General features: G+C 39.4%; 5 protein-coding genes across 23 annotated transcripts; 4 read left to right on the top strand and 1 right to left on the bottom strand.

Annotated features, from left to right (window-relative positions):
- The first annotated feature begins 15178 nt into the window (after positions 1-15178).
- On the top strand, positions 15179-21228 carry TEX30 (testis expressed 30). 2 transcript variants are annotated; one of them, XM_032680857.1, is made up of 5 exons: positions 15179-15248; positions 16357-16587; positions 18043-18094; positions 19532-19743; positions 20914-21228. In XM_032680857.1, exons 1-5 carry the CDS (start codon positions 15231-15233, stop codon positions 21085-21087), a joined length of 687 nt encoding a protein of 228 aa, XP_032536748.1. In that variant the 5' UTR covers positions 15179-15230; the 3' UTR covers positions 21088-21228. The 2 variants fall into 2 exon arrangements, with proteins under 2 accessions (XP_032536748.1, XP_032536747.1); XM_032680856.1 differs by lacking the exon at positions 15179-15248 and adding an exon at positions 15271-15446.
- A 1073-nt stretch (positions 21229-22301) lies between these two features.
- POGLUT2 (protein O-glucosyltransferase 2) lies at positions 22302-35920 on the bottom strand. Of its 4 annotated transcripts, none has more exons than XM_032680545.1 (10): positions 32846-33049; positions 30509-30714; positions 29891-30096; positions 29086-29163; positions 25826-25998; positions 24667-24904; positions 23871-24080; positions 23426-23515; positions 22787-22891; positions 22302-22567 (listed from the first exon to the last, which is right to left on the bottom strand). In XM_032680545.1, exons 1-10 carry the CDS (start codon positions 33010-33012, stop codon positions 22550-22552), a joined length of 1491 nt encoding a protein of 496 aa, XP_032536436.1. In that variant the 5' UTR covers positions 33013-33049; the 3' UTR covers positions 22302-22549. The 4 variants fall into 4 exon arrangements, with proteins under 4 accessions (XP_032536436.1, XP_032536440.1, XP_032536437.1 ...); XM_032680549.1 differs by lacking the exon at positions 32846-33049 and adding an exon at positions 35805-35920 and having other exon boundaries at positions 22500-22567; XM_032680546.1 differs by lacking the exon at positions 32846-33049 and adding an exon at positions 35805-35822 and having other exon boundaries at positions 22500-22567; positions 30509-30680.
- A 1175-nt stretch (positions 35921-37095) lies between these two features.
- Positions 37096-52426, top strand: BIVM (basic, immunoglobulin-like variable motif containing). 4 transcript variants are annotated; one of them, XR_004355169.1, is made up of 12 exons: positions 37096-37182; positions 38395-38996; positions 40420-40546; positions 41192-41287; positions 41380-41484; positions 43298-43392; positions 44670-44802; positions 47064-47135; positions 47993-48076; positions 49862-49958; positions 50408-50565; positions 50923-51040. XR_004355169.1 is itself a non-coding variant. In XM_032678577.1 (11 exons), exons 2-11 carry the CDS (start codon positions 38507-38509, stop codon positions 51211-51213), a joined length of 1590 nt encoding a protein of 529 aa, XP_032534468.1. In that variant the 5' UTR covers positions 37096-37182; positions 38395-38506; the 3' UTR covers positions 51214-52426. The 4 variants fall into 4 exon arrangements, 3 of the variants coding, with proteins under 3 accessions (XP_032534468.1, XP_032534470.1, XP_032534469.1); XM_032678577.1 differs by lacking the exon at positions 50408-50565 and having other exon boundaries at positions 50923-52426; XM_032678579.1 differs by lacking the exon at positions 50923-51040 and having other exon boundaries at positions 50408-50696.
- A 1378-nt stretch (positions 52427-53804) lies between these two features.
- Positions 53805-68302, top strand: LOC116782215 (DNA repair protein complementing XP-G cells-like). Of its 3 annotated transcripts, none has more exons than XM_032678573.1 (16): positions 53805-53910; positions 54076-54176; positions 54814-54989; positions 55500-55615; positions 55711-55803; positions 56575-56635; positions 57554-57697; positions 58556-58763; positions 59042-60205; positions 60579-60811; positions 61188-61307; positions 62027-62240; positions 64120-64264; positions 65127-65327; positions 66252-66336; positions 67651-68302. In XM_032678573.1, exons 2-16 carry the CDS (start codon positions 54089-54091, stop codon positions 68191-68193), a joined length of 3591 nt encoding a protein of 1196 aa, XP_032534464.1. In that variant the 5' UTR covers positions 53805-53910; positions 54076-54088; the 3' UTR covers positions 68194-68302. The 3 variants fall into 3 exon arrangements, with proteins under 3 accessions (XP_032534464.1, XP_032534465.1, XP_032534466.1); XM_032678574.1 differs by having other exon boundaries at positions 53831-53910; positions 54073-54176; XM_032678575.1 differs by having other exon boundaries at positions 53909-53927.
- Positions 68303-70501: 2199 nt separating this feature from the next.
- LOC116782820 (protein-lysine methyltransferase METTL21E-like) lies at positions 70502-87239 on the top strand. 10 transcript variants are annotated; one of them, XM_032679827.1, is made up of 6 exons: positions 70502-70702; positions 72389-72447; positions 72886-72952; positions 82765-82922; positions 85265-85382; positions 86269-87239. In XM_032679827.1, the coding sequence occupies exons 2-6, from the start codon at positions 72403-72405 to the stop codon at positions 86682-86684; spliced, it is 804 nt and encodes a 267-aa protein (XP_032535718.1). In that variant the 5' UTR covers positions 70502-70702; positions 72389-72402; the 3' UTR covers positions 86685-87239. The 10 variants fall into 10 exon arrangements, with proteins under 10 accessions (XP_032535718.1, XP_032535717.1, XP_032535716.1 ...); XM_032679826.1 differs by having other exon boundaries at positions 72367-72447; XM_032679825.1 differs by having other exon boundaries at positions 72363-72447.
- The last annotated feature ends 35962 nt before the right edge of the window (positions 87240-123201 follow it).

The following is a 123201-nucleotide window of genomic DNA, read 5'->3' as shown; positions in this document are numbered from 1 at the left end:
AGCCAGTGGTTTGAGGGATTGTCCTATGCAGGAGTGCTGCAACCCCTTTGCCAGCCAGGTTCAGGAGTACCCAGATCCAGCACATTTACACTGTACATGGGCAGCAATCAAGATGCTGAGAAGTCACCTTTCTCACCCATTTTTTCCCCATTCTCCCTCTTATCCTGCTGTGTTTCCATGTCACTTACTTCTTGGCTAGAAAAGTCCACTGGCACAATATTTCATGAACAAAGACTCCTTTCACAGAAACAGGAGCTTTTCTAATCTTATCCTTTCCCTGCTTTAAACACCTGCATTTAGACCTCTGACTAGGTACATGGTTATTTGTCATGACTATTACAGCATTTCTAGTTCAAGAGGACAGTGAGTAACTCAGGCTGCCTTTTCTGCTGGGCTGCTGGACCAGTCACACTACCTCACCCAGGCATCCCTGCTAGGTGGCTTGAGAATCCAGGTGCCAGGATTATTGATTCCTTATGGAAAGAGACCTGTAGTTTCCTGATGAAAATCCATGAACAAAAGCTTGTCAAAATGTAATTTCAACAAACCTAAGAAGTGTCCAAGGGCACTACTTACTGCATCTACAATGTAACATGGCCTCAGCAGACCAGAGTCTCTGGCCCTTACAAGCCTGCTGAATTTGCACCTAGGCAATTGCATTATTCATTCTCGCCTTTCTACTCTGAGTGACTTTTTCTTATTGAATCAAGTAGCACTGGGTTTTCATGAGAAGAGTTTATGGCTGTTTGCCTGTAAAGCACTCAGCATAGTGAGCTTTCCACAGCGAGGTGTCCTTTCATCCCATGCAGTTGCAGATGTCATATCTGGACAGAGATTTCACCTCCTCCTTCAGACACAGGCAAGGAGAATAGGGAAGAGATTAATCCTTTGAATTACAGACTTTAAAGTACACACACTGTAATGTCTCTGATTCAAAGCTTCCTGGGCCATGGGACGTCTCTGTTCTGGAATGGAAACACAGTCCTGTTAGAATAAAGTTCATTGTACAAAATAGGCCTTCTAATTCAATTATTTTATTTCACTAAGCCAACACTTCAAATTCTAATTCAAAAAAGTTCACAGTGGCACACACGTGGCCCATCACTCAGGCATGTGTAGCCCTACCCATTAAGTAATACACAGCATGTTCAAGTTATGGGTGTGCCTAAGAGCTTGTGTTTGACCTTGGTCCAAGCAGTGAACTTCTTTGGATCTAATGTGGATGTGAGGTAAGTAGTTCTCTTCAGTTAAATGTGGCCTGGAAAGCAGCTGCAGATGCATTTAGGGTTCTACATATTTAAGATTATTTATTATTTAAAAAGAGCCTGGAATTGTTTATTTCTATCATGGGGTACAACTCTTCACAAAGTAACTATTCTTGTGCAGTCAGCTTTTGAACCCAGGTGAACAAATCTCACTTCAAACACACCCAGTTATCTGGATCTTTTAACTGTGCAGCTGTGTCCCTGTGGTACCAGGAAACACACTGAAGCGGGACACCTGACACAGCCAGGCACACTCCTGATCCTGCTCCCCACACCTCTGAGGAAAGAGGAAATACCTCGGCATGGTCCTTCCCTGGGAAACTGAAACCTGAAGTCAGAAGCCTCAACTATCAACATGACGGGATAGTGCCAGAGTGTTGCTTCTGATATCAGTCAGAGGTTAATATCCAATTACAGGGGAAAAAGATGAGCTCTGCAACCAAGGAAAAACTGATGCTGCCTTTCCATAAGCTGGGAGGTCTTTGTCCCTGGGAGAGAGGTGTTTTTTTTTGTTAACTATGAAATATATAAAATCACTGTGAGATGTGTCTCCATTAAATTGGGAATGAGGGCTTCTTTCAATGTGTCACTACAAGTACAAAGGACATTATACACAGAAAGGTTTTGCTAATATATGAGTGGGGACATTAAACTGTCTACCACAATCAAAGACTAAAGTTATCTTGATCAACATCTGAATGCCTCCTTAAATTTCAGAAACAAAATTTACCTTGCTCCATTTTTATTCCATTCATTTTACATGTCCATTGGCATGGCTTTTTATGCTTGTTGTTTTCAGAGTCCGTGGTAAGCTGTTGAGCAAGTTAAAAAAGCTAATGCAAAGAATGGTACCGGACTGCACATCAATATATAGGAGACCCCTGCCTATGTGGGGATTAGGTTACTGCTGAGTGAGAAGGCCTTCATGGTCAAAAAAACCCTGGGAACAGTCCATTTCTTGACTTTCCATAATAAGCAGCAATGAAAAAATATCTGCCATGTGTACCTGTGGAGAGCACTTCTCTCTTCACTCCTTCACCCAGGTTTGGGGTGCCCCTGCCTCAGCAAGCTGTAGTGCTTTCCATCACCCTGGAGGAACTGTGAGATGCTCTACCTTGAGATGTGCTCCCCAAGGGTGACAGAGGCTGTGCTGTCCCTCTGCAGTGACAGCAATGAGATTGCAAAGGGCCACCTGCAGGGCCAAGGTGCTCAGACTGCCTCCCTTGCTCCTGTCAACCTACAGGAAGCTGATGCAGAAAACAGTGGCCAGGAAACTAACCCAATAGGTTAGTGAATAATTTTCTCTAGCTTTTTTGCCCATTTTTGCCCCTGAGTGCAACAAGACTTTCTATGGGAGTATTGTAAACCAAGTCATTGAAAGAAGACAAGAGAGAGCGTAGGAGGGCTGGGCAGGTGCTGACAGGGGAAGGAGCAAAGTCTTCCAGTGGCACATGGACATCTTGTCTCATGAACCACATGCTTGTGACTTCTGGTAGTTGAAGAAAATGAAAAAAATGAACCTTTGAAGACTCACCTCAGCAGCAGGATTTCAGCCCTCCTCATAGACTCTCTGTGAACTCTCTGTCTGGTCCCCAGGAGAGTGGGGGCAGAATGTCTTTCTTCTCCAGTGACTGAAACAAAGGTGAAACCAGCCATCATCTCTTCCTCCACAGCTCATCCTAGAGGCCTCAGCACACTGACTCCTGCTGCCAGGAGGTTTGTCACTTCTCCGGACTGATCAGTAATGGCACTTGGGCTGAGGAGGACAAGATAGCGGTTCTCACACAGAAAAGGAGAATCCATATAGGGAATTGGAACTGTGGGGTACAATCTTGTTGGGTTTTTGCAAATATCTCTCTGCTGTTTGGAGGGACACCCAACCATAGACAAGATGGAGGTCACCTCACTCTTTTGGCAATCTCCTCCACAGCTGTTCCCAGCACTGCTTTCCTTGCCCTTCCTGCAAGCACCTGGAAATTTATTAATCATATCCTGGCATCATTTCAAAACCTACCAGTCTCCTAGGCCAGACAGCCTGAAATTACTGTTTGGGACGTGGTGGGTGGGAGGCTCCTGCAGAGCTCAACATTGCAAGCTGTTAGGGAAGAGGGTACTGAGAAGGGCTTTATGCTACGCCCAGGCCGCTTCTATCTCAAATATGTCCTAAGGCATAGTCTTGTATCAGCAGAGTGAACTCCCTGGCTGGCCAACATCTTGTTCACAGAGTTGCCTCATGGGTTGCCTACTAACACCAGGTATTTCAAGCATGGCTTGAGAAACATCTCTAAAAAATCACATTCCCTGAGGGACATTGATCTTGCAGCATCTGTACACTCGAAGCAAGGAGGTCACTGTCACCGGCCAGCACAGCCCTGCCCAAGTGCAGGCATTTTCCAAAGTTACCTACAGACCCTGTGGGGCACACGGGGAGGTGCTGCCCTCACCTTCATGGCATTTTTGCCTAAGCTGCACAGCAGATGCCTTTCATAAAGGTGGTGTCCCTTGTACAAAGACTTATTTATTCATGTTTTCCTGACTGATCAACTCCAAAGGATGTCACTCAGTACATGTTTCTGCTTCATGGATGCACCTTCCAGCTCACTCCCCAGAGCACTGGTGGCGATCTTCCCCCAGCAGCATGGAGTGCAGTTTAGGCTTTGAATCCTATCCCAGAAATGAACAAAACAGCTCAAGCTGAGCTCCATGCTGTGACATTTTAATAGTTTGATGTTGCTGAACTAGCAGTGTTTTTGATGGGCTTATCTGAAATGGGGACACTCCCCAGGCTGTTTTCACAGCACTGCTGCTCTTTCCCTTCTGGTGAGTGTTTTGTTGGGGATTTCTGCCATCCAGAGAATATCTGGAGAAGAATTTTCTGGTAGGAGCAGCTGACCAGCAAGGGATCCAGCTGCCTTCAAAGCTGTCATGTGAGATTTTTCACAAGATGCCAGAGAGGGCACTTAAATCATCAAGATCACAGGTTTTCCAGGTATGGATTCCTGGTCATCCTACCTCTAACTATTAACACAAGTATTACTTCACAGTGAATGAACTCTACTCACTCCCCTTCCAGAGATGTGGCATGAGGGTCCTGCAACATTTAATACTATTTAACCTCTCAAACTAGAGCTTTAACAAGGTCTAAATACTGAGTTTGTGCTAGGCTTTCCACAGGAAAGTTTATTTCATCTTGCAGGCCTAACATGCATAAACTTGTAAGAATTCTGATACAAGTTTAAAAAAAAAAGTGCATAAGCATACCTGCATGTTTTTGTGGGTATTCCCATGTTCTGGTATTCGAAAATGCACCCCATTAAGTTTCTGGCCAAAGATTAAATGGCATAAATATAAACATGAGAAGAGATGGGGTTTTTTGCTTATTGTTTCTGCTGTATTTGATTGGCTGCAATAAGCACAACATAAACTTACAGGAAGTGAGAGAGCTGCAGGGACTAAAAAGATTACCTGCTGTGCCTGTAATGGCACAGCCTCTTCCTTCCCCTCTAAGGGACTGTGTCATTGCAAACACAAGGACCGTTGCCATAATGTGGTCTTAAGAGTTCCCAAAAGCTACCACAGTGAATGTCATACAAGGTTGTTGGATTCTCTCATTTATATGGTCCTAGGAAAATGTCTTACCACTTAAAAGATATTTGACTGCAGTGACATCTAAGCATCTACTGAGATACATTTCTGCTGCATCTCCTTCTGAGGCATTCCACTACTATATATTGAAAGAAAGATTTCAAGAATTTTAACAGTTTGATGCAAAATCAATGTAAAACTATTAGTTTCTTCTGACTCTCCTTGGACAAATTAGCTGACCTATCTCACAGATCAACTGATCTGACTTCCTTTTTTGCAGATACAAATTCATTCTTGACCACATGAGGGCTTATAATCTCAGCCCAGCATTTGGACAAGGCCAAGAGCTCAAAGTGAACAGGGCATCCAAGAGAAGGTCAAGTTTATAAATGTGGTTTGCCACCACTAGGTGCTAAGACGGGTTTGGCCACCGTACCGTGATGGGCTAAACCTGATCTTGATTGAAACTGAGGGCTTATAGATCTCCCTTAATCTGGAAATGGTTCATTTTCTTAAGGGTCAATATTCTAAACTCACCGTAGTTATTTCCTTTGGGAAAACAAACAAAAAACCAAACCAAACAACAACCCAAAAAACCAAAATCAAACTAAAAACCACAGGGAACAAATGCTCCCTTTGGAGCATATAGAATTGGAAGGACTGAAAGGAGCAATTAAACCACAAAACATATAACACCATAAATTCCATCCTGCAGACGACCTTTCCCTAGGTCCTCTTTTCACCACCCTTTTCATTAGCTCTGTTCCTGGCTATCACACTATGAAGCAAAAGACCAAAACCTTGACGTGTGTACTGGCATAAGCTGGCATAGGCATGATGCAGTTTGCCAAGCCTGTCTCCTTCTGACTTTATCACCAAGTTGCCTCTTGACTCCACAGATGGTGTTGCCTGATGTCATTACTCAGACATCCTCTGTCTGATTTGCTGCCGTTGGCAAAGACCTATGAATTCCCTATGGAAACGAGTCCTCCAACTTCTGAGTGTAATGTTACTATCCTTGGTGTTTTCCCAGAAGGATGAAGTGTAATGAACTTTTCTCATAGTTGTTTTTCAGCTAATGAGATTAACTGCAGAACAGACATGTGAGAGACCTGTGATCTTAGATCCAGTCTCCAAAGTAAATGATTGGGCTTTGCTTATTGAAGTATCCAGGTGATCAAGAAAAGGCTGCACGTCCAAAAGTTCAAAGGTTGGATGACCAGTCCTACATAAGTAAAAGTCATGTAATGCTCCAGGATCTTTGAAGTACGAATGGTGGATTAAATCCTGTGCTTCATCTTTCTTCTTGCATCTTCTTGAAATTATTTATATCATATAATCTATTGATTTATTAGTGCTGAGGAGAAGTGCCAAACACGCTTGGGGTTAAAAGCTGTCATGTGGACTCCAGTAATTTGTTGCCCTTGCAGCATCCTGTGGGACATTTTCCACTTCGCAATCAATGTGCCCTTATAAAAAGGAAAGCAGACTTTGTGACATGCAACCCATAACTTCAAGCGTAGGTCAGGATACCTGACATACTTAACATAGCAAGAAGCTTAGACAAGAACTAGTTTAGGGCACATTTAATGGTGTATCAAAGAAGTACTTACGAGCCTCAGCATTCTTTAAAATCTGAATTTTAATGAATCCATGTACAATGTGTGTGCTACTACCTGTACCATTCCCGAATCTTCTCTTCCAGCCTAGCAAAGTCTTTGCAATGGCTGCAAGACCCATTGCCATACAATTTTATAACAGCTTTGATCCATGAATTTCAGATGAGTTCTGGCTGACTGACCACAGCACACGAAAAAAACAGCATAGTCAGAGCATGCCTTTCAGCATTATTTAAAGAGTGTTCTTTGGTCACCATTTAATGTTCCAGTTTTTGTGCATCTCTCTTGTAAATTTTACAACCAAAACAGCAGAGCACAAACAGATGGCTTGGAGATCACTGGAACCATACTTAACTATCGCTTTTCAGGAAGCTGTAGAAGATGTGAAGAAACTCTTACACTTGTCAGAACTGAGGTGAGAATACACCTGACCAGGTTTGAAAGCTCCTAAACGATGCTGTTTCTGGCTGGTCTTTCCTTGGGAGGGAGATTGCAGAAAAGAAAGGAGGGTGAATGTAAGGCAGCTGAGATGAAAAAAATCTTGTATACAGAAAATGAGGAGCTTCGGCTCAGTTGAGGGAGTATGGATACAAGGACCCAAGAAAAGGGTAAAGAGTAGTTTTTCCAGCTACTGTTGCAGCTGGGAACACAGGAGAGCTGTAAGACGGGACATTGTCTCTCAATAGTCAATTTCTTCTGTGTTCAGAAGAGCAGGTCTTGTAAAGAGATTTGTGCCAAAGATACCTGAATCTAAGACAAATGTCATCTCTCCAGATATGCTCAGATTGGTTTTATATATGGCACTAAATGCAAGTCTTAAAAATGTCCACCTACTTGGATTTACAAGGAAAGTGATAAGACAAAGGGCAATGGCTTTAAACTGAAAGAGAATAGGTTTAGATTGGATATTCTAAAGAAATTTTTCACTGTGAGGGTGGTGAGCCGCTGGAACAGGTTGCCCAGAGAAGCTGTGGCTGCCCCATCCCTGGGAGTGTTCAAGGTCAGATTGGATGGGGCTTTGAGCAACCTGGTCTAGTTAAGGTGCCCCTGCCCATGGCAGGGGACTTGAAATTAGATGATCTTTAAGGTCCCTTCCAATCCAAGTCATTTTATGCTTCTGTGATTACCAAGTGCAGCAAGATGCTAGCTGCTGACAGCACTGATCCATGGAACACATGAACTGAGATGAATTCATTATTTGGCCGAGCACTGAGTGCAGCTTCTCATGACACCAGGAGGATTTAAAATAGCTAGCAATAGCCTCGTAAGCATTCCTCCACCTAAGACTCCCTGAGCACAGTCAGATGTTGTACGAACTGTCCTATGAACACACTGAGCTAGAAGACTGCTGTGAGAAGTAATAGTACTTTTAAAAATTCTGTCTAGGGCCACCCATAGCCACATCTGTCAGTCTTCGGACATTTATAGACTCATGTCCTTGCTCGCTAACACTTTCAGTGTGCAGGTATGTAAGTATGAATGTTTATATTAAAAAGTATATAGCCAGTAGCAAACTATATCCTGTTACACATGTAAATTCATGACAACATGTAAGATAAAAGGGGAAAATAAGAAGCTAATAATTAGACCTTTCAGTTTAACTTCAGTTTCTAGGCACTAAGCAAATACATGCTATCTGTGTACACTAAAATGTACTTACAGTTAATAAGTTGTGTTAAATCAAATTATTTCTCCTCCTACCCCACTGTAGCAGATTTTGTGAACAGCAATAGATGTTGACTTCATTAAACTTTGCTATTGCTTCTTTCTATCTGACTAGAGAATCATAGCATAAATTAAACTTACAACAGCACACACGCAAATCCAGAAAACGTTTCTCGGTAATGCAACTGTGACAGATATTCTGTTGGAACAGAATAATGAATCAAAGATGGCTCCACTCACTCTTTTCTTGAACTCACTATGTTTAGAATTATCTTGGACTACAGAGTGGATAATGTACTTCTTAAATGTACAGGTAATGTAAGGCTCAAAGGGATTGTTGGAATGCTTTGGAGAATAGTGCTTAGAAAAATCATAAGTAAGTCCTACGAGGAATGGCTGAGGGAGCTGGGGTTGTTTAGCCTGAAGGAGAGGAGGCTCAGAGGGGATCTTATTGCTCTCCACAACCACCTGAGAGGAGAAAGGTGGGGGTCACTCTCTGATCCAAGGCAATTAGCAACAGGACAAGAGGACATGGCCTCAAGGTGCACTAGGGGAGGTTCAGGCTGGACATCAGGAAGAATTTCTTCACTGAAAGGGTGGTTAAGCATTGGAATGGGTTGCTTAGGGAGGTGGTAGTCACTATCCCTGGAATTGTTCAAGAAATGACTGGATGTGGCACTTAGTGTTATGGTCTAGTTGACATGGTGGTGTTCGGTTAAAGGTTGGACTCAGTGGTCCCAGGGGTCTTTTCCACCCTAGGTGATTCTGTGGTTCTGTGATTCTGTCTGCCTGAAGGAAAGAAATAACCTGGAGGAATGACAAATGAGGAAGGTGCAACAGACATCTGCAGAGCCTCAGTTGCTCATTCTGACAACTTATGGATAAATAAAGGGATTAATTATCTAATTCCTGTGAATCTCTGTGTGAGTTAAAGGCAAAGAGAAGTGTAATGTCACTTTCTGCATCTCAAAATGATCAATTTATTAATGGAAGTGAAAATGGCCTAGGAGCTTGCCACAAGACACAAAATGTACACAGTACCCATATTTAGGGGCTGTAGCACTGTGTTTATAATTATAACTAGCAATAAACTCCAGATAAGTAACGTGGATGACTGATAACATGATTGCAAGAGGGTATCAGATTTTTGACTATAAGATAAATGTTAAAGAGTTTCAGATCTTAATGCAGTGTTCACAACAAAGGTAAGCCCAGCAGCAGCAATAATGTTCTTTACCATCCCTTACCATTCTAATCTTTTGAAAAAAAGACAGATAAAAACAGAGTGAAACTTCGGAGCAAAAACATACATGGAATTGAGCTCAGCATTCAAAGATTGTACGAACATGCCATAACTATTAGTTCTTTCCTCGCAGCAGTGGGAGTAGAAAGGTTTGTTCCACTGGCTCCTGGCCAGGTCAGTTCCCTGTAAGCCAAGGGGACAGAATAGCCAGAGCGATCTCCTGCCAGCAGTGCTCTGTGCAGTCCCAGCACACGCATGGATTGTAACAGCTGCCACTGGAAAACAAAGTGGTTGCATTTATCAAGAACAATGAAGGAATACAAAATCCCTAACAAAGACTCTGAGAAATGTATAGCATCCAAATTTGCCATCCAAAAGCATGCGTTATGATGACATCTTCCTTAATTAAAGTAAGGAAATTCCATTTAGCACTACAATTACAAAGCCAGAAATGTTCCCAAAGGGTCTTGCGCAGTTCAAAGGGAGAGAAGTCTTTGCACATTTGCTGCACATTTGCTACCTCATGTTATGTGATCAATGTGATGTTTATGGCCAATATAATGTTACAAAAGTCATCAGTTCTCTGTACATGGCGTAGCTTCACAAAAATCACTATCTAGCAAATACACAACATTTCTTATATATTATATATATTACATTATATTACTATGTAAGCATGTTACTAATATATTACAGTTTGAATAGGCTAACTATATATAACAGGTGGGCACAATGAGAAAGCTGAGATCATGGGAAAAATATAATAATATAATAAAAAATATATTTATATATAAAAACAAGTATAATACTAAAACAATCACATGGTTATCAATGGGGAACAAATCACTTAATAAGTACATTTTATCAGACTGTATTATAGAATTACCACTAGTAGAACTGTTTTCAGATTCGTTTGAATACTCTGCCTTCTGACCAGCCCAAAGTCCCGAAAAAAGTTATAGCCAAGACAGTTTCTGATCTCACTGGTGGCCAATGTCTGTACCTTGAGAATGTGAGCATCTGGCTTGCTCCTTCACCCTTGCTGAAGAAAGTCATCCAATGCAAATGACCAAGTTTTACAGCTCACCATGGAGACATGAGGATTTACATATGCCACATTAAAATCCTGTATTTTTCTGCATGTTATGGTGGTTCTGCTTATTGCCTGCCCATCACTTCCTCTTTCACAGAGGATCGCTAAACTTTTTCAGACCCTCTAGACGTATGATAGAATAGTTAGAAATTAGGCAGTGTTATGGATATCACCACTTTTAAACACAGGAAACTGTACTGGCCAATTAAATAATAGCTTGCTGATCACTTTCAGAAAATTAGTAAAGTTGGTTTTGATGCTTGTGAACACAGCATGTTCATGTGTTGCTGCATATCCACATCCTCAGGAAAAGAAAAAATGAAGGCTCTTGGTCAAAAGTCAAGTTTGTAATTTAGAGGGAGAGCTGAGCTTTTAAAACAAATATGTATGTCTCCAGACTAAAGCAAGCAAAAAGAATTGATGGTCTTTTATAAAACAGTTTAAGAAAAGAAAAAAATGTTTTTGATCTCCATGCCATTAAGCTGTTAGTTATTTTGCACTGAAATACAGAAAGAAAACCCCAATGTATTCTTTTACACTTATATTTACTTTTAAACATTTTTCTAAACAAATCTATTCCAACACAAGATTAGTGCAAAGGGTCATCTCTGTTGTTCCCATTGCATGAGTTGTGTTAACCTAAGTCTCTGGTATGGAAAACAGTATTTATAATCTGAGAAAAAGAACAGGGATTGTCTGATGTGCTACTGAAAGTTAACAGGTCCCAGGTTTAGACTAGGGATAACGTCATTCTTTGATAAACAGCCACTGTTTCCTCAAACCCAGCTGTCTTTGGCATATCAAATCTGTCAGAGGTGCTTACAGCAGTGTATAGGTTATTATAACGCTCAACATATATTCTCATTGAGAAATGACAAATCACATACCTTTCATAGTTTTCATATTTGGTGACAAATTTAGGTTACTATGCACTACATATTGTTTTCAGAATAAACTTCTATTTCCAGGGGTGATGTCAGATTAAAGTTATGAAATGATACCATGCACCTGAGAAACCACATTTTCTTAGATGTTTAATTAAAAATATTAATAAAGAAATTCAAAAAATATTTATAATCTGGTTTTTTTTTCAAAGGTGAGAGCTTGAACTTAGACTTTTAGTTCATATATAAATGTGTAAAGAAAAGAATTAGGATTTTCAATATGCCTATAAGTGAATACAACTGGATTTCAGAAGAGTTACCAGAACACTTGCAAATCAACCAGAATCTACTTAAATGTCACCCTAAACCCACAGAAACCTAATTTTGAATAGTTAGATATGAGGATTGCCTTATGTTGCAAAATTGAAAAACAATTCATTTGCATGTAAATCGGTGTATTTCATTACATATGCAGAACTTAATAAAAGCCAGAATTTATCCATCATAAAAAATATGCCCATGAGTTGGAATCTAATGTATGTATTTATAACTCAAGCCTTTGACATACTAGTAATATTTGGCACCACTTCCTTTTCCAGAAGGAAAGTTTCTGCAGGAGAAGTGTGGCAAAAATAGGCTGGTCCAACCCCATTCGCATGGACCAAAGGACAAAAAAATGACAGTCTCTTCTTCCTGATGCATTCATTTCATCATAGAATCACAGAATGGTTTCAGTTGGAAGGGACTTTAAGGATCGTCCAGTTCCAACCCTCCTGCCATGAGGAGGAACACCTTCCACTAAACGAGGTTGCTCAGAGCCCCAATCTGGCATTTGCATTGTTCTGGACTCTGCCAGGTATTAGCTAGACTACCTTGAAGGTTGTGCTTATTCAGAGAAGAGTTTTAAATATTGAAAAGAGTTTTGGTCTTAGAAAATGAGGAGAGAAAATAGAAAGGAAACTGGTAGCAGCTTGCTGTATGAGGAAAGCATAAGAAAGCAGTTTTCCAGTGGGAAGAGGCTACACTTGGGTAGATTTAATGGGATGCGTGTTCCTCAAGGACTGCTCTGAAAACAGTATGTGAAAAAAGCAGGACAAATATAGCAGGTGGACTTAAGTGGGAGAAAAAATTAAAAAAGAAATCCCCAAAAACCCACATAAGCATAGGAAAGAAAGCAATGAAAAAAATTAGAAAATTAATATGAACTTTTTCTTAACTTTCCTCTTGCATTCCTGTTTTCTAGATTGAGGTTGTAACTACTTTGGGACAACAAATCTTCTCAGTCCCTTTTTGCCAATATCTCATTTATAAAGGCTTAATTGGTGTTAAGTATTAATCAGAATAGGGTCATCTTCATCCAAGATAAATTGATCTTGCATTGCTCTGAAGCATTTTCTTTACCTTAGTCTGCTGGACTGCCCAAATTTGAGCTATGGCTGAAGGAGCTGCTGTCTCAACACCATCTGTGGTGCAGCTCCTCGTGAAAGGCACACAACTCATGCAGGCTGTGCTGCTGCCTTTCACTCAGCTTTAAGCTTCTGCATCTTTCTTTAGCTTAACATTTTTTAGGCAGGGTAGAAATTCAGACAAATAAATCTCCCCATTTTTTTTTTTTCAGATTCTCCACTTCTGTCTTTCTGTTCTGGTTTGAAAGTTAACCAGCAGAGGAAACCGAGTCAACTCAAAGAGAGATTACAAGTCAGAATAACAATTTAATAAAATAATACAATAAGTACGACCACACAGACAAGCAACAGGCACTAACCCACAAAGCCCAAATGTACAACCCAGCACCCCGGGGCACAAACAAAGCGGTGCTACCTGGGCCCCCCCTTGAGTCCAAAGCAAAGGGAGAGGGGAAAAACCTGCTGGTGGGAGAGCTGCTGCAGTCCAGCCAAAAGTGGTGATTGTAGTCCGGCCGAGGGTGGTGGTGAACTGCAGTCTGGTTGAGAGCGATGAGCTGTAGTTGAGAGCGATGAGCTGCAGTCCTCCTCTGGATCCCACGAGTGGTCCCAAAGGTTCCGAAACTCCAGGTTTATATACTCTCCAGTTCAGGTGGGAATGTTCAGTCCTCCCCTCAGAGCGGGGAATTCCATAAAAGGGTGTTTAGTCCTTCCCTCAGAGCGGGGAGTTCCATAAAAGGGTATGAGGGTGCTCATTCCATAAAGGATATGAGGGTGCTCAGGAACATTCCACCCCCCCCCCCCCCCCCCCGCAGGCCTCTACTGACAACAGTTTCTGGGAAATGGCATGGAGGGCTATAGAATACACAGTTTGGGCTATACCCATTCAGTGATGAATCGGTCCCAGCTGTTCTAACCAGGACACTTTCACACTTATGACAATAATGCCTGGACTGGGAATTTGCCTGTGAGGCTGGTTGTCCTCATGCAGCAGGGGTGGTCATTGAGACAGCAGGTTAGACCTGAGCTGCCATGCCAGGTTCACTTCTCAGAAGGCTGCAGGATTTGTATTCCAGTGTTTGACAATATCCAGCTGGTGGAGCGACAATCAGTGAGACGTTTGGAGCAGAAGTCAGAGTGCTTATTTTCCAGCAGGTGAACATGTGAAAAACAAAGTTCTATTTGGTGATGACATCTTCAATCAGCTAAGTAATAAGGCACCTTAATTGATATGAGGTTTTATACACTGATACTGGAAGAAAACATGATCTCCGACTAAATACCTTGCAATAGGGGATTTGGGAATTTTTTTTTTTTACCTGAGAAATACTCAATATACAAATACTGCAAGCACTGTTGTAGATTATTAGTGCTGTCTTCATCAGTTTAGGGCTGTGTTTTGAACACACTATGTTATTTATTGTACAATAAAGCACAGTCCAAGGCACAGATATGTGTTGGTACCTAAAGCACCAGCCATGGAGTCTATCTCTCCTGCTTGTGGATGCCAAAGAGATCCAGTGTGCCACCAGCTGCCAAAAAAATTGCCTGATGTTGCTCTGAACATCTGACCTTTCCATTTGTACTCAGCACTGGTGAGACTGCATTTTGAATCTTGTGTTCATTTTTGGACCCCTCAATTCAGGAAGGACATTGAAGTGTTGCAGTGTACCCAGAGAAGGGAAATGAAGCTGGTGAAGGGACTCAAGCACAAGTCCTGAGGGAGCACAAGCGGCTGAGGGAGCTGGGGCTGTTCAGCCCGGAGAGCAGGAGGCTCAGCAGACACCTCATCACTCTCTACAACTACCTGAAAGGAGCTTGTAGTCAGGTGGGGGTTGGTGTCTTCTACCAGGCAACTAGTGACAGGACAAGAGGATATGGCCTCAAGCTGCACCAGGGTAGGTTTAGGCTGGACATTAGGATTAATTTTTTCACGGAGAGGGTTGTTAAATGTTGGAATGGACTACTCGGGGAAGTGGTGGAGACACCATCCCTGGAAGGTGTTCAGGAAACTACTGGACGCGGTACTTAATGCTGTGGTTTAGTTGACAACGTGGTATTCGGTCAAAGATTGGACTCGATGATTTCAGAGTCTTTTCAAATGTAACTGATTCTGTGATCTGTAACTCATCAGAAGCATCACGTTTGTACTCCCTGAAGTCAGCGAGAACATAACTTTCCAAGCAATCTCTACATAGTTGGCTTTATTTCTTCTGAGTCACCACCCATCATTCCGTGTTTTTCTACATGTACAGGGGACTAAAAGCTATTTATCGTCAGTTTTTGTTTACTTAGCGCGACTCAACCCACCCACCTCCAGAGCTCCCCAACAGCCCCAACACCTCCCGGCTGCCCGCTCTCGCCTCAGGGGGCGGGGCCTCCCCTGCTGTGGACCAATCAGCGCCAGGTAGTGCCCGGCCCCCGGGGCGTGACTGGCGCGGCGGACTGTCACTTGCGTGACGTCACCGCCAGGATGAGCGGGCATGCCGAGGTATGGCCGCGGGCCGTATCTGGTCGGCGGTCCCTGCGGCCCGCGGGGTCCGCGTGCCTTTGTTCCCTTGGGATACGTGGGGTCCTGCAGCCTCGGCAACTGCCATTCCCTTCTGAGGAGCCCCTGGAGATGGGGAAGGCGGGGCGGGGTGGGTGTGCTACCGCCTCTGCCTTCCCCGCAGAGGCACATCCACGGCTGGTGGGCAGCTGGGGCCGCCTGGGCTCGTCCCCGCTGAGCAGCGGCCCGGGGGTCGGGAAGTGCAGCTGTGGCTGCTCTGCCCATCTCTGTGTACAGGCGCCACTACCATCCCCTTGTCTGGCATCTCCCACCACTTCAGCCGGGCAGAGGCTATGGGAGCAGCAGCTCGGCCAGGCCGCCGACAACCTCCTGCCCCTCTGCGCAGTTCCCCCCTGGGACCGCTGCCAGGGAGAGCCTTTGGGAGGCAGTGGAATGAAGTTGGGTTTCATCCCAGCGCCGAGGTGTTTGCCTTTTTGTTCTCAGAAGCTGCAGCAGGAACACGTATGCTCTGCTGTCCAGCTCCCTTTCATTCTGCAGAACATCAGCTGGTCCTGAGCAGTTTGGTTCTGCTCCTCCTGTGCTGACTGGGGTTTCTGCACCCCCCTTGGAGCTGACATTGTCTGCACGTGTACTGTCTCCTGTCCCCGGGGAGAGTTCAGTCCTTGGCTATATGCAGGCTGCTCTTTCACTGAGTGATTCCCACTGTGCAGTCTGGAGAGGTTTGCTAGGCTCTGTCTTAATGTCACATATTCTTGTAGTTTAGGCTGCTAGTTGGCTCTGGAAAAGCTAGACATAGATACATACAGAAGGTAAGAATCGTTTCAATTTATGCTTTGAAGCTAGAGATGCTTCACTTTCTAATGCAGCGCATAAAGTGTTGAGTCATAAAGTGACTTGCCCATTTTTGTTTGGAAAATCTTTGAATCTTTGAGTAATGTAAACTTATTTAGTACTCTTAAATGGAAGAAATATAAGCAGGCTTGCAATTTTTGTTTATTTCTTGTCTGATTTTAGTTCATCATAATGTGTGGACTTGGAACACGCTTCCTTTTTCTTTTTTTAATAATATTGGGATTTGTTTCATTTCTAGGTTAAAGTGAAAATACCTTTTGGAAACAAATATCTTGATGCTGTCTTCTCTGTCCCAGAGAAGAAATCAACATATGGAGTGATTCTTACCCATGGAGCTGGAGGAGATATGAATTTCCCTCACTTACTGTCTTTGGCAACCTATCTGGCATCCCATGGAGTTCTGTGCCTGCGGTTTACTTGTAAAGGTCTTAATGTTGCTTATAGGACTAAGGCTTTCAAAACAGTTGTGGTAAGAAGTGACCAAATTCTGCCAAAGCTTAGATCTATTGGTGCTGTCTTCCAGGTTTCTGAAATTACGGCCAGGCATTAGTCAAGCAACAGCAGGAAAATTAGAACCAATGATTAGCGAAATGGAGCTATCTGTATACAGAAACAGCAGAAGCAATTCTTACGTGGGCAATAGCTGGAACAGCTGCCACAAATGTGTGGGTTGGAGTTCAGGGAGAGAGAGAAAAGCTTGAGGAAAAAGCAAGGGTGTTTCCTGGGAAAATTTGCAGCTTGAAAAAAAACTCAAGTGTTTGGGATGGAAGCAAGAGGTAGGTGTTCTGGGAGGGCTTGGTGAGGGGTGAGGGATTAAGAGAAACAGCTTTAAAAGTAGTTTTGAGAGAAAGAAGTTGATCTGGGAGTTGTACTGGGTCTCTGAGGCTTGGAAGCTGGAGAAGCAGACTTTTGGGAAAGAGTAGGGAATTGGGTCACGGCAGGATTTGAAGCAAGAGAGATTGGAATTAGCATATGAGAGCCCTAATACCTAAGTAATCTTTGATTTCAAAATCAGTTTAACCTCTTATAGGCAGGTGTTTATCTCTTTCTGCTGCTGCTACATTGTTAAAGATGCTCTCATGTAGTTAAGTTTTGTTAAAATAAGGAAGCTTTTGTTGCAATAGAATCAGTTTAGATAATCCTCCTCTTCTGGAGCATGTAGGATGGAACGGAATTTTTTTCCTGATTATTCTGTGACTTTTAGTAGAGCATGGGAAACACTTTTCCTTTAGCATGAGGCAGTTTTGTAGAGGAACAAATTCCAGTTCTTAAGGAACTAATCTGTATGTCATTGGGGTTATATGTACATTAACTTCAAGTCAGACTTTTCTCTCTTTAATGTGGATCTGTTCTTCATTCTTTTTGGAAGAAGCACAATATTGTTAGTGAGTTTATGTTAATATGCTGCTGTGTAAAGGTAATTTAAAGGCCTCTGCTAAGATAGCATCTGATTACTTATCTCCTAAAACCTGAAGAAGTTGTTGCTGAATTTTATCTTTTCTGTCAGACTTAAATGATCGTGTCTCAAATGTGTAATTGGAAATACATGATCTGAATGAAGGGCATTTTTGGTAACTTATTTTTACTTTTGATGGGCCAAGGGTATGCATGGCCTCTGTTACTACACTAAGTTGATACACAGTAATCACTCGTGCTTTGGTAACTTGATAGGGCACCTGATATTTTAGACTTGCTGAGAGCTAATGTGAAATCGATTATGTTTATGTCATTGCTGCAAAATGTTATGAAACCATTTGTGTGAAAAAAACAAGAGAGCAACTTGTATGTATCTGTTCTTTGTTTAATCTGAAGTGCTAAAAGAGCTTCCCATTTTGTATTTAGGAGCTACAAACAGAAGAAATCTCCAGCTTCCCAGCTGTCATAATTCTGACTTGTAATGCTTCTCTTTATCTTATTTGTTTAGGAATACTTAAAACTTTCTGATGATTATAAACTTTATGGCGTCTTCCTTGCAGGTATTGTTTTTATTATCAATATTTTTCTCTCTTATACTGCCTCCAGTAATAGCAGTCTGTAACTATTCCAAGTCTATCCCACTTTGTTGAGAAGTGAATGAACAGATGTGGATGACAGGTCTCAGTCTGATGTTGGAACAAGCTGAATAATCTCCCAGTAGTGGGTTAGCTGGGGAGAGCTGACAGTTTAACACTGTGTAACCTTCATTAGTGGATCAGCAGCCCTCTGCCTGCCATGGGAACATGGGTGCCAAGCCCACTTACAGATCTGCATTTGGGGGTCTTCCCCTGGAGCTGAATGTGACCAGCCCTGGAGCTGGTGGCTGTGCAGGGCACGTGTGCAGCTGGCTTGAGCAGCACTGCTGCTCGGGTCACCAGTGGGAACATTCAGCCTGCTGCTTCTATCAGATTCTCGAGAGCATGGCTGTCTAGATCTATTCACCTTCCTCACTATGCCACAGATCTCGCTGTAGAGGAGGAAGGAAAGAGCAACAGATTGCATTTTCCACGTACTTTGGGAGAAAACTTACTTATCACTTAAAAGTGACAGGGCATGAGTTTTTTGATAATCCATGTGTACTTTTTAACTGCAGGTCTTGAAGAATTCTAGTTACTGGTAAATGGAAAACAGTTTTCCCAAAACAGGTTTTGGTAGTTAAAACTTAGTGGCAGATAAAAAAAAAAAAAGCTATGTTATGTGAAAAAGGGAGTAGATGGGGGTGATTAGGAATAACTTGATATGGGAAATTCTAAATGTTCTCTGACTAAGTGAAACAAAATCTGTGCTGATGCAAGTTAATCCCACTGGAATCAGCCACTTGTAGCACTCAATTACAGAGCATTGTCAGCTCATATGCCTCGTCTTTGAGGAGATGCTTTGATATTCCCCTGCTGTTACTGACTGACCTCGTGCTACAAGGTCATCGCTTTATCTTTTTTTTCCCCTTCTACTTTTACTTTTAGGTTGAAGTTTGAGGTGTGCATAAACACTTGCTGGTTTGGTTTTGGGAGTAAGGTGCATAGAACCTTGTTTTAATTCGAGCAGATTGGAGTTGCATGAAAAGAATTATATAAAATCATATAATGGCTATCTCAAATTTCAAGGCTCTAGAGCGTAGGACCTGTCCCTCTCTTCCCCCTGCCCCAGGATGGGCTGTATCCTTCCAGTATTGCAAAGGATCCTTCTTCATTTATCTTTTCTTTTTCCCTTCTTTTTTAAATGGGTACATGAAATCATAATATAATTAGACAACTATTTTAGCAGAAAATGTTGAAATTAAGGTTAATATTTTTCATGGAATAAAAGAATAAAAGCATCACTAGCATTTCATACTGCTGGTACACTGATATACACTCAGTTGGATTGTTTACTCAAGCAGAATGTGAATGAGGTGACAGCAGATATACTTTTTTCCTTTATTTCTACATGGGAGAAAGGCCGTTCCATGGGCTCACGAGCTGCTGCCTCTCTGATACGTCAGCTTAGCCAGAATGATGATGATGATGATGACTTTATTCGAGGTCTCATATGTTTATCTTACCCATTGCATCGACCAAAACTTCAGTCCAAGCTCCGGGATGAAGATTTATTATTTATCAGATGTCCAGTGCTATTTGTCTCAGGATCAGCAGATGAGATGTGTGAAAAAGTGAGTACCCTTGTAAATCCTGCCATGAAAAGGCAGTCTGGAGGAGTAGAAATGAGTCAGAGTGACATCTGTATGGTGTACCTGATTACAGCCTTCTCTAAATATATGTCTTCTGAAGGAAGCCTTGGGTGGACTTTGCTGGACATAAGGAAGCCTGGTGGTGCTTTCCTTTGCTGCTTAAAACCTATGGATCATGCTTGATCTTCCACTTTAGATAACTCATCTTTGGGCCACTGCAGTACCGCAGATTTAAGTGTTTTTTATTGCACAAATTAAAAGCAGCCTGTGGAAGGAGTGAGTTGCTATTTTGTTTTAACTATTTCAGGTTACAAAACATATATGCTGTACTGCGCTACCAATTTCATATTTGTCATGTTTTCATGACAAATTCTTCTAGCAAAGCAGTTCTGGCTCACAAATCAGGCTTCTGTAGTAGAAAGTGATATTTTTGTAGAGATGAAGAGCAGGTGTGCAGAGGTGAGCACACAGTGGTTTTCTGCCTCATTTTCCTGCAAAACCAAAATCTGTTGTTCTTGAACAGGTCAGCTTGAATTTGGGAGTGTGTCCAACTGGCATTTTCCATGCCTGGACAGCTTCTAAGGAGTCATAGTGCATTTGAGAGGAGCTGTCACCAAAATAAGTCAGGCTAGCAACCAGCAGATCCCTGGAGTGCCCTCTTAATGCAGAAATCTTTAAGAGTTTCTGAACTGGTTCTTAGATCTGTTTGCTGAGAAAGTGCAACAGCATCAAAGCCACTCCCTAAGGAATTATATTGCTATTCTGCCCCTATAGACAAAGCTGACTTAGAAAGTTCTATCTTTATTGCTAGCACTACCCTCTGACAGTAGAAGTGGATTCCTTTGTCACTCTGGGGAAGGTGCCTGCACAGGGTTGTGACCTTTTCAGTTTTTGAAGTTTTAATTTGCTGCTATTCTGTGTTTGAGTGAGGGCAGACCTTTGAGCAGATCCCATTGCTGAGCACAGCATTCATATCCTGAATACAGAATACATCCCATTTTCCTATCAAGGTGGTTTTCATGTGCACCCAAATCCATTTTGTTTTTAAGAGCTGCCTATTAGGCATTACACAGGCAAAATGAGAGACATCTAGGAGTTGCACAGTTTGTAGCAGCTGATTCTCTAACTTTTTTATTCTTATTTTCTCCATAGCAATTGCTAGAAGGTGTGGCAAGCAAAATGAAAGCCCCCCAAAAAATCCATTGGATTGATAAAGCTAACCATGGGATGGCAGTCAAAGGACGAACAACAGATGATGTCATGGAAGAAATAAATGCACAAGTTTTTTCATGGCTTAGAGAGAATGTTGAACTGGAGCACAAATAATTTGCAGTGTTTAAGCAGTTTCTTCGTATAGTTTTTCCTAAATATGGCAAATTAAGAGTTTGTTATTTTTGAGAGGCATATTTTTTAAAACAGATCTTTTCAGAGGTCTCAGTGCAAATACAAATAAAGCTTTGTATGAATTAAAAAAATATGCAAAACAATAAAGAACTTCTTGAAGGACAGAAAATATTTAGTATCATGGCAGCATTTTTTTCTGTGTTTCTGTGCAATTAACCACATACAACACTTAGGAATGAGAGCACTCAGTAAATGCTTTTGACTAATATTTGAAGTAATATACTGGAAAAAAATCTACTTGGACAGTGTATCTTTAGGTACCTTCAATTTCTGAGTACATCACTGATGCTCTACTTGCTTGCAATTAAAACCTGCTGATTTGTGGAATTCTACCAGTACATCCCCTGAGGCTGGCGAGCCTGGTGTACTACCCTGCCTTAGTCCCACATCCTCCACTCCCAGGTGCTGAGAGGAGTCTCTCATGGTTTACAGTGTCGCCACCTCAGGGAGCCAGACTGTGGGACTGTGTGGGGAGGAGGAGGTAATGCAGGCACAGCTGGGCAGTGGATCAAAGAATGTGGGTTACAGCTTTGAACAGTCTCCTCCAGACACGTCCTTTGTGTAAAGGACTGATCACAGAGGCTCTCTAATAAATACCGATGAACAACAAATTGTGTTTATAGGGATGGAGGAGCTCCTGAAGCAGGAAGCGGTTCTGCCTCCAGTGTGACCTGCTGCACAAGACTTCTCTCTGGAGGGCTCAAAAGAGGCAGGCCAGGGTCTGGACCTCATTACCCATTAGCAAGGGGAACTCAAGTCCTTGTCTGAGCTCTGACATTGCACAGCAGATGAAACACTTCCTGTGTGCTGGCAGCTGCAGCTTTCCCCATTATGGGCTATGAGTAACCTGCTGGTGTAACCAAAGCTTACAGCAATATATGAATTGTGTTTTTCCTTCAGGTTAACAAGATTTATTATGAACCCCACCCCCCTAACTTTGAGAATACTGATTCTCTCAGAAGGATCAAGGTTATGGTCTGAAAAAGAAGCCTTTGGGTAGATATGTGTGTGGGGAGCAAATGTACAATTCTCATCCACCCTTTTTTGCAGAACAGACTTCTGAAAAGACTCAATATAACAAGCATGAGTAAAAAGTATCTGGATCTCCAAGGTAACTCAGGACAGGAACACATAACTGATACAAACATGTTTTTAATTAAAAAAAAATTATAAAAATGTGTTTGAACAAGATTCTGCCACCACCACATAATAAAAAGGAAATAGGGGGTACTTTGTTTTCTTCCATATGTCGATCATTATATGGTAAACTTCATAATATCCACTGACATTATCCACTGGCATATTAATTCAAATTTTTCTTCTTTCTTTAAGAAGACAGTCTGAATGTAGGCAAATACTGAAAAAATTAATTAATTCCTTTCTGTCAGAGTTCATCTTTGGCCTGCAGTCAAGAAAGAAGAAATGTGTTTCAGTTAACTGGAAGCTCAATTTTTCACTGCCTAGTCCTGCAAACACATCAAGAAACGTTTCTAAGTTTGATAGGTGTTAATGGCTTGGCCTGTTAACTGATATCAGGGGCACTGAGCAGCGCCTCTCCCAGGGAGGTTGACAAGAACTGAAGACACCTAGCACTTCATGTTTAACTCTGCAAGTACTGTACCTTTTTTCGGTGGCAAGTACATGGGAAAAGGTCATCATCAGGCTGTGGCACTTTCTCCATTCCATCTCTGATTTTTGGCTCGCTCACTTGCAAGCTGGCATATTCCTAGTTTAAAAAAAATGAAGGTAATGTTAATTCATAAAGTTGTTAGATTGTATGTCTGGCTGTAAATACTGCACCAACTCAGCTGAGTAATTCTGTAAAACCTCTGGGGTACACAATCTGTTACTCACACTGTGTCACAGGGTAAGCAGATACTTAACTGCAGAAGGGAGCCCCTTCGGGTGCCTCACTGGAGTTTCGGTACCTTGGTGCTAATGCACAGATATTTTCAGCTGTGGTTCACAGGGTGTGCATCTGATGTGGAATTCTTTGATCATTGTGGGCAACATATTCTTGCAGATTAGATCACAATTTATGGGATCTGACTGCTTCTCAAAGCATCACATCACCATAGTCTTAAAGGGGTTTCACAGGATATAACTGAATACGTTTGTAAACCAAATTAAGATTTTAATTGCTGATGCTTGCTTTGTGGCTTCAAGTGTTGGGCTGGCCAATTTCCAGCAGCTCCGTTGCCCTGAATTCTTTCTCTGTGATTTCTATTTTTGTGCTAGTAGCCATTAAAAATATACTGACCTGGAAAAGTTTGAAGTAGTAACAAAAAATGTGGTCTCCCATGAGATGGTTTCTTGCAAATTCTTGTCCAGATTTTGCAATATTTTTTGCCTGTCAAAAAAAATAAAAGGTTTGTTTTGTTTTTTTATTATTCCCCAAAACTAATATTTATTTCAGGATGCCAGTGTTGGTTATGGAGTTAAGTATGATGTTGAGAGTTTAGGATAACTTAAATAAGCATTTTTAATTTAAATGTTAAGGCACTGTTATGAAAATGTTCTTAATTTTTTACAAAGTTTAATTTCAAATTAAGGGCAGTATTATGTATTTTTCAAGTGTTTTTCTTATTTGTGGAGTTGAAAATAATTTTTAAGTTCTTCTAATAGGTTTTTTTGTTTGTTTTAAAGAAATGCAATTTTTGTTCTCTTCTAGAAACATTACTGAGCACTTCTAAATGTGTATTTACCTCTTCATCATGCTCTTTTGCCCACTGTAGTTTTTCTAGTAGATCACTCAGGTCACTTTTAAATGGAATATAATGTTTCCACGGCTGCAGCTCATTATAAAAATGCTCATAGTATATGGAGTCTTGCTTTAGCACCACACTGTTTCCTGCTAGTAGATAAGGCAATCTGTATGCTGCCACTGTGCCATCAATGTTAATTTGATATTTATACTGGAAAGAAAAGGACCATATGTTATTAACAAACACAAGATCCCAGTGGCTTGGTTAGATTATATTATTCTGAGGGCACTGGTGTTACTGACTTGCCGATATTGAGACATGTAGGATTGGCTAGGCAAGCATCAATGTCTAAGTAGCTTTTATTATTTAGTTTGGAATTCATCACAGTGCAGGGTACACAGAGCTGCCCTCTTCATCAGTTAAGTTCTCCGGAAATTCTTAGACGCTCATCCTCTGATGTGAGGGTAGATGTGCCACTTCATCCACCGATTTTCCCACTATGTTAGTTATGTTAGTAGTCCTGATCGCTGAATCAGGAAAAAGAAATAAAAAGGAACTTGAAGTTATATAGATTACACAAGGTTCTATAGAACCTTTAGATGTAAATCAGACATTATCATCTTCACTGTAAGAGCTACATAGCAGTTAATCTCCCTGGAGGGATGTCTATTCATGCTTGTTACTGGTGTTGTCCTGAAAAACTAAAAACCACTTTATTATCAATAATACATACTAAGTTATTCGATAATGGGAAATATCGAGAACCTAGTTCTATGAAAAATGGTTAGTGACTTACCTTAAAAAAATCAAAAAATGAGATGTGCTTAACAATAGGGCCATAGAGGCTTTCATCATGTTTAAAGAAAAAAAAGTTTGTGAAAGCAGCATCTATGATCTCTGGATATTTTCTGCTGAGTTTTACAAGCTCAAGCCTCTCTTTGCGGCTGTCACGTCCTCTCCAGAATGCTGTGGTATTCTTGTCTTCCCACGATGGGCCAGTGTTTGCTTGAACTGACATCATATCCAGACTGACTCTGGAGCAGAAAGAAGTGATTTAATAGGGAAGCCTGCTGGAAATATTTTTAAGTGCAATTACTTCAAAGAGTTCACAGTACCAACAGGCGAATACCAAGGAGGAAAGTAAGTCATGAGCACACCATGATCTGTATTGTATCAGTGTTTTGCAGCAATAAAAACAGATAACAAATGTTAAGTTCACAAGCGTGTGGCATGACAGCATCAGTTCAACAACATGGCATGGGGAAAGAGTACCTGGCAATTGTCATGGAAAAAAGCAGGTAAAAGTGGATATGTTTTCCAAACAGGTGAAAGTGATGCAGGGTAAAGTAACTTGCTTAATACAGCATATTTCGCTTCCTTAAAAATGTTGCTAAATTAAAACACATAAACTGGGAGGGCAGAAGGTAGCAAATTTAGGGAAAGTCTTGATAATAAAAAAAGGAACCAGAACTAAATGCAGTGAAATGATAAAAAGTTTCAAGATGGATTACAGAGATCTCTTAGAAGCTGGCTTGGCAGTATTTCAGGACAACAACAGAGCAGTTGCCAAGCCTAATTATGATCAGTAATCAACATGGGAGATAGTAGCTCCTAGTTCAAGAATTCTAGCTATGTTGGGATTTTAAAGGTACAGAAAAAAGGACTCTAACAAAATCAGGAAAAAAAGACACCTGGCTAGTCATCAATATGTTCATGTGGGGAGAAACAAAGCAAACAAACCAAATAACTACCCTTGAAACATTGCTATTGATTTTGGTTTTTTAAATGAAAAAGTGAACTATAATGTTAACGTATTGATTACACAGTTATTGCCTACCTGCAGCGTGCCATTGTCTCAATGAATAAATGGAAACAGTTAATACACTGTTAATATACATATCTCTACGGAAAATCATTCACTGTGAATTTTGTGGAAAGTTTAAGCAATTTCTTACCGTCCCATACTCTCCAAAACTGAGTCTGTTAAGTCATATGTTGGCATAACGATATCTTTTGACTCACTGGACCCACACCACGAGAAGATGGGGTGCAGGTTCTGTGGGGACTTCTTTTTCTCCAGAGGCCAGTCCCCCAAATTAACAAAAAATTCTACATCTGGCATTTTCACCTAAACAGAAGCAAATTAGGCACAAGTGCAATTTAACACAAAGCAGTATTCTTCTGCTGCCATCTTGCATTTTGAAAGCATGAGGAAAAAATACCCAGGTGTCTAATATACTTAATATACCTGTAATACGTCATTAGACTTTAGAAACATGTTAGAAGTACTGAGATCACAGAGTAAAGCCTACAAGATAATATTTTTTTAAAAAAAGATTTGTACAAAGTCACAAAAATGCTCCCTTTTTAGAAGCTGGGTTCTTTACATAATTGGCCACACAATCTTTGTATCAGGCTAGCACTGGGACCTAGTAAGCAATTCTATAGTTCCAAGGTAAGCTGAACCACCTTGTTACTATATGGGATATTGCTGTTGGGTGATAAATTAGTTTTCTGTCATATCAGTGAACTGATTCACCTTGTGTCTGCAGGATGCCTAAATCCAACAGAAGAAACAGAAATGAACAGCTATGATGGGAAGACCACATTTAGTCAGAGCTGGGGTTAATTATTAAGCATAACATCCTCTCACTTACTTAAAATATTTTGTAGTATGGAAACATTGCTGAAATCACTGTCACAGCTAAAAAGCAAGCAAAATATTGTTGATGGCCAGGAAGCAGGATAGAGGGCATAATTTTGCAGCTATATGAAACTGTGATGCACCCCGATCTTAAGCATTGCATGTGGTTTGGGTATTTGCAAGTGAAGTAAGAAAAGGTACAAAGAAAGGCAGCTTTATACTCTTCTAAAGAAAGGACCAGCTGCCTTGTGAAGAAAATCTGAAAATGGTAGGACAGTTCAGTCTGGAGAGCAAAAGGCAAAAGATGACATATGGCTGTGTTTTACAGAAACCTGAAGGTACCTATAATGTCAGTGTAGAACCCAGGTTGTACCTCAGTTCACTCTCTTAATTTTTTAAAAAAACATAAATCTCTACTACATCCCCCTCAGTTGCCTCTTTCAAAGCAAAAGAAGTTAATAATTTGGCAAATATCAAAACTTCGAGTTAAAGAAGATATTCTTCTTTAACTCGATGACTCGGGAAGAGGTAGATACCCAAAGCAGTACTTTTTGCCTTCAGTATACAAATGGACAGAAAAGGTTTCATTGTGTACCTTCCGTGGGAGTTGCTACACATTCTAATCCTCAGCACTAAACTTCATTAGCACAGTGCCATCTAATGGTTATAATGGGCACAAACCCCTATAAATTGTATTTTATCTACATCTTCAATGGCAGAATCATTCAACAGGTTATATCTTCTTCTCCAACCAAAAGATATATTGTCATTCGGTGACAATGTCTTGATAGAAATTTCCGAGATATTTAATGAGACTGAGACAAACTGTCTCTTCTAGATCTGTAAACAGTTTCTGTCTTCAGAGTTAGCAATTCTTTTTCAATGTTCAGCCTAAATTCCATAGATGCAATTTAATGCCATTATTTCTACTGCCTACTGACACCAAGAACAGTTTAATTCCATCTTCTGTGGAGCAACCTTTTAGATAATTAAAGGCTACATTGACATCTTCCCTTAGAAACTGTTAGATGAAACAATCCCCACTTAAATGATTTTTCATTTGTATGTCTAGTCATTCTTACCATTTTCCTGTGCAATCTTTCTTAAAGCATGACACCCAAAGGCAGACAGAGTAGCATAACTGGTCCATTACTCATCCTGAGGATGGTTATTTTACATTTCTTTCACGTGTTTTGTTAATATGTGTGGTTAGTTTTCACAACAGCATGCCACTGTTGACTCACATTACATTCGTGATACCTTAAACCTTCACGCTTTTCTGCAGAAAATTACCACTCCCCTCTTTTTAAATAGCTGTCATAACTATATCACTTATCTAGCCTTTGTGTAGTATCCTGCCCTTGTCACTTTATTTTATCCATTTTTCCATACAATGTCTCTTACTTGTTAAGAAAATTTAAAGTTATAATGCTGTACCATGAGGTGCTTGCAGGTTCTTTCATTTTTGCTATCTGAAAATTCAATAAGCATATTCTCTAGTCCATTATTCAGTCAAAATATAACTAGTTATTAAATGGTGACTGAATCTATGATAAATCTCTGAAAAGTACGTTTGTGACACCTTTCACATCTCTGGAAACACTGGCAAAAGTTATTTAAGTAAGGCTTTCCAAGCAGGTTACATTAGTTTCTTCTAGGCAAAGAATTCCATGTTGTTTGTGAGAAACTTGTGAGACTTAACCCCAAAAGCCTAAAATGAAGCCATCATACAGGGAAACTGTTATCTTGTTATAGAAAGAAATTATAGTGCTATGACTTATATTTCATGATAAATCCATGTTGTTTCATACCAATTACCTTATCTTTCAGCTACTTATAATGTGTTTATTTTTATTAAATTTTGAAGAAAGGTTTTTAGGTGAACAACTCCATACTTTAGTAGTTCCTATCTCTTCCTTCTCCCCTTTTTAAAAGGCCAGGCACTTTGCCTTTTTGCAGTCAAAACCAGATATTAACTTGGCTATATTCATATTTCTCTTACTACTTATTTTATGTAAAAATCACATATTTGTGTGTGCTGAAACTTCAACCCTGCTATATTCTGTCACCGTATACATGTCAGGTTTTTTTCCAAAGTTTCCCTAGGAAAGAGTCTTCATGGTGCTTTTTGCTTGTACAATCAAGGGAGTTTCCCCACACACCACCTGCTGGGCTTTTGGTACTCGTCCTCAACTGAATTTAATGAAGGATGATATACATGTCTTACTTTTTTTTAAGTCATCCTGTAAACTGTACTAGCAAATTTCCTATTAAATGCTACAGGACGATTTATTTTGTCTACAGAAAAAAACCCCCAACACAATCTGTCCAGATTGATCAACTCACCTATAAAAGCCTGCTATTCAATTAACTTTTGTGATACTCTGATCAGATGGCATTCTAGAACATGCCAGCTTCAAATAAGGAAAATCCATCTGACCTTTCCAATATTAATGAAAGAACAAGAGCTTTTTAACAGATACAGCAACAAATGTGCACAAGGGTATTTGTTAAGCCCAGGCTTCTATAAATTGAGGCATACAGAATAAATGACTGTGCAGATATACTCACTTTTCTTGTCAAAGAAAGCAGTATGGCATCCATGAAAATTCTGAAGCCAACATGTTCCCCATATGTCTTTATATAAACCTGAAAATAAACAAAAGTTTTATTGGCCTGGTGTTTTCATTTCAGAGAATGGCTGCCACAATTTAGAGCTCTTCTAATTGCTTAGCAACTAATCAGACAGATTGTATGGCTGTACAGATTTACGAATCAACTGGGAAGCTTTAGAAATCTCATCACAGAAAACTGACAAAAAAAAAATTACAAGCTTTGCCTGCTTTTTAAAATATTCCAGGTTTGTTTCATGGAAACAGAAACTGGTTGCCTATTTCTGTTGTGTTCCATTGTTCTCATTTCCCTATAAAACTCTACTGAAGTACAGTTCTGTTAAAAAGAATTGTAGCTCTGATCCTCAGTGGAAATAAAAGTGGTATTTCCTTACCTCAGAACTATGCACAATGTAATTTATTAATGCACTCCAAATTAGATGATTGTGATACTTCACAGCAGTATTACTCAGCGAACAGGAAACTGAATTAGCATTTAGGAGACTTGGGTGTGTGCCCAGTACTCATATTGATTGCCTGGAAAGTAATTTGCCTTTGCTGTGTTGCAGTTGCTTCAGTTGCAATGTGGACAAGAAGCACTTATAAAGCAGGACAGATACTGCTGAGCTCATATACAAACTGCAAAGTATTCAAGGACAGAGAAGCAAGCAAAGAAGCTTTTACAACTGGGAACAGCCAAACTGCCCAGTTGCATGTTTTGCTACCAAGTTCCCATAGGGACTTCAGATTATCCCATTCCGTACCTCATTATCTCTGATGGTGTAGTGACACAAACTCTGTCTTTGTCCAAACCTCTGTGGAATTTCATTTGCAATCTTATCTGGATCAACAGTGGGAAAATTTGCTAGGTCTCTTTGAATCTGTGGCATGGTTTGAGGGCAGTTCATCTCTTCCAGCCATGCACTGCTGTCCTCCTGAGGGCAGTCACAGTTTTCATGGTAAACAGGTCCTATCAGGAACACAATTATTATTTTTAACAAATCATACTATTGTTGAGATCACAGAAGAGGGTCAGGCACTGAACATTCATTGCTTAGGGCCAAACAGTCAGCAACTCTCCGAATGGACATGTTTGAAATTTTTTTTTTAATTCCAATGGAGTCATGTCAATCTACATCAGCTTCTGTGTGAGCCCTCTCCATGTATTTGCTAGGCAACAGCTTCACAGCATTTGCTTCTTTTTATTATTTTAAATAGTATGTGTAGGACACTTATAATGAATCCATAATTCCAATGGATTTGACAGTTCAGAAAAGTACTGAGGTCCCAAAGAATCCTATGCTTATCCAAGAAGACATTCTGGCACACAGTTTGTGAGAAAAAACTGTGATAGGAAATCTGTGTGTAATGCTGCCTCTTACCTTTTAAAACATATGGAGACTGTGCGACATGTTTATCTCCAGTTTTGACTTCTATCTTCAGGTTCTGGTAGCTCGCGTACATCCTGTATCTCACGAGGAAGGAACCATCTTTCCTGTCTAACACTTGCACACCAACCCGAGTGAACTGTTCATCAGGAGCAGTGATCTTCACCTGGAATGCATTTTCACCTGGCGACGAAGTGAACCTACCCGGAGAGTAAGTGGGAGCTTAATAAAAAAGCCAACACACAACAGATTTCTTAGTCCAACCCATTCCTTCTCAAGCTGACAGACTTCCAGTAACTTCACTGAGCCATGCTAGGCCTCTTTGAGTACATCCTAATGCTCACAAACAAGGCGTGATTTTTTCCAAAGGGAATTTTGTTAGGCTACCTAAAATGTCTCATGCTGTTGAAGCATAAGGCATCAAGGAGGTTTCATTTGGTCATGAACACACCTCTAAAAATCACTTGGTGCCCTATATGTTGAACAGTGTTGGAAATACAGTCTTTGACTATATGGGAACAGAGCAGCTTTAAAAATCCAGCACAGCTCTTGATTAGTAGTAGCTCAAATATAAAATGATGGGAAGGTAGAGAGCATGTAGATAAATGGATATATCTTGGTGTTCTGTCCTGTAGGGACAGAGCAAGGGGCAATGGTTTTAAACTGAAAAAGAGTAGATTTGATTGGATATAAGTAAGAAATTGTTTACAACGAGGGTGATGAGACACAGAAATAGGTTGCCCAGAGAAGTTGTGGATGTCCCATAAGTAGAAGTGTTCAAGGTCAAATTGGACAGAGCTTTGAGCTACCTGGTCTAGTAGAAGGTGTCCCTGCCCATGGTATGGGGGTTGGAATGAGGTGATCTTTAGAAGTCTCTTCTAACCCAAACCATTCCATGATTCTATAAAAAAAAATACTAAAACAAGTTTCACTTTAGCAGCTTAATAAGTTTGTTATTTTACATTCAGACGCAAAATGTTTTCAGATTACTTTATTTTCCAGGTATTATTTAAGGAAGTAAAGAATAAAGTTAAACATCTTAATCATTATGGTAGCTCATATGGGGGGGGGAAAAAGAATACTAAAAATACCAGTGTCTCAGTAGGGAAAAAACATTACAGTGGGATCATGTAATTCAGTGTGTACTTACAATATTTTGGTAAAATTCACCATATACCAAACACAGAAAAATCTCCATAAAACCAAATACAGTAATCTGAAAAATCATCTGAAGTTATCACATATCACTGAGGTACGAACAAAGCTGGTGCAGTCAAAATGCTGCATCTGCCAACTTTCTTCCACCTTTCTTTCATCCCTTTAAACATAGTCCAAAATATTTACGGAGAGCCTCGGATAGAGAAAGAGGTGGTGGGACTAGCTGGACTAAGTTACTACTAAGTAGCTGGACTACAGCCCAACAGCCTGGTTACCTTAACTTGTCCAGACATACCAGGGATCTGGCAGTTCAACGAAAGGCAGGAAATATTTACTTTCCATGATAAACTGAACTGGCAGCTTCTGGACTGACACAAGCCATGGTGCATCTAATCTGGATGACTGGATGGAGCATTCCAAGCTCCTACCTGGGCTGTACGATCAGAGTTTCTTCCCTTTAGAAATGGGAAGCCATGAGTGTCCTCTGAAAATCACAAAATCACAGAATACTTAGGGTTGAAAGGGGCCTCTGGAGATCATCTAAGGGGCCTCTGGAGACCATCCAAGACAGGGTCACCTACAGCAGGTGACATAGGAATGTGTCCAGGTGGGTTTGGAATGTCTCCAGAGAGGGAGACTCCACAACCTCCCTGGGCAGCCTGTCCCAGTGCTCTGCCACCCTCAACGTAAAGAAGTTCTTCCTAACGCTGAGGTGGAACTTCTTGTGTTTTAGTTTATGGCCACTGCTCCTCGTCTTATTTCATTCCTATGAAGTTTTATCTAATGGCCTATGGAGTAATTAGTAAATTACTCTACTGATCTCATGCCTATACATGTAGGAGAAATACTGATGTTCCCAACAGTGGAAACAAGCAGGATGCCTGAACATAATAAATTAAATGTATTTGTCACTGTTAAAGTTTTGACAAAGGAGAATAAATAATAAATTTTTGGTTGGACTAACATGTATGTTTTGCTGCTGAACATTTTCATCCTCTTATCCCCTGCAAATCGCGAAGTTATGTGATAATCATAGAAAAAAATTAATTAGTTTTCACTAAGTGATATACAGAAAAAAGTCACGTCGAGATCTTTCAGCCTGCCCTTTCTACAAGAAAACCCCAAGCCTTCCGGACTGCCCACAATGTCCCTGGAAAGCCGCCGCGCCCTCACCTCTGCCCCTCGGCGTCCACGGCCTGCACGTAGAAGTACCGTGCGGGGAGCGCCGCCTGGGCCCGCAGCCCGGGCCCCCACACCGCGCTGCGCTCGGCGCTCGGCTGCCCGGCCCCGCCCGCGGCCGCCGCCGCGGCTGCCAGGGCGAGGCACAGAGGCCACAGCATCGGCAGCGCTGCCCAGACGGCGGAACACCGCCGGAACCGGCCTCCTGCCCTCGCCGCGGCGCTGGGGAGTCCTGCCCTCGGCGCGGCTTCACGGGGCGGGGACAGGGGGGGAAGGCGGGGCGGCGGTGCTGGAGCCGCAGGCTGGGCGGGAGGCGCCGCGGGAGTTCTCACTGGAGGCGTCTGGAAACCGCGTGGAGACTTTCTTGTGTCACCCGCACTATGGGACCCTGCCTTGGCAGGGGGGTTGGACTAGATGATCTCCAGAGGTCCCTTCCAACCCTCACTATGCCGTGGTTCTGTGATGTGAGGCAGCCGGTAGCTCAGGTCTAGGATTGTCCGCAGCAGAGGTGAAAGGGCACCTCATCAGTCCACTGCTAATCGCCCAACATGCACCTTCGGTGATTCCATGGGCTTTTGTCTGTCAAATAATCCAACCTCAGGTTGCAGAACGCTAGTGCCAGTGCTGTGCTTAACTACAAACACAACAATTCAGGCTGCAAAAGACCCCTGAGAACATGGAGTCCAACCGCTAACCCAGCACTGCCAACTCCACTAGTAAACCCTGTCCCTGAGCACCACATCCTACACACCTTTTAAATATCCTCAGGGGTGGTGACTCAACCACTAACTCGGGCAGCCTGTTCCACTGCTTCACCACCCTTTCCGTGGAGAAATTTTTACTAATATGCAGTCTAAACCTTTCCCTGGTGCAACTTGAAGCCGTTTCCTCTCATCACTTACTACTTGAAAAAACCAACACCTACCTCGCTACAATCTCCTTTCGGGTAGGTTGTATTCAAACAAATGCTTTTGTCATTTAGCTGCAGAAGCCTTACAAAAATTAAGGCTTCTTCATGGGAGAACTCAAATCCCAAAAGATACTTTCAATTTTGTTCCTTTTTGCTTTTCTCTTGTTAAGGCAAACAATACAGAAAATTGAACCTCATCATCAGAGTCATGAATTTCAAAGAGATTTTGTTTTTTACATTTTGAAATACTGTATGTTTAGAGAAAAGCACACAAAAGTCACTTTCTTGGAGAAAACTGCAAGCTGAAAAATGATCACTTGGTTTAACGAATGCAGTCTTTTCTAACCAACAACCTCATTACGAAATGACTTAAAAATTATCAAGCTCCAGCTTTTAAAAACATAGGTTTTGCCCCATGATGTTCCCATTGACATGATTTTTCAGGACATTCAGTTAGAAGATTTGCAATTTCCAGCCTAAAAATTCACACAGGCCCTATTTTATATCCATGGCCTTTTAGCTCTTCTTTCCCCATCTTTACTCTGTTGATGTGTTATACAGGCAGAAATCATACTCAACTTGTATTTTGCTGTACCAGAGAAGCCAGTCCCCTCTAGTGGAAAAGAACTTTAGAGATGTTTTTATTTAAAAAGAAATTTGATAGCTATAGAATTCACATAACATCCTTCTTCTTCCTAGCAGGGTGGCACTGACACAGCAGTGATGAAGCAAGGGTGACACACTTCCACCCTCCTGATGTTCTCTCCTCCAGCTTTTCTTCTCCACATAAGTGCAGCTCAGGGAATCCATGCAGAGATCTGACACTATTTGTCAGCACCCAAACAAGTTGTAAGATAAATCATGCAACCTAATTTTAGTCCTGGCTGGCAAAGCCAACGTTGCTGCTACCCTAATGTCTATAATTTGGCTCAGATAAAAATGCTTTGGAGGGAGAATCATTTAATTACATCAAAGGCTGTTGGCCAACTAAGGCTCAACAGGCTTCCAGCTGGCAAAGGCATAAGGGCTGCTCTCCATTACAATAGGGATGTTGCCTCAGGATGAAGCCATGTAAAATACTGAAAACTTGTGTCCAGTGTGTTAAAGAATGCATTCAGTGCAGGTAGCTCGGTTAGCAGCTGCAGTGCCAGCTGCAGGTTGAGGTCTGGGGGTGCAGAAGCCCCAGCCCGAGGCAAGGGGCTGTGAACTGCTGACCTTTTGCCTAACAAAGGGCACTGGGACCCGTGGCCCATCCAGGGGACCAGACACTCAGCGACAGGGCAGGAGCCGACGACCCCCAGAGTTGCCCTTCCTTTGACTATGAGGGTCTAAAAGCCCAGGGGTCTCTTTGTTCAGGGTCCCTCCTCGGAGACACCAGCACGAACTTTTATTTTCTTATTTAGTTATTGCACCAAGATTAAATTATTTTAAGGATCTGGATGTCTGAGACTCCGCTATGGGAAACCTGGGGTCAAGCTTGTGAGGAAACCTGGTCTGACTGTGAGTGTGGGGGGTGTAGCTGCGAAGGGGCCTCAGTCCCGCGAGTCTGACTGCCAGAGTGCCAGAGTGGTTGGACAGGGAAGTTTCCTTAACACAGGGAATGGCAAACTTGGCTGTACCCACAACTTCTTTCTAGATGACTTTTGCAACTTTGCTCTGCCTAACCACTAAGAACTACCAAAATACTCTAGCATTCGAGAAGACATTTATTTTTCCCATTATCTGCAGCACTTCTCACATAAACTACTGCTGGGAGTAGGGGCTCTGTGGGCTGAGATCACTGTGCTGTAATCGCTGGCAGTGAATCTTCTTCAGCAGTACACCATATAACTTTTTTTATTTAAAATTTTGTAACTACTTTGTTATAAAATCAGTCAATTAATATAATGATTTCAGATATTTAAAAATAAACGAATTTTAAATATAGTGGCAGTACCAGAATAGCTCCAATTGTATCTTCAGTGTCATTGTGTTTGTTCATGTTGAAATTATGCTGGGTGAAGAATGCAATGAAAAGTATTTTCATCAGTTCTAGACACTTACCTAAAATAGACTTCTGTTCCTTCATACAGTTTTCTGGAAGCATTTTTGTTACATGTACTGTTATTACTGTCAGGGGAACCAAGAGAAACCTGGTGCAAACAAAAGGTCCAGATGTCAGTCCCCTGTTCCCAGGGATAACCTAACACTCACTATTATGCTCCTACACCTTTCCTATGCTCAGCAGGAAGATGTAGCCAAGTTAGAAGTGTGGCCCCAAAGCTGAGCCAAGACTTGTGTTGAGCCTGGCCTACGATATCCCACTTTCACGATATCCCACTTTCACATAAGAGCTTGGGGCAGCAGGGACTGGTGTCCCAGACACCCCCTAGGCCATTTGAGGCAGGCAGGTGCCAGCAGGTGCAGGTACCTGGAGCACCTACATCCCAAAGGGATGTAGTGAGGGCATGGGGTGACCCCAAACTGCCCAGAGAGCAGTTCCAGTGGTTGTCGGGGCCTGAGCTGGGAGGCTTTGCCAAGCACATGCAGCACTCTGGGTGGCAGTGGTGATGAACCATGTGCATCAGGGTTTCATTAGCCAACACCACTTTGCTTTTTCACAGAATCACAGAATGGGCCAGGTTGGAAGGGATGACAGTGGGTCCAATCTCCCTGCTCAGGCAGGGGTCATCCCAGAGCACATGGCACAGGATTGTATCCAGATGGTTCTTGAGTATCTCCAGTAGGGGAGACTCCACAATCTCTCTGAGCAATCTGTTCCAGTGCACAGTCACTTGCACAGTAAAGAAGTTCTTCCTCGTATTAAGGTGGAACTTCCTGTGCATCAGTTTCTGCCCACTCACTGCCTCTTGAGCTATTGCTTGGCACCACCGAAAAGAGCCTGGATCCATCCTCTTAGCACCCTCCCTTCAGATACTTATGGACACCGATGAGATCCCCTCTCAGACATCACTTCCCGAGGCTGAACAGGCCCAGCACCCTCAGGCTTCGTGTTTCCCGCTTTGTGCCTGCTACCGACGCCAGACCCCCTCCCGCCATCCCCGACTTGCCCCTCCTCTCCCTCCCTCGCCTGCCCCGCGGGCGAGACCATGAGGGCGTATAGGTGGGGGGAGGGGGGGGGCGGCCAAGGAGGCGCCTCTCACAGCGCCGAGGCGCAGTCACGGCCCAGCCGGGCGGCGAGCGGCCGGTGCCTCTGCGGCACCGTGAGGGCCCCCGCGGGAGCGGCGCCGCCGCCGGGCAGCCCCGCGCCTCCCGCCACCCCGCGCGGTTGCGGGAGTTGGTGCGGGCCGGCAGCGGCGCGGAGGAGGAGGGGGGCGGCGGGGGCGCGCAGGTGAGCGCGCGGCCGTGTCTGTTTCCGGCGCGCCGCGTCCCCGCTCCGCCGCGGCCGGGGAGGGAGCACGGGCGGTCCCGCTCCGCGCAGGTAACACGGGCCGGGAGCGGGCTGCGGGGCCACGGCCGCCTTGCCCGCCGGCCCTGCTGCCGCCCCCGCCCCCGCCGCCCGGGAAGGGAGCGAACCCACCCTCCCGCGGGCCCCCTTCCCCCGCCTGCGGCTGTACGCTCCTGAGCCGGCGGGCTGCAGCGCGGGAGGCGGAGCGGGGAGCCGCGGCCCCGATTGGCAGCGCTCCCGCCCCTCCCCGGGGCCGGTGCCCCCCGCCCCGGGCGGGGCTGTGCGGGCGGCCCGGGCGGGCGAGGGGCGAGTCTTGGGCCTGCCCTCGGGGCGGGCGCTGCTGGGCACGGGTGGGGACTGGGACGTGTCCCTGGGATGTGCCCAGCGGAGCTCTGCCGGGGTCGGGCGGCCGGAGCCGCTCCCGGTGCGCGGCTTGGGTGCGGGGCAGCGACCCGAAGACCGTGTCGCAGGAGGCGGCTCTGGAGCGGAATTCCTGCCTCCTTCGCGCCAGGTTCCCATCTGCGGCGCGTGTCTGTAGACGTGCAAGCTGCTGAGATGACAGATAACACACGCTGTCGGCTTGCCCTTTAAAAGTGATCGTTTAGAGCAAGCCAGCCAGCTTTCTAAATTTGTTTTTGGTAATTCTTAGCTACCATAAACAACACCTGCTTTTCTTTCTCACGTCTTGAGGGATAGGAGGCACATAAAAATAAAGGGAATCCTTAGGAGGAAAGCATGGAACAGATTGAGGGAAGTGTTGTCAATTTACAATCAATGGAGGTTATAGTTACTGTAACTGTACACCTACATTCCGCTTGCAGCAAAAGTATGCAGGATTTGGCAGAATTAAGTGACCTTAAATTGCTGTTCTGTGATATATTAATTTGTGTAAATTATTTTGCACTCAACATTAACAGTGTACTATTACTGTAAGGGATAGAAGAGTCAACCGCAACTATGTAAATGTAGGAAGCTTTTAATTTTTTAATTTATTTTTTTCTTATTTGTATGCTCATTTATAAATGTAATTACTCATTATGTCTTCGTCATACTATCACTGTGGTGTATGCTTTTGGCAACTCTCAAATAATAAAAAGTGCTGTTTGTAGAGCTCTAGAGATGCTTGGGGAACGACACCATGTATGTTGTGGTATATCTTGAAGGGTATTTCACATCTGATTGGCTATGAGTTCAAAGATAAGCTTTGCGTCTATTTTATGTTGATTGACACACATTTTCTTTCAGGTACCTTGTCAATACCTTGCAGAGGCAATGGAGGCAATGATGAAAACCCTGGTATAGTTAAACAAAAAGAAAAAGTATTCTTAGCTGCGCAATACTCTTCTAGTATCGTTCAATGCCTACCATTTCAGAAGATGAAAAGGAAAATGGTTCCGGAAATAATGGAAACACTGAAAACAGAGCTGGGAAAGAATCCCCAGAAGCTTCTCTTCATGATCCTGTGAAGCCATACTGCATGTCAGACAGCTCCACTGCATCGTTGGTATCCAGGGGAGATGGGCATTATCCATGGGGATGTCCTGTGACTCATACAAGAGAGAAATTTTATACCATCTGCTCAGACTATGCTTTTTTAAACAGAGTAACATCTATTTGTAAAAGCCCAAGTGCTTCAGTTAGTGCCTGCCTGTCAGGCAGTGCTGCCTTAAATGTTGGAAATAACACACCTAACTTACTCAGTGTTCAAACTGGTGCTTCAGAGATAATCTACAGTGAAGATGCTGACTTGGAAAGCCTGCCTGGCAGTCTTGGAAAGCTTCCACTGGCATGGGAGATAGACAAATCGGAGTTCAATGGTGTGAACACAAATCTGAAGAACAAAGCAGGTGAGGTGGTGGAGTTTTGATGTGAAAGGAAAAGGCTTCATGTTTACAGCTTGTTTGCGGAGAGGGCTGGCCATGTATCCCTTGAGGAAGAGCTATAGAAGAGCCTCTACTTCATTTCAAGGAACCTGCTCATTGGAAAAGAAGAGGGTGAGATAGGAGGAGTGAAAGTCAGATGTAGCTTCCTGGGGAAGTGGATCTAAAACAGGCTGGCTTCTGCTTAACTGTGGGTTTTGGTTTTTTTTTGGGGGTGGTTTCTGGTATTTTTTTCCCACTGTGTTTTTGGAGTGGTTTTTTTTTTTTAATTTTAGTAGGACCTAGTGCATTTTGCAGTGATTACTTTTGCCTGTTAAGTACAGGTTTGTCACTTGCAGAAATGTTTCAAGATACTTCAGAGATGTATTTTGAAGTTGAAGATGTGGTTTGTTTATGACAATGGAATCATGACAGTTGCCTAGGAAAACAGTAGGTTTCTGTAACAGAATTTTATTTATTTCAATTTGCTACATGTACACAGTTTTAGGGATCCTTTAAAACTGGCTCCTTTGCTACCTCCTGTGTTCTTTCTCTGCCTAGTCACTGATTGCAACTGCAAATCAAACACTTGCATACCCAGTTGGTTTTCTTTGTCCTACAATCCCTCTGTTTATCTAGAGCGTGCTATGGATTTTTTTTCCTTAATGGCTTGGCTAGCTAGTCAAACTGCTGTTTTCTCTACATTAGTATGAAACCTGTTCAGCAAAACTTAAAAACATGTTTGGCAAGTTGCCGTTGCCTTTTCATGTGTGTCCTTAAATAAAAGTAAGAAGTAAATTATAATGTCTTAGAGGATGGTCATAATTTCTAAAATATGTGGTATATTTTATCTGGATGTGATGGCTTCAAAATGGGACAAAAATATTTCTGCTGTACAATGTGGCTCAACTCTCCATTTTTCCCTGTCTCCGTGGCTTACGAGAAGGAAGAGACCTCTGGTGTATATTATTCTTACTGAATTTGCATATAAGCTTTCATCAGAAGCTGGTTACAAGGCTGGCAGTGAAAAACAAGCGTTTGATTATATTACACATGCATTTAATGTTAGGAGATGGGAAGTCCATGTTGGTGTGAGAGTCTATTTCTGGGATGGCTGATTTAAGGCATTAGAATAATCAGATTGACTTATCTCTCTAAACAGTTGGGCAGGACATCATTAATTCTGTTCATGATCTAAACACCATGTTGTTTACAGAGCTAATGGCAGCTTTACAAACCTGTTGACAATCTTGATTATATATTTGAGCTTTTTCCTTTCACTTAAAGTCCCAGTTGGCGCTTACTAACGCAACCAGCGTCTCTATTTGAGCTGTATGCTGTTAGTAGAAGTATTTAAGAAGAAAGCTATGGAAGGTAAACTAGACATTCGTTTCTGAAATCTGTTTTGTAGGCAACATGAAGAAACAAGGGATGAAGAAAAAGTCTGTGGACAAAAAAAGCAGACAATACAGAGAGTGTCCTCAGCGTTCAGCTCTTGAAGATGTGAAGGAGAGAAAAGTGTTGGACCTTCGGAGATGGTAGTATTTTTGAACTGTGTTTAGAATTATTCCCATACAGTTTGTCACTAAACACTGTTGCTAGTTACCTGATTTAAAACTTCTTAATAATGTCTTCATAAATTTTTTTTAGTAGAAATGGGGATATGCTACGCATACATACAGTGTCTATACAACCTATTATCATATGAATATAGTTCACTAAATTCACTTAGTTTAATGAATCTGTATGTCTGTGACATCAGAAAATTAGGCTTAGCTTAGGGAATCTGCAATCTGGAATGACATTAATTAGTAAATTGGTAGAGATGCAGTTTACTGCAAGTTGACATGTTAGAAGAGACTGTACACTAGTAATGCGTTACCGTTTTTTCCTGTGGGATCATTTGTACAGAACTCCCGTGGAGCTGTTGGAAATTTGGCTGACTTATATAAAATAGCGTACTAGCATCTGAGAAAGAAATTGGTTAACATATTTACTCAATTTATTTTTCAAAGAATGCAGTTACTTCGCTTTTTTGTTTGTATTTTTTAATACAGGTGACATAGAAACATCTACTATAACATGACGCTTCAGTGACGTGGCACACAGAAAAGTAGTTCAGGTTGGTCCTATAACTAAATCAAGAATGCTTATTAATGTGTTTGGGTTTTTTTTTGTTTAAGGTATTGTGTTAGCCGACCTCAATACAAGACTTCTTGTGGCATTTCATCCTTAGTGTCTTGCTGGAATTTCTTATATAGTACGCTGGGAGCTGGAAGGTAAGTCAGACATAGACTGCTTTGCCTCTTGAGTGTCTAAAATATGTTACTAATTACTTTATTTACTTCTTTTCTTTTTTTTTCATTTTCAGTTTACCACCCATCACTCAAGAAGAAGCTTTGCATATACTGGGCTTTCAGCCCCCATTTGAGGAGATTAGGTTTGGTCCCTTCACTGGAAATACAACTCTAATGAGGTATGTTTGGTTCTTTTGATGTAGCTAAATTGTTAATTTATGCAAAAATAACATAAAGCTGAGAGATAGAACCTTTAAAAATACACCAGTTCATTTATTTTAAAAAAAGTGGCTAATACAAGTTAGTCCTCTTAAGCTTTAGAATAATGAAGCCTACCTGGGTACACTGACAGCGCCCAAAGACACTTTTCAAAGAGTGGTTTGCACTGGCCATTTTATATAGTGTGCTGTTGCTACACAGGTGAAATTCTATTTGATTTTTCTTTCAGTCTGTTTAGTGGTTGTATAACACTCTAGTGAGTCCAGTCTGCTGGTTAGGAAATTTTTTCTTTATACTCATTTTCCTGTTTTTGAAAAGGCATGTTAAATGCTTGCTAATATCACTGAAACAGCCTGAAAAGGCAATTGATACACTAGTAGCTTTATGTAAAATATAATTTAAGAATTGAAAATGAGATAGTGCTGCAGCTTTGCTGCAATGGAGCTATTCAGGAGGAGGAAGAGGAAAAAAAAACAAAACAGAAACATGGGGCTGAAGTCACAGAACACTTCAACTTTGAAATTTTTTATCACTTCTGCTCTGCTGTTTCCTGTTATTTATAAGTTAGACCTAAAATCTTTATACTTTTGTTTGTTTGTTTTATATTAAAGGAATTTTAGGATTAAACAGAGCCAAGAAGCATATTATACTTGAGTGTTGAACATCTGACAGGGCTTTGGTGTGAAATTAAAAAAAAATTTACAGTGTTCTTGCTTGCTTCATGAGTTGCATTTGATTTAGTTAATTTTTTTTTTGGCACTATATAGTGTTGAAGGCAATGTATAGTGTTTGACTCAGCAGGTTGGTGCTGAATTTGAAAATATGTCAGCAGTCTGTTCTCCAGCCAGCATACTGGCTAGATCATTGAAAAGTGTCATGAAAATTTCCTCATCTGCCTTAGGAGACTCAGATATAGATACAGGATTTGTATCTCTTCAGGTTATAGTGACTCTTGCAGACCAAGCTGATAAAATGCTCTGTCTCTTTAAGTCAACAGTCTATACAGACAAAAGTTAAACTTGTAATTCCTTGATTTCCCCTGTGAGTATCCTGTGTACTTCAGGGAAGTTACTCTTTTTTTTTAATTTTTTTTATTTTCTACCTGGTCAAATAATTTTAAGGTACTTGGCAGAATCGGAAACAGGAGGACTGGGAGCCAACCCTATCACCCATTCATAGCTGTATGAATGAGGTGTTATCTTCAGACATGTGAATTTGAATCTTCTAATATGGAAAAATTGCAGACCTGTCCTCACCTACTGCTTCTAGGAGGAGTTGCAGTATGGGACTCCTGTAGCACTCAGGCTTTGTGAAGCTTATGTGACACAAACCGAAAATGATGTGCAGTCTCTCTCTTGAAGGGTTCCTTCTGATATCTTAGATTTCATTTGTGTAGCTTACAAATCATGGTTGAAGTTTGGCACTTCAGAATTTGGTGTCTTTCTAAAGGCTGAGCAACTGAAAATTAATGGTGTCTGGACTGAATGCAATAGGACCAACATTTCACATCCAGATCTTTGGTTATTATAGATCTATGTCAGGTCTGGAAAAGCACAGTGAAGGAAAAGGCTTCGCATATTTATTTCTCTCTCTAGGATATGTTAAGTTTTGTTTGTATTGGGTACTATCTACTATCCACATACTGGTGTGGTAGGTATTTAGTAGCACACAAAAACCTTTTTTCCTAAACTGTCAAGACACGAAGAGCGGGAGAAAATAAAATTGCATTTAATCACTCTTGAGTTACTACAATCTTTAAGCTTATTGTTTCAGATGGTTTAGGCAAATAAATGATCACTTCCATATCAAGGGATGCTCATATGTTCTGTATAAACCTCATGGGAAGAACAAGACAGCTGGAGAAACTGGTACGTAGCTAATCCTAAAGCATTCATCTTACAGTATATAAACTGAAAAATCCTGCAGTGTGTAGCATGTGACAGGACAAAGTCTGTAAGTAGTGCTTCCAGTTTGAGATAAGATATCAAGAAGCTCCAAGTAGCCTGATTTTTCTGTTTTTACTTTTTCTCTTATTTTGCTAAAATGTTCATTTTTAGTTTTATTATGATAATATATATTCTGTGCTATACATTCTGCACTATATATTCTGCTATCACAGAACTGAAATTTTAAAGTATCCAGGAGATCCACTGCATTTCCGGTTCTGTGTTTGGGAAGATTTATTTGTTGTCATACACTGGGAGAACAACACAGTTTTGTTTCAGCTTTTCAGAAATCTATATTGTATAAAAATTCAGAATGTCCAGCACAAAAGTATTAGTTCTTAATAAATGTTTTATACTTTTGAAAAGCCCAGTTTTTAAGTTAATGAAGTCATGACTTTAGCTAACATCTGTCTCTAAAAGTTAGGTGATTATTCTCAATTAGCTTATGAAGCTGCATTTTTATGTCTACTTTAAGTGTGCTACCTAAAAAAAAAAAAAATTACTTTCGTTAGCCTTTGGTATAGTCTGGGTAATTATCTTCTAATTAAAACATTATTTAAAAGCATAAAACCACACTGAAAAGTTTTGGGGGAGATTATGAAAGTGGAAATAACTTTTTTTTTTCTTGGTATCCCATTTGAAAATTCTATCATATTTCAGTGCCTCTTCTAGTCCTTTCCTGAAACTGAGTGTTGTGGTCACATTACAAAGCAGGGTATGCCCAAATGTGTTTCTAAGACTAGGAATCTCCAAGAAGCTCGGGATACCAAAACATTTGAAAGCTTTCAGTGGTTTCAGTAGTATCATTGATGTGTGCCACCAGTGACTTGGGGCAGCAGGACTGCATTGTGTTACAGTGTGTATTTCCAAGGTTAAGAGATACTTTTGGTTCTTTTTTTTTCTTTTTTCCCCAGAACAATAAATTTTAATACCATTTTTATCCAAATACTAAGCATCTAAGCATACTTTACATTACACTTTCTTATTACACACTATGTGGCAGATAGTACTTAATTTCCTCAAAAATAACAAAAAGTTTGAGATCAAAAGTGTATTTTGTGCATGCCTGTCAGGTCATGTCCTCTCATTTAAAAAAGCAGTATAAGTACTCTCTGTTGTCAAATAGGTCTTTTTTTTTTGCTGAATATGTTGCACAGGATGTTACACACTCTGTCATGTAACCTGATCTTTCTTTGTAGCTGCAGGAGCCCTTGCAAAGCTCACACGTGGACTGAAAGATGAATCAATGGCCTACATCTACCATTGCCAAAACCATTATTTTTGCCCAATTGGATTTGAAGCAACCCCAGTAAAAGCTAGTAAAGCCTATAGGTAAGATACTGTGTTTATGCTTATTTTAGGTGAAGAAACATGCAGGAAAATTTACTGCAAGTTGATACCATTTTTCTTCCCTAAGTAACATTTCATTGTATGTCAAAAAGACATTTATGTCTGAGCTAGCAAAGCACTACAGTGTAATTTGAAAGGATTGACTTAAAATTAAGCATAACTAAGCAGACTAGGTTGAGAGAATTTAAAACAGAAAACTATGAGTGGTACCCAGAAATTGTTTAAAGACATTTTAACCAGAAATAGAAAGGGTAGTTATTTACTTGAAGGACAAGTGAAGGTAACTAGTCTGAAAAATAAAAACATATGGGCTGAAAAAAAGCCAGGTGCTTTGTTTTAAGGCAAAACAATAAAAAGCCAGCTAATTATGGAGGCAGTCTGTTCCCAGAGACTTTGGAGGGGGAAACAGAAGTGTGTGTATGTTGCAATTTTTCTTTATAAACTAGAATCAAAAAGCCTACAGTGATATCAATCCATCCTGGAGTTGATGTGATAAAATTTACACTTAGAAACCAGTGTTTGTATATAGCAAGAACAGGGAATGTGTAGGTATTGTAGGATGGTGGTTGCATACTTTTTTTGCAGGGTTGGCTAATAATGAGGATAAACTGCAACTACTGGAGTGTAAGGCATAGAAAAGTAAAGATATCTGAATAATTTGTTACCAGGAATTGGCAGGGGGTGGGGGGAGGGAAGCTAGAAGAGATCTTTGGACTATCACAGTATGTTTGGCTTTTTTAAGCAATGCTTGGAATGCTGGAGCACTTCTAAAATACCAGGAGAAGCTTAATATGCCAGTTGTTTTAGAATAAAAATACAGTTACAGGTACCTGAATAATTTCAGATTTCTCAGGGTGATGTTGCTCAGGATAATATAATGCAATAGTTGATAGAGATTTCAATTAAATGTAGGTTTTAAAAGAGGATCATAGCATTGATACTCATACTGAGTTTAGGGGAAGTCTTGTATTAAACCCACAGATTTTAAGTTTGAAAATATTAATTGCTGACACTATTTATATTTTGTAAGACATTTAACTTGCTGCTTTATGTAGTAGAGTACTCCATGTACTCTCCTGTGGAGAGTAGTTTGTTTTGCCTCATTCACAGAATCATATTAAATTGTTTTTCCTCTCTCAGAGTAGTTACAAGCACAGTATGTACTGGAGGTTTCTGTAGGACTTTCTTGAGGTTCAACCATTGGCCAGTATTTATTAGAATTATCATAGAGCATAAGAAGACAATTCCTGACACAATTAGCAGATACCAATAGCGGGGAATATTAACCAATTAAAAGAATAGATCACTAGTATAAGGTGAGTCTCAGTCTTGCTGTTTGCTTGCTAAGCAGTCTGACTTTAGCTGTTAAGAGGTGGGGTCATGTCAAGGAATGGAGGATGATGGCTCTGCTTTTAGAGTTCAAAATGGTAATTTTTTTTGAGGTGATAAAGCATGATCTTATGAATCTAATTTGTTCCCAGTGAGTCTCACCATAAGGTTAATGAAAGCTTTTAGTATATGAACAAAAGACTACAGTTTTTTATTAAGACTGCATTCACTGACGTGCCATGTTTTTGAGAAGTGTGTAGAAAATATGCCCCAAGTAGAAATCCAATACATCAGTCTGCTTAAATTTACCAAAACATTAGTGGCTTACTTACTCAATCAGTTACTAAGAATCTGCACTAGAAAAACAAAGTAAAAAAAAAAAAAGGTTTACTAGATGAAAAATGCAGTTTGCCAAGTAATATGATCCAGTGTGTGGAAGCATAATATGCCTTATAACTAATCTGAATTTACATTATTTAGTAATAAGTGAGAACAACAGTTTCGGTCCTTTACCCATGGCTGAAAGAGATTCTTATTCACTAATGATGTTATTTTTAAGTCAGTATTACATTTTTTTCCTAACAGCAGTTATCTTCTAACAATGTAACTGGAAATAATAAGTTCAAGGAACTTTGATAGCCTTAATTTAGGCTGGAGGTCAGACCAGAAGAGCATCCTGTTTTCTTTGTCTTTTCTGATCTTACTGGGAAAAAAAAAAGTGTTTCAGTTCCAGAAGCACTATATAGATTCTGGAGCAGTTCTTGTTTATCTGTTTTAAGCTTTTCTTTAAAAATGAAGCTAAGAAACATTTTCAGTTCCAAAAGCAGTGGCTAGGCTGAGCTAAGTAGATAGGCTGCTAGGCTGAGCTTAGAGACAGTTCTTAGGTCACCCACAGACTTCCTGTATGATCTTAGGTTGCTGGATTTGGACTCGGGAGACCTGGGTTCGGTTCCCAGTTCAACCACAGACTTCCAGTGTGACTTTAGGTAAGTCTATTAATCTATCCTGTGTCTTGGTTTCCCATCTGTGCAATGATGGCATACATTAGTTTTTTACAGGGAATTTTTTATAAGTAAACAGATTATTGTAAGCACTAAGGCCATATGCTGTCTAATACCCTAGGCAGAAAAATCTCAGGTTTTGTCACAATTGAAACTGAAGTAGTTTTTCATGAGGTAATTATCTACAGGAAGTCACAGAACTGTCCTGTGTATCTCATCAGTCTGTCCTGATGCCTGTCACAAATTTTCCCTGATAAGGTTACTGCAGGCTTTGAGTTTCTTGGAAGTTGTTCACAAACTTGAAATTGATCTGTTGAAGGGTTTGGATTTTTAATATGTGGTATTTGGATGTTTAGGAGGAAGCATTTGAAGTTACCAGTTGTGTTCTAGAGGTTACCCTACAGCTGTTAGTAACAACTGTCAGTGGAGGTATAGTTTAAAAATGGTGGAAAGGACTCTTTCATGACTGTTAGACAATCACAAATAGGGAGGAGGATGTTTGTTCCACATTCATGTGGCTTTCCACAGCTCTTATTTCTGTTTTACCTATATATTTATATTTAGATCATATACTAGACTGCCTTTCATCCAAGTAACACTATTTTTTAATGAATATCTGTCTTCTTCCCAAATAATAAGCAGTAGCATTCACAAGGCTTGCTTCCAGGCCTTGTGAAACAAAAGGTTCCCTGTATGGAATTGCGAACTACATGTAGTACAGGAGCTGAGGAGACAATTTTAAACATTAGAAAATCCTAAAAAGAACAGCAGAATGTGAATATCTCTTTTTCTTTTTAGTATACACAATAAATCTTACTAGGATTGTATCTTCTATTGAACAGAGGTCGTGTCTTGCAGCAAGAAGTAGAATATTGGATCTTAATTGGAGAGCCGAGCAGAAAGCATCCAACAATACACTGTAAAAGGTATGTTACTTGGTAAGAATATAAAACAATGTTTTCTTTCAAAACACTTTGTACTTCTCTACTCAGGGTCAACAAATGACTTTTTAGTTCTTTTGAATGAATATATATATAGATATATCTATCAAACAGAAACAGGTGGTGCTTTAGTTAGAAACTTTGTGTTTTGATGTTAGGGTTGGCTCTGCAGTTTTATATCACCTGTCAGGACACTTGTGGGCTGCTGCAAGCCAAAGCCCATTTCTCTTGTTTGAGTGTAACATCTTAACGTTAGTCAGGAAGAAAAGACACCTCACCTGTCTGTGATGGTGCCAGTTATAGGCTGTACGGCCCTTGGAGGAGTTTACCCTGCAGCTGAGGACATCCACAGGCTATGTCTGGGCTGTGCACAGGATATTCTGCTGCTACCAAGGTCTCCTAGCTCAGGTGCAGTTACAGCCTGTACTCTGTTGTGTTATTAGCTTATCTGTGCATTAAAACAGTACATTTATGATGAGGTTTGGCTCCTACAAAGTTGGTGTCTAAACTAGACGTACAGACTAGGAGAGCTAGAGGGTGCTCTGTAGAAATTTCATCGATTAGTTATATTTGTCAAGATAAATTGACAGTACAGTTTATCAGCTTAACTTATGCTTAGTATTATTTCTGAAATCGGGGAACAGTGCAAAATAGTAGTATTTCTCAAGAAACTAGTTCCATGGCCAAAATACAAGTTTTAGCAAATAGCATCTCTGTTACCCCCAAATTAATTATGGAGTGATTTTTCTTGATACATTAGGAGAAGAACAGTGAAAAGAAATTATAATGATAATACTTCTTTTATTTTTATTTTTTCAGTGATTGTGACTATGTTAATAATTGCAAATAATTGGGCATTTTGGACTAATGAGATTAAGTGCGAGAAAATTAAAATCACATTATGCATGGGGTTATTGTGCTGAGAAATGTCGTGTTATACATCTTCATGACAGAACTTTGTCCTGTGGTATATCAACTACAAATGGCACAGGAAAAGGTTTCTGAATCCAGAATAAAAACCTTTGTAATATTAATTTTGATTGTGGAGACATTCTGTCTTTTGCTACACTCCCAATGAGAGGTAGCAGAAAGTTCTGTGCTTAAGGTAGGAAGGCAAAGGTTGGGGTACAAATGCATTTGCTGAACTTTGAGGATGGTGTTAAAGAGGTAATTAGACATTGGTAGAAATGAAAAGATGATGTGTAGGTTTAAAGAGGTCTGGAATATGTAGATATTTGTTTCAATTGTGCTAGAAGGAATTATGAATCTTTGAAGAGCTGAGTGAGTGAAGAATGATTCAACTGATAGTTTAGATTTAAATAAAATGGAGGAGTGAGTTACTACAAGAGCTGTCTGGTAAAAGCAGATTTAATGTGTGGAAAAAACCAAGGGTTTAAACAAAGTAATACAAAAGAGTAAGAGGGGTTTAAGTAAAGGAAAAGCTAATGTTTCTACTTGCCTAAACCACCCTTTACTTCTTCCTGTCACAAACTGATGAATTGGTAAGCGTAAGGAATGTAACTAATGACTCATGGTGCTGTCACTCATTTTGGAAGGCGTTTTCCAAGAGCAGGAATAATCACTGTGAATGCATCTATGTTGATGTCTCTGATATTGAGGCTTTTATATCTTTACACATTCATTTATCTTTAAATCACTGCTAAGACCATTTAAAGCTACAGATCTGTATTTGCGTGCACATACACCTGAGTCTTAATCCTACTGAGATTTCTTAAATGTCAGTTGAGTAGTAATAATTTTATTCTGTAGGTGGGCAGATATTGTCACTGACTTAAACACTCAAAATCCAGAATATCTAGATATTCGACACCTAGAGAGAGGATTGCAGCATCGGAAAACAAAGAAGGTAAGGTAAACTTACTAAGATGGGAGGAAATTCATGGTAGATTTTTGCAAACTTACTCCTACTTCAGCAGTGTAAGATAACTTCACTAAAGAAGTTTGTTGTGAAGTGTTGCTGAAGAAAAAAACTAAAATGTGGGTACTTGCATACCAGCATCTTTTGTATTTATTTGTAGGACAAGAACAGCAGTAGTTTGGCATATGCCAGGATGAACCAGGATATATGTGTATACAATGTATTTGGTCACAATATTTAACCATGCTAGTTTAAAATGTAGCTGCAGCAAGTATAGTAATACTCTGCAGCCAAATTACAAACCCTTTGGGGGATGACCCTTCTAGCTTCCTCCAAGTAGGAAACAAGGCAAAATCGAGTAGGATCAGGCATAAAAGAATGCATGTCTGTCCCTTGTGCAGACTTAGTGTCAATGCATGTGGCTTTCTTTCCTATAGATAGGGCTGTATCTCGTGGGTGGAAGATGTATTTGTGATTTGCCAATTTCAAGTCTATGAGAAATAATAGACTGAAGAGATAATTTCAAATGTGAAGACCCTATGGAAGACTGTCTCAGCAAGATCAGAATGGACCAGAACACATAATTTCTGAGAAGGTAGCTAGAAAGTAAAAAAGACTAGCAGAAGATAAGCAACACTGGCCCATGAAAGATAAAGTGGATAACTTAAAAAGATGAGAAAGAAGGCAGTAATTGAATCCGGGAAACAATTAAAAACTGATTGATGCTAGTTATTTGTTTGTGTATATAGTTTTGTGTTGGGGGTTTTTTTGTTGGTTTTTGGTTTTGTTTGTTTGTTGTTGGTTTTTTTTCTGGTTTGTACTTGTTGCCTTTTTTTGTGTATTTTCTTTTTGAAATGATTGTGTTACTTGCCAAGATGTTGATGTCAAATATCAATGTGTTTTAGAAATGCACCCATGTGCATTTAACAAAGAGCCTTTTTACTTTGATTAGGTTGGAGGAAATCTTCATTGCATCATTGCCTTTCAGAGACTTAACTGGCAAAGGTTTGGTCCTTGGAATTTTCCATTTGGAAATGTTAGACAGAATAAACAATCTCAAACACAAGGACAAGGAATTTCCAAATCTGAGAGTGAAGACAATATCTCTAAGAAACAACATGGACGACTGGGTCGATCTTTCAGTGCTAGTTTTCATCAAGAATCTACGTGGAAGAAATCTAATCTTCGGGAGAGGAGGAACAGTGGGTATCAGAGTTATAATGATTATGATGAAAATCATTAAAATTAACTTTAGATGATAGATTTGATATATCAAAGTTAGTTTTAATCAAAACATATTAGGGATCTATTAGTCCTAGAATACATATGAATAGAAATTATGGTATAAGATACAGCCTCATAATTATTAAATAAATCTGAGGATATGGTTGCAGTGGACAAGATCTGATGTGTAAAGTGACAGATAAGCACAGATTATTGTACTTTTGCAATCAAAGGTAAATATGACAGCAAAATCATTAATTTCTTTTGAAGTAATTGTACTATGTCCTGATTTGTGAAAACAAAAGAGCAGATTGAAATTAGTCAATGTAATAAACAGACTTCATTGAAAATACTTAGTGTTCAAAAGCATGAAAAACTGTGGTATGACTTTATAAAAAAAGGTTATTCTGCAAATGGTGTAAGGATAAAAGTAATCATTGCCTTCCTTTTTAACACTTAATTTTATTAAGGCTACCCATATCCAGTGCAAAGGAAAAAAAATCACATGGGTTAGAAAACCTTTTGGATTTACAAAGGGAATGTACATTCTCCATTTAGTTCTCATTAGACTTCTGTCGGTCAGATAATCATATCTTGAGAAGCAGGTCTCACTTTCTTTTCCCTTATCTGGTTGCCTGTTTTAGACTGTGGGGAATTGCCTTTTTGAGGATGGGAACTTCTCTGTTGCTTTTGCTCTGTGGGTATAGTGGCTGAATTCTTATCCTGGAGCCTCTTCAGAACACGGACTCACTTAACACAAGCTTGTGAAATTCAGTATTAAAAAGCTGTATTTACCATTAGCCAAATGAGCTAGCTGAACACTATGTTCTGTTGGCAGTTCTTTTTCTTGTTCAGTCTTAAAATCTCTGTCCTTTTTCTGCTGCTCTTTTTATTTTGTATGAAGGGGGTGCAAGTGCCGAAAACTGCTGACAACCCCGATGATATACCTCTCAGCCAGCAAACAATTCAAGCTTTTTCAGGTGTCCACGTGCAGTCTATTTTTTTCTTTTCTTGTTTTTCCTGATTTGAAATTTATCTAGTTGTTTGCCCAAACTCATCTCAACAGTTGCAATGTTCTGTGTACAAATGTTCGTACCTGCTCAAGGATTAATTTTTTGACATAAAAAGATTTGTCATGGAATGCAGGGGTTTTGTAGGTTGCTGCTTTTGTTAACCAAAAATGGGAGACTTTTAGACTTTTGTTCACTCAATAAAATTTGTTTTCTATCTTGTTTGCTTTTCATTTGTCATGGGAACGGTGACCCTACATTTAGAAAAGGTCTTCAGAAGAGTAGGTAAGCAATGGATCAGAGCTGCAAATACTGCTTAGCAAAGTTATCCTGGAGGTAGGATCTCTTTGCTCATAAAAAGTGGCTGCTCTGTGCAGCCAGTGTGACTTAACTTCTGATATTTAATTTCCCAAAGCCTGCAGCCTCACAACTGAACATTTGAAAATTTATTTTCCAGATGAGCTGTTTTTGCAAGCTGAGTTTGGGCTGAGGACTCAGGTTTCTCTAGAATATTTGCACTGTGTTCTTTAAGGGATTTAAGACATATATGCAGTGTTATATGTATGTCTCATAAGTTTTGCTTAATAATGATAGTTACACTGAGGAACAGGGACTCTCCTCTGATGGTAGCTGGCTGCTATGCTTAACGGGTTTTAGAGTTATTTTGCTCTGGACATGGAGACTGTCACATTTCATCCAGAGTACTCCGTATATGGGATTCGTCCAGCATTGGCAGGGGGTAAGTCCACGTCCTCGGGGTTATGGTTCGGGAAGCTTTCCCTAGGGATTCACCGAGGGGTGGGTGTGTCCAGTGAGGGGCGCTGTGGCTGCGGTGGGAGCGGAGTGGGGAAGAGCACATGCTGCAAGGAAAATCTCGTTCGGGAAGAAAAAAAATAAGAGGAGTTTTTTTCATTCTGCGATGCGAGACTTTGTTCTGTGGCATGAGACCTTTTTTTCGTTCTGCATCCAGAGAAGGGCAATGGAGCTGGTGAAAGGGTCTGAAGCACAAGCCGTATAAGGAGCGGCTGAAGAAGCTGGTGCTGTTTAACCTGGAGAAAAGGAGGCTCGGGGATGACCTTATCACTCTACAACTGTGTGAAAGGAGGTTGTAGCCGGAGGGGCGTCGGTCTTTTTTCACAGGCAACCAGCGCCAGGACAAGAGGACATAGTCTCAAGCTGCAACAGGGAAGCTGGACATAAGGAGGGATTTCTTCACAGGGTGATTAGATATTAGAATATACTTCCCAGGGAGGCGGTGGAGCCACCGTCCCTGGCGCTGTTTAAGGGAAGACGGGACGTAGTGCCATGGTCTAGCTGACACGGTGGTGTTCGCTCATAGGTTGGACTCGATCATCTCAAGAGGTCTTTTCCAACCTAATCGATTCTGTGAGTCTCTGGTGTTCGGTACTCGGCTCTCCTCCGCGCAGGCAGAGAGTCCCCCCTTCTCAGGAACGCTAGCGCTCCCCGCGGGCGGAGAAAGGCCGGTGGGAGCCGCCCGGCCCTGCTGTGAAAGGCGGAGGTGAGCGGCTCCTGGCAGATCGGGAAGGAGAGCCAGCTCCGCCCCGCTCACGGCGCTTCCCGGCGGGCCGCGGGGCAGCGCCGGGGCGGTACCGGGGCGGTGTCTGCGCTCGCTGGCTGCAGAGGCCGCTGGGCCTGTCCGGCCCTTCCGGGTCCCCCACCAGGCTACGCTCCCCCGTCCGCCGCAGGTGAGCTCCCGCCCCAGGTCCAGCACCACGACCCCTCCCTGCCCTTGCTGGTCCTGGGCCGAGCGGCTGCCTCCTTATTTCTGTTCACATTAATGAAGCAGACGTGGGCCGAATCATCTTTGGGTTATCCCTTCTTTTTGCCTCACGGATTTTCTCTCAAAGCAGGTAAGAAAGGACCATGGGAGTTCAAGGACTTTGGAAACTGCTTGAATGCACCGGGAGAACCATAAGCCCAGAAACGCTAGAAGGGAAAATTCTTGCTGTGGGTATCCTTTAAAAGTAAAGCCGGGGAGCCAAAACTGTGAGGGAGATTATCTTAACTATTTCCCTTACTTATGAGTGATCATCTTTTCTTGTTGTGATTATGATGATTATTGTTGTTATTAATTTTAAATTGACAATATTTTGGTAGGTGGATTTTATGCTTTATAATATGTGGAATAGTAAGCTCTTTCTGTTTTTATCGTTTGAAAAATAGGCTTTTCTGAATAGGTTCCTTACAAAAGTGTTGGACTCTAGGATTTTGTGCTTTATAAATAAACTTGCTGCTCTCTGTAGGACTGTAAGATGAAAAAATTAAATACTTAAAAATCAGCTTTCCTATCCTGTATGCTTGGTTAAATGCTGGAAAGATGTGGAGGGAAATTAGCCTTCATTTATGTGTAAAAATAATTGGGGAGGTACTTGCTCCACAGTTCCTTCCACTCTACTTTTTGTGCAGGGCAATAAGGGCAAGAATTTATTCTTCTCCAAAGTTCACAGCTATCTGGATAATTTTGGTTTCCATAAGCCAAACCTGAAGCAGTGGGCAAAAGCCACTCAGTCAAATATGTGCACTTTATAGAAACTTAATGTAGTATATGTGTAAGAGAGCAGAGTTTTTCCTCTCAGCGGTTCTTTAAGATATCAGTATTTGGTTGAACCAAGCAATAAAGGGAGCCAGAGATCGTGGTGGTGTTTCCGTACGGAATGCTCACCTCCTCACTCTGTTCCATCGGCTCTGCAAGTTACTGTTTTTCCGAATTCGACCTGTCTTTGTTTTTGATGGAGAGGCACCTCTTCTGAAGAGACAAACCTTGGTAAGTGCCTTTGCTGGGTCATTGCAATGCAAAATAGGGTGTGCGTCCACTGAAACTAAGTAGCCATGTTCAATCTCCTTCCTACTGTTCTGCCTATGCTTCTGATCTGTGAGGACGGAGGGCTTGAAGCCACTGCTGTGCAGTGTCCTTTGCAGTCCCAACCTAGGTTAGCTCTTGGAGTATGCGGCAGCTCTCTTTTGATAGAGGCAGGTTTGATTTCCTTAGAAACCAGATTGTGGAGAAGTAGAGGATGGCATAAGCCTGGATCAGGCTCCAGAATGGACCTGAATGAACTCTTGCGGCATTTGTACCCAGAAGCTGAAAGCTGTTCCCAAGTCCCACAGAGGAAACAGACGTAGATTTAGAGGATTTGAAGGCTATGACCCCAGTAGTGTAGGATGACTTAGGAGTAGCTCGTAGGCTCAGCACACTGAATTTTAACAGTGATTCATTGGATGTGCATCTTCAGCATCTGGCAAAATCTTGTTGGTGTTAATCTTATTTTCACAGGCTAAGCGAAGACAAAGAAAGGAAGTTGCCATCAGTGATTCCAGGGAAACTACAGAGAAACTCTTGAAAACGCTTTTGAAGAGACACGTTATCAAAACTGCTCTTGCGGGAAAAAGGCAAGAATAAAAATCATTTTTCCCTCATTTATAAGTGTCAGATAATTCTTTATATAGCTCTTAATCACTGTGGGTTTTTTTTCCTTTTCCCTAAGCAATGAAGTTTTGCCCAGTATTACACAAGTTCGAAGAGGAGAAATTGATGATATGTATGTATTGCCTGCTTTAGAAGATGAAGAGAAGAATAGGTAGGTAAAATTAAGAAAAATAACTTAAACTAGGATAAAAGCATTAAACACATTTTTTGATGCTGCTGAAAGGCCTTTGATCTATGAGATTCTGTAATATATGAAGTATATTTTTAATTTATATTTTATTTCAGTTTCTTTTTGGAGGGTTTGTTTATAACCGTACACAGAACCCTTCTAGTTACTTATGAGAAAGTACCAGAAGAAGCTTTCAGCCCATAGATTAAATTTCTACACTGGATTCATGTTTAAGGATGGAAGGTCTACCTCAGTCTCTGTGACCATATCTGTACAACTAAATGGGACTGATTGTTCAAGCTTGGGTGACTGCTGCCTGTATGACTCTGTTTTGTGTCCCCCTGTTCAGAGCATTGACATGTTCAGCAGGAGCAGGCTTTGTTTGTGCTGTCAAATATGACAAATAACACAAACTGAGAACATGAAGCTGTGTGTTAGATTGCTCTACGTATATCTGTCCTTTCATGTACTTTAAACACTGACCATCAGGTAAGGATTTAAGCAGCATCAGTTGTCTCAATCTAGTTTTAGCTGACATAAGTCTGCCTTCTTGCTTTCTGCTCAGATCTTTTTGACCTGTGTATGTATTTATAATGTGTGTTTGTATGTATATGTATATATATATATATGTGTGTGTGTGTGTATTTTTGTACTTACTACCAAAGAGATGACTAAAGTCCTTTTGCTTTAAATAGGAACTTTATTTTCCTGGGTAAATATCTACACCTTTTGTTTTCTCTTTGTGATTTTTAGCTCGGAGGAGGAGGAAGAAAAGGAATGGCAAATGAGAGTGAGCCAAAAAAAGATGTTGCAAGTAAGTGCAACCTAATTGCCCTGTTACTGTGAACAGTCTTCTCATTCATGTGCTATGCTTAAAAGATAAACAAAAAGCTTAAAAAAGCCCAATTGTTTGGAGATATAGGTCTTACTATAGCATTACTTCTCAAGCAAACAAGTTAATTTTTGGTACTCTAAGACTTCCTGGTAATGAGGAAATATAAATGTAATTTCTCCACTAGGATACAACGGAAGAGAAATTTTTTATGGTATCCTTTTTTTTTCTTTTTACTACTTTCCCTGAACATACTGAGAAAAATTGGTTTTTCTGATGATGTACGTGACATGTATGCATTTATGCACGTGTGTATGCATATAAAAGACAGCATTTAACAAAATTCCTGTGCTTCTGCACATATGAACTGATGCTGAAGGATTTCATTCCTTGAGTTTTCACAGATAAATTCTGTATTTGCTTCTGTTGTGCTCATAGGAAGAGGAGAAGAGAAATATATAACCTAAGGAGAAGACATAATGAGTAATAAAATTATCTCTGCTTTCATCAACAGAAAAAAAAAAAAAGAAAAACTCCTGAAAATACTGTTTATCTTTGAAGTAGTTCTCATTCAGAAGGAGAACCTCTTTAGAAAGATAATCAGACTAGCTGAGGCTATAGAACCTACTTCTGTGATTTATACTAAATATCTTTTTGTAAAAAGAGTAAAACCAAGTTTCTCTGTATAATGTACATCAATAATTATGTACTTTACATTGTTTTATTATGTAGCAGTTACCTTTTTTTTCCCTTGTTTTCTTTACCATATAGGAAGTAGCAACAAAATTCCTAAGTTTTTTTTTTTTGATCTTGTTGTTTGGAATGATGCTTTAAATATTTACTATTTTCGCTGTGCTGTAATATAAAATTTATATTTTATGTTATTTTCCATTTTTATAGGAACAGTTATGTGAAAATCCTTATTCTGTAGATATTGAATCAGAAGATTTCAACAAGCTGCCTCCAGAAGTAAAACATGAGATCTTGACTGATATTAAAGAACTTACAAAGCGAAGAAGAACGTTATTTGAAGCAATGCCAGAGGTAATATTTAAAATAATTTTCAAGCCAACAGAATGGAGCTATTGCCATTAATGCAGATGAGGACTATGTAAGTGTATCACATCTGGAAACCTTTACTCCCTGGACTACTTAATAAGAGATGTTATATTGAGGGGGAAAAAATCCAATGAGATAATGACTCTTAACAACCTTATCTCTTGATTTCCACTAAAATTAGCAGAGCTAATTCAGTTTGGCAAGAACGAGAAAAAGCATGCTCTGTCTCATACCTCATCAGCATTATGCCCAAGATTTCAATTGCAAAAACAAGCTAGTGGTGTGGATAAACCAGGCAGAATGAACACAACTAGGATTCCAAACCCTGAGGTTGTTAGCGGAGCTGGCAGCTGGGAAAAGGCTTTTGTAACTTAGACAGAGAGATGTGTTGCTGAAGCTGCTCAGAGACAAATGGAGAATCCTACAGTGCCGCTTCTGGAGTTAGATTTGAAAGTACAGTGTATGACAGATCAAATGATAGCTAAGAATCATAATTTTAGAATGGTCCATGTGTGGATTCTGTTTTAATTGCTTTCTTTTATAAGATGGAAATGACCTCTGCAAACCAACTAAGTTTGTTGGTCACATAATTGATATTTCATGTTTAACGAGCAGTCAGAACTACTGGTACCTTTTAGAATTGTTGCATGTTACCAGGATAGTATTGCTGTCGTTTGGGAGTGCAGCAGTCAGTAAAACACAAATGTTACCTGTTTAAAGGAACTCTTTTAAGAGTTTCCACACTCTCCAGAGTGTGGGAAATGAACTTGCTTAAAAGGGGCATTTTATTTCAATTGACTTGTTTGTTTTGTTTTGTTTCATTTTGTTTTGTTTTGTTTTGAGGACTCCAATGAGTTTTCCCAGTACCAGCTTAGGGGCTTGCTTAAAAAAAGCAACCTCAATCGGTGCATAGAGAATGTGCAAAAAGAAATGAATCAACAGCACTCGGGTGAAATCCAAACACAATATGAAAATGAAGGTGGTTTTGTGAAAGAAGTGGAATCAAGGAGGGTGGTCTCTGAAGAGACTTCTCACTATATTCTGATAAAGGGTATGTCAGGTCTTAATTTTGTAAAACCTCTTGTTTGGAGTGTACACTCTGCAGCTGGCAGTTTTTAAAAAAACCCCTGAATATTGTTTACAGGCGCATGTAGCCAATACTTTGTATGAAATGTGCATTACTATTGTACATAATTAACTGTGATCTGTAAACCTGTAGAAAAGTGATTTATTAATCTTTATATAATGTTGTTCATTATGTAAAATGGAATGTTATTATAAAGCGGTTTTTTACTAAAACAAAAAAAATCAACAAAAACTTTCTTTCAGGTATTCAAGCAAAAGAAGCTATAAATAGAGACTTGGAAACTACTGCAGGACCCTCATCAAAAATGCTTGAATTGACTAAATTGAATAAAATCAACGAATCTCCTGCTAATGCAAAGCTAGTTGCATCTGACAAGACGCAGACAGAGAAAGATAATAATGTGGTGACAGCACCACCCTCTCCTCGGACTTTGCTTGCTATCCAGGCTGCTATGGTAGAAAGCAGCTCAGAAGAAGAACTGGATACAGGACAATTGAATGTAGATCAATTTGTAACAGAGGAAGGCAGTGTGTCTCCAAGAACACTACGGGCAATTCAGCAAGCTCTGAGTGATGAGGATAAAAGGGAAGAAGTTGTTACTATTAGAACTGATGGAGTGCTACCAGAAAGATCAGAAGTGAAAGATTTTCTGCTTAGTAGCTCAGATGAGGAAGAGCAGATTCCTGAAGTTAAGGAAGGAAAAAACATACTTACAGCTACAATTTGTTCGTCAATCCAAGTGACTACGCATGGTGCTGAATTTGAACAGAAGAGTCAGAAGTTGGAAGAAAATCATACTACACCCAAAGACACTGGTATATCCACAGTTGAAAATTACTCTTCTACTGACAATACTAAAAAAGGCAAAGAAGATGTAAGCAAAGAAGAAAATGGTTCAAAAAATTGTATTGCACCCAAGGATACCAGTATATCCAGAGCAGAAAATTATTTGTTTATTGACAGTACTAGAATAGACACAGAAGATTTGGACAAAGAAGAAAATGGTTCCAAAAATCATATTTCACCCAAAGATATCAGTATATCCAGAGCTGAAAATTATTCTTGTATTGAAAATACTAGGAAAGGCAAAGAAGACTTAGAAAAAGAAGAAAATGGTTCCAAAATGGACTTAAAGTCTTTGGAAGATAAGGATATGAATTTGTGTGTGCAGAAGCCAAGTTGTTCCTCTGTACAAACTAGTATAGGGGCTTTGATTCATGCTGCAACAACAGACCTTTCTAAAAATGAGAAAAACTTGAAAATTTCTGAAAATATAGAGGAAGTAATTTTGCAAACAGAAGAGAATGTATCTGAGGTACAGAAGCATATTAGAGTTTTTCCAGAAGCAAGAGGTCCTGAGGAGGAAAGAGAAGGGATTTCACAGTCTGAAGACAGTGATTCCGATGGTATGTGCTTTTTAATTGTGTAAAAAGATAAAAAAATAGGAACTTAGCATATTTGTAGTCCTTTGAAGGTAACCTTTTCTCTCAGTGCGAAATGCTTTAAATACACCTATCCCTACACATACAGGAGGTGGGAAGAAAATCTGAGCTATGTTTTTCCCCTTGGTGTCACATTTTATCATTGAAACCTGAGTATAAAATACAAAAAGTCAGGAAAGCATGTTGTTGTGTACACTGAATTTAACTGGTGTATTAATGGTCAGCCACTTGGTTTGTGTAATTTCACAATCCTTAGATATAAGTCTGCATGTAGGAAAAAAAATTAAAACACTGCCCAAGCTAACAATATGTTCAAGTATCTGTTTTCTCTTAATAGCAAGCTTTATTGAAGTGGATACTGAAATCAGTAATGAGGCTGAGTTTCCTACTAAATATGATGAAAAACTGGGTGATGAAACAGCGCTTTCAGAACTAGAGGCAGGTAGACCTGATGATGCCACACAGGAGCTGCTGAAGGAGTCTGATCAAGTGCAGTTGGGAAATGCTCAGAATGTTGAAAGAGAAGCTGATAATAAAGATGCAGTGGATGAGTGGCAAGACATCAGTTTGGTAACTTGTTCTCCTTGTTACTTGTTTTGAGCTATTAATGGAGTGCTTTGTCTCCAAGTAGTTGTTAAGGAAAACTATTGGACAGCTTTTTATTGTTTCATTGCTTTCTCATATATGTATCTAATTGTACAGGAACTGATTTTTGTTTAAAGATAGTTAATCATAATCTCCCTGAAATCAGAGGGAAACTTTAAAGGGTGTAGCACGGTGATGACAACCTATCCCTGGTACTGCATTAGAGAAGCTGTAACAACTTCTGAGTGTGAATTAATGGATCATATACTACTAGAATAATTATAGCCGGAGACTTAGTGCTGTACTTAACTAAGTATACCTGAATTGTTGAAATAATGGAAATCTTGGTTTATATTTTCAGGAAGAACTAGAAGAATTAGAAAGGGACCTTTCTACTGAGCAGAATATGCTTCAGTCTCAGAAACAGCAGCAGGAGCGTGTTGCTGCTTCTGTAACAGGACAGATGTTCTTGGAAAGCCAGGTAGTATTTACTGAGTCATTTTGATTTGTTTCACTCCTCCACCCCAGTAATTTACTCAAAAGCTGTTAGTAATTTTTGTTAATTATAGGTCTCCTTTTTTCCTCTAGCTGAGTGGGGAACATAACCCAGAACTGTGTAAATAGCACAAGTCTGTAAACCTAGTGCGTGTTGGATATTTAACTGAAGTTAAATAATGTATTCCGTAAAAGCAAAAATGCATCAAAATACATATATATCAAAACACTATCCAAAGAATGATTAGTCTACCCACTGTTTCCTGCTTGATATGAATGTTTCTCATATGCTTTCAACTATTTTCTTAGCTGAAGTGATGACCAATTTTTTTAAAATATGATTTTTTTTTTTCATTTAACCTGCATCTTTCTTTCATGGATGCCACATAACTGTAATGCATGGAATTTTCTCCTTGCTGTGGAAAACACAGTAGTTAAGTATGCTTGTGTAATTAAGATAGCAGGTTCTCAAACTCTATGCTAATAGGGTGCTCAAGTAGTGCTTGACTTATGTGGAACTATCTACCTGAGATAAGTGTGATTTCCCCCTTGACTTAACTGTGCTTGGCACTTTTTAGGGGAAATTAAGATTTGCTGCCAAATATGAAATACATCCCAAGTGTGAATCTAGCAGTTCCAAGTCAAGCAGAAGTATAATAGAAGTTAATTCTTTAGATGAATTGTTGCTTTCCCTCCATCCTACAGGAGCTTCTGCGTCTGTTTGGCATTCCATATATTGAAGCTCCAATGGAAGCAGAGGCACAGTGTGCCATATTGGACCTTACTGATCAGACCTCTGGGACAATCACCGATGACAGTGATGTTTGGTTATTTGGCGCACGACACGTTTATAAAAATTTCTTCAGCCAGAACAAATATGTAGAATATTATCAGTATATTGATTTGCAAAACGAGCTAGGTAAGCCTCGGGTATTGGTTTGTTAAACACAGTCTTTAATAAGACAGCGCTGCCATCTGTCTCTTTGAAATTGTGTTTTCTACAGAATTTTGTGTGTCTGTTATTACAGTGCCTGTTCTTTGGGTAGTCTCTAAAGCCATTCAGTTAGGTTACTGTTTTTACTGCCAACTGACCACCCTGAATATACAAACTCCTGCATTTCATATACTGAGTTAATGTGATGATCATCAAGGCTGGAGATATGAACTATGGTATCAGTTCCTGGATAAATGTTAGCATGACTTTCCTGATGTGGTAGGAAAATTATATTCTGATGTCATCAAATTTATAGTCTTCTGGAAATGGAAGTTAGTTTTGGGCATACTGACACATAATATGTTAAAAGAGGATCAGAAATATGTGTATGCTATGTAAAACATTTTTCATTTAGTTAACACTGACAGATTTTTTTCTTCTTTCAGATTGCTCTTCAACCAGTCTAATCAAATTGTTGCTAATTTTGTTGAACTACTAAACTTCAGTGTCACATAGTGTATTAGGGAAAATATGAACCAAGTTAAACTTATTATGCCTTTTTCTAGCAGAATTCTTAAAATCAGTTTTGACACTTTCAGATTTGAGAGGCTGTAGACTTTGAAGTAATATTTTAATGTCTTCAGCATGTAACATTTCATACAATTTTTATGTGGTGAAAAATATCTTTGGTTTCTTCTTCCAGCAAATGGAATGGAATATTTTTTCCCCTACTGAAGTATGCTCATGTAGCTTACTTGGAAAGAATTGCTGTAAAAGCATGTGTGTGTGATTTTTAACTGTTATTAATGTAATAAGCCAGAGCTTTTATTTATTTATTGGGGAAAAATAGTCACCATTGGTCTTGATGTCACATTTCTCTGCAGCCTTGTACTGCTACTTCTTTCCCATGCGTTGCACAATTCTTCTTTCTTAGCTCCGTTCTTGATAGATATCCTAACTAGCATGATGATGATCTTGCTTTGTTTGTTTAGAATCACATCCCTCCTTTTCTGCATTGAATTTTTTTAAAGTTATTTTTTATTTAAATCTAAATTATTGAAGCTGGTCACTAAAAATCAGTCTGGTTGCCTCAAACCTTATATCAAGTAGAAATGGTTGGCTGAGTTTTTCCTTCTTTCTGGCTGTTCCACAGGCTCTTCTGGCCTACTTAGTAACTGCACCAGCACAGAACAAAAGGCTCCCAGTTGGGGAACACTTAAGAAGCAGAGGCATTGATATTATGGACTAGAATTCAAACAGAATGTTTTTATTTAAACATTTTTTTATTAAAGCATTATTAAATTTGAGTCTGCATTAGATGGGAACAGGACAGTAATTGGATAAAATAAATGTAAAAAAAAAAATCTCTTGGCAACCCTGAATTTCCCAAAGGTTTTGACATTAGACTATCATTTAGGTTGGAAAAGACCTCTGAGGTCATCAAGTCCAGCCTTTGACTGATCACCACCTTACCAACTAGACTGTGGCACTGAGTGCCATGTTCAGTTGTTTCTTGAACACCTCCAGGGGTGGTGAATCCACCACCTCCTCAGGCAGCCGATTCCAATGTTTAACAACCCTTTCTGTTAAAAAATTCCTCCTGATGTCCCTTGTAACAGTTTAATTTTGGCAAGATGTATTTGCCCAGTTAGCACAACTATTGGTGCTTGACCTAGAAGGAGCATATTTATAGTACTCTAGAATATAATTGAACAAATTCTGATGTTGAACTAAATATAATTTTACAGAGTAAATGCCTTTGCGTTCCTTTTGATTTTTGCCTTTCAGATAATATTTTTTAATTTGTAAGAGAATAAATGCTGCATCCACTGGTTTTATTTGGTTTATGCACTTTCTTTTACAGGGTTGGATAGAAGCAAGCTGATTAATTTGGCGTACTTGCTTGGAAGTGACTACACTGAGGGCATCCCAAATGTTGGCTTCGTAACAGCGATGGAGATTTTAAATGAATTTCCTGGGCATGGCTTAGAACCACTCTTAAAATTTGCGTATGCTTCATTCTATTTTGCTCTTTTGTCTCTCCATATTATGAAAATGAATATGCTTTTCTGCTGCTTAAGCATGCACCAAGACATATGACCACCTTTGACCATCATTAAGGAGACTAAATTGTAAAACATGTGTCTCCATTATACCACTATTTGAAATGATAGGTAAATAAGGTGACATATTGATACAGCAATTACCATGAGTGAGCAATTACAGTGAAATAGAACAGCTGTAAAACTGTGTGACTGCCTCAGAGTTCATTGCAGAGCTGGATCCATAATGGAGCAGAGGTTTATTCTGCCTGAGTTTGTGAGAAGTTGCTATAGCTTGTTCATAGAGAAAAGAGGATGGATGACCTGGAAAGAGACAGACAGGTAGGCTGTGGGGAAGAACAAGATTTGAAGAGGGCCAAGGCAGTTGTATTGGCAGAGGCAAGGACGGTTAGAAGGTTTGGTTTTTTGTTTGGGTTTTTTGTTTGTTTGTTTTGTTTTGTTGGGGTTGGTTTGTGTTTTTTTGTTGTTGTTGTTTTCTTTTTTTTCCCCTTTCATACCAAAAAAATCTCCAAAAATGATCCTCGTGTGAGGAAGCGAGGCTGAAGTTAGGGTCTTCTGTTTAGCAATTTATGGGGAATCCAGGTGATGTTTACTACTGTGGCTTACAATGGCTGCATTTAATGTGTATGTTTTGTCTTTTCTGCTTACAGATTATTTATCACTTTGACCATCCTTTATTTAGAAATCTTCTACCTCATACCTTGTAGCAACTGAAGTAGAGAGACTAAGGCTATTGAAATAAGCATGGTGGCTCTTGATATTTCAAATTATATGTTATGGAGGCAAATTAATAATCTCTGTTTTTCAGTGAGTGGTGGAATGAGGCTCAGAAGAATAAGAAATTGAGACCTAATCCACATGATACCAAGGTCAAGAAGAAACTGCGGGAGCTGCAGCTTTCTTCAGGTTTCCCAAATCCAGCAGTGGCAGAAGCATACCTGAAGCCTGTGGTGGATGAGACAAGGAGTTCGTTCACCTGGGGGAAGCCTGACTTAGAGCAGATCAGAGAATATCCTTTTACTGTATGGTAGGACTTGTTAGGTAAAAGTACTCAAAGTTCATAAAGTGTGTTAGTGAGTCAGTAATGGAGTGGCAAGTTCTTAACATCTCTTGGGTGTGAGGGGTCCCCAGCCCTATCTGCATGCACTTTCCTAAAATGACACCAGCTCTGGAATGGAAGGGAATGCAGCCATGCTTGTGTGGTACTCAAGGCTGCTCTGCCCTCCTAGAGAGTGGGCTGCTTTGCTTTGTGTGGAAAGAGAATCTTGTATCTGGCCTAATTAATTTGTTTTGATCCTCCTGCTTCTGTAACTGTCCTCTGCCTGTTTCTAGACTTAGAGTGAGTGGGATTGTTTGCACACTCCTGATGTATGTTTGCCATTTTTCATGAATAAGTCTCAAAGCCTAATCAGAAATGGTGTTTCAATCTGCACTTTATCCCTGGTTATTCCCTGCATTTCTTCCAATAATGTCTGTTTTTTGAATCTGTTGCAGTCTAAGCTGCAGCGGATTGTTGAAAAGTAGATGGCAATGCCTGCAGAGCTGATAGTGTTTTAAACAGTAAATGGAATTTCTAGTGTGTGCAAGTGTAAAAATAAGATTTATTTATAGGTATTTTGTCTTATGACAATACTGTATAGCCAAAATGAGTTCTGTCTTCATTGAAACATACCTTTGGAAGTGTTGATATTAGAGAAAAGGTTCTGCAACTACTGGAGATGTAACAGTGGGATTTATGATGCATAGCATAATACTGGAACAGTCCACATAAGCCAGCTGTTATAACTTAGAGTCTTCTCTAGTTTTGTAGTAGAAAAACTTTTGAACTGGAGAAACTTTCTGACAGACATTATTTACTTGAGGAATTTTCATTTTATGTGTTTACAGAATAGTAGTTAATAGCCATTTTGTAAAGTTCTTTGACTTTCTACACATTCTGTAAGGATCACTTTGGCTGGACTACAACAAAGATAGATGGAATCCTTTTGCCTGTGATGAAACAGCTGAATGTGCAGCAGGTAAAGTATAAAACGTATAGTTTAAGGGCAACTGGAAAATCATGAGAAGCATTTTAAAATTAAGAGCAAGGATTTAAACTAAAATATGTTTCTCGAAAACTGGGCTTTGGTCATGTTTTATAATCTTTATGTATATATATTTAAATCATTAAACGTACTTCTCCAGACTTCATTTCTGTATGATTTGAGTGTGCTGTGAGGGACCAATTGTTGGTCTCAAATTTTATTATCTGTGAAGCACCTATCTCAGATCGAGGCTGCTGTTTCTTCTGGATGTAGCTGATGCTACAGGTATCTCAAGCAACTTTAGTAATTTTAAAAGACAGTGTGCTGTCTTTAAAAAGTATTTATAAAAATACCCCTAAGGTTTTGGTGAAGTGATACTGCCTATTTGATGCCATACGTATCCTTTGAGGAGGAGTGCAGGCTGAACTGTTGAGCAAGTGCCCATTAATAATATTATTCTAATTCCCAAATAAATGTTCTGTCAACTTGAATAAAAGCTGAAAGGGAATAGTGATGCAGACTGTGAAAACTGTCAAAGTCAGTTGTGAAATTGATCACCCAATCTCAGGCTGTTTTCTCCTTTTGTCATATACAAGGTAGATACATTGTCTAAACCAGTGTTCTAGGTTCTCTGTATCACTCGAAGGATTGAAAGGTACCAAACCCCATGGTTAAATAGATATACTTTCAGGTTGACTGGAGCATCCTTTGGAACCATCTGTTTCTCTTAGACAATCTTAGGGAAAATATAGAGGACTAGCTTAGTCTCTACAATAAGCCTAGCTGTGGTTGAATAGCACAGATCCATCCTATATGACTACTTCTAGTTCTACTCTTCGGAATTATACTGTAGCAGCATGTGGTACAATGAACTTGAGTCAAATGACTGTGTGTTGCACTTGCAGGCACAAATGTAAAGTGCACTTACTACATTTACTTAGTAAACATTCTGCTGTTTTAACAGCTTGAAGCTAAGGATGTGTTTGTAAGGACATCCTTAAGAGCACTACAGAGGTTCTCTGTATTAGGGTTGAAAATAGCAACATATGTCTAATCATCAGCACAATGTTTATGAATTTCACTGGAGGTTGCTAATTATTTGGTTTCTGTAAAGGTTCTTGTTGTATAATTTATAATAAGGTATAGGTATTACTTAATAATGCATCTTATTGTTCACATCTATGTGCACATGTATTAATTTCATTAGTCCTTTGTCCTGCTTTAGTTTTGGGTGGCTTATAGCATAGCTGAGATAACAACTGAATTCCTATCCTATTCAAAGGTGTTTTTCTGTTTTATTTTTCATAGACTCAGCTTCGAATTGATTCGTTCTTCAGATTAGAGCAGCATGAAAAACTAGCTATTAAAAGTCAGAGACTGCGCAGAGCTGTGACTTGCCTGAAGAGAAAGGAAAAAGAAGCAGACGATGAAATTCAGGAGACCACTGCTGTTACAGAGATGGAGCTTGAACAGCATGAGAAAACAAAAGGGGAAGGTACCACAGGCTGCACAAATCTAACTGTGGCAACAAAAGCCCAGAGGGGAAAGAGAAGAAAACACTCGGATTCCAGAAAAGAATGTTTATATGGAGGTGGTTTTATTGGAAATTTGCATCTTTCAGAAACTTCTAGTGACTCCTCAGAGGAATCAGAAAGTAGAGATTTAGGCAAAAGGAGGAAAAACACCTCTGTGATAGAGATTGCAGACCATAAAGAGAAAAAGGGGTGCAGTAGCTCAAGTGATGAGGATGAAGACCTGGGAAATGTAGTCATGGTGACTGCCAAACCTGTGTTTGAGGGCAGAAAAAACAAATCACGGGGCAAGAGAGGAATAAGAAAGAAAAAGTCTTAAAGAAGGAAAGTAATAAAAAGGGCAGACTCTGTGGCATTTATGATTTAAGCTTTGTAAATATTCTAATGAATTTTTGATAAAATATAATAAATTATTTCTATTTGTTATGTATTTGTCATGCATTTTCTGTCCAAACCTTAAATAGAAGGGATTCTAAGCGATGAAAAAACTAATTTTAGGACATTTACTCATCAAGACCTAGATTGAACTTGATGTAAGTTTTTTGGATTCAGATTTTAAAATTGAACCAATATGCGATGTCCAGTCATTTACATTCTGAGTTAATTGTTAAAATCACCTGCAGTCTGTTGCTTCCTCAACTTAGAACTTAAATGAAATTTTGAAAACTACCTGGATGATTTCTGGGTATTGCAAGAAGGAAAATAAGTTCAATTAGTTTTGTTTTTCTTTTCTCTTCATTAAACCTGTCTTGAAAGTAATGTTGTTTATTGAAGAGAGATGAAGCAAACTGTCGTAAAATCTCAAGGAAAAACAGACAGTACAACAAGTCCTTACATAATCTGATGAGCAGTAATTGTTTATGTTCTGAATGTAAATGTCATGTTTCTAGATTTGGACTTCCATGACCATGTCAAAAGACAGTGTTTGTTTGAAAAAGTGGTGCAGCAACCCACTGGTTACAGCACTCACATCAGATTAATTTGTGAGAGACAATGTGTTGGGCTCAGACTTCTCACACATCTCACCTCTTTGAATGATTGTAGAATTTATTTCTACCTCCTGTGGATTAAGGAGGAAAAGTACAGTCTTACTTTTATTCTCACATTACATTTTATTCCTTCTTGCCTATTTTTGTCTTCTTAGTTGATATTTCTGCTGTGTTTCTCATTGTTCCATTGTTTGAAATCCAAGTCCATATATTTAAGTTTTGTATTAGATATTACCCTCCCCTAAAAGGATGAAGGGCTGACGTGAACTGGGTGCGATTTGACCCTTGCAGTTGCAGAGAGTCTAATACTTCACGTACAGTTTATATTGGGCAAAAATTATCCTCTTTAAACCTCTTTTCTAAAAGATTATAACATTTTAAGCAAATTCTCAGCCTGTACAGCCAGTTTACAGCACTGGTTTGTAAATCACTGATTAGTATTACTGAATTTTACTTTAAAAGTGTGTATCAGGTCTCAGTGAATTGTTTAATAGTTTATAGGTCTAGAAGAGCTCCTGTTAATATCTTCTGCTGAGTATGGTATAGTACACATACCCTGACCTCTCTGTAGGGTTTGTTTAGTATTTTTGTACAATAATTTATCATTTTTCTGTAACACCTAGAAACCACAGTTGAGGTTGAAGACTAATTTTTCTAAAAAATGTGTAAAGTAAGAGACAGTTCTTGTCCTGAATTGATTACACACTAAAACAGAGAAATCTTAGATAGCTGTAGTTGTTCTTATGGCAGTAAGTATTTGCAATCTGTTGAGTGAATAGACATTTGGAATACAGAGGAGTGTGATGCTAAGCACCTTTGTATTAGATTCCTAAAATGCTGTTTAACTCTTCCTGTCAAGAATTTCAAAGAAAATAATCAAAGAAATAAGTTTCTGACTATTTTTAGTATAGAAAGGCAAAAAGCTCTTCTTTAATTGAGGCGTTGTAGGTACACAAAAAATATTGTACCCACCATGGCATAGACCTTTACAATTTTATAATACCATCTAATTACAATATCTGGACATTACTTCATTGGTTACACCCATCCCCAAAACCGTCCCTCCCATCATCCCACCCTTGCCACACCTCCCAAATCTGAGTTGATGGTCTCAAAATGACAACCCCTTCTTCTCCACCTTCATCTTCCTCGTCCTCTATGTCCTCCTTGGAACAGCTTCAAGGCTTCTAAGTAGTTTTATCTGGTTATATCAAGTGGTCTGACCCTGTTATGTCTCATTTTGAGTACATTTCTACAGATAAGGTGTTTTTCACCTTGCTAAAATCTTTGTTGAAATTAATCTAGTAGTGTGTGGATATTTATGCAAATTGACAGCTGTCTCATGGAGTAAAGCAGAGTAGGATTTTGGGAGTTGTGTTGTCACAGTTTTGCATTCTAACGTGACCACCCCTGCTGCAAATGCACCCCCTGCCCCTTAGTAAATTTTAATCTGCGCTTTGGGAGACCCTTTTGACGGAGGAATGATATTATGCTCTGTGGTTACTTTTTAGTAACACTGAGTGTTACATCCTGCCACTATTTATTTTGTAAAAAATACTCCCAAGTTGGTTACTTTGTTGGTTGGAGCTCCCTTGAGTGGGTGGCTGGTGCTGTTATGAAATCCACTCCCTTATGTAAGGGACATGGTGTGCGGTGCCCTCTTTGTACTCATCCTGCAGCTGTCAGGATTTATTATTGCTCCCACTGTGGGGATGTTGGCAATGTGTGACACAGGCTTCAGGACACGCTCCTGCCTGTGGCTGCCCTGGAGGGAAGAGGCCAGGCAGATAAGGACATTGCTGTTTGAGCACCATCTTCGGAAAGCTGCAAGAGATTCAGGTAACATTGACTGAAATGCGGTGGATGCCAGTGGTATGTCACTTGTCTGTGTCTTATACTCTAAATTATTTTGTATCCTTTGCTTTAAACAGCAAAACTGAGCTGTTCTGCACTGTTGCTATGTTGTTCAGTGTACTTCAAAGGATATTTTTAGAATGACATAAAAAGTGTAGAGGATCACAAAATAAAAAGGCTTTCCCTTGTAGGATGATTTTACAGTGCAATGTTGCTTATCCTTTAGAATGCAAAAGGACTGATTATTAACCATTTATTTTGTCTTCTAATGTGAAGAAAATTTGTCTTTTTTATTCTTCTGAGGTGGATGACAAGCTGATGGATGTGTGTAGCATTTTCTGCTTAATGTCCCAGTAGTTTCTTATGCTACTTGTTATTCTGCAGATGCATACAAAGACTTCAAATCCCATTGAATCTCTTTTCTGTTCCTCATCTAAAGATGTTGCTATAGCTAAGTTCATACATAGACACAAAAATAATGTCAATAATTTTCTTCTAGGTGTTACGGTAACATGTAGAAACCTCTAAAGTTATTTTTCACCTTTAAACAGGTTAATGGCTGCTGGTATTGTAGTAGTAAAGTTAAACATTAAACATGTGTCTTTGGTAGGGTGAAGTCAAAAGGGCATGGTGCATCCTCTCTAAAAGGAAAGGGCTATTCCATACTGTCCTTTTTCACTTGAAGTTTTGAAACAAAAACGTGCCAAGGACTTTGCACTGTGAGGAAGATTTCTTGGTATTCAGCATATTTTTTTACTTTGATTGTCCTTTTTTTTTCTTTTCACTGTATAGAGATATTCCTTCATCTATTGCCCTATTTAATTGCATTCCTATCGGGTCTTTAAACATGTGTAGGTTATTAACTGTATACTGCCTGTAACCATTCCAGCAAAAATCAGTTAAATCTGCACATAACAGTGGAAATTTAAAAATTAAATTAAAACTTCAAAAATTATTAAAGCACTGATTTTTTTTTTCTTCCTATGAACTCAGTGTTCTTTCTAATTGTAAAATATCAAGAATTGGAGATGATTGCTTCTGTCTACTTTTCTACAGACAGCAAAAATTGTATTGTCCTCTGTCATACTTTTCCTATTATTTTTTCTCTGGAGTCTGTGTGTTCTGTGACTGTTTATATAGGCACATATGCTTTTTGTTTAGCATGTTATTTGTAGGTCCTGCTTGTTACTTGTTCTCATATGCAACTCTTAGTAATAGGTTGTTTCCCTCTTTCCTTCCCTTCAAAGCCAATTTATTCAAACAAGATTAGATTCTTAAGGTGCAGTTTTTCATGTCTTTCAGACACTTGTTGCTACCTTTCCTTTCAATCCTTTATAAGCCTACAAACCCTGATTTTAGTTTGTTCTAATTTTAAGATTTCATATAATAGTTTTAAACATTTATCAAAGCTCTTTATCTTTCTCATTTTTTAAAAAATCTGCTCTTTTGCCTCTTTGAGAGTATAAGAGTTAAACTAGTTTGCTTCTGGTTCTTTTATGCCTTGAATATTGATACTTATGTGTCTACATGTTTTTATCATCTATATAAGTAAATTATAGCATAGTACATGTAAAAAAAAATTTCTTTTTTAACTAAGTGTTTGTGGGGAAAAAGAAATAAGGTACTTATTTCTTACATTATTCAGACAGGCTTGTGTTTCTCTGTCCCAGGGTTTGTGACTTAGTATGGATTTGACATCATCACAACATAATTATCTACAAAATGAACTGGTAAGAGAACTGGAAAGACAAGAAGGTAAAATGTTTCTTATTTCATTATTTTTCCTTGTTGCACTTAAGAATATTGTTAAGTATAAGGAAAAAAAGTGTCTGGCTGACAGTGAGCTATTTTCTCATTCATTTTTTCTGAAGAACTGTGTTTATGCCACTTGTGCAGAAAATACAACAGACAGTGCTGTTGTATTCTAGCTATGCAGTGGGTATCTTAAGTATGTTACACCTGCGTACTCTTGTCCTGGCAGTTTCCTACCAGTGCCTGGCATCTGTCCTCCAGCTATTTGCCTGTGACTGGTTCCAGGAAATAAAGCTGTGACTATGATCAAGCTATTCAGAGAGGTTTGTTTACAGGCTGTCAGTTAGGGAGAATTGGTTATTACAAGCTTGGTTTCTGTCTAGACAGTCTCAGACCTAATCTTTGAAATCACTCAGGGGCTATTGACAGGTTTTCCTCTTCAGCACTTTCATGGCTGCACATCTTTCAAGATCCTAAAGTATTGTAAGTAGTCCCCTTTTTAGCAGTCACCAGGAGTAGACAAGGTTTTAGGGCAAATGCATGTGTTTTGCGGTGGGGTCTAGTTATGTTCTACATAACGTGTGAAAGGAAGAGGGGTTTAAAATTATTTTATTTTTCATAATATTTTTGTTTAAAATCTCAGCTGAGTTGTGGTCCATGTACAGCCAAGCTTTTGGGTTTCTGCTTTCTCAAGAGAGATCAGCATGCAGTTTTGCTTTGCTGCCTGTTCAGTGAGGCAACATGGAGCTTTGGGCATGACTGCAATACTTAAAATTAATTATTTGCTCATTAAAACTAATGTTTGTTGTTTCACTTTCAAATACTTTTTTTGGAGTACCCCAAACTGATGACCTTCTCTGGAAAGCTGATGTTGCACAAGAGGATGTCTGATAGCAATTGGTATAGGTTGCTGTTCTACAAAGCACTGTTCAAGTGTCTTAATTTGGAGATTTTCTTTAATGCAATTCTCTTTCCTTTTGTCTAATTCTGGTTTGAACAAAGAGCTCAAGGTGATCCTGTGCAATGAAGCATGATTATTAGGAGAAGAATTATCTAGAAGAATAAATGTTAAAGATGGATCTACTAAAGACTGAAATATTGATGACTGTCATTTGTGTATTCCATAGTACACGAGGGCTGAAATGAAGTTCCACAGTCATTTCTATGCTTTTGAAAGCTTGAGTGTCCAATACAGATATTCTCTTCATGCAGGATTCAGGGCAGGGAGGAGTGAGGCTGCATATAATTTCTTTAGATTTTGAATTATGAAAATAAATTGAATTCTAGGACATTAGGTCAATGTAAGCAAATTAGTCAGTAGAATATTTAGATCAAATGCAGAAATACATTCCACTTAGCTAACAGAGGAACTGTGTCGATAGCAATAACAGGTGGTTCTCTTCCATGTCTAGAAACACTAGTTTAAGAGAATGAGGAGACATGAATGGAAAATGGAATATCTTCAAAGTTTCATCTGACACCATACTTTGGCATCTTTAATTCCATGCCAGGTTCTGGAAGTAAAGGGTGCTGAACCTGCTGCATGGAGATTTACCTGCTCAATCACTCTGAGCCTGTGCCTTCCCTGTTCTTATCCTTTTTCTCTACTGCCTTCACCATCCCTATTTCCTTATTTCACCTACACAGTCTCAATATCTGTTTTTCAGGGTTCTTATTCTAGTTCAGTTTCTCTGCAAGTTCCAGTCATGGGATCATAGAATCACAAAATGTTTTGGGTTGGAAGAGACCTTAAAGACCATGCAGTTCCAACTTCTCTACCATGGGTAGAGACACCTTCCACTAGACCAGATTGCTCAAAGCCCCATCCATCCTGACCTTGAACACTTCCATGGATGGGGCATCCACAGCTTCTCTGGGCAACCTGTTCCAGTGTTGCACCACTCTCACAGTCTGAGCTCTTTATCTTTGGTGCCTTCCCCTTTGCTTCTTAATTAACTCATCATAAGTTCTTCAGTTTAAAACTCCTTATTTTTGTTCACGATTCCCATTACTACTGGTTCTCAACTTACAGGTAGGTTCTCACCCAGTCTGATCCTTCCTCATGTGTCTTTATCCAATCAGTTCTCCACATCTGCATTATTAGATGTCTCCTTTCTTTCCTCACATAATTTGTCCCGATCATTAGCTTTAAGTTTCCTTCGCTAAATGTTTCTAAGATCAGATTCTACCACTCCCATCCTAATTTCTTGGGATACTAGATTACTTTACCCCGGTTGCATCGTGTAAATTCAACACAGAATAGCTTTACGTCTGAGTCAGAAGGAGGAGGACAAGTTTGCAAGGCATACTTGTCCTTGATAGTCCATCATTGCAGTTCACTTGGCCAGGGCTTCGTTTTTAATCCATAAATATCTGAGAAAATGCTGACCTAGTAGCCTTCTAATAACTCCTGACACTTTAGAAGGGACGCACTCCTTCTACTCACCCTGCTTGACAGATGTCCTAATTGATGGCAATTCCTTCCATCATGTCAAGTACCTTTATGAAGTCCAGAAAGGTACCTTAAACAGGACATACTTGGAATGGAGCAAAGTGAGAATCAGCCTAACCCTGTAATTTAGAAATTAAGATATTCAGCTGGGAAGAGGAGTGAGGTAGCATCTCATTCCTGTTTCCTGGGTTACTTCTAAAGATACTACTTCTCTTTCTCATTCCCTTCCCTGCTGACACTTTCCCACTGACTTCACAGACTTAGCTGTAAACTGTGAAAAATATCCTGGGACCTGAGCGTGGAGTCCAAGTCTGCCTTTTCACAACTGAGTGCCCAATTTGTAGTTGGGCTTTTCCTTGCTTATTGTCCTTCTAGCACGATTCTTGCAATCCTGGTTTTCTGATGGCCCGCCTCTGGTGGTGATGGAGAGGAGGGGAAGCACCTGGTTCTGTAGGATGGCTGGACCACACCCCTTGTGTGAGTGAGTTCTGAATTTGAATTCTTCTGAGGAAGATCCAGCACTCAGTTCCTCCATTTTGAGTTCCTCAATCTCTGAACCATTCTTTATATAGTGGACTTTGCAGTTTATAGTGCTGGTTAAATAAAGAGCTTATTTATACTATATAGAAATAATACTTTTGCAATATCTTCCCACACCACCTGACTTCCCTTCTTTCACCTTCCTTTTTTTTTTCAGTTTTATTCTTGTCTCTTTGCTTTGAATTATGCTTCTGTCTTAAGATTAAAAACCAACCAAACAAACACCAAACCCACAAACAAACATATAACCTCTTACATTAACACTCACCCTAAAAGCATTAATGCTCGTTCTAAAAGCATTAATGCTCGTCCTAAAAGCATTAATGCCTACACACACTCCCCCCAACTCATGGAAGTCACACCATTAAGTTACCTACATTTTTTTCTTCATTGCAAGATTGAGAAATAGCAGAATTAAAGTTCTACTCCTCTTAGGCAACAAGCTGTCTCTAAACCAAAAAAAGTCTAAAAGAGGTAGTTTAGAATAAGACTTCAGCGTAACTCAATTAAGGAGTGACTAGAAATAAATGGCACCTTCACAGCAAAACAGAGTAGTCTAGAAATAACTCTTCTCTTTATTTATCTCTTGAATGTCTTGCAGTAAGTTATCTCTGAACTCTTTTGTTTGAAAGTGGCAGCATTCAAGTACTCTAGTAAACATCAGTAAAAATTCATTAATTTAACACTTCTGTGTTCCTTTTCGCTCCCCACAAGAAGTAGACCCACTTTCATTGAAGACATTGCTAAGCTCAAGTGGAAACTTCTTGGGTATGGATAGAGTAACACTCAACAAATAATCAAAGTATACATTAACTCTGCAGAGAACTCTGCAACTTATTCTACCCTCTCAGCCATGTGCCTGTCTTTCCTATTTTCACTTATCTAATCTTTGCACTAGCTGCATTTTGACAATAAATAATATTTTTCTACTCCCCTCTGGTGGTCTAGTGGTTAGGATGCGGCGCTTTCACCGCCGCGGCCCGGGTTCGGGTCCCGGTCAGAGGAGTCCCCCGGGTAGATGGAGCTCGTTAGCCCTGTAAGGCCATCCATCTAAGAGAAGGTCACTCTAAACAAACCTACGTCCTGAGGACCTCACTGCCACCGTCCAAGCTTGCTCGGCCCCAGCAGATGAACCTTAGGATTAAAGGGTGGGCTCAGCTCAGCGCACACTGTGTCTCACCTAAAAAATCCACTGTGCAGGCTCGAAGGGCAAAGACCCTTCCCAAATCTTCGTTCGCGAAGACTGGCCATACAATATTTTTCTACTGCCACATGGAAAAGGTAGTAGGGTTGCATGGATTGGTGTTTTTAGTTTATTTCAGGTCCTTTATTCAAACATATATTTTAGAAACCTAGAATTATTGGTAGGTGAAAACTGATGGCATTTTCTTGAGTCTCTTCCTATCCATTAGGAAGTTGGTTGCCTTTTCTAATATACATTAAACCATCTAATTTAAAGTTACAGTCTTTTGTTGTCAAAGTCAAATAATTTAGTTATTTTTAGAGATTAAATAGCTGCAGAGCTTTGACCTGAGGTGTTTTCCATGACAGACAAACATGATGAAGTAACAGGGGAAGTACTTCACATATTAGAATTCATTGTGTGTCCCTGAGATAGACACTATGCCACTTCTACTTTCAGCCTTTTAATTGATTTTAAATGACCTATGACTTGGATAGGACTAGGATATCAGTGGTGTAAATTCCAAATTTACAAGTGCCTCTCAAGCCTGGGTGAATACATAGACTGGATACTGTGAGCGTACCCCTCTTCAGTTCTTGTGTCCTCATGCTCTGAGCTAAGTGCATTTTGTCTTTTGACTGAGAAGAGGCTGCCTGTGGTGGCAGTTGTGTATTTCTGCATTTCAAAGTGTAACATTTCAAGTATTATATTACCCTGACATAGTATCTCAGATTAATCAATATAATACACCTCTTCATTGCCATTGCTTCAACAGGTTGAACTTGTAATGAATGTACTGCTAACACTTACATGATGATCTCCCTTTTTGTAGGTAGGGATGAAATAAGGAAAAATTAACTGTCATTTAGACAAGTATTTCAGTGGTACTTTGCTTTATATTCTTAGAAAGGTATAGGTTACATCTGACTTCTGTGAAATCAAGAGCGTGATTAGATTTCCCTCCTAACCCCTTCCTTTAAAGGTCCTCAAGCTGGAATAGAATGAAATAGAAATAAGTGGAATGACATAAAGATACTAAAAGGATACCACCTGGAATTTAGGGACTGTTTTGTGATTCAGGATTTTGTATGTTTCCATGGAGCCATCTGTAATGCTTGCAGGAGCAGGGCTCTGATCCAGAGATATCAGTAGCTCAGTAAAAATTCTGAGATGCCAGAGTCCCTTAGTATTAGGACCTTTCTGGTTTTTTTGGGGGTAAACTTGGTCTGAACCATTGGAAATACTCATATGGATTCACAGGAATACCTTCTGATGATTTCTATCAGTGGAGTAATGTAACTCTTCTCCGGTCATCTCTTACAGTTACAGAACTGGTGGCAGATCTGTTCCCTCACCAATCTTTCTGCAGGTATCCCCTTGAATTTGGGATATATAGATAGCTATTTTATACACATATATGTATATTATATATATATATATGCTATGTGTATTATATATATCATGTCCATATGATATATATAAAATACATCTTAAATACTTAGTTTGTATGACTCCAGTCCCATGTGTCCAGAGCAAGGGGATCTAAAGAGTCCTGGCTATTACAAATTCTTGGAACTTTTTTGCATTATTCAATCAGTAATATCAGCACAGGTAGTCCTCTTGTGTTCATCAGACCCTGACATAATTGCTGAGAAGTCACGGAGGACTTTTCCACGTATGTCTTCACAGCTGTTGATACATGGTATTAAAATATTTGTAAGTACAAATATATAGGGTACATTTTAAATCTAAACTCCATAGGTGAGATTATACTGCTTCTGAAGAAGGGAGAGTATGTTGTTGTAGGCCTGAACTTTGTCAGGTCAAGTTCATGCTTAAGTCTTGAATTTCATTCCTTTTGCCAGCTGGAGAAGATCCATCAAAGAAGGAGAGAAGCAGAAAATGACTGGATCTTATTTCCTTATGACCTTGGGCTGTGACACCATTTGACCTCAAGAGATTAAGTAGGGTCAGAGCAGCACTTGAAAGAGGCTAACGTATTTTTTTTCTGTAGGCTGTTTTGATGAATCAGTGGTTGAAACTATGGTTTCTGAATTAATGCTGTTCTAATCCACTAGCAAAGTATTTGGAATATGTTTTGTTACTCTGTGTGCTATTTGTGAGTGAGTCTGAAAATGGATGTTAACTGCTAGTATCTTCTTAATAGCTTTCATGTGTAAGGGTCATTTTACTTTTTTAGCCACATTTTAATTCAGGTATCTAGACAATGGTAACTTTTTTTTTTAAATAGAATTTTGATTTACCCCTCTTGTCTATGCTGTTTTCCCTGCATTTTAAGTGCTGTTTTATGGTGCCTATCTCTGCTTGCTTTTCATTCTGTGGAGAATAATGTAATAATGGTGATTGCTTTGCCTTTGAGAATGATGCTTTCGTTCTTTTGATGTGGTTGATACAGTGTGTATCAGATGTGTCAGCAGTACCTGAGTTTTTTTCCCTCAGCCCTGATATTGACGTAAAATGCAGGGAGTTCAAACCACACACTCCAAAGATTTTTGACTCCAAGGTTAGACTTCTATAATAAACAATACTTTATCTGAAGTATTTCAAAGAACACTTAAGAAATTAGCCTATTAGGCATAAAGTCTTAAGCAACTTAAAGACATTAAAATTCTATTTCTTAAAGAATTTCAGCAGCTATAGATGGGAACTTCTTTGTGAACACAAGTTCAAGACCAAAGGAGTGCTATCTGTTTCACGAAGAAAAACTATCTCAATTTCTGTGTTACCTGAACAGGATCAGATTGCCTCATCTTACTATAAATAAGGTTTTAGACTTGAAACTCCAGTGGTTTCTGTGTATACATGCTCATGCAAATAGATAAATAGGCTAAAGAAAATCATTCTATGTATATATACATACCACTTTCATGCCTCTCCACATCACAGAAGAGGAGTGAGGGCAAACCTACCTGGTCAAGCACAGGCAGATGAAGAAGGGAGGATCCAGTCCTAGCAGACCTTTAAGTTCTGACAGTTCAGTATGGGTGCTCTAGTAGTATTGCTGGAAATGCTCATTATGCACTTCCATACTTACAAGAATTGACAGCCAAGTCATTCAAGCCACCTCCTCTCTTGTCTGATCCTGTTCTACTGATGAGTCATTTCTTTTTGTCTTAAAACGTCGTTAGAATCGTTCATTGAGTCATAATTTCAGGATGGTTTTTTTTAACAAGAGAATATGAACATAGAGATAAACACTTCAGGAGCATAACTTCCTTTTGGCTTTTTACATCTGTTATCAAGAAACTAGCTTGATCAAAGTACCAGCAGAATTTTCTTAGTGTTTTCAGGTATTAGAAGACTTCATCTCTCTTGGATTTTACTTACTCTTATAGTAATTTTTGTGTCACTTGACAGATTTTCCACTAGTTCTTTATTTTTCTGTTCTGACTGCTCTGAAGGCAGTTACAGAGAAATTAACTTCTTTCCCTTTGCATAATCCCACAAGAAGTTAGTTTGAAAGATATAAAGCAGCAAACAGAGGAGTGTCTTTTGCAGTGTGTAAACTTGTATGAAGGAAAGTGAATCTGACTAAAAGTCTGCACTCCTTATTTTGTTAGCACTCTTCATCAGGATCATTAGAATCTCAGTCCTGATAAAGTTTCTCAGGTTTTAAAGCCTGTCTACCATATGGTAACTCTGATGAAACAGATACTCTTCTTGATTCTTCACTATGCTAATATCTTCTTCAGGGGAAATAAAAAAAAAAAAAAAAAAATTGTGTAAGCTTCTCCAGGAAACTCACCTGGAGGATTACCAAAGGGATAAGATGGGCAAAAATTTAAATGTTGTCATTAATCAGCAGATTGGGCATTCTTCTTTTAGGAGTGCCGATGATTTAGCTCAGGAAGGAAGCAGTGGCCTACAAACTCTGTTAGTGTAGGTGCTACACAAAGCTGAAATAGAAAGTTTGCTGATCATGTAGGGAATAGATGGGAAATGTTTATTAAGCGCTAGAGGGGCAGCTGTAATACTGCTAAAGTTTTATAGATCTTCTGGCAGAAGCTTTGTAAGTTAAGACTTAATAAGTTACCAGCTTCTCAACAAAATTGGATCCGAAACTGATGTCAGGGGAGGAAGAATCAAGAAAAATGGCTGTAATTGAGAAGTAATAGAAAGAATAGCTTTTACTTCCCAGCTAGTAATGATCACAGAACAAGATCAGACTGCTCTAAGCAATAGGATAAGATTAAAAGCAGTCTGTATCTGGTATGCTTGGAAACAGGACGATATATTAAATACACTTATGATATGAGTAATAAGACAGCTTTATATTATTTCTTTAATTAAAAAAAAAGATTAATTTTGCCCTGAAGCAGCATTTCTCTGACATTTAATTCATGTTTGCCAAGAGCTCCCTGATTACAGGCACAATGACTCATGTGTTTTCTCTCAGCTTAACACTAGAGGCTTGAAGAAGATATAATGGGCTGACACATACTACTTGTTTCCTAACATCTTAGAATACCAAAGTTTCAGTGTTGAGCATTTTATTTTAGTTATCTTTATAAAATTTATAAAAAACTGTTTGTATTTTTTCCGGTAGTATATGCACTGCATTATTTTTAATTTTGCTGTATCCCATGATTAGGGTTCTCCCCTCACAATAAATTCTTGGAGTACTGGGGTTGGTTAGTTGGGTTTTGTTGGATTTTTGTGTCTTAGGGTCAACATACTAAGATTGAATATTGTTGCTTTTTCTTCTTCATTTGTTGCTGTTCTCTAGTCTCCTCTGATACTTAAAGTTGAGTTACAAGCTTAAAGCACTGGCTAATGAGCCTGAACATCTTCCTGATGTAGTTTTGTTTGGTATCATCTTTTTCTTAGTTCACTGCTGCTTTTGTTCCTTGGGCCTTGTATCACAAGGAAGAGAGAGAGACTTTGTCAATATGTTAACAATAAAATTACTGAGGCATATGGCAAAACAAGTGATGGCACTTGTGGCTGTCATGTCCTGTGACTGCAATGATTTGAAGGAGAAGAAAATATGAAGAATCTTCGGTAGACCAATGTGTTTTATGCTGATGAAAGCATAAATATTTTCATTTTTAACAACATTTGGGCCTGCAATTTCCATGCAGATCCTGATATTGATATCTGTGATTTTGTTGGGGGCTGCAGGTTTGATACAGAAACTCTGCTTTGGACAAGGCGGTAATCCAGTTATCTAAATCTCTAGCATGCTTTCTAGAAGGTGTAGCTTGTAAACATGTTTTGCTTTAGCTGATTTGCCAACAGATCATAGTTGGCACTGAAAGCAAAATTCTTGTGAAAATTTGGAATGAATCTAGACTTTGCTAAGAAAATGCTGTAGACAACTTCACTTGCATATTTCTTTTCCTAACGTTGTGGTACTGCTTTGTGTGATGACAGCAAAACTGAAGCTAGCTTGGTATGCAGCTAAAAAAGAATGAATCCTCTCCTGTTAGAAGAGTTATCCAGGATTATGTTAGCTATCATAAATATCCTTTGCTTAGCAACAGGAATGGCATTCGGGATATCAAGCCAACTGGAAAAAATACCTCTGACAGGGCTCTGCTGGGGTAGGTGGATAAGCTTTCCTGATAACACTAGTGCTTTCACTCTCATCTGTTATAATTTGTGTTGCTAGGATCTATTTCACAACTTTTGTGACAGACTTATAAATGATACTCTGGCTCCTTTTGTTTACTGTCAAAAAGAACCATAATGTGGGGAAAGTGAATAGCAAAAGGATATGGAAAATAATGAAAAATCTGGGCGCATAAGACCATGAGTACCCATACTAGGGCAGCTGTTCTTGAAGGGAAAAAGAAGTTTAAAAATTTCCTTTGGATTGCTGAAAGGAAAAGCAATGTATAGTGACATTCTCCTTCTTTACTTTTTATGAACTTAGCTGCTTCAGCAAAATAGGAAAGAAATTATTTAGTCATAAAACTTAAAACTTCAATTAGAATTCAGGAGAATTGTCATATATCATGCAAACTGCTAATGGTGAAATGTATTTTTATTTACAGATGTAATTCATGTTCTTGCTTCCAAATAAACTTTTCAACATGAATTAGTAGTTTCATTATCAGTCCACTCAGCCTGTTTGACTTTTTATACTTTTTCTTCCAGGGGAAAAAGAGGATGAACAGATAGTTGCAGAAATCATGAGGAGGCGGTTTTTTCCTACTCTTATAACTCATGAGACCTGGGAAGGCTTTCACTTTGCTGGCCATGAGATAAGAATTACAGAAGCCACTGATTGTTATGGGGCAGTCGTCTGGCCATCGGTACAATATTTTTGCAGTATTGTTATTTTTTATTTTTGGAGTCTTCTAGCACTTTTTAATTTGTTTTGTAGGACAAATATGTTTTATTATATGTTGTAAACCCAAGGAAATAATTCTGTGCTTCTCTGTCTCTGTTCTGGAAATCCCAAACCTGAATTTAGCCTGGTTTTGTTTGAATTTGTGGTTCTGAAAGCTTAGATGATATTTCTTCTTTGTGCCCCAGTCATACAAGGTGTATGATCCTGTGTCCCCTCCTCATTTACCAGTAACTTTTGATTCTGTTAGGCGATTAGACGCATATTTTGAAGGAAATATGGCAGGTTTATGATTATTGCATTTCTGTACATTTTGTAAATACAGATGACTGTGTATCAGGCAGATCCAGGTTGTGGAAACCACTATGTTACAAGCTCACAAGATATTAGCACTCACAGAAGCTACTCAGGCTACTCATGTAAGAAACAAATTTACCTTATAAATATGTAGATAAGGGAAAAGGAGCTTTCAGTTTCTTAAGCAGCCAGAAATCTAGTGGGAGAGAACCATTGCCCTTGGCTCTTGATGTAAGAACCATGAGCACATCCACCATACAAGAAGCCTTCTTCAAGGTTTTGAATCTGTACAATGTAGCTGACTATTTGGAAATAATTAAGACTGAAAGAATCCACCAAGAGGTGCCACGATAAACCATTGACACTTGTGGCTTTCAGGGAACAGTCCCTGTAGGAGAGACTCAGGAGGCTCCATTTCTGTCCCAGCTGTATCAGTGTCCCAGGTTCATACTATTTTTAAGAAGTATGACCATAGTTCAGCTGTGATATTCCTTGTTTTAGGAGATCTGGACAAATAATCTATACTATATGTTTTAGTGATGTCTGTGCATGTCCTCATGGAAAGTTTGACTGACTGCTGATTATTCTCACAGAATCATGGGCTTCATTGAAAAGCAACTTTTTTTTTTTTTTTCCTGGAAGGGCTTAGCCCGTTTTGCTGTGTAAGGAAGACAACCTTTCAATCTATGTTTCTTGATGTTCTCCCTTCCTCTTGATCTAACTTTACTTGAACTCTTCTGAAAAATGTCAGCCAGATTTGTCAAGAGGGGAGACACTTTAATGAAAATGAAGTTTCTGTATGTTTCATGGAAAGGCAGAACTCTCAGGAACTTTGATTTTGCTAGCTGGTTTCTACAGCAGAATAGGGTGAACTCTGAGGGAAGGAATTATAGGAATTTATGGAATAACAGGAAATCCTAATATAATGTGCCAAATATTAGTCAAATATCAGACCCAATCTATAGGAACCTGACTTTAATTAGTCCTAGTTCTCACAGACTTATTTCTTTACCAAAGTTCCCATTACCTACTCTTTCATGGTCTGAATTAAGAGGTAGAAAAAAAAACTTCATTCAAATGTCTAGAATGTTATCACTGGGTCAACACTCCTGTTCCTTTCCTTCTACTTCTTAATTAGTTAAAAGCAAAACTAAGAGTGTAATTTCATTGTGCCAGACCAAGCCACTAATAATTACCTTTCCGAATGGCAAGAGGATGTGGCAACCATCATATATATTTGTCAGTGGAGACTATATAATTGTCATCATCTGGGGAAAAATATGGGAGACAAGCTCGAAACTATCTTTGTCAGAGAAATAAAGTTAGCAATTTCTATTTCAACAGTGAACTAAAATTCATTGATTAGTGTGAGACAGAGCAGGTAGGCTGAAGGGGCTTCTTAATCACAGTTTATAAATACTTGTGTAAGGAGTCTGTTGTAGAGGGCTCTTTGTGGCTATATTTGCTATGAAAGTTTGCTAAGCTTAATGAGGTAAGCACATAGAAACTGAAAACAAACTGAACTGGAAGAAAAGAGGGTAAATCTATTCATCCCTTTTGAATCATTATGATAATTAATTATTTGTAGAAATAATTTACCATTGGAAAACTTAACAAGGGTTGTCGTGGATTTTCTCTCACAAGCAGTCCTTATGTCAAGATGTCTTTGCGAAGGACACCTTTTAAATCAATCAGAAGTTCCAGTTATAAGCAGGAATTGCTGACTGTAATTTTACATTATGCATAATGACATTATCTAATTGCAGTTGTTCCTTCTGGCTGTAATAATTTACAAACCTACATGGAGGCATGTTGTGGTATTTATTTTGTGACCTATAGAGCTCAAAGATCATAGTGAGCTGTGATCCTTTAGGGATGGTGCTTAAATGGATATTGCTCATTTGAACAGACAACAGGTTTTTTGCATGCTTTTGAATGACAATGCATATTTAGTGAAGGGGTTTATTTCATTAATTTATTCAGTATGTTCACGGATTTCCTCCACTACAGGCTCTTGTTCTGTGTTATTTTTTGGAAACTAATTCTAAACAATACAATTTGGTTGACAAAAATGTGATTGAAATTGGAGCTGGAACTGGGTTGGTCTCCATAGTAGCCAGCTTACTGGGTGAGTATGTGCCATTGCTGTTATGGTCTTAAAAATAGCTCTCAGATGAATAGTGGAGGGCAAAGGAAGTGGCTTAGTTCTTCTAAAAGACTGTTGTTTGAGAGCTTCCCAGACTGAGAAACAGTAAATTCTAAAAAGCACGTTTGGAAACATGCTTTGTTACTTTTTTTTTTCTGTGAGTGTATTGATGCAAGAAAGGAATAAATATATTGTCATTAACTGTGTTAAACAGAGGACCAAAATAAGAAATTAGTGGTTTCCCAGGATGTCAGTTGGAGCCAGATGTAAATATGACCAATGCACCCCCTTCCATTTACCAAAGAAGCTCTTGGATGCCAGGTCACTTTCTATCCATTTGTGTTTCAGTATTTTCCTTCAGCAAATTGATTTTTCTGCTACAGACGCTGTTGTGTTTTCTCTCATGGTAGCCTATTCTACCTCAAGAGTATTCCAAGTCCGTGGCATCTGCATTTTAACAGAACTTTAGCTTTCTGTAGTCTGAGAAAGCTTCTTTCTCTGTGAAAAGGAAGAAATCTGAGGCAATGCTTAAATCTCATGCTGACTACTTGGAGTCAGTAACTGGTATTCCTCTGTCCTTTGCTGGTCACTGTACATTTAACCAATGTGATATCAAGACGCAGTAAGTATCTAATTTCTCCCCACCAGCTGCATTCAGATTGCAATCTGTAGAATAGAACTATCACAAACCAAGTATTTATTTCAAGCACAATGTCTAAGAGTTATTGGGAACATTTACATTGTTCTGTTAGCCTCAGTGAGAGCTATTTGATAAAACGAGTTCCTTGTGCAGTGGCTTTTGTGAATGGACTTTTACTCAAGTCTTGAAGTATATTAAAATGTTACATTTGTTTTCTCCATGTCACAGGTGCCCTTGTGACTGCCACAGATTTGCCAGAATTACTGGGAAACCTTCAGCACAATGTTCTCCGTAATACAAAGCTGAAAAGCAAGCACCAACCTTGTGTTAAGGAATTGTCTTGGGGAATTGATCTGGAAAAGAACTTTCCTAGGTCTTCCTGTCATTTTGACTACATTATGGCTGCTGATGTAGTTTACCACCATCCTTTCCTGGATGAACTCCTCCTAACTTTTGATCACTTGTGCAAGAATGATACTGTTATTCTGTGGGCTATGAAATTTAGGTTGGAGAAAGAGAACAAATTTGTGGACAGATTTCAGACCCTGTTTGACTTAGAGATGATTTCTAATTTCCCCAGTTTGAACATAGCCTTGTATAAAGCAATGAGGAAAGACAGCATGAAAACCAGTCTTCCAAACTGATGGTCTGAAAGTGACAGTTTCAGCTGTTCTGTAGCTTGTTCTCTTTTTAATAATTTCCATGTTAGTAGCTGCTAACATCTACGTGAATCACAGTTTTAGAGGTAGCTAAAACAAAGCATCTGATTCCTAGTGCCTCCCTAATAAATTGCTAAATTCAATTTGCTGATAGTTTTATACACAGAAGAGATGTACTTTTGACATTTTCTTGACTTTTATGTGCTAAGATTACAACTCTAATAAGTTTCACTGGTCTTACCACTATTGTTATGGGTCATGTAATGAATATTTCCAAAATATTTCAGTTACAGCTTTGAGTGGTGTCTTATATGATCAACCAATCATTTAAAACTCAAGACTGTCAGGAATCTTTGCATTTAAAAGTTGAGGTGTTAAATATGATCTTTTCCCATTCTCACTATCATGTTAATCCTTCCTTAGAACAGCCTTAATAGGATGTTAAATTAGCTGGAAAAAACCTTACTACCTATATTGTCATAATACAGGGATAGAATATATTAGTTACCCTTTGATTTAATAATTATGCTTTCATTTTTTATTTAGATTCGGAGATTCTTCATCAGCTGCACACATGAGGCAAGAGGGAGTTAAATGTTTTGTTGCTTGAACAAGTGCTCAATATGTAAGTTGCATAAGAAGAGTACAGCTATCACCAGCTACCCTTTGCAAAGACCTTAGATTCTTGGATGTCTGCTCCTCCAAAAATAGACAGTTATCTGGACACCAGGGAACAACAATGGAAAAATTACAGTGACCATGAAGAGAGGAGCTTTGCACTGCCAGCTGCTGGTGGTTGGAGGTAGAAAACTAAACCAGCCTGTCATGGTGTGCCTGAGACATGGACAGGCTTAGACATTTGTTTGATTTTGTGATATGGACAAACAAAATACTTTCCTCCTAGTCCTCAGGATTGTGTGCTTCTGTTTACAGTGGCCTATCCAATAGTTTTCTTATGGGAAGATTAATAAAATTATTCTTTCCACATACCATATTTTCTGATTCTGCTTGATTTTGAGACCTTCAAGTCCCTTGCAGGCTAGAGAAGAGAGCTTTATCACCTCTGCTGTAGCAGGCAATTGTCCTAGCAATATGAAGGCTCTGAGGACTCTCAGTGTTTAACTTTTTAGCCACTATCTGTACTTCCTCAAAGTATATTTTATGTATTGCAGATTTGAGCATTTTTTTATTGTTGACTTCCAGAGCATACTAGTGTATATACCTCTGATTGGGGCAGATGCATGCTACTTATTTACTCTGCTGCCTGGCACAAGTACAAGGCAGAATTATAGTAAATAACTGGTACAACTGGGATGTACTTTTTCTTCCTGCTGAACATTGGGTTTTCTTGGGACTAAGGTGCTTGGTGTTAGAGATGAAGTGTTGCAGAGAGGAGAGACTGAACTGCCAAGCTTTTCCAGTGGGAACTGGGTATCCTATGTGAAAGGAGGTAGTGAAGAGAATTTTGGGGGAGAGCAAATGAGGATGTGGCAGGAGGGATCTGTTTTTGGAGGGAGGGTTGCAGAGAAAAGGTAGCTGTAGGGAGAAGGTCAGATGGAGAAAAAGAAAGAGAATAGTGAGACTGACTTCAAAAAGTTTTAAGAACCATAGCACCACCTTTCTTGCTACTGACTGTAGTGGGGGCATCCTTGGTGAGACATGGATAAAACTAAAGCAATCAGTAGTATGTCTTAGCCCAGGACAGCAAATGAGAAGAAAGGGAGTCAAGTCTACTTTCTAGCTTTCCTGATGAGAGATCACGTGTGAGATTTTGGTTTGGAGGTTATTGGAGAAAAAGCTTCTAATCCTCATCAGTTAGTTTCCTGTGACAAGGTTTGTAGATACAGGTAGCATCTTTTGTTGGATCAATCAGTATAACTAGAAAATTAGACTCTATGCCATCTGGCAGGAAGTATTACCCCTCCTTACAGATGTTATTATGCACATGACCTTAGATCATTACAACTGTAGAAAAACATGACTGCAAAATTGAAATATTTTTCCAGACTGTTTAATAGAAGTAGTTCAGTGTAAGTGAATAAAGAAACAAACATGGATCTCTACCATTGCTTGATTTCCTTTCCCTGCTTCCTTATAACTTGTTTGCAACCATCAAATCTACTGCAATTGACACTGTAATCCATGTATCCAAAAGGGCATCTCTGTCTACAAATGTTTCATGGATAAATGGATTGGGACTATAATCAATAACAGTGAAATGATCTGGTGAATTCCAAAGTGATGAAGGCTAAACAGGAAACTACAGTAAAGTGGTTAAGTGTGATCACTTTTAAACAGCTAACTAGCCCTCCTGTTTGGGCCACAGACTGACCCCTGCTAAGTTCGTGCTGAAGTCAACAAGAGATGTGTTCGTGGAATGGATTTGGGATTGGGCACTTTAGGTTCAACAACTTGTTAATATTTACTGGAATGTAACATCAGTTCTCTTTCTCACAAGTCTACCTAGCACCACTGTGTGAAGCTTCCTGGGAAATCTTCAGTGACTGACTGCTCTATTGTACAGCCAACTTTTGTCCTCTGGTGTGATGGGCAGGTTATTAGCCATGACCAGTGGAGGGTGAGGTTGTATATGACATTTGCCTATGGAGTTTATTTCTGCTCTTTGAGAACAAGTCTCACATGAATGTCAAGTATTACTGACCCCTAAAGTCAGTAATAATTTTACTAGCCACCTATTCTTTGTTTTAATGTTTCAGATAAAGGATCAAATTGTCATTCAGTGCATTATGTTGCTAATAAACTGGCATTTGTATCTGTAGTTTGTGAAAGGCAGAAGGAAAAGAAGGTCAGTTAAATTTGTGGGTGAAAGAGCTTCACCCTTGAGGAATGCCAGAGAATCTGCCTATGCTGGTAGGCTTTTGCAGTCTCTTATAGAGTGTTATGGTAATCATACTAATTGAAGAGATAAATTGGGATGTATGGTATAAGTTAAATCCACTCCTCTGATTTTCTCTTTTCCAATATAAGAATAACTTATTGAGCAACGCTATAATTAAGTAACTTGATGGTATTTGCTAAATTTTCCCCAAACAATGTTTTTCAAGTGTTAACCCTAACCCTAATGTTTTCAGGAAGAGTTCTTTCTGCATAAAGTATATATAAAATCATTACAGTGATTTAGTTTGCTACTTATTATGCAATAACTTCATCAAGGTATTCTACAATTCGTTGTTGTTTCTGTCTCAGAATTAAAGTAACAAACACTTTCAACATTGTACAGTTTTCCATATGGTAATATTGTGCTTTTGTCTCTGTCTTGCTGAATTGCCGTGTTGCAACTCTGAGTGATTTGGTTTCATTTGCATTATTACACCCACCCATGTGACCTCTTGCCTCCTATAAAAACTGTAAGAAAAAGCCGTAGCTGCTGAAAAATTAGAAAAAAGCATTCAAGTGACAGTGCAGATCTATTGTGCAAAACCTCATTTTTGTTTAGAAGCAGCAATGGAGCCCCAGCCTAAGAAATGGAATTACCAAAAATACCCAAATAACTACCCATGGCACAAATGGCAGTTGAATGATGAAATTAGCCATTCTACAAGCACTAGGTGAGCAGAAAATATTAAAAGGATACCACACATGTCCTCCTTAATCGATCTTTAATGCCAATCACCATTGAGTATGTCAGCACAGGAAACTTGGGGTGTTTGATAAATGTAGTATTTCTTCAGATGACGAAGTCCTGAAACCTAAATGGATTTAGAAGACTCCAATTCATCTAACAGCCTTTGAATTCTGGAGAACTGAAAGGTGCAGGACTTTTCCCTACTCTTAGCCACTCTTACTGCACTGGTAACCAGTTCAATGAGAAAGAGATATAGATGCTATCAAAATATTACTACTCCATGGATGTAATTAAGAAATTGACATGTTTTAATTCTTATAATAACTCTGTGACATAAGGGAAATATTTTTACTCAGGTGTAAAACAAAGGGGAGACTAAGCTAACTATCAAGTGATTTAACCTCAGTCAGTGGTAAGGCCAGTACCAAAGTTCTTTCACAGTAAAAATAACATTTCCTGTGCTTTGAATTTGTTCACATTAAGAAAAAAATTAATTTTCATATTGAATAAAAACAAATGCTTCCATACCACTCTAGATAAATTATAAACACCCTAAAAGTATAAGCACGCAGCAATAAGAAAGAGTAAAATATCAATTTTTCCTTTTGCATAGTTATGCCATCCAAACATACAATACACAGATGGTATTGGATACTCTGGAATTTCAGAATCATTCAGGTTGGAAGGCACCTCTGAAGGTTATCTAGTCCTACCTCCTGGCCAAATCTGAGCCAGATTCAAAGTATGAAGAAGTTACTCAGTTTCTCTAGTTGGTACATGAAAATCTTGAAGAAAGGACATGTCACAATATATCTGAGCAGCCTGTTAATTTCTTTTTTTTCCCTCTCACATAACCAAATGGAATTTCTATTGCTGCAACTGGGCATCTGTCTTTTGTCATTTTGCAGTGCACCTTTGGTTTCATCTTCTCTATAACTGTCTTGTTATGTAGCAGAAGCTATGAGATCCACCCCTAATCTTCCTCTCCACAAACCCAATACTCTCAACCTTTGCTTCCTTCAGCCTCTGAACCCTTTTAGTCCTTCTCTGGATTCTCTTTAGTTTGTTAAGATTTCTAGCATTAATGGTTCCACAAGTGGACTGCAGATGGGGTGTCATTATGCCACATAGTAGGATAATTACCACTTTGAATGATCTGCTGGCTACACTCCTGACAATGAAGTTAACTTGCATTATCTGCAAGAATATGTGGAGGGTGCCAAGCATTTAAACCTCTTCTCACGAAGTGCAAATCCACTCCTGTCTTTATCCTCTCTTCTTGTCCTTCTTAGAGACCTGTGGACCACAGCATTGCAGTTGTGCCATTTATCTGAAATACAAGGCTCTAAAATACACGTGTAACTATTACTATCTCTGAGAAAGAGTGATAACTGGAAATCAAGAGACAAGTAAATCGGGATTACTTAAGAGATGCTGACTCTTAGGAGTTATACAGGCATAAAGTCTAAATGTACTGAAATCCTGAGTGCTTATGTTCTAGGAAGTCCATAATTAGATGAGTGTTCTACAGAAGTTCATTGATTGTTAGAGATTATTAACGTCTAGTATGAGATTATTGTATTATTGGATTACCTGCATTATGCATTATCAGATGATTATTATTACAAATTCTATTATTACTATAACTTATTACAAAATACTGTCCTCCATGTTATGTTATTGACCCTACTCACTTTCTTTCAAGCTTGAAAACAGTTCATGTAAATAGAAATGTTGTTGCTCTCATGATGCCTGTGATTATTGTACTCCTGTGTGCAGCAATAACTGTGGCACTCCAAGGTGCTCAGCCTTGGCAGCAGAGTAGAAGGGTCATTAGATATTGACTGTATTCCTATCAGAAGTCAATCAGCTTATAGTAGCATTAGCACTTCTGTATTAATTGGTAGAAGTGTATGAACACTCTGGGTAACCGTCCTTGTTCAGAACACATGATTTCTCGTCATTTTTTCTGCTATTCTCTCAAAATAAAATTGTTAGCAATGTTCCCCAAGTGACCTGAACAACCAAAACACATGGTCCTGGTGACCTAACAGTGAAGCCCTAGAACATTCTGCTGTCATGCTGCTGTGAACAGTAAGAAAGACACCTGGCTCCATTTCAGTTTATTAAATCAGTGTTGCTTTGCTTTACAAAAGGAATACACAGATGGAGATAGACTGGAGGATAGACGGAGTCAGACTAGAGTCTGATTTAGAGGTTCAGAGACTACAAGCAGAAAGAACGCTTTCTTGCCCATTTCAGATCACAGAATCACAGCATGGGTAAGGTTGGAAGGGACCACAGTGGGTCGTCTGGTCCAACATCCCTGCTCAAGCAGGGATGACTGTTAAAATATTTTAAAGTGCACTCCATAAGCACAGCCTGCCTCTTTCCACTCCTTCATCAAAGAAGGAAGCTTTTGGAGAGTATTTTAGTCTGAATAAGATGACAAGCCTCATAGTTTCACAGACTCATCTGGGCAGTGACACTGAATGTCTGATGACCTCTGTTAGTACCCCATCTCCAGAAACCCAGTGCTCTAACACAGGTGCCTGAAAGACTCTGTTTTTGCCTACATGGCAGATAGAGACTCTTCAACATTTAAAATCTGGTTTTCCTAGCAGGACGGTAGGCAAAAAAATAATTTCAGTCAAAATGGGTTTGTTGGAACTGATATATTCTGTAAAACCAGTGTTTTATACTGTAAACTGACTTTGTCAGGAGAGTCCTAACAATTTCTAATTAGGCAAATACAACAGGGGAAAAAAAGCTATTAAACAAGCTGTGCAGAAGGTTGCAGAGATAAGAAATCATATGGAAATTATTGCTGAGCTATGTAAAATAGCCCAGCTTTATTCAATACTTATTTGCAGTCTAGTGCCCATATTTCAGTAAATTCCTAGCAGATAGTCCGTGTAGTAGCCATAAGTCGCTAAATAATAGAGGCAGGAAAACATTTGTATAAGAAAAATCGTCTGACACAGCCTGTGAAGAGGAATCTGCTTTTTGGTTAGTACATAAGGATGCCCACTGGTAATCTCAACACTATCACAGGTTGTAATAGTTGGGGAAAAAAAAGAATGTCAGAGCATAGCAAGACGATGAAAGACATTCTTTTTCATGCACGTGGCCTTGTTCATTTTTTTCTTTTTCATAGAAGTTAGATATCAAATATATTTTAGACAGTGATTGGAAGCCTCCTTGCTGTGTCTTCCCAGCTGAAAGCTGTTTGTCGTGCACCACCACTTCCCAGTCTGGGTCAAGAGACACCTGCTGTTTCTTTCAGTGGGAGAAGGAGTTATATAATTTAAACAAACTGGCTCATTACCAAGGTGTTTAAATTCTGTGTAATGTAAATGTAGAGATGGAGGCACTGATGGTAAGCGCATTTGAACACTAGGCAGATCTCTGGAGGCATTGCTGTCTGCTTATTGTCTAGGGATGTTTGTGAGACTTCCACTGCATTATATACAGGCTGTGGCTATATGGCAACTGCTGATTATCTAGTACCCTATGCAATGCTGCAAGTCCTGTTGGATGCAGTCAACTCCTTTCATCTACCTATTTTCTCTCCTCTCCCTCTCCTTCTTCCTCTCCCTCTCTCTCTCCCTCTCCCCTCCTCTCCTCTCCTCCCCCTTTCTGGCACTGTAATCTTGTGTGACACACTTTTTCAGAACACAAACATCTAGGTTTTCCTATGCCTGGGAATTAGCACAGAGAAATGCTACACTTAGTGTAGTATGCTAAGGCTGCACAATGCTATTTGTGTCTTTGCTGAAACCCAAACCCTATTCTCCAGTCTCTTTTTACAGGGATTCTTGTTAATGAGGGCTCATTGCAACAGGAGGGCAATACGTCTCTTAGTATGCAACAAGTTTCGCTTGATCTTGTCTCAGTATTTGGAGTTTATACCACCCTTCTGCTGTTCCTTGCCATCCAAGCCTGACAGTGGCAGGTGTCTGTCTCCTCCTTCGGCCAGAAAGTTCTTTCCAAAGGGCTAACAGCCTGTTCTCTCCTGTGAAATACAATCACCATACAAGTGTGCTGAAGCTCTGGGAAGTAAGAACCTTCCACCTTTTTGCATGTTTAAGGCCACTTTGTGCCTATAGAGATGCACAGCACCATCATGGGCTGAGCCTTCCCTCCCGGTAATCAGGGATCTGTCCATACAGGAGACCAATACATTGAGCAGTGTGTTGCCAGTGTATTTTCCCGAAGCCAAGAGCATAGTTGTAACTGAGGCGAGCAAGCAATTGAAAGGTTGTGATAATATCTTGAAAGCATTGGATATAAAGGGGGACTTTTAATAAGTGGAGAATAAGACTGTTCAGGAAGACCCTGGTTGTACCTATCTAGAGACGAAAGATCTAGAGGACTTGCCTTTTTGAGGCAAAGATGGGTCAAGGTACTGTGAGATTTAGAAGTGGATTCTGTCACTGTTTAAGGAACTTTACTGCCTCTATTTGGGAATTTATGGGCTGCTGCTTGAAGTTTTATGATATTAATGGAATGTCTCTGATGTCTCCTCTGTTGCATTGTCCTTCAGTCTTTTTTCTCATCCAAGAACCCCCTCCATCATTCACGGGTGTGTGTTGTTGTGAGTCACCTGCACAGTGAGTGAACCTGTAGCCAAGCTCTTGACACAAAAAGAAGGAATATCTATGCCTTTTAAAGATGTAATCTCTGTAGGTCCTTTGACACTTGTCCTGACATGGCCTAGAAGGCTTTCCTGGAAATCTGATGTTGAGATGGAGGCAAATGAAAAAAATACAGTTACTTCTGTGGAGGGGAGTGGGAGCCTGTGTATGCAGCAGAAAAAAAGATTTGTGCTAGCACTGCTGTTGACTATGTATGTGAGCTCCATAACACCACTTTGAAAAGGACCAGTTAGAGTTTCTTTTCCATTACTTGATCACATCTTAAACCCCCACTTCTTTCATTTATGCCTATCAAAAATAAGACTACTGACTGTATCAGTATATATCCTTGGAAATCATTACTCTGATAGTATTTTAGTAGCCTGGAAACCATAATAAAGAGTGTCACCTACAAAAATGGGTGTTAGGTAAGATGGTATCTGCCATCTCAAGCCAAGTCTGAGGAGGGTGAGCTTGCTAGCTTGGCGAAGTGTCTGCATGTAAATGGCAGAAGCTGCTGACAGAATAAGATTTAGCATACTGTTGGCTATTTAGGGGACACCATAACATCTGTTCTTCCATGAATGTTTATCAGTCCAGCATGGGACCGAAAAAAGCTGTTGCACACTTCAGAAGATGAAAGAGATAAAGTTGTTGAACTGTAGTATCAAAAAATATTAATGTTTAGTGTATGCATTTCTGCACTCTTCTGTCACACATTAGCTATTTATTCTTTTAACTTGGATGTTGCTTTTCTGTATTTTACAATATTTGATTATTTTTTTTACCACTTGTGATGTGTTCGCATTTGATAAGGAGGAATGAAATTTATCCCACTAAACTCAAAATGCAGAAATGCTGCTAGAAGGACTTACAGATAGATAAACAAGTTCTGTTTAATTGAAGATGTACCAGCTGAAGAAATGGTTAGATAATGAATACTTTAAGCTTCTCTCTTGTTACTTATTTCGAGATAACAGTGTTAGTTAGTCTTCAGCTTTGATCCAGAAGTACAGGGATCCAATTTCTCTCTCCATTTCCAGACCCACCTGTCACACATGAATAATAATCAGGGATAGTTTTACCTTTCCCAAAATAAGCCTAAAAGCGTGAAAGGCTGCCGTTGGCCACTGGAGGTCACTGTAGCTCTACACACAAGCACACACAAAAAAAAAAGGAAAAAAAAAGGAAAAAAAAAAAGGACCCATTAATTAACAACTGACCAGGAAACATTTAAAGATTGCGTATTCTGGGACTTTCTTTTCTGTGTTTACAGTGTGAAAACCGTGGGATTAAAATAATAAAACTCTAATGCAAAATGTGGCATATTTTTGCATGGTTTTTTTTATTCAAATAGTGCATGTTTAGGAAGTATTTTGAGCAAATAGTGTAGGAGTCCACTTCCCACATGCTCCTTCTCTACATGTTGTGAAGATTTCTAGTGCTCAGTGTGAGAAAAAAGGCACTAGGATAATGCCTATCCTCTCATCTTTACGTAGGGAAGGAATTTCTCTACAAAGAAGTATTTTCAACCTCATGTGACTGTTATCTGATGCATTTGCTTCTCTTAGCTGGCCACCTCTTTAGGAGATCTATACCATGAAGATACAGGAAACATAATTACTATTCTTTTGTGATTTCTAGAAATTTCACCTTTGTCCTTCTCTGTCCCCTCCAGACAGTAAAAGTGCAACATCTGCCTTCCAGCAGGCAGATGACACACTCAGCCACAGCAAGCCCTGATGCACCAGGACCCAAAACCAGCTCCCATTACTACTGGTTACCGATGCATAAGCAAACACTTTAATGTGCACTGAGTTGCCTTCACTGAAACTTGTTACCTGCTGCATGTATAGCAGTGACACCAAAAAAGGCTGCAAAATCGATGTGAAGAGGTGGTTAGACATTATGGTTTTTATCCTGCCCCGAGCTCCATGCTGCTGCAGCAGTCCTGCCATCAGCTGTCAAGCCAGCCAGCTTAAAGCCAACTTGGGAAGGATGAAATTTTGGCAGTAATACACAAAATGGTTTCCTGCAGCAGAACTCTTTAGCATATGCTCAGGCACAGCTGTGTTCCTGACTTCAAATGGTGGATAAGAATGCAGTTGAAGAGTGTAAAAACTTTTCAGAAGACTCAGAATTGGTTAAGTTCTTGTACCAGAATGGTTACGAAGTTTCCTGTCTCTTGTGCTACACCTTGGAGATCTCTCAGTGGAAGACATGGATCTGACCTCAAAAAAGCCTTCAGCTAAAGACAATCAGTCAGCAGTTAATATGAAAAATACAAGTGAGAGAAAATATAGAGGGACTAAGGATCTGCTCTAGTAGATTGACATCTACTAAAAGCACTGAAGCCAAGGTTCATCTTATGCAAATTACAAGTCTCGGTCTCCTTTAATAATTTACTTCTGAGGGAATTCCCCCTCTCTGCACCCTTTTCACTGTGCAGAAGAAAGCATGAGTGAGTGAGGGTTGGCACCTTCCCAGTATGGAAGTACTTGCCCTTAGGTGACAGTCATGCCCAGTGGTAAGACAAGCTGTGCTATCAGCAACACGAGAGACCTGGCTTGGAGCAATCTGCCTGTTTCAGTAGGAAGAGGTGTGTTGTAAGTGAGGCAAGTTGGCAACTGCATAGCAGAAAAGGCCACAAATGTGGTGCATTTCAGACACAGGTGGTCACTCATGTCTCTTTCTTTGAGGGAGGTGGTAACGAGCCAGTTTAACAAAAAATTCATACATGCTTAAGTGTTGGTATGTTAACTGTTGGTATCTTTAGTGTTGTTTATTATATGTATTGACATCTGATAATTGGTGCAAACAACCTTCATGCACATCTGGACACTGGTGATGCAAAGTGTGGTTAATAGGCTTGCAAGACAAGTGCAATAGTGGATTGAGATAAAAGATGTCTAAATCACGTAGCGGAATCCTCTGGTTTTGTTTTTCTGCATATATACCTATACTACATGCAGTCTGCATGTCATGCCTCCAATGGGCTCATGTAGCCTTGCAAGATGTGTGGGGTAGGTATGTAGTGTGTAGCACTGTAGCTGCTGGCTTTATGTTTGTATCTCAATAAAAGGGGAATAAATTTGGAAAGGGCTTGAGATTTTGATGTTTCCATTTCAGACCACTGTTGCCTCATTTTCTCTGGTGACAGAAAGTCCAGAAAACCTCTTTATTTCCTCTTTGTTAGAAATACTTAAATTGATTATGAACAGGGCCTTTGTGAGTGTCCATTAACCCCTCCTTTAGGAGTATTGCCACTTAGGTCACATATTTTTAAGGCTGATGTTATCTGTTGTTTGATGTCTTTATGGACTTGCACAGCATCTCTCACTTGTGTGAGGAGCGGTTAGGATGTTAATATCAATATATTTGACTTCACTGTGTGCATAAATATGTTCAATATAACATTAGAATTGAGTCCTGAGCTAGAGTTTGAAGGAATATAGAAAAATGCTACACCAGGACAGCTCACTGCATGTGTCTCATGCACAAAAGATGTCTAGGGTAAAAATGCCAAAGAAGACATTTGGAGAAGATGGGAAAAGAGGGGAATAGGCTCCTGGCTGGTCTTGTTCCTGGGCATTGGTACCATAAGATGTACAGGTCCTCTGACACCAAGGTGTTACTTAAATCCTTTCCTGTCACAAACCTTGCCTCCACAGGATTATAGATGGAAGGGAGAGGCTGGTACAAAGGACATGAAGTGAGGGTCAAGGTATATGCTCTGCTACTTCCAGCTGGCAGAAATTTGAGACACTTACAATGCTGACTTTGAATTTTCATCTGATTTACTAGCCTTCTGGGTTTGTTTCTTTGAAAGCTAAGTGTGGGAAGAGGCCTTACTTGAAGTCTGCAATTTTCCTTCCATATGTGAGTCTATGTTTGAATTACATCAGAGACAAGCAGAGAGCAGTCGCACCAGGTTTGCTCTGATGGACCTGATGAAGGCAGCCAGAAAAAGGGGCTGAAAGCATAGTGTGGGCTGAGTACAGGTACTTTATCTGGAGAAGAAGGGGCAAGGAAGTCTCCAGGTGCAGCAGTTATCCCTGGAGGAGGGGGGCATGTGTGTACATGGGTCTGGAGGCATGCACAGAAGGGAAAGTCCCAAGGGCAGGTGGGCACTGGTGCTCCTGTTCACTATTGAGAAACCTCCTTCACTGCTTTTCATAGAGAAAACAGAGATCATGCATTTAATACCTCACCAACCAACTCTGCTACTTTCAAAATATATTTTGTTTACAACCTTTTTCTACCATTTGATTTGAATATCAGACAGGAAGAAAAATTTCAGAGGAGGGGAAGGTAGTTTCCAAGGGATTTGCAGTAAGAATTTCACTGTAGGAGTAATCAAAAGGAAATATTTTAGAAAAGTTAACATTTGATCTTAACCTCCTATCTAATTTGAAAAATCAGCTCTTTAGCTCCTGATTAAAAAGTGTGGCTGACAACTCTGTAAAAACCAACCAAGCTTTAAACAGGAGACCTGGCATCTGAAAGACATTATCCATCAGTCTCTCCTTAATACGCCAGCATCTTTGGGAGAAGTGAGACCAAACACAGGGTGATGTACTTGAAACTCAACTTTGCTAATTATCTGTAACTGCCTGAGTGATTTTAGGCAAGCCTCTGTGCTCCTGCCTCTGTTTTCTTGTCAGTCAAATATGGTTTTCCTGCTGAGTGCTATGAAGCCTGCCTTCTCTCAGGTACTCCAGTGTTTCCAGTCTGTTTACCAGTTCCTCCCTGTTTTTCCAGGACTGCTGCTTGACCTGTTACTGTACATTTGACAGGGATATCGAATAGCCATGGGATAAGCTGCCCTCACCTCCTAGATCTCCCTAAAGAGCCTATAAGTCTGTGTGACATCTCCCGTCTCATGTGAATCCGTGTTCACCACAGAGGTATATCTGAGAAAAATAACCAAAACCTGCTGGGTCTGCGGTTTCAACCTGTGCATGGTCTTCCTGCTCTTTCTATCAATACCAATCCTAATGAAATGGTAGCTATATCATCTATACAGTCTCTAGCTGGTGGGGATAAGCAAATTAAAACAAGTCTTTGTGTACGCTTGTGAGCCTCATTCAGTGCTAAGCTTGTACTATTACCGGTCATGAAACGTAAGAGAGGGGGGTGGTGGTGATAACTGCATGTGTCAATCCATGCCAACAGTTTCGCCAAGTCTTTTCTTGGCTCCTTCATGGTAGGTTGCCTTTGGAGGAACAATTCAGTCTCTCCCTTCTCCCTTACTAGGCTCAGTCTTGGTAACCTATTGTGTTGTTTCCCTTTTATTCCTCCAAACTTTCTGTGGACACGCTTTCTCTGCTGGGATGATTTTGAAATGCAGGCAGGTTGTGCAGGTGTCGCTGTTCATCCAGGAGAAGTCATGGTCAGAGGCCTGCTCAGTTTCAGGGCATCTCAGTCACATGGGCTGCATGAAATCCTCTACTTATTGGAACAGGTGAGCCTTATCTGCTGGCTGCTGCAATGCTCAAAACCTTGCCAACAAAGTCAGGAATGCTCTAAGGTATTTGCCAGGACATCTCCACGGTAAAAATGAACCTGTTTCCGTGCTTCATGCTCACGCAGAGGTGGAAGGATTATCCTCACTGTCTATCACAGCAGATCTACGTGACACAAGGGAAAGGGAAACTGCCTCTGCTCTCCAAGCTTGGGCTCCCTTTCTGCTGCAACAGACTGCCAGCCTTCCCATTCTCTCCCTTCTCCCTTCCTGCTGGGGCTGCCCTGAGGGTCTGGGCTTTTTCCCAGGCAGCAAACACTTTATTACACTTAGACAGTGCCCTGCTGGAACTTGTTTCTGCTGGGAGGCCAAAGATATGGCTACCCTATGCAGCAACTTGCACATTCCTATTTTTAACACTATAAATAAAAAAAAACCAAACACCCCCAAATGAACAGTTTATCATGTCTGAGTTATCCACCAGTGCAGATGCATCATCCTCCCAACCCAGCTTGACCAGGTTTGACCATGTAGCAGGGGGTGTGACAAAGATCTGGAAAGAGGGTGCAGATGAACACATACATGCAATCACTCGTGCTTATGTTGCGTGTACCATCGTTTCAGAGAAAGTGCATATCCCTGCTTTACTTACCTTATTTGGGCAGTGGAGGCATTTTCCCTGATTGCTCGTAATGCTGTGTTCTTGAGCCACAGAGGGTGTGCAATTAGCAGGGCTTGTTTTAGCTGTTGGGATTTTGGTTGCTACATGCAGAATTTTGGACATGCTTCTGAAAGGTCCTCTCTTGGAATGAAAAGATCACAAAGGAATTTCACCTCTTATTTTTTATTCCTTCTCAAAACCAAACAGAGATCTTTCCATGTTTTTTAAAAAATTGCTGAGGGTTGTATCCTGAACTGCTCTTCTCAGTTCCCCAGGGGAGATACTACAGCAACTCATGGTCATACATATCCAGCCAGTCTTTCACTACACATTGTGCATGGTGAATAATAATGTCTGACTGTGGGCCACAGTTTAGAGAACATAAAATTGGGCAATTTGCAGTAAAATCTGGATTTAGACACATTACTGCTAGTCTCCATCATTCTCGGTATAACAGACAGTGAAAAAAGGCATTAAAATAATAAATTGTCCACTGAAAAAGCTGTAAATCCAGACCGTGCTATGAATTTAGCACCGAAGAACTGCCTTAATGAGCCATGGGCTGCCACCTACTGACATGCTGTTCAGCAGGAGACTGAACGCAAGACGACTGTAATGTTAGAAATAGTATGGGATTCACTGACAAGCTGTAGAGGTGTGAAGAAATAGGTAAGGAGGAAAATCATTAGTCTGCTCATGTTTGGAGTAGGAAATAACAGCTGCGGCTCAGGGAGGTGGTGTTGTCATACTGTAGCTGCTTAAACATCACATAACTTTGTGGTAAGATTTTTTTCTCAGTATTTATTTACCACTACCCCTCACCTTGCAAAATGGGCATGATATTTGGTCAACACAATCACACCAGAGGAATGGGTACTGCAAAGAAAGGAAACAGAAAGCCATTAATTTGACCCAGTGCAACTTAAAAGAGTTCAAATTGGAGTCAATATGCTCAAAAGCAGAAAAGAACAAAGGCAACCACTTTTGAGTTTTAGACAAATCTCAAGATTGTGAGAGTTTGATTTAGCACTGCTAAACTACTAAAGCACTTGTTATTATTTGACATTATCAATGTAATTACCTTAATAAAGGAACAACACAATTTTGTTATTAAAAACCATTTGGATTTCAATGCTTGCATATTACAGGAAATTCAAAATTCTGTTGTTGAATGAGCAGTGTAAAGAATTACACTGGTTGTATACCACCAGAATTCAGCTTCTGCATGAAAGAACCAAAGCTTCAAATAACACGGCAAAGGGATTTAAAATGAAAGCAAAGGTAAGTTATTTTTCACTTCTACTTTGTGTCTGTCATTATCAACGGTACTGATACACATATATTTCCCAAAACATTTGCACAGTGTGTACAGGAAAGGATTAGATCACTATTTCTCGACTCTGAACTGGGATTTGTTTTGCATAGTTTCAGACACTTACATTGTCCTTTTGTACACTTTCTACTGAACAGCAGACTTCCCAAGTGCCTTAAAATAGCTGCTTGAAAATATACGGTTCACCTCTCCTGCTTTAGATGTCTCTGTAAGGATGAGATGTGTTCCTTGCTGCTGGTGGTGAAGGGAACTGACACAGCAGGTTCAGATAAGCCCACCACATCACTTGTCTGAGTACTCGGAGAGCGGACAGGGTTGGAAATGGCAGAAGAACATTTTCCAAGTATCCTACCACTATCTCCTGCCCTTGATTTAGAAAAGCTGTGCTGAAAGGGAGAAAAGAAGAGTCAGTGTCTCTAACCAGGTCTCTGCGTGATCTGAGAAGCAGCTGTGAGAGCATCTGCCAGCACAAGGTGACCACTGGTGCCCAAAAGCTTTGCAGGCAGCTCATTGGGGTGGAGGGGGTCAATCTCATGGTCTGCTCTCCTCATGGGGTGCCCTTCGCTTGTACCTGGGCAGCATTGGTCTCTCCTGCCCATGGAGACTTCAGCTCTTGGTTTAGCATGGCTGTGGACCAGTTCTCAAACACTTTACAGAATATTTCTCTTTCCTTCAATTCTTGGCTTTTCTGTTGTTGGAAGAATCAAAAAAGCCAAAGAGGGTGATAGTTCTTGTGAGAAGGACACACAATCATCAAGACCCTGACTGAAATAAGCAATTATTTCCCAGTTGAGAATATTTCAATGACAGGCTGCCTTAGGATAAGAGAGCAACAGGAACAGAGTGGGGAACACAGTCTGTTTGCATGAGAATATGCTTCAGGAACTTAAAAATTCAAATGAAAAACTAATGAAAATTCAGGCTTAATTTTTTTCCCTATATCCAACCTCCTTACATCTCACAGCTGATTGATAATTTGCTTTGACGTCTGAGCTAAAAAAAAGGAGGAAAAAGGGAAACTCACGGCAATATGCCACCTAATTATATCTACAACACAAAATCACTGCTTCAGCTGTATCTGACAAACATCAGGGAAGCTTTAAACCTGGTTATGCATGAAATTTCTAACAGACTTATCACATGTGTGAAAATTGCCTGCAAAACATTGAAAAGAATGAATTCTACACTTTATTGTATTCTAACTAAATAGACAATGAGGTATCATATCTGGATTATTTTTTTAAACCTTAAATACTTGTATATCTCATTACAATAATTAACAATACCGCTGCAAGTGAAAATCAGTTTTGAGAGAGCTGATACTCAAGTTATCATGAAAGAGAATAGTGAGGAGAATTGCTTTCTACTTGGAGAAAAGCAAGCTGTGAGATTTCAAAAATAATTATCATGACTGTGAAAAATCTGCTTGGCAGCTCATTTCATTTGTGTCTCAGGGTTGCCATTCTTTCTTTTCAAAGATTTCTTGCTAGGTCTAAATACAGACCTCCTGTCTGAAGTTAATTCCGCACTTCAACTTTTAAATTCACTTTTGAAGTGAACTGGGAAAAAATTATGTTTGCTGACTTCCATGATACTCAGCATTTAACTGTACTTCATTTTCACTCCTGGATGTAAACTTCAAAGTACTACAGAGCTATTAATCCACTTATTCCTTGTTCTGCTGTGGTTGGCAACAGAACATGCCAAGACAAAAAGTCTGGCCTTAGCAGGGACAGCAGGAGCATGTGTCCAAAGAATTCACACTCTGAGGTCTTGCTTTTGCGACTGTTTGTACAAATGCTTAATTTTATTCTAATTAGTAGTCTGAATGTATACATCAGGGTATATTATTTTTTAATAAAAAGGGGAAAATGAGGAACCCTTATAAATGGTTTCAAACATTAAGCTTGGTTGTAAAGAATCCCTTGATCCTTTACAATATAAAAACAACACTCTGTTGATCACATACAGGCCTGGCCTAGTTTGGTTTTAATCCATTGCTATGGGGAGTGTCAAGGGTATCACTATAAGGGAAATTGGAATGGGCAGTGCTTATTATGGACTTTTGTTAGAACTATGCACTTGAAATAAAAATTAACTATACTCTAGTAAATTTTGTCTTTGCTCTGACCCCTGGAAAAGAAAAAAAAAGAACCAAAAACCCCAGAGGGTTATGACCTCCTAAAAATAAACAGACTTGGATGAAGATGTTGCTGATACTTGTTGCTGATATTTGAAAATGTATTATTCTGTGAAAGACATGACATATAGCAACTTTTTTTTCTCTCATGTTGCCTGTTTTGTCTGCAAAGAGTAACTTTTAAAAGTTAGTTTTTGACGACAAATCTCTTTTGAAACACTCTGTAAACATGTGCATAGCTAAGAGTGTGGCAAAATGCTGTCAGAAGGAAACCCAGGCAGACGGGGAAGAAGGTGTCCCTCACCCAGGGAGAAAGAGGGGCAAAAATACACCTGGGAAGATGGGGTTTTGTAACAAAAATTGTCTCTAAAGCTCTGGTTGCAGAACACAACACTTGTCAAAAGAGGACTTCTTTCTTTTGTCATGCTTCTTGGTCTCACCCGCTTGCTGACTTCATTTACCTTTCACTACCTTGATGGTAAACTTTTGGTGCAAATGAATCTCTTCTTGTGTAGCTGTGGGTCTTTTATGTGAATAAGAATAGGGGCATGTGATGCTTTCTGTTTCAGTATAACAGTAATTAATACTGTGATGACTGGCACTGGATGTAGCAGGAATTCTGCCTTAATTTGAAAAAGCATATTGAAAATTTTACACGTGACTGCAGGTATTGTATAATGACAAATTTGAGATTAACAGTGAAAGTCTCTGATTTATAAAGGCTTGTTACATCTGTTGACCACTCCATAACTGCTTCATGAGATTTTTTTTATGTTTATATTTGCATGGATTTATACTGTGTACTTTAGGTTACTTTTTAAAAAGATATGACATTACTCCCACTGTCTCTATTTTGGAGGAAGTTCTCTCCATAAGCACTAACATTGGACAAGCCTCGCTTTGTCCACACCCAACTAGAAGAGCAGGGAAGATACGTCCCTGAACCCTTTGGCCTGGAGACTAAATATCCCACATCTGGGGGAAGTGATCAAACTGCCAGGTAGTGATACAAAATGCAGCGATGCACTGTTTTTTTACCTCTTGCGCTGCTACTGATGGACTCTGGACAGCCAACATGTGAAGTCTAGGGTTTGCTCTCCTCAGCTGTGGTGTCTGAATTCCTCCTTGGTGCCCAAGGACTGTCCTGCACCAAGTATGTTGATGGTGACAACACAGCTTCTGTTTTGAAGCAGAGCAGATTAAGTGTCACAGAGACCAGAATTTTCTTTAGCAAACTCTTTTTATTCCAATGAGCACATCCTAATTGCTTCTTAGTGGACATGAATGTACTGAAAGGAGACCTTGCTTCCAACATCTGAAGGATGAGGTGATCCCTGGTGCTCAAACCACCTGGAAACACTGTTTTCCTTTCTTACAACTCTGAGAGCTCTCCTCTCTTGCAACTGTATTTATTGATTAAGTGGTCCAATGTATAGCAAAGCAGCTTGGGAGGTAGTTTATAATAAAATATTTTATATGAAATAAACTTTACTGTATTATAAAGCTTCATGTCACACCCTGAATGTCACTACTGGGAAATCAACATCAAAACCCACATGATGATTTGTACATTCTCTTCTTCAAATCAGAAAAGGAATTTTACTCTTTAACTGTTATATACTAATTTTCCTCCTCATCACATGCTAGTCAAAAGTAGCAGAAAGAAAGGCACTACCATTTCTTTTCCTGGACATTCGTGAAACCTCCATGTACCTATGCACTTCAGTGCAAAGCATATATTCAGGTGTTAATGGCCATTGTGTGATGTTGACTGATCCCTCTGTGACTGACTGTCTCTGCTTGTGGGAAGCAGAGTTGTCTCTGTTCCTCCATTTCTCCTCCATTTCCACAGCTGTAGCTGTGGTTCATCTTTTACTTAGACTTTTGTCGCACTGTGCTAATCACCAGCTTTGGTCACAAGAGTCTGTCATGTCAGCAAGTTGGTGAAAAATGTGAAAGGACGGATAAGCTACTGAAAAGTATATGTACAAGAAACAGATCTGATTTCAGCTGTTTTGAATGTGTCCTCTATCAGCAAAAATGAAATGACATTTCCATGACTGTTTACAATAATTAGTGATACTTTAACAGAAAATTTTGCAATGCTGTAAAAATTGGAAACATAAATATATTTATTATCTATGATTTTCAAAATAAATACATGTCTTAGGGAAGAGCAAAAAGGCTTTTCATATATTGCTGAAAAAAAAGTTAAAGGATCCTTTTTGATCTTTTTACTACAAGACTTTTATTTTCCTTACAAGACTCTAGACATTGTGTGACCACTAAGTATATGTTTATTGCTTTTGTTTTACCTGTTTTGCTGCAGCCGGGTGGATACTGCCAACCCCTACTTCAGAGCTCTTGCTCTGTAAGCGTGAAGTGCTGCTGAGCCCTAGGCCAGCTCTCAGCACTGTTGGCTTTACAGCTTTATACTCAGTATATGGCTCCCCAGGGACCTCCTCAGATACTTCTCAGCTTCTGGCGTCTGGACTTCAAGCATTTACATTTAACATGCACTGTCTTCCACTCCTTACAGAAATGGGACAAACAGATACACAGTTTGGTCCTGCGTTTGAATCTGAAATACTTTTAACAGTCTAGGCTTTAAATCCTTGGGCTGGATGAAGGGAGAGTTTATCAGGGAAAAGATTAAGTTTAAACCTAGCGTTTCCATGTTGATAACAACATTATTATTGCCATCAAGTGCATGCACTGCCTATCTCTCTGGTAAGTAGCTCTGGCGTATCATTCAGCTTCAAGGTCTGTTCAAAGGATTTTTTGCTGTGCTCATGTTAGCTTTGGATTGACCTTGCTTTCTTTCCCTTCAGTTTTTGTTTGTCTGAGGAACAAGTTTTAGAAAAATTTTGTAAGCATTTACAAAGACAAAGCTAAATCTACTCAGGTTGCCTCATGTCACGGAGCACAAATACTCCAGCAAAAAACTAATGTTATACAGTTATATTTTAAGTATACACATTTCAGCAGGTAACATTTAATATTTGATTTATCTTAAGTGTGGCTGTTGCAAGGGGAAGAGTATCGATGTTCTTGTTGGCTGAAACTTCATTTCTAGTAGATACTTATACATTCATTCATACTTATGCTTTCTCTTAGCCTCTACAGTTAACCTAATCCAGTTGCCCGTGGTGCTTCTTGGAGGCCAGCCAAGGTCCTGGGGCATGGAGCTGGGCTTGTGTCCAATGAATGATTTGTGAGTGCCCATACAAAGAATATCTGCAAAACCTTTCATTTTTTTCACATTATACAGTCTGACACCTTCAAGGATTTTCATCATGTCCTCTTCTTTGGCCTCCAACAGTGCTGCTCTTTCTTCAGCTTCTCGGCAGTGTCTCTGTCCTTCATTCTTATCAAAGGTGACACTCTCTCTTAGTTCTACCAGCAGCATTTCTGTTGTTTAAGACCAATTTTGCATGCAGCTGTTTCTCTTATCATAAGACAAAGGTTGAAATGGCCAGACCTCTATAAGTCATTGTTCTTTGGCCAGTTCCACAGATTGTGCCTGGCCGATGTCATGCACAAACAATCTTCCTTTCGCTTGTTCAATGCCGTGCACAAATGGTCTTCCATGCGCCTTGTCATCAAAGCACATTCAACTTCATCAGACACAGAGGGGTCCTAACAAGTCGAACATGTTGGAGTGTTTGTGAATAATGAAGTTGTTTTAAATATAATACCCGAGTGGTGCTTTGGTATTCCTGAACATATAGGACCAAAACACTAATACTTTTCCATAAAAGCAAATGATTGAAAATCTTTGCAGTTCATCTTCTTATTTCTGTGTCAGTCTTGGTTGGTCTTGATAAAGGGTTTGATGGATATTGGAGAGATCTCTGCATCTTGGGTTTTTATAATCTAACATCCTTAAGTGACATACTATATATTTTTAAATTATCATTACTGTTGCTTGGTTGTAGCCCTACATCCATTTCCTACACATATGTCAGTATTAACAGTCTATCCACCTCTCACTTGGACTCAGAATTACACAAAGTAAGGATTATTTCAGGACCTGACTCGAGGTTTTTGCTATAGGCACCCAAATTATAATCTGCATAGTCAGTCCAGGGAAAGGTCAGATGCTGCTTGTCTGTGCAGATAACCTAGATTTCAAGCTCAGAAAACCACCTTAGAATCCATAAGCTGAGTAATGTTGTAGCAAGGTAGGGCTGTTAACTCTGCTTTGAAATTATTCAGTGGTTAAAAATGTTCAACTCTACGTCATTATCTACTGACTGTAAATCTAGTGAGCAGTTTTCAATCATACAGATAACCTGTCCTATCCTGAACAATTATTTAAATGAAAACTTGCAATTAGCATGGGTGGCCGTTGCCTTTTGCTTGGCAAAGTCTCATTGGCAATCTTTGGTAGCCAGTAGTACAAATATCATTGCAGTCATATAGAATCATAAATTACTACTTGAATTGAAACTATATGTGCTGAATGATTTTTCTTCAATACATGAAATTTCAGATGGTTTGAAAAATGGGCTGAAATTTCTCTTGGTTGTACAACAACACTGATCCTCATAAGATGGGAAACCTCTCATATCTCCTTTTAAAAGCCTAGTGTGTTGCCATAAAATGGTTTCATATGAATGTCTCAGTTCTATGACTAATGGTAAAACTGAAGAATTTTTTTTTATGATACGGGAAAATACTTAGCTCTATCAAAAAGCAAACACCAAAAGGACAAGTGGGATGTTCATCAGACAAAAAAAAATGAGAGAGAAGAATTTAGTGGTGGTCAAAGATTACAGTTTTGCAAATTCTGGCTTTTGGTCTGGTTGCTTCTTTCTCTGTTATTTCTGAAACTGTGATAATGTTAATAGGTGTAGAATAAAAACTGCTACAGAAAAAGGGGGTTTGTGTGTGTGTGTGTGGGTCTGATGGTTTTATGACTTTGTATCTACTGGAAGTGGGTTCAGGTGGAGTTTGAGACATGAGTTTTATAACAATATTCTCTCAGCAATCCCCTCATAGCACAGTAGAACAAATAGAGCTCCACACTCATGGCTTGCTCTGCATAGCTCCCTCGCTCCTTGGCTTTCTCTTAGCCAAACCATATGTCTTCAGCTTTGTATACTCTTCACTCGTGCCTATAGCACTACCTCAGCGGGTCCAACTCACCTTTGATGACTTCAGGCCCTACCTGAATCATGCAGAAGTGGCTATGGTGCAACACATAGATGCCATTTAGGATTCTCCAGGGTACCTGAGACACTTGCCTGGGACTGTCACATATACCACGGGACCTAGGAGAGATCTGTGCTTTTCCAAAGGGGCAGATGCAGACCAGGTGGATACTCTGTGATATCCAAGATAGTGCTGGCTACAAGTGCTCAGACAACTAAATCACACTCTAAGACCCCTTCTATAATCAAGGGGGAGCAATAATAACTTTTGGAGGGTGGTTAAGATCCTAGGTAAGTTGAATTTTTCTGTTGACTGCAGAAGACTCTTCATATGATAATGCTCCCAACACTAAGTATCTCTGTTTGATTAGATCTGTTTGTACATCTTGCTGTTCCAGATGACACGGTAACTGTGAAGAAAAGCATATGCTGATTCTAATTAGTTTCTGATTAGATCTAGGCAAAGTGTTTTTCTCTGAGTAATGTATTTACAAAAAAACCCCTACTGTTTCAAGGTGGCTGGAAATAATTCATGATATTTGTCTCAGTTTTGCCGAAAGACTGGGTTACATAAAAGTGACAGCACGCTGTAAGGAAAATTGGAGGAATTTACTTTGATCTTTTTTGAAATGGTTGTTTCCACATTTGTCTGCAGAGTGAGGTTCTTATACTGAGAGGAGAAAAAGGAGACAGACACCACGCTGCCAGAAGAGGAGAAACGTGCTGCCTCTTCTTCCTCAGACCTCTGTGATTTGCCTGTTGATAGTAATTCAATGCCTTATTCTCATTATTCTTCCAATCCTGATTAGAAGCATCTTAGTCCTTGATAGTGGTGGGTTGACTGGTAGACTGAAGATGTGGTATATCATGCCACTTAACACTGCTTGTTTTTGCTGTTGGTTTGTTTTTATTCATTCACTGCCTCAGAACAGCTGCCAGTTTGCTGGAGGCAGGGCTGATCCCCTTGTGCTGGGGCTGCACCTCTGCAGGATTTTGAAGACAAGGGTTCACCTTCTTCCCCTGCCTAAAGATCCTTCTTGCCCTTCCCAGGGATGTGTGAGTGTCCTTTGACAGTGTTGCCTCAGCCTCTTCTGCTGACTCTTATCTTGTCTTTGTAAATGTAAGCCCAGGAAGACGTGGATTAGAGAGAGGATTGGGGCTTAAGTTTCCCTCTTACTGAGTCATTCTCACTCTGCTTTGAGTATTTCAGAATATTACAAAAAACAGAGAGGTATCAAGGAGAGGAATTACAACACCATCAAAGAACAGCCCACAGCTTGGTTTTTAGGAGCAGAGCTATCCCTTTGGTGGGTCCCACACCCCTAATGTGGACGTTGTAACCATCAGGCTGCTGGCCATGACACATGCTGCCTCCTACAGCAGGCTTGTGAGACTAACCTTTTGTTTCCATTCCCTATCCCTTTTTTTCTTTGCCTCTGGAGAGCAAATGTCAGGATGACAGCACATTTTTCAGAGGTATTGTTTTGCTGGCTTGTTTTGACAAGGATTGGTGCATAGCATGGCTCCATCCCCGTGAATGTGTCTGTGTGTGAAATAATGAGCAGCAGTCCTTGCAGAACATTCCAACTCATCACAGAAAAGGCAGGGGCAACCTAAGATAGCTTAGCCTAATCAGCCAGAACTTCTAAGGCTTTGAGAAACACCTAATTCTCTCCATGAGATAAAGAAGGAATAAACAACAGGACAAGGGGAGAAGGACCTCTTCCTTCAGTGCTGATCCTATTGAGCTGCAATACAAACGTCTAAGGAGGGAGGGTCAAAAGCTCTTCCTCCATCTTCACTGCATGCATTGGTGATGGCTAGAGAAAACAGTTGCAGTGACATTAAAATATAGTAATTAAATATTAGTAAGAAATTTTGGGAAGTCAGTTCATTTGGGAACTTGAGTAAACTACCTTTTAAAGGCTTTCTGTATATCAACAGGGATAGCTGTAGAGGATATGTTTAATTTATTTACTTGTTGTATTAAATTAGATAATTTACACAAATTATCAGCCATAAATTGGCCATGGAGTGAATCAACCTGATCTCTATGAATTAGTTTATCTGTGACTTGTTTTAAGCTACCTGATAGGACTTTGATGCAGAATTAATTAATTAAACAGGGCAAATGTTGTCACTCTGAATGAGGTTCTAGCTCACTCATCTTATGAATCACAGATGTAGGTGTTCATCTCATTGGCCATGCATTGCTCCATGATATACTCCTTATCTGAAAAACTGCTTGCTCTCTCAAAAAAATCTATAAAATATTCAATTTGATACCCATCGACCGAGTTGCTTATTTCTACACTGCTGAACTCATTTCCTCTGAGGTAATTGAGTCAATCAGTTTCTCATTATTTAGCAGATCCAGCTTTGGCATTTTAATTTTAGATATTCAATAATTTCTCATCTGCCAGATTCTAACTTTGATGTACAAATCTCTTTATTACTGTATATATTAACAATTTCCCTATTATTAATTTTGATGCAGTTGATATTTGATCACTAATAAACACCTAACCATAACTTGTGAATTGTCCTGGTTTTTGAATTATTTTTATAATGTATTTATTATTACATATGCATAAACAGAAGTGGAAAATAGACGTACAGACTTTTATATGCAAAATTATGGACAGTAAAACTTAATTTGGTGGAAAGTTGAAAAAACTATTTGGCAGTTGTTATAGCTAAAGAATAATCAAATATTTAAATGTCTATATTAAAAAGACATTTACAAAATGTTTTGTTACTGTTAACACAAGTATTCAGCAACTAGAAGAGGGATAGGTACTTAAAGGGGAATAAAACACGATATACAATATTAGATACATAGCTTTAGATATAAATTGAGGTGCACGTGTATTAGGATGGTGTGAAAGAGAGAGAGGAGTGTGAAGAGAAAAACATTACTACCACACACTGCCTTCATTTTTCAAAATACTCTGTTTTTCTCAAGGAAGTCTTTCTGCCCCTTTTTTTCTTCTCCATTTAACTGTGGAAACCTTCAGCATGAAATCCCAGAAATCCCTTTGCACGTCTGTATAAAATGTTCTCTACTAGCAGAAGATTGAAAATGCCACCTTTTGAGTTCCCTGACTTTTGACACTTTAACCCCCTTTTCTTCCAGGTTGTGGCTGGGATAAATTAGCACTGAAAAGATAACTTTCAAGGCAACCTTGAGCTATTGCCAGCTCACTATCTTAGGCCCTGAAGCTATCCTTTATCTGGAGTTATGCTGAGTTAGTGTATTCTGCTTGGGAGCTGTGACTCATGAATAAAACCATATTTTTATTTAAACACTTTGATCATGTTGTTGTCCTGTGCTTTTGGTGTACTTGGCCAACTTGAATGTGTGGCCTGGTTATATCCTGATTGCACAGTGATTGAGGGGCATATGCAAACTAGTGCTCCTTTACTATTGTGTCCTGGAAAAGGAAAACTCTTCCTTTGCTCTTGCAAGCATCATATTTGTGACTGCAGTGTTCTGGAGGCTGAGCGTTTTCCTGGCCTGACTGATGCCAGGATGAAATGTGTTACTGCAGGCATTGCCTACTGAGGTTCTGCTTACACGGCTGGCCTTTGTTGCTGAATCACAAGCAATTATTGACTTTATCTGACAAACTGATATTCATGCTTTGCCTTTCTGACTGCTGAGAAGCTGCCTGTGAATTTAATGCAGTGGATGAGTCTGCTACTGTAACAAGAAATGTGGTTAAAAAAAAAAATCTACAGCATGAAAAACTAGAAAATGAAGGAGATAGTGACAGCAGACCAGGCAAGTCAAAGCAACCTTTCCTTACTGGGAAAGGTTGGTTGGTCCTGTGCACACAAGAGGGGAAGAAATCTTGGGCCAATGAATTTGCATAAATTAACTTTTGGCATTCCAGACCCTCTTGGGATTTTAGACACTGCAACACTAGCAAAATGCAGACAGATGCTTCAGTTCATAGTATCTTTTTTTAAAAAAAAAAAAAACAATCAAATTAAAGAACAAACAACAATAAAAAGAAAAGGGTGAATAGCAAAAAAAGGCCACTCGGAATATACAAAAGGGAAGACAATGGCTTCTGGGGAATCTCTTCCTCTGTCTCACTTCTCTTGAGTGTTGGAAATTCCATCCCAGCAAGCCATACTTTCTTATCAAAGGCTTTATTTTGATGCCACACCTCTGAAGACAAGCTCTAGCTTCTACCAAAAGAAAAGAGCACTCCCAGACAAAATCTCCTCCACTGTCATTCTCCAGACCTAAAGACTTTATATGATCATCAGATCCTTCCTAGAGTCCTCTCAGAGCAATTTCTGCCCTTGCAAAATGCCTTTCATTTTCCCACTCTCTGATCCAACATAATCCAGTTGTTGCTTCCCCTGGTTTTCTGCAGTTGTTTCCTGCAGACGTTAGTACCTTGGCAGTAGTACAGTAGGCAGTACCTAGTAGTACCAAGTACCTAGGATGGAGGTAAATCATGAACTTCAGGTCTATGAAACAACTCCTAATATTTGGATGCTCTGAGGTGTTGGCACTAATTTCAGAAACAGAAAAGTCTCTAATTCATATGCATTCTTGTTTTTTCTGGTGAGCATAAAACACGTTTATTAGCAGGCACTTCCAGAGTGCTCTTCTCCTACATGTTAAGGAACAAGGCAAATTAAAACGTAAATTGTGTTTCATGAATTGTGCATTAATAGATAAATTCTCACCTAATATCAGAAGAAGAGACAGAACTCCTATTGTTTGCTAATGTGTTTCTAATATAAGATGGCCTTTAAAATGTGACATTGTATTTAAAAATGACCTAAGAGCCATTTAGAGAAAATTTAGTATGGAATAAAAATAGTGATGAAGTGTTTATAAATATTTACATGTTTATTAAGAACATGAAACTCAGCACTAATTTTAGCACTGTGGTAACACCAAAGAGGGCAGGATACTTTTATGGTTATTCTGAACTTTACTTTGTGTGAACACATGGTATTCATCACTGAGCTAGAGGTCTTCCACTGTCCTTGGAGAGCAGTATATGTAAAGCGGAGATTTGTGATTCTGTGAACTACTCTGCACTGCAGACTGTGTCACTGGCAAACTGTCACCAACGAACCAAGGTGAAATGCCTTCCAAATTACTGTTCTCTCTGTGCTTTATGTAGTTTCAAGAATACTGCCTGTGAGAAGGCAAGAATGAAGAATCAAAACACTCAGGGTAACTTAAATTCAGCATCATGAAGGGATCAGGTGTTCACATGTACTGCGGAGACTTATACGGATGGGTTCCCTAGATCAAATTCCTTGAAAAGTCACAGGGAGGAACAAGCATCTCAAACCTAAACAAGGGAAGAACAAGCAGCTCCCACCCTAAATGATATGTTAAAGGTAGATTGGACAAACCGTATCCGAAAATATGCCTTCTAACTAGGCACTTGGGATGACTAACTTAGATGTAGATTATAGACACTGGAAACATCAGGTAAGGATGACTGCCTCTATGTCTGACTCCTCATTTTTCAGAGTATGTATATTATAACAATATTTTTTGCTCTAGGTGCTTTTGATCAGCCTCAAAATTATTTGCTTATGGCCTTGTCTTTTCTGCTGAGGTAAGCATACATGTAGCTTTTCTGTTTTGAGTCTACTTTAAGTAGGTAAATGTTGCACCATTCCAGTTGTCCCTTACTGCATTCAAATTTATCATTTTTCTTAAGGAGAGAACTCAGCATACAATGTAGAATTTAATTTAATTATACTTCTAGGTGTGTATATCAGCAAAAGCTTGTTTCATAGTGTACACTTAGTGAAGAGTTGAGGACCATGAAATATATGATGGTTTAGCATTTCACATTTGCTATGTCATTATGCTGCTGAAGGAGAATAAGAGAAATTAGTTTACTTACTGTTTATGAGATACCCAAATGCTATACTGACTACTGCTTTTCTAAGCTGGATATATGTTTCTACATCTTTAGAGGGAAAAAAAGCATTGAATCATACTGAAACTGCTTATTTTCTCAAGTCAAGTGAAATTTGGATTTGTGGCAAGCTACAAATATATAATCAGAGGAGGCACTACACAACCCTAATAGGAAGTTCAGGTCCTTCTGGTTCAAAGACATGCATTTTTTGTTACAATACACAAATCTCTCTGTAATGAAAACAGAGGAGTATTAAAGTAATTCAGATGCACTTCTCTAACAATGATAGAAAGATCACATGGCCCAGTAAATTTTTGTTGCATACAAGATATCAGGACATATTCAGCCAGTAGTAAATAATTTTGTTTCATGATGTTTATCACCAGTACCACGAAATCTGCCAGTCTCAGTTTCTCATATTTTCCAGCACCAGGTATGTGAGGGCTCCAAAGCTCAAGTCTCCCATATTTCCTGAAAGGAAGAAACTCAGGGAGAAAATTAAGAGATCCGTCATAAGCCTGTGCAGCTCACTCTGGTTCCTACATTATCCTACACTTAAACAGGGGCCTTGAACTCCTGACAGCATTATGAAGCAATGTTCGTCAGTTCTTTGCTCCGGGCAGCACTTGTTTTGCTAACTTGAATCATCTTGAAGTTAAGTGCCTGGACTCTCTTTACGGTTAATGAAGAGAAATCACCACCTTCACAGTGTAATTCATTTCTGCTAATTTAGATATCTCGGCTGGGGCTTGTACTCCACCCCCTTGTTTCTATGGGACCTGTGGCTAAATAAAAGACATCAATGTACTCGTGTATGGGTGGTTCCTCTGCAGCCTTTCATGAAGAATAAATGTTCAACAAAAGAATAAAAGAGAAATGGAGAAGTGTTTTTACTTGAGTGAGAGTAAAAGATCATCCTTACCAAAAGTGGGAAAAAAGAGGCATGAAAATCAGTATGTGAGAGAAAGGTAGAAGATGGTTAAAGTGAGGAAATAGTGACTATTTCCAAACATACTAAACAGCCAACTCACTCTGGATCTGCTTCTATTTAATGTAATGATAACACTTCTACCTATTTCAAGGAATGGGATAAAGCCAGACAGCATTGCAGGTGAACACATGTCCTTTAGGAAATTAATGATCATTGTGATAGGAATGTTTAGAAGAGTGAAAAATCAGGCTGGCTTTAAACATTAAAATGTAACTTCACTAAATTAATTAATTAACATAATATTTCTTGATTGTGGCTAAATCTTATAGAATATTAATCATTACTGTTTTGTACACAAACCTGTTAGTCTTTAACACTTATCCTGAATTAGCTATGAGCACACAATATCAAGGAGCTGATGCCGAGTAGTTATGTCTAAAGGAATCCACACAACAAATGTTAGTCTTCATCCCAGGGGCTCATGCATGAAGTTCCAGACTCCATGGGTGTGAAAGCCAACAAATGCCGCAGGACTGTTCTTTTTAAGTACCTCATTTAATACACTTTTTGATGAGGTTAGGGTATTGGGGTGCAGTGTTCATAACTACATGACATGCAGTGAGGCTAAATTAAGATTCTCATTTTTTGTAATTACTCAATACTGTGAACAGTACAATCTGATACAGTCTGTAGAAGTTTCATTTGGATCAAAGGCAATGCTTGTAATGTGTCTGAAAATGTAAACCTTGGACAGTTCTGATGTCTAAATTCCAATGAACAGTAGCTATAGTACTATTTTATTTCACGATGCCATACTCATTTATCAGCAATTATCTTGAACTTTATCCCTTTTTGATTTTATAGAGTTAACAGTTGATGAAATCAGAACAGTACAGTGCAGGCAGTATTGCTGAAACTCTTGTAATGATTAGCTTGACAACATATCCTTAAAGTGAACAGTAGAAATTTAATCCAAAATTTTTTCTTTTTTTTTCATGCATCCATGAGAGGACGAGGTCATAAGTAAAGAACAATTTTGTGAAATTAAGCTTCAAATTAATTCTATATTTTCTTTTTATATTTTATGAGTGGGCTCTGAAAATCTCTCTTGAAACTCAGGGATAGTTCACAGTTTCTAACTTTTGATTCCCACTGATTAGAGCTGCGGAGTGAAACTGAGTGAGTTTCAATATGATGATATATTTATCTTCCCATTGTGCATAAAGGGAGCTTAGGAAAATCAGGCTTGGTTGGAAATATTAAGTTAATGCCTTAAAGAAGCTGGTGGAAAGCTCACCCTGTTCATCGTTGGTCAGTGATTTTCCAGAATGACAAGGTAAGTGTTTGTACCACGCTTTTATTGTTAATATCTGATGCTTCAAGCATGTCTGTTTCATGCATCCCTGTAGAAGTTTTAAAAGGAGTGACAATATTTACCCAATGAAACTGCAGCCTCTGGAATCACTTTGCACTTTTTTTTGTAGAAAACCAGATGGATACATCAAAAGACCAATCTTTGTCATGTGGAATATTTTGGGGCATGATGTAAATTGTTGCAATTACTGTGAAATAGGGGTATAGCAGATGAAGGTTTCAGTTTTAATGGTTACATAGACTTCTCTCTCATACCGGTAGGAGATCAAGATTAAATCTGGCATGCTTTCTCTGCATTAATACTGCTATTTAATTTTCCTTTTCTTGGCAAAAATGTATATGCTGATAGTACCCTAAATATTAGTACTTACCTTTTTGCATTTTATTTGAAAATGAATATACTTTCACAAAATTATTATCAAGTTAAAAAAGATTTAGCTCTATAACCTTCTTCTAGGCACAAGGATTCATTATTTTCATGCCTGTCAGCCTCACTGTTATTTAAGGAGGTCTTATGTATTCAGTTTCAGAAAAGTGCAGGAAGGAGGAAGGTTTGTGGGAAAGTCAAGCTGTTACACTGAGTCATATGCAAACATCTTCTGATCTCTCCTGATATGACATCAGCAAACTTCAAGGTATGGGAAAAAAACACAAAAGTAAATGAGTGCCAGAACATGCTAGAGAGAATAGAAAGTTTATGCGAGATCGGGAATTAAAAGAATCTGAAACGTTCATATTGAGTAGGCCAGCAGTATGCTGGCTCACACACATCCTTCAGTCTCTTGGCTGGGGTGTAGGAATATGGCAGTTGATCTATTTGCTTCTTTCAAAATGTCATTACACCACGAAAAACAATGCTTTGCTTTCTTGACAATTAAGAACTGTAAAAGGTGTTACTCACAATTCAGAGGTTCATTCAGAAACCTCTGGTGGGTTCTTGTGTGACAGCAGGCTCTGGAGGCATCCCCTGCACATTGTGCTCTGAGGTTGTGGGCAGCCCCTCACGCTGAAGTCCTCTGGGGCTTTCCTGTCTGTCCTTTCACATGTTGCTGGACAATGTTATCATGCAAACTCCAACATGAATGCCTGGTATGATCCCTCCAAATGGGATCAAGAAGGGTACAGAGTCCCCAGGAGCCACAGGTCCCCCATTTGGCTGGTGGTGGGCAGGCATCCAGCAGCCTAGCCTGCCTCTGCCCAGAACTGGTGACAGCCTTGATCCATCCTTGCAGGAAGGTAGTGGTGGCCTTTCTTTCAGATAAAAACTTTCACTCCTAGAAGAGCAAGTGGTGGAGTTGTCCCTTATAATAGTTTGGTATTTTTTTGTTTGATTTTTTTTGCTGTTGTTGTTGGTTGTTGTTTGGAGTTTGGTTTGATTTGGTTTTTTTTTGTTTGGGTTTTTTTTGTGTTTTTTAAATGTTTTAGCTCCTGTCTGTGTCTATCATATTCTGGTAACATGACCTAAAACCACATATTTTAAATTTGTTATCTAAATTGCATAAATCAATGCTTTTACTTGTTGTTTTTTGAACATTCAACTTACATTTACATGCATGATTTACATCTAAATATGATCAGCATATTTTTAAAAGTTACTAGTGATTTTCATGTAGACAACGCATTGCCTTAGTGCCAACAGTTGAGTGGCAACAGTTTTTAGTGACAGAAAAACACTGGAATTAGACTTGAATAATTTACAGGAATCATTTGGAAGCTTGGTTTTGGTTCTCTAGGTTTTTTCATGGGTTCATTTTTAAAGTATTCATATGCAAAAAGAGACATGAAGGAAGAGCTAGAAGTGAAAAAACCAAAATTAATATTGTACCAACTATTAAAAAACATCTCCAATTCTTCAAAAAATGGTTACTTGATTAAACAAGAAATGCAGACTATACATCATGATTTTTGCAGTGGACACAGAATTTTAAAGATACCTCTTAATAGTAAATTCCAGAACTGTGAAAAATTATTTGAAGAATGTAAGACACAAGTGATATTGATTCCTGGAGATGATTTTGAAAGTCTTCAAGTGGAAATAAAAAATAAGCTTTTATCAAACCTTAAAAACAATACTCCGGATGAACGAAAAGCAGAAAAATCCCCAAAATTTTCAAGCTTAACAGCTTTTTTGGACTACACGAGTAAAATTAGAAGATTCTGTGGAAAGTGTTAATAATGTGGTCATACATAATTCGTAATTTCATCTGAAGAAAAGGATAAAGGTGTTTTAGTCTTGCAATACATGAATGATTCCAATCAATGGGATCTTTTTTTTTTAGTAAATAAAATAGAAAAATATAACAATGAATGAAATGATTTTGGAATTCTCTTTGTTCTTAGCTCAAGACTGGTGCAGATTATCTTCAAAGTGTTATAGAATTAAATGTTTTCCAATGCATTGAAGACTATATGTTTGCACAGTTTATATTGCATTGCACTCCGTATGAAATTCCTGGTGAATTTGTAATAGCTAGGTAACAAATTTGGGAGATTATTTTAAAGTATTATTTGGACTCTTTTCAAGGTTACAGTGTGAAAAGCTAAACTGGTTATTAAACAATTCAATACAATGAACTCGACTTAAAAATGCCCTGGAAGTTTCAAAAGAACTATATTTAGCATTTTGAGAGTATTGTTGCACAATTCAGTATGATTTATTAGGATCACCGGTTCTATGGCTTATGGGCAGAAAGACAAATACTTCAGTACTGACACCTTGAAAGCCTTCTGACATAGAGACAATTAGCCCTCTAGAAGTTATAAAAAGAAGTGTGGGTCAGGAAAATGCTTTGACAAAAGTGCTGCCCAGTCATCTTCTTTTGAAGAAGAGAGAAAATGTGAGCTTTGAAAATGAATGTGCTGGCACCTTCTAGGAAAAAACCACTGTTTCCTCTACATTAATGTTATATGCTATAGCCTCACTAACTATAGTGGAAGGAAAGGTGACACTTGTAGAAGGAAGTGCAAACAGCTGAACACAACCAGCAATGGCATTGTCTCTCTTTTTCTTGGGGTCAGGGAGCATGTTTTGGCAAAGGTGACAAACCGTCCCCCTGGTTGCTGGGAGTACAAGATCCAGGACGCACGAGCACAGGTCTGTGTGGGAAATGCACAGCCAGCTGCACGAAGAGTTTGGTAGAGAAGAAAAAAGCTGTGATGTCAGAAAGCCCTAGTGTTTGGGTGACAGTAAGTGATGACAAATTTCCTAACAATTGATAAAACAGAAAATTCTTACCCAAAACAAGAACTGTTAGCATTCTCTACCTGGATATCATATTAAAACAAAAAAAAAATTAATTTTTACATCTTCTCCATCCTATCCATTTAATTTCCATTAAAAATCCCACAAAAACAACTCCCCAAAAAACAATAGCTATCATAGCAAGAGGATGATGATGTCTTTCACATGTGACTTATCTTGGAATTAAATCAAGGAAAAAAAAGAGGGAAGAATCCCTTTACATTGGGGGACCTGTAGCGTCACTATTCATACCCTGCAGACTATTAGCAATATGATAGAAATGAACCTGTGAATGATGGTTTTGCTCTCTCAGGGCAAAAGTTTATGATTCCATGTGTAAGTGGTCTGATTTTCAGATATGTTTAACAAGCACAGTACACCAAAAGCCTAATTTCTGCTCAGAGAAACAAATGGAAACTGTGGATGCTCAGGTCACTTCTTCAAGGATGCTTATGTATTGGTATGAGCCCTTGATTTAAGATATTCAGGTTTTAAAATTTTGAGCTTAATACAGATTTATAAAGAAAATCATCCGGTGAAGAATTTATCTCTGTGCTCCACAGTGCTTTTCGTTGCTGTTTTAAGGGAAAGCAGAGACAGCTGTCTCTCTAAGTAGATAAGATTGTGATGAGTTGCAGTAGTTTAACAAATTCTTTCTCACTCATTTTATGACATACAATAAAGTATGTCTGGCAATATTTTACATTTTTGTTCTGAGGAATTTTCTTAAACAATTTGTGGTGTAGTTTTATTGGATTGTTACCAGTCAAGGATCACTATTAAATTTGGCAGAAGGCAATGGAACAAGTTCTGTTAATTCTACATGTGCAAGCTTGCTAGGTACAGTGACGTGGTAAGGATGCAGTTAAGATGAAAGTATCCCTTTATGCATTTTAGGGAGGTTAAGAACAAAAGATGTCTGTCTTGTATACGATGAATTGCAGGTGATTATGAAAAAGCTCAGAGCTCTTGGTGTTTCTGCTGATAGGCATTTGGACACATATCATATTATTTTTCATGTATTATTTCAGCTAAACTAGAGATCATGAGTCTGCAAACAAAGAAAAAAGGTTAAATTAGATGTATATAATGTAAAAAGCAGCTTGTTATTTAAACAACTTTAATTTTGAACATCTGTTTTGAACGAGATAGAGGTCCAGCTTCTTAAAAAATATTCCTTGCTATGTTCCCAGCTCCACACTTGTACAGACATTAAGGATCCATTATTGATATGTAAGCTCTCCACCTCCCATTCCCCAGGCTTTGCACCAATAACACTGCAGCAGTAGCAATTTCACACAGTCCTATCTGAACTTGGAATTTGACTGAGCACAAAGGAAAATGAGACCAGTATTTCTGACAGGTGAGGAATGGAGAGACAAAGTTCCCTTGCAAGTGTCTCTATGAGACAACTGGCATCCACTGGGACTTCTGCATTGAGTAGTGACACTTGCCATGCTATTGAGTTAATCAGGTGGAAAATACCTTGAGCATCAGTATATGATGGTGGTTCAGGGAGACTGAGAGAATAGAGTCTCACTGAACTTACAGGAGAGCAAAGCCTGACTACTTGTCACCATAAGAAATATGGGACAGAGTAGGTGTTGTCTAAGTCCCCATTTTTGATTTATCCAATACGGAATCAAACATATAAAATTTTAGTGGATTTGGGGGTCTGTTAATACCAACGTGCACAAAAAAGTGATAATGATAATGACTATGGCAAATGACATTAAAATATTGATATAAAATAGAATAAATTGGTATATTACACAATGACAATGTCTCCTATTACAACTTCCTTGCCCTGACAGCACTGGCAGTTGTTTCTTGCAGAGTTTCTGTGGCTCGGGCTCACAGTAGAGGGTAAATCAAAGCCATGGCATCTCTATATACTTAAAATATCCCTAGTTTAATTGCATCAAACCTTCAGTCACTCAGGTAATCACAAGTGGGGGAACCCTTTCCACTGGAAATCTGACACCGATACTGCAACAGAAGGCTGCCTACCAAAAGCCATTTCATTGCAGACAATGAGAGTAAAATGGAGTGTGAAATTTCCTAAAT

Source organism: Chiroxiphia lanceolata, chromosome 2 (assembly GCF_009829145.1).
Source record: "Chiroxiphia lanceolata isolate bChiLan1 chromosome 2, bChiLan1.pri, whole genome shotgun sequence".
NCBI classification, from domain to species: domain Eukaryota; kingdom Metazoa; phylum Chordata; class Aves; order Passeriformes; family Pipridae; genus Chiroxiphia; species Chiroxiphia lanceolata.
Note: the sequence above shows the minus strand (reverse complement) of the source record. Positions and strands in the feature narration are given on the sequence as shown.

Coding starts and splice junctions, on each gene's coding strand:
- TEX30 (XM_032680856.1), top strand. CDS start 15,378: ATGGGGAAGGCGGGGCGGGGTGGGTGTGCTACCGCCTCTGCCTTCCCC. Junction 16,588..18,042: donor AGGCTTTCAAAACAGTTGTG/GTAAGAAGTGAC, acceptor TTATTTGTTTAG/GAATACTTAAAACTTTCTGA. Junction 19,744..20,913: donor CAGATGAGATGTGTGAAAAA/GTGAGTACCCTT, acceptor TTTTCTCCATAG/CAATTGCTAGAAGGTGTGGC.
- LOC116782820 (XM_032679827.1), top strand. CDS start 72,403: ATGGATTTGACATCATCACAACATAATTATCTACAAAATGAACTG. Junction 82,923..85,264: donor GGGCAGTCGTCTGGCCATCG/GTACAATATTTT, acceptor CCTCCACTACAG/GCTCTTGTTCTGTGTTATTT. Junction 85,383..86,268: donor CATAGTAGCCAGCTTACTGG/GTGAGTATGTGC, acceptor TCCATGTCACAG/GTGCCCTTGTGACTGCCACA.
- BIVM (XM_032678577.1), top strand. CDS start 38,507: ATGCCTACCATTTCAGAAGATGAAAAGGAAAATGGTTCCGGAAATAAT. Junction 41,288..41,379: donor AGTACGCTGGGAGCTGGAAG/GTAAGTCAGACA, acceptor TTTCATTTTCAG/TTTACCACCCATCACTCAAG. Junction 44,803..47,063: donor AAAGCTAGTAAAGCCTATAG/GTAAGATACTGT, acceptor GTATGATCTTAG/GTTGCTGGATTTGGACTCGG.
- POGLUT2 (XM_032680545.1), bottom strand. CDS start 33,012: ATGCTGTGGCCTCTGTGCCTCGCCCTGGCAGCCGCGGCGGCGGCCGCG. Junction 29,164..29,890: donor ACACCATCAGAGATAATGAG/GTACGGAATGGG, acceptor GTTTATTTTCAG/GTTTATATAAAGACATATGG. Junction 25,999..29,085: donor TGCTTTCTTTGACAAGAAAA/GTGAGTATATCT, acceptor GCTTCTGTTTAG/GTGAAAATGCCAGATGTAGA.
- LOC116782215 (XM_032678573.1), top strand. CDS start 54,089: ATGGGAGTTCAAGGACTTTGGAAACTGCTTGAATGCACCGGGAGAACC. Junction 58,764..59,041: donor TCACTATATTCTGATAAAGG/GTATGTCAGGTC, acceptor ACTTTCTTTCAG/GTATTCAAGCAAAAGAAGCT. Junction 66,337..67,650: donor AACAGCTGAATGTGCAGCAG/GTAAAGTATAAA, acceptor TATTTTTCATAG/ACTCAGCTTCGAATTGATTC.